Raw genomic sequence first — 140144 nt, 5'->3', positions numbered from 1 at the left:
TTGCAACACTCTTCCCCTTAAAGTTTTCTTTTTATATATCAGAAAGACGGCCGCATTGCCGCCAAACTGCCAGACTCAGTTACTGGATTACTGATGCCAGCCCTTGACTGTGTCTGAAACAGTGCAAGAGGAAGAAGTCAGGAGCCTATCACCTTTGTTCCTCATCATTGATTCCTGACTGGAAGCCCTCATCTTGTAAAAGTCCCTGGACCCCTCATGGTGGGGGGCGCAGTTCGTAAGGCATGAGTTTACGGAGCTCCCCTCTCTGCCGGCTGAGAATTAAAGCCACCTTTCTGTTTCCTCCAAACTCCATCTCTGTATTTTTTATTTGGCTTTGCGGGGCTGTGAAAGCCAAGATTCTGGCCAGCAACAACCCCAAGTTAAGAAATAGAGTGCTCTTCTGTGTATGGGACGATGTCAGAGTCAGGGCTCACTGAAATCATTCCTTTGACAGGCACCTCAGCTGTCTGGGGCTAGTGTTGGGACGGTCCCCGGAGAAGGGGATGGCTCCGCGCTCCGGTGTTCTGGCCTGGAGAATGCCAACCCCACGGCTGCAGTCTGTGCTGTGCTCAGTCATGTCAGATTCTGTGCAACCCCATGGACTACAGCCCACCAGGCGCTTCTGTCCATGGGGTTCTCCAGGCAAGAATACTGAGGTGGGTTGCCAAGCCCTCCTCCAGGGGATCTCCCAACTCAGGGATCGAACCTAGGTCTCCAGCCTTTCAGGTGGATTCTTTAAGGACTGAGCCCCCAGGGAAGCCCAGGTTATAGTCTGTGGGGTCACAAAGAGTCAGACCCAACTGACTGACTAAGCACGCACGTCCTGCTCTCCCATTCAGAGCTTCCTCTCCTCAGGGCGCACCTTTCCTTCCTGAGTTTCCTCAGGGCTCAGCGGATCACAGGGAAGGGCTGTAATTGCTGATGACTGGAACAACCTTGTTTACTGATATCAGTTCAGTTGAGTTCAGTTGCTCAGCTGTGTCTGACTCTTTGCAACCCGATGAACTGCAACACACCAGGCTCCCCTGTCCATCACCAACTCCCAGAGCTTACTCAAACTCAAGTCCATCGAGTTGGTGATGCCATCCAACCATCTCATCCTCTGTTGTCCCCTTCTCCTCCTGCCCTCAATCTTTCCCAGCATCAGGGTCTTTTCCAATGAGTCAGTCCTTTGCATCAGGTGGCCAAAGTATTGGCGTTTCAGCTTCAGCATCAGTCCTTCCAACCAATATTCAGGACTGATTTCCTTTAGGATGGACTAGTTGGATCTCCTTGCAGTCCAAGGGACTCTCAAGAGTCTTCTCCCACACCACAGTTCAAAAGCGCCAATTCTTCGGTGCTCAGCCTTCTTTATAATCCAACTCTCACATCCATACATGACTACTGGAAAAGCCGTTGATTTGACTGGGCGGACCTTTGTTGGCAAAGTAATGTCTCTGCTTTTTAATATGCTGTCTAGGTTAGTCATAACTTTTCTTCCAAGGAGCAAGCATCTTTTAATTTCATGTCTGCAGTGATCATCTGCAGTGATTCTGGAGCCCCCACAAAATAAAGTCTCTCACTGTTTCCATTGTTTCCCCATCTATTTGCCGTGAAGTGATGGGACCAGATGCCGTGATCTTAGTTTTCTGAATGTGGGGTTTTAAGCCAACTTTTTCACTCTCCTCTTTCACTTTCATCAAGAGGCTCTTTGGTTCTTCTTCACTTTCTGCCATAAGGGTGGTGTCCTCTGCATATTTGAGGCGATTGATGTTTCTCCCAGCCATCTTGATTCCAGCTTGTGCTTCATCCAGCCCAGCATTTCTCATGATGCACTCTGCATATATATAAGTTAAATAAGCAGGGTGACAATATACAGCCTTGATGTACTCCTTTCCCTTTGGAACCAGTCTGTTGTTCTATGTGCTGTTCTAACTGTTGCTTCTTGACCTGCATGCAGATTTCTCAAGAGGCAGGTCAGGTGGTCTGGTATTCCCTTCTCTTGAAGAATTTTCCAGAGTTTCTTGTGATCCACACAGTCAAAGTCTTTGGCATAGTCAATATAAAGCAGAAGAAGATGTTTTTCTGGAACTCTATTGCTTTTTTGATGATCCAACAGATGTTGGCAATTTGACCTCTGGTTCCTCTGCCTTTTCTACATCCAGTTTGAACATCTGGAAGTTCATGGTTCATGTACTGTTGAAGCCTGGCTTGGAGAAGTTTGAGCATTACTTTGCTAGTGTGTGAGATAAGTGCAATTTTGTGGTAGTTTGAGCATTCTTTGGCATTGCTTTTCTTTGTGAGTGGAATGAAAACAGACCTTTTCCAGTCCTGTGGCCACTGCTGAGTTTTCCAAATTTGCTGGCATATTGAGCTGGCATATCCTCTTTTAGGATTTGAAATAGTTCAGCTGGAATTCCATCACCTCCACTAGCTTTGTTCATAGTGATGCTTCCTAAGGCCCACCTGACTTCACATTCCAGGACGTCTGGCTCTAGGTGAGTGATCACACCATTGTGGTTATCTGGGTCATGAAGATCTTTTTTGCCTTGTTCTTCTGTGTATTCTTGTCACTTCCTCTTAATATCTTCTGCTTCTGTTAGGTCCATACCATTTCTATCCTTTCTTGTGCCCATCGTGCCTGAAATGTTCCCTTGGGATCTCTAATTTTCTTGAAGGGATCGCTAGTCTTTCCCATTCTGTTGTTTTCCTCTATTTCTTTGCATGGATCAGTGAGGATCACTTTCTTATCTCACCTTGCTTGCTATTCTTTGGAACTCTGCATTCAGATGGGTATATCTCTCCTTCTCTCCTTTGATTTTAGCTTCTCTTCTATCCACAGTTATGTGTAAGGCCTCCTCAGACAGACATTTTGCCTTTTTGCATTTCTTTTCCTTGGGGATGGTCTTGATCTCTGCCTCCTGTACAATGTCACAAACCTCCGTCCATAGTTCTTCAGGCACTCTGTCTATCAGATCTAATCCCTTGAATCTATTTGCCACTTCCACGGTATAATCGTAAGGGACTCGATTTAGGTCTTACCTGAATGGTCTAGTGGTTTTCCCTACTTTCTTCCATTTCAGTCTGAATTTGGCCATAAGGAGTTCTTGATCTGAGCCACTGTCAGCTCCTGGTCTTGTTTTTGCTGAGTGTGTAGAGCTAATGGTCTACTGTTCCCCTTTTCACAATGGTCACCAGGGCAGCTCTTTGACTGGTAGCCACTCTAAGTCCTTTTCCTGGAGGGTTGGGTACATGGGGTGGTAGGGGAGTTGGTGAAGAAAGCAATTTGCATGTGACTGGGATTTAAGGAGCCCAGGAGCTAATGTTCTCTATTGGACTCTATGAGAAATTACACCGAATTGTAAATGATCAGACTCATTCCTGACATCTATATTCTTTTTGAAGGAAATTTTTATTTGTAGAAAATCTGTTGTCTCATCTACACTGGACTGATTCTTAGACATGACCCCAAGGGAAGCACTGTTTTCTATTCACAGAAGCACTGTCGGGGCAGGGCATGGGAGGGAATGTCGACAAGGCTGGATTGTCGCTGTTCGATCGCTATTTCGTGTCTGACTCTGTGCGACCCCATGGACTGCAGTATGCCAGGCTCCCTTGTCCTTCAATATCTCCTGCAATTTACTCAAATTCACATCCTGCATTTAGTCGTTGATGCCATCCAGCCGTCTCATCCTCTGTCATCCCCTTCTCCTGCCCTCAATCTTGCCCAGCATCAGGGTCTTTTCCAGTGAGTCAGTTCTCCCCATCAGGTGGCCAAAGTATTGCAGCTTCAGCTTCAGTATCAGTCCTTCCAATGAATATTCAGAGTTGATTTCTTTTCCGATTGACTGGCTTGATCTCCAGGCAGGCAGGCAGTCCAAGGGACTCCTAACAGTCTTCTCTGGCATCACAATTTGAACCAGGCTGGAGAGATCATTAATAAACACTCTTTGCTGTGAGTAAGGTAGTGATGGTAATTATTTATAATCATTATGGCAGGCATTAATTGAGCACTTCCTGTGTATCAGATCCCACAAAAGTACACCTCTAAAGAAAAAGAAAAAGAAGGGTACCTCTCAGGTCCCCAACTGCAGAGGATCAATCTATGCTGCCCCGTTGTTAGAAAAATAGCGTTCACATACTTTGCCATTAAATCAAACAAGTAAGGCTGGTGGGGGTTCCATAAAGAATGTCTGGTCCCCAAATTGTGCTAATTTACCGTTCCTCGTTGCCTGCTTCGTTTAGGCATGACTGTCCCAGGAGAGATACGATGATCTCTGCACCACTTTTTAGAGACACCTCATTTTGGTAAGGCTCTCGAACTGTGGGAGACATGCTCAGAAACATGAACAGAGAGAGACAGAAGCCCTGAGACAGGACAGCTCCCATGGGGCTGGGAGCCCCGAAGGCAGGTAGTAAGCAGACTGCACCCCTGGTGGGGCTGGGGCAGCTGACAGGATGCTGAGCCTCCAGGCAGGCTCAGAAGCCCACGCTCATCTCTCCAGCTCCAACCTCTGTTCTTCCCGATTTCCTTTCCTCAGCAGGAAGTGGCCCAGAATGGGGACTCAGCTCTGGGCAATCAGGCATTTATGTCGCGGCTGCTTCAGATTTCATCCAAGCATGTCCATCATCCCTTACACGCTTTCTTCTCTCTTGATGAGTCTGATGGATTTGTGGTTGAACCAGCAGTTCTCAAGTGCAGCACCCTCGAGTCTTCTGTTACCTCTGTCTGCCAGCTTTGACCAAATCATCACAGCTTAGCTGAGAAACACTTGTCAAGAAAAGTTTTGGAAGAAATTCGCTTTATTGTTTCTTGCAGTCATACAGGATATAGATTTACAGCAAAATACAATAAAACCACAAAATTCAGAGAAGTATAAAGCTCACTCATTATACTATAATCCAACACATCCACAGAAAACCCTGAGGTCGTCATGAGATCAACATTACAAATGAAATTAAAGAAAGCTTGCTAAGTACACTAATATAAATATGGATATCTAGGAATAATATGAGAAAACACATGTAATAGCAATGCAGGGGAAAACTATAAAATGTGGTTACAGAGCAATTAAAGAAGAAAATTAATGGAAAGAAGTTCCAAGTTTGTGGACTGGAATTCTCAGTATTACATGGATGTCATTTTCCCTGAACTAATTTATGGAATTCCAATCAAATGCCTCCCTGTATTTTGGGTGAAAACTCACAAACTGAGTATAATATTAACATAGAAATAGAAAGAGCCAAGAGAGGACATTAGTTTGGATAGAACACAGTTTTCTACAAGACACTGAGAATTAATATCAGGCTACAGCAATTAGTACAGGTAGTATTAAACCAAGGACACAAAAATTGATCAACAGGATAACACAGGCTCACACACATGACTCTGGACATATGTCTGAGGTGGTTCTGCAGAACAGTGGGGAAGGACGGTCCCTTCAGCAAATGCTGCTGGAATATTTGGCATCCACATAGCAGAACTAGTATGCACCACCAACTCACCCCCATTTGTCTGTGTTTTGATATGATATTCATAAAATCATTGCCAAATCTATGTCATGAAGCTTTCTCCCTGTGTTTTCTTCTAGGAGTTTTACAGTTTCAGCTCTTATGTTTAGGCCTTTATCTCTTCTGAGTTGATATTTGTGCATGCTGGAAGAAAAGGTGTGATTTTATCCTTTTGCATGTGGATATCCAATGTTCCCAGCTTGATTTATTGAAGACACTGTCCTTTCCTCATTGTATATTCTTGACAACTTTGCCAAAGTGTAATTGAATGTGTAAACAAAACACTGACAATAGAACAAAAATAGACAAAAGGGAACTAATCCAACTAAAAAGCTTCTGCCCAGCAAATGAAAAAAAACACAAGGAAGTGAAAAGGTAACTGATGAAAAAGAATAGATATACGTAGAGCTGAATCACTTTGCTGTACATTCAAACTAACACACAATGTAAATGAACTATACCCCAATATAAAATAAAAATGAAAAACAGGTATAAAATGAAGGGAGAAAAGGGAATGGAAATGGAGAAAATGGTTACAAACCACTATCTGAAAAGGCGTTAGTGACAAAATAATGAGGGCCTTGGGCTTCCCAGGTGGCTCAGCTGGTAAAGAACCTGCTTGCAGTGCGGGAGACCTGGGTTCGGTCCCTGGGTTGGCAAGATCCCCTGGAAAAGGCAAAGGCTACACACTCCAGTATTCTGGCCTGGAGAATTCCATGGACTATACAGTGCCTGGGGTCACAAAGAGTCAGACATGACTGAGCGACTTTCACTTGGACAGCTCACTAGCTAAAGGACAAATAACCTAACTATATAATGGGCTAAGGATTGGATTTTTATTTTTCTAAAGAAGGTTTACAAATGGCCAACAGGTATATGAAAAGATGCTCATCGCTATGATTATTATTTTGGCCACACTGTGTAGCTTGCCTGATCTTGGTTGCCCAGCCAGGGACTGAACCCTGGCCCCAACAGTGAGAGCGCCCGGTCCTAACCACTGGACCACCAGGGAATTCCCATACTCAATATTATGAATCATCTGGGAAATGGAAATCAAAATCATAAGGCATCGCTTTTACCTGTTAGCATAGCTATCACATGTGTTAAAGGACACTGGTGATGGTGAGCATGTGGAGGGCCTGGAACTCTTGACCACTCTTGCTGAGAATGCAATTCACTGTCGCTACTATGGAAACAGTGTGATAGTTCCTCAAGAATTAACAATATGATATGATATCTACCATATGATCCGTGTGGCTCTTAAATTAAGCAACTATTTAGCAATTCAGTTAATCTACTAGTGACTGTAGCTTTATGTATAATTCTGAAACACTCTCAGAAAACAATACAAGTGGACCTCCCCCATGGTAATTACATGTGATTCCAGAGTGTCCTCTCGGCATGAAGAAACACCTGTGCTAAAGATAACACAGTGGTAACAAAACCCCATCTGGGGTAAAATCCCATTCTCAGAGAGACTCCACAAAGACACAGGAATTGAGACAGAAAGAAAAGGTCCCAAGTTTTGGAGATACTTTGGATTCTTCCTCTTTTTTAAAAAGCAAAAATATTTCTCACTCTCTTGTTAAAATCAGTGACCAAGTATGGTCCTCACAGGTCCCTGGCAATAGGAGACACAGCCTGTCGTCCTGTCTCCAGGCCACACGGGAAGCACCAGGGTCTCACATGAGGCAGACCGAGTTAGAGGAACGCAAGGCCAAGACCTTCATGGTCATTTCTCTGGGAAATGCAGGCGAGGCAGGGAATGCAGTCTTTGGACGGCAAGTGCGAATAATGTAAGAGGGCTGTGGAGAGGAGGGGCTTTCCTGAGTCATTGGGACCTGGTCCCAGCATGAGTGGGGCAGGGTGGGTTGGGGCTCAGACTGGCTCTGCATCTGGGCGGTGGGGCAGGAAATGCTCGACAGGTTTGCAGGGGAAAGGCCAACAGGGGAGCTGCTGGCTGTGTCTAGGAATCAGCCAACTCCGGGAGGGCAGTCTCTCCCGGATCAGCAGGGCCCAGATGTCAAAGCATCTGAGAACACAAATATAGAAAGGATAAACACAGAAGCCCCGGCCAAGGAGCAGGAATGAGGGTTGAGATGGGGTGGGAGAGGGTGAGATGGTGGCTTCGTCTAGGACCCACCTCATAGGCCATGACATTGTCTGAGAAGAGGTGATGGCTGAGGATGACCAGGATGGCACCTCGGGTCATCATCACAGCTAGGATTTGCTGAAGAGCCCACACCTACCTTGAGGGTGGCGACAGAGGTGCTTGTGTGGGTCTGGGTCACTCTAAGGAGCAGATGCCAATGTGAGATTAAATGCGGCAGATTGTTATTTGGGGAAACACCCAGGTGAGAGACAATGATCAGGGCTCTTAAAGAAGCTGGGAAAGCTGACAGCCCTGATCTAATCTGACTCTGGGTGAAGAAGGCAAGAAGGAAGGACAGTGGCTCTGCAGTCAAGACAAGGTCCAGCAAGGTGGTGGAGAGTCCTTTCGCCAATGTCCCATGTCGGAGCTTCCCCTGACTCTCAGGGATGGGGCGGCCTGAGTGTCTCTGGCACCCATGGTCATTGTCTGGGAGCTCCAGGTAGGCAGCGTGGCTTTGGTGTCAACGTGGAGATGGGTCACAGAGGGCGCCCATGTTGAAAGAATACAAAGACCGAGATGAAATTGCATTTGACTTAAGTAGTATTTCTAGACGTTGTTGTTTCAACATGCCAACCGGTCATAAGCGTAATGAGCAGGCTTCACCGGCACATACCAGGTGCTCACTGGAGTCCCATCCAAGTTCTTGCAGCACGAGTACCTCAGCCAGACTCTAACCTCCTGTGCCAGCAGCTGCCACCTCTGTGGCTCTTCACCAGCCACATTTCCAGTCGGGTCAGCCGGGTCCAGAATCACAGGCCTGGGAACGACAGTCAGAGAGGACAGGTGAGTACATGGGCTGTGTCTGGGGTGTTCAGAGCTCCCGGCAGGGCAAAATACCAGCCTGGGCAGACGGTGTCTGGGGGCAGCAGAAGGGCCCCATGTGACACCTCTCCCTAGGTGGTGACCTCGGTGCCCTGCCCTACACTGGGCATTGAAAATGAGGTGAAGGGGGCTTGCATTTGGCCCTTGAGAGACCTGGTTTGAATCTCACCTCTGCTCTTTAGTAGTGGTGTGTCTTTGGGAAGGTCAGCTGAATCTCTAATCCTCAGTATCCTCATCTGTGAAATGGGCAGATTTGAACATCCCTACCTCAAAGGATGTTGTATGAGGAGCTAGAGAAGCACTTGACATGCTCCCAACAGTAACTGAAACATAATAAGGCGTCCATACATGACAGGTTTAATAACCAAAATTCCACTCCTCTATCAGAGTGTTTTTGTCTTACAGCAAGCTCTTACTTCCTGGTAGCAATTATTATTATTGCGGTAGCTATTGTTATGTCAGTAAAATTTCAGTTATTTCACTCATTTTCTGTGAAGGTTTGAACAAGCTCTTCTTTCTCCAAACCTTAGTTCATCTCTGGGATGGTTAGCACAGTGCCAGCCTCACAGGGTTGTAGGTTATTATTTAAATTTATTATTTAAATTGCATGGTAAGAGTAAAGCACTCAGCATGATGGACAACAGCTGATGATCAAAAATGGGGAACCCTTCCTCTTCCTACATTTCCAGGGTGCCACGGCTGTAATCAGGGCTTCATTTATATGGGGGTCTAAGCCATGTGTGGATCGAGTACCTGCGTTTTGCAAGTTGTCCTCTCAGGTATTGCCTAATAGTAGGGTTTTCAAAGTCATAATACTTTTTCCAGTAGATGCAGAGGTCCTGATGCTTCAGGACTAACTCCAAAACAGTCCGAAATCCTTCAGCTGTGCTGAAATTTGTTTTTGAGCCTTCCTGCTCCCAGGCATAGACAGTCAGCAGCTCCAGGGCATACTGTGAGGGTAGTTTTTTCCCATGTCTCTTCTTACACTAAGAGGAAAAAAATTAGAAACATGAATTTTTCAGCTTTCGTGCGAAGAATTAGTGAACTAATGCAAAGTTTCTCAAACTATTCCAGAAAAGTGAGAATAAAGAAATGATTTCAAACTCATTTTGTACCAAAACCAGACAAATACAGCACAGAAAAGAAAACGATAGGTCTGATTATCATAGATGGGAAAATCCTCCATAAAATACTAGCAAAGTAAATTCACCAAGATATCATAAGGTCATAGAGCATTATCAAGTTAGATATATTCCAGGGATGCAAGGATGCTTCAGTGTCAGAGATCAATCAGTTGATACATTTATATTAAGAAAATAAAGGATAAAAAGCATATGACCATTTCCCCAGATACAGAAAAAACATTGGAGAAAATTCAATAGCCATCTGTGATACAGACTCTTTCCAATGTGGGTAGGGAGAGAACATAACTCAATATAAGCCATATATGACCAATGCATAGCTAAAATCACACTTGGTGGTGAAGGCTGAAAGCTTTTACTTTAAGATCGGAAACAAGACATATATGCCCTCTCTCCCCACATTCATCCAATATAGTATTAGAAGTCTGTTCATAGCAATCAGGCAGGAAAAAGAAACAAAATACATCCAGAGTAAAAAGGAGGACAGTATACTATTGCTATTTGCAGATGACATGATATTATACATAGAAAACCTAAAAGACACCACCAAAAAACTTAAGATAACCAAAAACTGAATGCAGGAATATTGTAAGATACAAAAATAATACACGGAAATCTGTTGTACCTCTATACACAAATAACAGACTATTGGAATGAGAAATTTAAAATCAATCCCATTTATAATTGCATGAAAAAGAATTTAAAAACTAGGAATACATTTAACCATAGAGGTGAAAGACCTGTACCCTGTAGTGTATAAGACTTTGATGAGAGAAACTGAAGATGACAAAAATAAATGGAAAGATATAGTGACGATGGATTTGAGGAATTAGTTGTTAAAATGTGCAAATTACCCAAACAAACCATATGCACATCATCATGGTACATGATTTAGTGTTGCTGGGCCATGTTACTCTTCACAAATGAGAAAACGGGAGGCACAAGAGGTTACTTCATTTGCCCAAATTCAGACAGTCAGGAAGTGAACAAAAGAGTGTGTGTTGGGAGGTGGGGAGTAGGGGGTTAGCACTCATTAATTCATTGAATAATTACCCACCGAGCACCTATTATATGCCAGGCACTATTCTAAGTTCTGGGGTGACAGCAGTGAATAAAATATACAATATTTTGTATATTTTGTATACAAATACAAAAAATATACAAAATGTCTATTTTGTATACAAATACAAATATACAAATATATTGTATATTTATACAATATATATAAATAAAATATACAAATCCCTTCTTTTGTGGACCTTTTTAGTGGGGAGATAGACAATAAATAAATAAGCTCATGCAAAGGCCCTGAGGCTGGAGTAGAGTTTCCTCCTTGGAGAACTAATGAAGAGGAGAGAACAGCCTGGGAGTGGTGGTGAGGGGGCAGAGACAGGGGTTCAGAGAGGTTGAGGGCAGATCCTGTGAGCCTCCCAAGATTACGGATGGTGCGGGGGAGGGTATGGGGGTCAGTGGAAGTGACCGAGACGGCAGCAGTTGATGATAATGGGTGTATTTTAGATACTGGACAAAGCCACTGTAGACTGGTTGGATGGGTGTGTGTGTGGGTGTGTGTGTGAAAAGGATAAGAAAGACCCATGGTTCTGCCCAGCATAGCTGGAAGGATGGAGCTCTCCTTTAGTGATACGGGAAGACTAGGAAGAATGAGATGTCCACTGGCACCCGTCCCAGGCCTTACCTTTTTTGCTCCCTAACCTTTCCCCCCTCCCTGCAACCTCTACTCCTCCACCTTCTTCCTGTCATCCTTTCCTTCTTGTTTCCTGCCCTCTCCCCTCCTCCACGCCCTTCCCTCCTCTCTGTCCGTCTCCCTCCTGCCTCCCGCATCCTTTCTGATTCCTCCCCTCCTCCTTCCTCTCCCCCTTCCTCTCCTCCCCACGCCTCTCCCTGCTCCTTGCCTCCCTCCACGCCACCTCTTGCCTCCTCTCCCGCCTCACTCTCTCCCCTCCCCTCCTCCTCGGCTCTGCCCAGATGGGGCCGGCCATACCATCAGGTACCAGTGCTTCACCAGGCGGATGAGGCTCTTCAGCTTGGCTGGACGCTCCTTCAGGAAGGCTCTCTGCAGCTCTGTGAAGCAGGGGGAGAACTCGCCTTCCTTCCCCAGTTTCTCGCACTCTTGGATGAGCTGGACGTAGATTTGAGGGTCAGGTTTGTAATCTTCAGTCACCTGACCTATGGAGGAGACATCCAGAAATTTAAGGCATCAGCTCTTCTCTGAGGTTCATTCTCTCTGAGACAACAAGCTCACTGGCCTTGGGAGGCAGTGAGGAGGTCAGCAGGCCCAGAGCCAGGAGGCCTGAGGTCCATCCCCGGGCCTCCCTTCTCCCGTCTCCACCGCCGTCACCCATCGTCTCTCAACTGGACTCAGCAGAGGTGGCGGCACCCTCCTCCCTGGATCCTCCACAGCCCATACAGAGGCCTTGAAACCTGATCCTTCCACTTCTTGCTTCCCAGGACCTCTGGGTAAAATCCCAAGTCCTCACAGTGGCCCACGTGGATAGAGAGATCTGTCTCCTCCTTCGTCTTACCTCTTGCCTCAATCACTTTGCCACTGACTCCCCTGGTTGCTTCAAACATGCCACGTTCATTCCTGTCTTTGCACCTGCTGTTTCCTCCTCTGGAACCTCAGATCTTTGAGTGCTTGGCCTCTTCTCATCCCTCAGGCATCAGGTCAGAGGTCACCTCCCTTGTCGCCCTGTCTGTGAAAGTCCTCTGATCCCCACCTCTCTCTTTTGGATCCCCATATTCAGTGTTTGTCAGAGAGAGTTATCTCATTGCTGGTGTTCATATTGTCAGGCTCCAGGAGAGAGGTTCCCTGTCTGTCTCATTTAGGCCACGCCTTGCGCCTCCAAGGTACACAGTGGGAACTGCGCCTCAGAGACGGATTGCTCCCTGTCCCAGTGATCCTGCAGATTGTCTACAGATGCCAACGCTCAGCCTAAGTTTGCTGAGGTTCCTTATGCTTTGAAAAATAGCTGAAATTAACATTCTGAGTTTACATTAGATCTATGCTGCTTCATTTTGGGGGATGGGATTTATCTATTCTTGGGCTTCCCTGGTGGCTCAGATGGTAAAGAATCTGCCTGCAATGCAGAAGACCCAGGTTCAATCCCTGGGTGAGGAAGATCCCCTGGAGAAGGGAACGGCAGTCCTGTCCAGTATCCTTGCCTGGAGAATTCCAAGGACAGAGGAGCCTGGCGGGCTACAGTCCATGGGATCACAAAGAGTTGGACACAGCTGAGCGACTAAAACTTTCACTTATCTATTCTTATTTTATTGAAGTTCATTTATTTACAATATTGTGTTGGTTTCAGGTGTCCAGCAATGTGATTCAGTTATAATTAGATAAGATATACTATAAGATACTGAATATAGCTCCCTATTGAAAGTGAAGTCACTCAGTCATGTTCGACTCTCTGCGACCCCATGGACTCTAGCCTACCAGGCAACTCCATCTATGGGATTTTCCAGGCAAGAGTACTGGAGCGGGTTGCCATGGCCTTCTCCAATAGTTCCCTATGCTATTCAGTAAATCCTTGTTGGTGATCTGTTTTATGTGTAGCTTCTTCATTTTTAGTAAGGTAAGATTCACACACTTTGGCATAAGTAGAACTAGTAAGCCTGGCTATAAGAAACATCTTACCCCGAAACTGTACCAATTTGCTGCTTAATATTGTCGTGGTGGCTGAGTATGACCCTAATTATCTTGCTCTGAGAGAGATATTAAGATCTCCTCCCTGTGTTGACAGGATGCTTTAAAAGGCTCTTGAACTGAGGGAGATTTCTGCTCAAAACTGTGAAAAAAATAAAGAAAGAAAGAATCTCTGACATAGGACAATGACTGAAATACCTTGTGGCTGGGAGTGCTTAGCCAGGGCATCAAAGGCGGGCAGGACATCAAACTTTACCCCTTGGCAGAAGTGGGGGGACCTGAGCACGAAGCTGAGAGCACGCAACCTCCTCCTTCGCCGCTTCTGGACCTTAAACTCCACTTCAAATGTTTCCTCCTCTTGACAGGCTTCTAACTGTCTCCTAATTTCCTGGATGAATCTTGCTCGGCGCTTAAAGTTCTCCTGAAAACTTGTGAAATTGGTGAGGAAGACGACGAGGTCAGCATCTGAGAGGTCCTTGAGGGTCGTGCCTTTGCCTGAGGAGCCGCCCTAAATGAGAACTGACATTTATCATTGAGAAGAGCCTCCCTAAATAAAATGTTGAGAACAATCACTAACATTCTGAGTGCTAGCCACTGCTCTGAAGGCATCAGCAGCTGTAACTCCTGGAATGCTCACAAGAACTCTGGGATCTAGCTACTATTATTATCTGTTGTCATCTTCTGGATGGTGAAACAGATGCTGAGAGATCATGTATCAGTCCAGTCACACAGCTAGTAGGTGACAGAGATGCAGTTCACACCCTGGTTGTCTTTCTCTAAAGTCTGTGCTCTTTATATCTTGTAATTTATGACCTTATATGATTAATACTGTAAACTGGCCCATGGCTGACTTTACTTGATCTGCAAGCCTGATGAGGTGCTGAAAATTCTGGATAAGCAAACTGAGGCACAGAGAGGTTAAGTGACTTGCCCAAGATTTCACAGCCAGCCGGTGCTATCTGCTTTCAAAACGTATACTCTTAACCAACTCGAGACTCTGCAGAAATGGTGAGATTCCAACCTGGTCAAAGATTAGTGGACTGTAGATACTGCCAGGATTCAGATTGCCTAGATTCTTGACCTAGGTGGTTTACACACTTCCCCAGGGAATTTGTTAAAAACTTACAGATGGATGCCCTCTCCCCAGAAGCTATTTTCACAGATGTGGTTATAGTTCCGGCATGGATAAATCAGAACCAGCCCCAGAGACCTCAACCTCTTGCTCTCTGACTGTCCCTGTGCAAACACTTGCAAACCAGCCCCCCTTCTCCCCAGCCAGGCAGTTCTGGACTCACCTTCACAACTTTGGACACTCGAACTCGGTGACGGGCACATTGGAAACACCTCTCCTTCAGGAAAGTGCAGATGATGTCAATGGCTTCATTGACCTGCCTTCGGAACTCCTCGTTTGGCAGGAGGTGATCTTCGATGAACTCGTCCAGTTTGTTGGCTTGGGTTTTTCTGAGTTTCTTCATGATGTTCAGGCAGGAAGGGGCAGGAGAACCAGTGGAGGGAGGCAGAACTGGTAGCCTAAACCTGTTAGCTTCTGTCTTTTCTGCTGCCTGGGACTAGGCTGCTGTGAGTTTCATTTCCTTGAAAAGGTGGAGCCTTGCCGGAGTCTGGGCTATCATTGCTTTTATTTCTTCAGAAGGGAGGAGCCATACCCTTGTTCTCTGCATTGAAGAAATTAAGCACCTCTTTGATCCTGACATTTGTCTCCCACCTTTCTCTTGCTTTCTGAGACTTTCTGTTTTTAACCAGCCCACTAGACAGCGGTCCCCAACCTTTTTGGCACCAGGGATGGATTCTTAGAAGAAGATATATGAATTCTTGCCGGGCATTCAGGCAGTAATGCGAATGCTGGGGAGCCCCAGTGAAGCTTTGCATGCTCACCAGCCAGTTGCTTCCTGCTGTGTGGCTTTGTGTGGCTTTGTTAGGGGAAGCACGCTGATTGAAACTGCCCACCCTGGCCAGGCACCATAGTAACCATTTGCATGAGTTGTTTTATGACAGGAGATCCTGATAAGGAATACGGAACTAATAAGCCACCACCCATTGAAACATGTAAATTATCATATGTGGAACGAATTGCCAATCCAGGTTCGATGCATGATACAGGATGCTCGGGGCTGGTGCACTGGGATGACCCAGAGGGATGGGATGGGGAGGGAGTTGGAACGGGGGTACAGGATGGGGAACACACGTACACCCATGGCGGATTCAAGTCAATGTATGGCAAAACCAATACAATGTTGTAAAGTAAAATAAATAAATAATTTTTTAAAAAAAAGAAAGAAAAGAAAGATTCTATCGCAAAAAAAAATAAAATAAAATAAAAACAAAAAAATAAGCCACCACCAACCAGAAGAGTTCTGGAAAGGTCGAAAGTAGACACTGCATGTCCGTCCACTTCCCAGAATCCCTAGCATCCATCTTGGCTGAGCGATGCGTGCGCCACCAGGAAATAATCTGAATTAGAATGATTGGCCAAGGTTCATCCAGAAACTAATCCCATCACCATAAAAGCCGAGACTGCGAGCCACGTGGCAGAGCAGTTCTCCTGGGTTCCCTTAGCCTACTGCTCTCTGCCCGGGTGCCTTTCCCCAATATAATCTCTTGCTTTGTCAGCACATATGTCTCCTCAGACAACTCATTTCCGAGTGTTAGACAAGAGCCCAGTTTCGGGCCCTGGAAGAGGTCCCCCTTCCTGCAACAGCCTGGTTGGGACCTCTGCCCTAGAGCATTAGGCCTTTCTTCAGACTGTTCTGAAAATGTTGCTTTTTAAACCCAGGTTAGTACCTTACCCAAGAGAAATTGTAAGTAAAAACAATTTTGGGAGCTTTCCTTTGTCTTTTTGGTTGCCTACCTAACTGTTTTATAGTCTCCTACGATCTTTGCTGGAGAAGGAAATGGCAACCCACTCCAGTACTCTTGCCTGGAAAATCCCATGGATGGAAGAGCCTGGTAGGCTACAGTCCGTGGGGTCGCAAAGAGTCGGACAAGACTGAGCGACTTCACCTTCATGATCTTTGCAGCACTACCTGCATATTTCAAAAAGAAAAATGCCAGGAAAATAAGAGAGTGTAAAGGCCATCTAGGATCCCAAACCTCAAGAACTACATCTATTGTTATAGCCACGCTTTCCGGGAAACAGACTCACTCAGAAGGACAATGCAGATAGTGGAGTGCAGTTTATTACGCTGGCGGGCCCAAGGCAGAGTCTCCTCTTAGCCAAGGACCCCGTCCAGCATTTGTGAAAATCTTTTATACCCCATGTGTACGTGTCCAAACCCACCACCTACCCCATGTGTACGTGTTATGTGTTCAAACAGTCAATAGTCAATAAGCCCGCAGTTACATTCCAACCAGTTAATAATTGATAAGCCTGTGATTACATCCTGATAGATACGGAAAAAGTTTATGACCTGTCTGGAGACAGGGGTGATTACGGTATGCTTCCTCTTAGGCAATGAGTAACCTGGGTGTGATCGTCAAGATTCCCCTGTCTGGAGGGGGTCTTATCCTTCCATTGTCGTTCCCACAGGCAGAGAGTTCAGAGTCCACTGGAGAGGCAGCCGAGCACGACCAGCACGGACAGGCCTGAGATGGAGTCCAGGCCCTATGAATTCCTTCTTCACTATAAACATTCTGGTGTAGATCTTTTCAGATATTTTTTTTTTTCCCCTAGGTTAATGGGCAATCGTGTGTCTCTTTTTTCTAAATGATGTTGTCCTGTTCGTCCCCCCTTTTTGATTAATAGACTATTTCCTAAAGAAGCTTCAGGTTTATAGAAAAATTGAGTATAAGTACAGAGTTCACTTATGTCCCCATCATTTCCCCTATTTTCGACTTTGGTGTGGTAAGATGAATTGGTACTGATATGTGAAAGGTTGTTGCTGAACCTCGAAAGACACTGGGACTCTTGGCCTCCGGAGGAGAAGAATTCAATCCAGGGCCAGGGACAAGGCTTGATTGCTCAGAGCTTTTGTGCAATACAATTTTATTAAAGTGTAAAAGAGATAGGGAAAGCTTCTGATATAGACATCAGAAGTGGGCAGGAAGAGTGCCCCCTTGCTAGTCTTTAGCCAGATATTATATAGCTACTAGCAGTCTGCTAATTGAAGAAAGGAAAGGTCTCAAAACTCAGATGATGGCACCAGGCCCCTCACCCACAACATGCACTTTGAGATAACCTTGGCACCAGGTGAGTCATCCGGGCCATAAAATGATTGACTTAAATCTTGAAGAAAGGCAGATTTCCATACAAATATATACTTTCAATTAACATAGATTAGGAGAACAATGTCTGAGTATAACATACTGGTTTGTCAAGTTGGTTTGAGCCTTGGGGTAAATGCACAGCACATTAACATAGCTTAGATAAACATTTCCATAAGAAAAATGCATTGGTTAGTTCAAGGTTTGAGAAAAGTTAAGTTCAGGTGGAAAGTGAAAGTGAAAGTGAAGTCGCTCAGTCCTGCCGACTCTCTGCGACCCCATGGACTATATATATATAGCCCACCAGGCTCCTCCGCTCCAGTATTCCTGCCTGGAGAATCCCATGGACGGAGGAGTTCAGGTGGAACCAGGTGTCATTATGGCAACACAGAATTTTAAGAGAAACCTCTTTTTAAATTTGTATGTTATAGCCACACATTCTGGGAAACAAACTCACTCAGAAGGACAATGCAGATAGTGGAGTGCAGTTTATTACACCAGCAGAGTCTCCTCTTAATACAGAGTCTCCTCTTAGCCAAGGACCCCGACCAACTTTTGTGAAAACCTTATATACCTTAAGTGTACTGCTTAAGCCCACTTCCCCAAATTCCTTAAACCTAGCCTGGAAAGTGTTAAAGGGAGATACAATCAGGTTATAGCCATGATTCATAATCAGAAGGGTCAGCTGGTTATACACTGTAGCCTACACCAACGGGGGCCATAAAGATTACAAAGATGATTGACTGCATAGGGGTTATTACATTCTTTTTGGCGACGGGAAATCTTGGTATGGAATCTGGTGGGTATCAGTCCAGGAGGCCAGTTCAGCTGTAGGTATGTTATCCCCATGGCTACCAGGCACATGGTCCAAAGTTCACTGAAAGTGCAAGATGGAGTTTCCTTCTTTTTCAAGATGGAGTCAGCTCAGCCTGTTCCTTTTGTCAGGCGAGTGTATGCTCCTCAGTTCTTTGTCTCATCACAACAAAGATTTGGAGTGACGGACATTCAAGCCCCTCAGGGTATCACAGCTCTTGGGTCTTGGACAGACCATGTTATAGCTCTCAGGTCTCGAACGGGCTGTGTTATAGCTCTTAGACAAATCAATGTTACAGCTCTATTTTATTTAGAAGATAGCAGGAAAATCCATCTTCGAGGTGTGAGGGCACGTCGATCCAAAGACGCGAAGCGAAGAGAGTCCCGGTGCGCAGGGGAGACAGTGAGAGCAAGCTTTGGCTCCTCTTTTCATGTGTTTCTCTCTCCCTGGGCCTGTCCTATGTAAATTGGGCAAGTCAGGAGTGCTGTTTGTTTTACCTGAGGTCCTCACTCCGGTCCTCGGACCTTCCTTTGTTATATTTTCATGGGCTTTTCCCTTCCAGGTCTTTTAGCCACCACCATTCTGGACTCATTTTCCCTATTCTAACTACCTAACATTTTCCTCCCTCAGTATAGAGAAGGGGAAAAAATATAACAGTAGTTTGTTTCCTCCTGACGCTTAAGAGAGAGATGAAAAATGTCTGACATTTGCAGCCTATTTCCTCCATTTGGAGACCCCTGGCCTTCCTGTCTGTTACCTTCTCACATGTTATTATTAAACAAAGCTCAAAGTTTACTCTACAGTTCACTCTGTTGTACATTTTATGACTTTGCCCAAATCATAATGTCTTATCTCCACTAATTATGAAATCACCCCAGAATGTTTTCACCTCTTGCTCCACCAACTCATCTCTCTCTCAGTTTAGATGTTTCTCTTCTTCTAATATATGTATTCAGTGCTAAAAGTTTTCCTCTAAGGGCTGCTTTCACTGCATCTCAAGATTTTAATTGGTTGTTTTTTTTCTTTTCCTTGAGTGCAAAATATTTTTTCCATGTCTTTTAGACTTTTGGACCCATGTGTTAATTAATCTTCAAAGATGTTGGAATTCTCCAAGTATCTTTCTTTTCGTCATTTCTTGTTTAATTCTGTTAAAGCATACCTTGTATGCTGTCTATTCTTTTGTATCTGTTAAGGTGTATTCTATGGGCCCAACAGTGGTCTTTCTTGGTGAATGTCCCATGTGAGCTTGAGAAACATGTGTATTTGACTGTTGTTGGGTAAAGCAGTCTGTGAGTGCCAATTAGCTGTCTTTCTGAATCACCCTTGTCTTAACCAGTTCATCAGTTGACACTCCCCACTTCTTCTGTGTAACATATTGACTTATGCCTAAGACATTTGGAACCATAAAGGGGATGGGTATCCATCTATGTGACACTCTGTACATACATTCGGAATATATGTTTATCAGAGATTCTGTTTGCTCCCAAATGACTTTTGGGCAATCATACATATTAATGAAATATATACTTTTGACAAAATATATGTAAACAAATCCTTGTTGTTGTTCAGTCACTAAGTCATGTCTGACTCTTTGTGACCCCAGGGACTGCAGCATGCCAGACTTCCCTGTCCTTCACTATCTCCCGGAATTTGCTCAAACTCACGTCCATTGAGTCAGTGATGCCCCAAGGGCAAAAGAGATCTGTCCTTAGAAAACCAGCACTGAATTCTTTGGCAAGATGTAATAAAGCCAAGTTCCCTAAAACACTGCGTAGAGTTAAGCACGAGGGAGACAACTGTGAAAGGACTGAGGGCATAATTGGAAAAATCCAGAATTAGGCCCTCCTGCTTTCGCACGTGGCTTTATGTCCTTGTTTCCTTTAAAGAAACAGGCACGGGAAATCACAGATGGCTCATTCTTGTGGGTTTGTTTTTTTCTCTCGTGTGTTTTATGTGAGACAGATTATACAGGATTTCAGTCAGGGGGTCTGCCTTCAATGAGATGGTCTAGGTCTTCTTTGAACGACTGGGAAATGAAGACACATCTGTGGGCCTGGGGAACCAAGTGAAGAGAATCAGGACACTGATGTCCTGCCTACAGAGCTGAAGACCCATAGAAGAAAGAGACTTGCTCAAGCTCATGAAGCAAATTTGGGCCAGGGCCAAGCAAAATACTATACCTGTTATGTGCATGGACAGCCATTTCTGTTTCCATGGTGCTTGGATTATTATTATTAATTAACCTTATCAGGCAAGGCCCCTGGCAAGTCTGACTGAGCTGAGGTGGGGCCAGCCCAGGGGGGTGCAGAGACCTGGGTGTTTAGTCCACTTGGCTCATGCCCAGCTTTCACCAGGAGCCACCAGTCTCTCGACCTTCACCTTTGTCAACCCGGAGGGGAGACCAGACCTTGACAACTTGGCCTCACCTATTTGAGGTCTTTATTATTGTCCCCATTTTCCATGTGAAGAAATTGAGGCTCAGCTGAAGTTCCACAGCTAGGAAGTGACAAGATCTGAATGTCACATTGAGAGGATTAAATAACTGGTGTGCTTTCCTGGTCTGGTGATTTTTAGGACACAGCATCCCCTCTTATGATATATTTGGTTTCAGTGGGGACAAAGAAAATTAGTCACGTTAGGTGTACTGATATATATGAAAACTTTCCTCATGTATATTCATCTCAGCCCGTTAAGGGTGTCCCCATGCCCGGGTAAGGAGATGAACCATTTTAGAGGTAGAAATTAGGCTTCTCTTCAGCTGCTCTGGACTTACCGGTGGTGGATGCCGGGTTCTGTGGAAAGTGAGTTAGTTCAGTCACTCAGTCATGTCCGATTCTTCGCGACCCCATGGACTGCAGCATGCCAGGCTTCCCTGTCCATCACCAACTCCTGGAGCTCGCTCAAACTCACGTCCATCGAGCTGGTGATGCCATCCAACCATCTCATCCTCTGTCGTCCCCTTCTCCCCCTGCCCTCAATCTTTCTCAGCAGTAGTGTCTAGTGGTGCATCATGAGCTCAGGAAAGAGTGGTAACCCGGGTCTCCTGCCATTCCCGAGAAAGCTCTGTGGCCCTAATGGACACCTCTCTCCACCTGGTGGCAGCTGACGGAATCGGAGGCAAGATGATGGACTTTTAGGGCAGAGGTTTGCAAAGTCATGATGGAGGTGGGAAGACCAAGCCATCAAACAGGAAATGTTTTCAAATACACCTCCGGTCCCCAGGGTGTAGCAGAATCTGAAGGGAGCAGACAAGGTGGCAGGGCAAACAACGGAGTTTGAAACAAAAAAATCTCCCCAGGTGATTCTAATATGCCAGCTTCTGTTCCCAACCTTGAAAACCACCCTTTTGGGGATGAGAAAAGGAAACTGCCTCAAACTTGGCATGGAAGAGAAGTTTCCTTTGGATGGAACTGTCAGCTCCTTCTGAGAGGTAACCAACCTTTCTGATGAGTTGCTTAAGCACTTTTGGTATAAGCTGAAAAATTTCATTTGCAGGGAGTTTCCAAATCCTTCTGAAAAGTTAGTTTACTTACTAGCTCACATTCAGGACCAATGAGAATCTCAAATGAGGGGTCCTCTCTGAAAAGGCTCACCGCAGGATGGAAAGTGCTAGAATACAAAGGAGGTGTTTGGTGAGTTGCCTCTTTGGATTGGTGCGTTAAGAGCAGTGCACACAGACAGAGTCCACTGATCTAGCTCCTTTCCTGGCATTGCGGCCATGAGACGTTGGGTGTGCCATTCCCTTCTCCGGACTTTGGGTTATTCATCTGTCAGATAAGTGAGGTGACTGAACTAGACTCTGGCTCAAATCTACAGTCTCTTTCAGCCTTGACATTATCTGATTCCACAACCACTAGGTGTTTTTCCCCCAGGCTGGGCTAGGCAGGAGAAGAGGAGGATGTTCCCTTCTTATTGAGTGGACACCAGCAAAAAGCATTCTTCTAGAAGGGTGTGAGCTCAGCCAAGTTGGCTGGAGCCCACCTTTCCAAAATGAAATCCACCAGAAAGCACACTTCATGGATTTGGGGACCACATCTGCCTTGTTCAGGGTTGTAACCCCACTGGCTGCAACACTGTAAATGTGCATTAAATACTGACTATCTGAGTAGGCATCATGCATGTCGGCGGGAAGAGAAAGCTTCCAGAAACCAGAGAGGACAAAGGCCCAGGCCACCGGTTTTCCTGGATATTGCTACTTTATTTTTGGCTACATCATCACAAAGAAAGGCGATGGGTGGTTCTGCATGCACCAGAGGGGGTGTGTGTGTGTGTGTTCTAGGCAGGAAGGTACTTACATCTGTCAGGGAGGGGGCGCGCCTGGACTGAGGCACTGTGAGCTAGCCGCATGCTGAGTCCAGCGCCAATACCAGCGTTAGGCCTGGGCAACACAGCCAGCATGCTTTCTCCTAAGGGCAAACCATGAGAAGGAGGTGGGCTGAGTATGGGCACCAAGGGGGCCCCTGGGGAGAGAGAGGGTCAGCAGGGAAGATGGCAGCCAGGAAGCTGCTGGCCATCGTGGAGAAGGCGAAGTGCCTGGCATCTAGAAAATGGTTATTCAAGGCAAGAAATCGATGCCTTCCAATGATTTGTCAAGGGAGCTAGGAGTGGAAGGCCCTGAAATGGAAGGCTAACAGGTGTGCGTTTGGAGACAATGAGACTTTTAGTGTCCATCTGGCTACTTCAGTAGATAATGGTGGGGTTTTGGAGAGAACAGGGTGATTTTCATGGAGGAAGACTTACTGGAAATTGGGGGAAAAAAATCAAACCTTTCTTGCAGGGCACTGGAGATGACCTGACCTCAAATCTTATAAAGTCTGGCCTCCTTGCCTTTTCCTCTTTTAAAACAATTTTTTTTTTAACTTTTAGAAAGACTGAACAATCCAGGATGGAACAAAAGCCTTTGGGTCAGGATCTGTCACTTTCTAACGTTTTATGTGCAGGATGATGTTTTACTCTCCCAACACAATGAACAGGGCGCAAGAGATAAAGAGACAGAGAGAGACAGAGAGACCAGAGGCGATTCTGAGTGAGAGGTAGGATACAAGAGAGTCAGAGAGTCAGAGAGAGAGAGGGGAACCGGTCACGTGTTCATTTAACTAAGAGCAAAGGAAGGAGAAAGCCGGCGGCTTCTATGGAGAGGCCCCCTGGAAACCAGGGCTCTGGTTTGAATACCTTCTGCGCCCACCTGGGGAGGCCAGGGGCCAAGAAAGACCCTCTATGTGGAGCGTCTACACAGCTTGCTGGAGGCTGCCATGCACCGGGGCACTGCTAGCAAGCGGCCCGAGGTCCAAGTCCACCCGGCTCTGCCAGGGGAGAAGGGGTTACAGAAGCAGGGACCTACCTACGTGGTGGTTCAGGATTCTGAGAGGAGGCGAGGAGGTGAGCCTGTGTTAAGAGATACATTTTTGCTTTTGCTATTCTATCCCCACAGAGAGGAGGAAAGGAGGGGCAAGAGATGGGGGCGGAGAGAAGAGATAAGGGGGTGAGGAAGAAAGAGGTGAAGGTGGCATCGGGCGAAAGGAAGGAGAAGTGGGAGAGGGGTGGTACAGAATGGGGCTAGTTTCTGCTAGGAAGCAAATAGGTAACACTCTGAAAGAGGGGGGCTACCCAGTCCCTTGGGGTATTCTGCATGGTCATTTCTTGATGCATCTAGAGATGGGAAGTGTGTTCCTAGTCACTGGAGAGTTTAAACACACGGGTCTGTTTTGTGGCAATTGAGTGTATGATGTGAAGAGGTGGGGGGTGAGGGAGCTGGGATGCTCCATTTCTGTCCCAGGGCTCATCCTCATGACCTTGTCTGGCTCTGCGGACAGCTGAGGGTATAGGTGGATGGATGTTAGGTGTGTCCAAGGCCAGGAGGGTCTAAAAACAGTCCTAAATGATGAAGAGCCTCTGTAATTCACCCGGGCTAAGAGGTTGTTAAATGAACAACCTCCTTGTGAAATTCTCCCCATCCCTACGGCTCCATCCTGGAGGGATCAGAGACGGGCTGGATTCAGAGCCCGCATTGCAGCCTCGCAGAGAGCGGAGGTTATTGGTGGCAATGTCCGCGGTGCAGGAGAGACCTCAAAGGCAGGTTCCAGGAGGGATGGGTGGGGAAGGTGTTGAGAAGAGAGATCAGAATGCAATGGGCAGCTGGGGCAGGCTGGGGGTGGGGGTGAGGGGCACAAGGTTCGGGCATGGAGTTGGGGACCTGGGCGCCATCCTAATCACTCGACACGTGGTTCTCATTCTGTAGCTGGTGCCAGCGTTCGATCTTCTTGTCCTTGTTTTTCAGACACTCGTACCAGTGTTTTAAGCGCTCTCCCTTGGCCGAGATCCCCAGCTGGCAGCCTCCTGGAGGACAAGAGGGAAAGACAGGGCAGGTGGTCGGAGTGGAGGGATGCATGGGAATCTCATTCTAGACCCAAATGTCTAGCTGGGGGAAAACCTGCCACCAAGCAGTGACTACCCCCCATCCCCCCAGCCACTTGGGATCCATCCTTTCTCCTGGAAGTTGTGGTTGTGATGTTATTATTACCACTGGTTTTCTTTGTCTACAGACTCCCTGCTTAAGAACCTGCAATGGCTCCCTACTGGGGCATCAAGTCATAACTACATTGTCTATTTTTCAAGACCTTCTTTATTTTTTTTTAAGTCTTTATTGAATATGTTATAGTATTGCTCCTGTTTTATGTTTTTGGCATGTGGGATCCTAGCTCCCTGACCAGAGATCAAACCCACATTTTCTGCATTGGGAGGTGAATCCAGAGAATTCTTAATCTCTGGACCACCAGGAAAGTCCCCAAAAACCTTTTGAAAATCACCACTCTGCTCACTGAAATTCTCTCTCACCACTTGTGGGGACTCATCATGCATTTCCAAGGAGTCAGTTTCATCACCCTGCTCAGTCCCGCCTGCACTCCTTTGCTGGAGCTGTATCCATTGTCTGGAATTCCCTCCCTGCTCCACAGGTAATGATGGTGCTTCCTCATTATTTGGAGGGGGATTGGGAACAATAGAACCTTCATCCTGAACTTGCCAGTAGACTAAAGAGACGTCCTTTGCACCCTATTTTCTGCAGAGGTCACACACTTCTCTCCTCTGCAATTGTTTATTCCACTGGAGGTGATTTGTTCAGCAAATGACCAATCATGATCCAATCTTCCCAGCTTTGTAACAACCCAAATTGGACCCAAATGAGGACCCTGGGTCCTGACTTTGCATTTGGACAAAGCAATTGCAAGAGTAAAGCAGGGTCCTCAAACCTCTGCATCCCTGGGTAAGGCTCTCTTCTCTTGGGAGGATAGAGGATAGCGTTTTGCCCGGGAGTTGGGAGCACTCACCAATGTAATCATTGGACTTGCCGATGTCATAGTCCCAGACTGAGATGTCCAGTGACTTCTTTGCCAGGTCACTGTGTTTGATGTCATAGAAAAATTCCTAGACGCAGCAGAGGAGGGCATGTGAGTGACAGGGTTCTCTGAACCTTCAGCATCAGGAGCTAAGAGGCTGAGTCCTAGGGGTGCTTGGACCAAGGGGAGGCCCTTGTATTGGCTATTTGGAATCAAGGGGGCCTTTACCCCAGGCCTGATAATCCCCTTTCAACACACACTCTGTACAACAAGGCCGCCCAGGCCCTGTAATTCTCTTTTCAATGACTCTGCTTGAAGTTGGGAAGACTGGTGAGGTTTTTCTAAGAAGGCTGATTTTGCTCACATTTCCTTGAAGGTAGACAGACATGAATCCAGTCCTTCCATTCCGATAGCTTCTGAAGTGGTTTTCCTCCCTCTTCATCACTCAGAGATTAAAGGTAGCTGAGGTTTAGGTGTTTATATTTTCAGATAACCTGATTTTTTCAATAACTCTTCTGCCCAATCATAAAGTTCACTCATGTTCACTTTTAAAACAAACATGGAAGCAACCCTGGCCTCTCTACAAAAACCCAAAACCAAACTTGTAATCTATCTACCCAAGAATGACCACGGTCAACGTTCCCCATGTGTGACCATATTGGTGTATGTCTTAAAAAACCAATGTGAATATTAATTTGAATTTTATATCATATGAAATATTCAAATATTAAATTATAGAAATACAATATGAATATACTGTACTGTGGTTTCCTTTTTCCATTTTATAACAGATGGTAAAAAACAATTTTGCGTGTTAGCAGTTTTTTCTACATCACCACTTTATTCTTTATTTATTAATAATTTTTTTTTCTAAATCACCACTTAAATGGCTTCACCTACCAGCTGCGTGGCTGGACCATAACCTAGTGCCCAAGAGTTGAGGATTTAGGTCCCTGACAAGTCGCAGTGTGAATACAGAGGAAGGAACACCTTAAATGGGTATATGGAGAGTGGCTTTAGCAGGACTGGATGCATTGGAAGGATCTGGAAATTGAGGGAGACGGAGAGGGCGGTGCCACCGGGGTGGCTGGTAAGGGGGACAACTGCTCCTATTTATTTCCTCAAATATCAGTATTATGCACAATTAGAGTTGATAAAGACATTCTCTCTCCAAACACAGCATCTTCCCTTTGACATTCCAAATCTATAGGCTTTTGTCTTAGGCTTGATTTCCCTCCAGTGAGGAACTCTTTCCTTCTTTAGATAATTCAAGGTGATCTATGAAAGAAAGCTTTTTCTAAAAAAATGTGCTTTACAACTTTCTAGCAGGGAATTTGTTCCACCTTCACATATAGGAACTACTACAGCATATGACAAAAAAATGGGACAACCATACCTCATTAAATTCAGGATTCAAGGTTTTCTTCTTAATTTGAGTCTTGTGTTTGGCTTTCTTTCCCATGTCTGGTTTCAGCCAGCTGAGAGGAGACATAAGAGGCTATTATGAATGAAGTTTAATGAATAGGAATAGCCTCCTGATGACCCTAAATGTCCAACTAGTGTCAGGAGAATAATTAATGAACAGATCAGAAAGTGAATCAACATTAATAATGACCAGTGTGCATTAGAGCATTTACCTGGTGCCAGACGTTACCTAAGCGCCTTATGCACATTTAATCCTCAACAAACCCTAGATGGTATAACTGCCCGTTTACATATAAGGAAACTGAGGGACCAGAGAAGTTGAAACATGTGCCTCCAGTCACATAGCTGGGGGTTCAAGCCAGCTGTTGCCTCTGGAGTCTGTGCTCTTAGCCAGGACTTTCTCCCACTGGATCATTGAGAACCTGGATGATGGTGTCTGGGGCTTCACTACTGATTACCTCTTAAGCTGGGCATCTGTCTCGCTGTGTGACCTTGGGCAGGTTCTTTGCCCTCTCTGGGCTTCAACATAAAATGATCTTGGGGAAGCTCTCTAGTTCTCCAATTGCAAGGACCTAGGACCCCATCTCGGGCCCATTGACAGGCCCCGGCATTGACTCACAGCTTGACAAATGGATCTGAGTAGCCATTGGCATCCATGGCCGCCAGGTGCACGCAGCGTATGATGCCCACGATGAGGCCTCCCTGCTGTGTGCTGTACATGAGGGACACCAGGATCTTGCCACGTTCCTCTATGTCACCAATACGCTCCACCTGCTGCAGTAGAAGAGGGTGTGTGGGTCTAGGACGGATGGGGTCCGGGAACATGGATGGTGATCATTAAGACAGAGTCTGTGGAAAGTAGGAGGACTTGGGCCGGCATGAGTGCAGTTCAGCACCATGAACAGCAGAGACTCCCCTCCAACCTCCAGGGAGGAGCAAACGATGAAAGCCAAGAGGCCCAGTCCTAGGCACATGGGGGCCGGTGGCTTTATTCTGACTTAGTCACAGACTTAGTCTGACTCTGGGCATACACTGAGCCTGACCCTGATGCCAGCCCGATTCTGAACTCAGAACCCCCCATCCAACCAGTCTTCTCAAAAGTGGAGTGCCTGGGACCAAGGGCATGGCTGTGAAGCCCAACTCGAGCCTCTGCCAGATGCACAGCTTAAAGAACCTGCCCTGCCTTCCCAAGGGGCGCGTGGCAATGCCCTAGTGCAGCAGAATTACTAGAAGAGCTTCTGCAAACAAGGCCAAGGAACATGAGGGTGTCTCCTGCGGGGGCTCCAGGTGCAAAGAGCATGCTCCTGGTCTCATGTTCTAATGCCCTGGGCAAGGGCACCTCTCATTATGAACCAACAGGCAGGTGGTTTGGGGAGAAAGAGTGGGAAAGGGGCCAGGGAGGGAGAGAAAAGGGAGATGCCAAACCCCGACTGTGGCTTCAACTGTTCCATTTTACTCAGTGCTCACCTCCTCCTCATAGAGGGCCATGCCTCGGGCTGACCCGGTGGTTCCAGCACGCTTCATCTTGAGGAGGGAGATAGAAAAGAAAAACAGCACTGTCAATGGGCTCACTGCCCTACTCAAGAAAGACCGGAGACCCCTTCTCCTCCCCTCCACTAGCATCCAGAGCCATGAGGAGAGGTCCTCCAAGCTTCAGTAGCCCTCCAGCACTCCCCCTTTCAGCTAATATATACATGTATAAAATGCTAACCATTTGAGAGACCATGTTAATGCACAACAGCCTATGATGTAGATTGTATTAACGTCCCCATGTTGCAGATGATGACACTATCAGTAAGTGGCAGACTACCAGATCCACAAAACAGATAAGGTTTTGTCTGCTCTGGTTGAAGTGGCACAGGGGTCTTGAGATCTGGTCCGCCAGATGCTTCTTCCCCCATGGCTCCTTCGGAGAGCAGAATGTGAAAAGCACTGGTTAAATCCATCCTCTCCCCTTCAGAGACGAGGAAACTGAGGTCCAGAGGAGAAGGCACAGTGCTTAGGAGGTCTCTGTCCTTGGTGGGACACATGAAGGGAGTCAATGGTGAGAGGGTTAACAGCAAAAATCAGCAGGGTTCTGGGGCCAGTGCAGGCCTGCGATGCTACCTCTGTGCCTCTGGGACTGGCTGTGTCCATCACAGCAAGATGGGCAGACCCAGGAGCTGAAGACCCGAATGGGGGCCTGGCCCTGTCTTGACCAACTGGACTCACTGAGTGAGGGGGAGGGAGATGAAGCCTGAAGAGCCAGCTTTTACCAGGCAAAGACCCAGAGGAAAGGCTTCCTTCGTAGGCACATCTGGTGATTTACTGGAGCCTGGCATCCAGTGTAAAGTTTTCCGTGCTGCTTTCTCTGTGCTATAGAACATGGTGTGGCATGCATGAGAGTCCCTCCTGAGGCTGGCCATCTGGTGGGAGGATGCTGCGGGCACCTCCATGGGGACACTGGCTCAGTGCCCCGTGAGGAGGCACACTGGTCACTGCAGGAAAACTGGGCTACGGCCGGGGTCTGGGAGCAGAGGTACCGACTCGTGGTGTATCTTAGCAACTCCCTCCTCTTTTTGGTCCTCTGGGGGCTCAGAGGTTAAAAAAAAAAAAAAGAACAACTAGGTAGGTTGAATTATCTCTAAAAATACAGATTGCTAGATCTCACCCTTCCTCGCTAAGTCAGAATATCCAGGGAGATCCTCCACAAAATCTATTTTGTAAAGCTCTGGTTTTACTATCTCCAGTTGATTCTGAGGTGCAGCCCAATTGAACAGCCTGTGTGGTTCTCGTTCTTTCTCAAAAGGTGAGTATCACATCTCACAATAGCAGTTGTAATGCTTTACATGTACTCTCACACCAATCCTTAAAAGACCATATGAGGTTAGTACCGTATTTTCCCATTTAACAGATAAGAAAACTGAAGCACAGAGGGGTTAAGCCAAGGGATTCAAGTTATACTGTAAGGGGCAGAAACTGGGACTCAAACCCAGTCTGGCTCCAGAGCCCATGCTCTTAAGCGCTATGCTATCCTGCCTTCTGTGAATCTCTGCAATGCTTTATGAACTTCTTGACTGACAGGTGGGTAAGGCAGTATTATTTTCTATAGTAACAAGAGTTAATTTATGAATGCCCATTATGTGCAAGGTTGTTTTAGTTATGTCTTTCACACAACCCTCCTACGAGGCAGGTGCTGTTGTGATGCCCATTTTATAGACAAGAAAAACTGAGGCCCAGAATAGTTCAGACCCTTGGTGAAGGCCAGGGAGCAGGGACATGGCAGGGCTTTGAACTCAGGCAGACCACCCTGCCACACCACACTGCCCTTCAGAAGTGATGCTAACCAGGGTTGGAAGAAAGCATAGCCAGGAGGCAACCCTGATTTCTGAGCTGAAATCTTCACCCTCCTCCCCAAAGCTGCTGCAGCCCCTCTCCTGTCTGGCACCTGACAGCTCTATCCCACTCTCTCCCTCACTGAACCCTCAGGGCATAGGCACTCACCGGGATCACCCGCTCCAGACAGATGTTGAAGTTCTTCCTCTGATTGGGCTTCAGTTTCTTGAGGGAGAATCTGGTCTCACCAATAAACTCATTATGGCCGAATTTGTCCTCATCACAGACAGAGATTCTGTGGTCAATACAAAGGATGGGGATTTTAAAAAAAAAGAGCATGTATTGAGCACCTATTACATACCAAGAGCTGTGACTGATGATGGTAGGGAACGTAAAATGTGCACAGGAATAATACAGCCTCCTATTTATTGAACAGGTATTTTTAATTTCTTCTTGATCACTGTATAACTTAACGACCAGTAACATGCACAAAACTTAAAATTTTTAGCTTGCTGGATTTTTGAATATGCATACACCCACATAAGCACCACTCAGACAGATCAAGATATAGAACATTTCAGCTGCCAGAAGACCCTCATGATTCCTCCTAGTCACTAACTTCCTCAAAGATAACCATTTTGTCCCCTTGGCAAGATTCAGTGTCTTTTTTTGACCTGCATATAAATAAAATCAGATGTATGGATTCTTTTACATTTGGCTTCTTTTGTTCAACATTGTCTGTGAGATTCATCCATGTCTATAGTAATTCATCCTTGTTTTGGTTGTATAGTATTCCATCATGTAAATATACTCGAATAATATTGCTCCATATGGGCATTTGGTTTTGAGCTAGTTCTAGTTGCTATGAATGAAGCTGCAATGGAATATTCACGTTCATGTCTTTTTGTATGCACATGTGTGTGTTTCTATTGGGTAAGGCTGGGCCAAGTTTTTCCTGAGGTTAAACACACAAATTTAACCTTAGTAGAAACATTTAGACAGTTTTCCAAAGTGATTCCTCCAATTATATTCCTACCAGCAGTTTATTCAGGTCCTGGTTGTTCTTCATTCTAATTTCAATTTTGTCAGTTTTAACTTTAGCATTAGTAGGCCATAGTATCTATCTCCTTGTAGTATTAATTTACATTTCCCTGATGAGTAATGAAGCTCAGCCCCCTTTTCATCTGCTTTATGGCCATTTCAGCAGCATATTTTGCAAAGTTAGGCCAGGACCTCTTCTCACTTAATCCTTTCTTTTCTCCAAAAGCTCTTGAGTTTTCCACTTTGGAGAGGAACACTGGGGCCCAGGAAGGCTGAATAATTTTTCCCTAGTAAGGGGCAGAGACGGCAGCCCACTGCAGTATTCTTGCCTGGAGAACCCCATGGATGGAGGAGTCAGGCAGGCTACAGGCCGTGGGGTCGCAGAGAGTCAGTAAACAGCACCCAAGGGGCAGAGCCAGAGCTAAGCTCCTGCATCCTGGGTCACTGTGTTGTCTTCTGCCGTTCACTCTGTACAGCGTTACGAACGCCAGAGACACAACAATGGCTGCTCACGAGCAAGGTACCTCAGGAGGCCCAGAGGACTAGCTGAGGCATAGTAATTCTTCCTGACATATACTAAGAGGAAGGAAGGAGCCTCCCCCTCACCAAGGCAAAGGGGGCAGATGGGAACTAACAGCACCTTGCTTCTAGGCCATCAGCATTTGTTGAACGAGTATACTCCAATAAAAAAAAAATTGCTGAACAAGGTTCATCGTTCTAGAGGGTTAGAACACCCTCCTTCTGAGCCCCATGTGTCCACACCATTCAGCCAGTAGGGGTGTGAACAACACCATCCTTTCTACAGGACAATGTGTCTCCAAAGACTTAAAAATAGTCACCATATTTGACCTAGCAATGCAACTTCTAGGAATTTATCTTGAAGACCTAAGTGCAAAAATATGTAACTAAATATCCTTACTACAGTTTTCTTTGTAATTCTGAAAAAGCAGAAATAACATAAGTATTCTATAATGGGGAGACATCTTAAGAAAATTATGAAATAGTCCTGGAAATGTTAACAGTGCACATTGAAAATAATGTTGTAAATACTCACCAGGGAAATGCAAAAACCACAATGTGACACCCCTACACACTCAGCAGAATGGCCAAAATGGAAAAGCGTTGATGAGGACGTGGCTGGAACTCCCATACATTGCTTGTTGGAGTGTAAAAACAGTTTCTGCTAAAACTATGGAAAACTGGCAGTTTCTACAACAGCTAAACATATACATATACTGCGGTTCAGTCACTACACTCCCAGGTGTATATATGACAGAAATGCATGCGAGAAACAGCTACTATAATAGCAGCACTACTTGTAATAGCCCCAAACAGAAAATCAACCAAATGCCCACTGACAGTAGAATGAATAAATGAAACCGTGTTATATCCACACAATGAAATACTAAATAGCAATGAGAAAGAACAACTTACAACTACACACAACTCGGGTGACTATCACATGAAAGAAGACAGACATAAAAGAATGATGTGGTATGATTTCATTGTATAAAGTACAGAACTAGACTAAGTGAACCTGTCCTGTTAGCAGTAAGGGTGGTGAACCCCCTGCGGGGAAAGGTCCTCACTGAAAAGGGACACCAGGGGAGGGCTTCCGTGGTCCAGGGATGTTCTGTTTTCTTTTTTTTTGTTTTTGTTTTTTTTTTAAGGGAGTTTCAATATTTTTAATATTATTTATTATTTCAGTATTTCAATTCTATAACAAGAGATGTATGATGAGGTGGTGATTCTGGGTGTGTTCTGTTTTCTTAACTCAGTGTGTTCACTTTGTGAAAATTCATCTATCTGTACACTTTTCCCATGTGCACTTTTATAAATGGATGTTACACTGCTATAAAAATGTGTGCTTAAGATAATTTTGTAGCTGATAGGAATGTAGTTGGAACAGCCCCTTTGAAGAGCAGTTTGTACGTCTTGTAAAATTAAAAAGACCCACACCCCATATCCTGTGATCCAGCAAATATTCCTCCTTGATATCTATCCTAAGGAAACACTCATTGAACACAAGAAAGCGTGAGGGATGCTCACTGAAAATTTGTTTATAATAGAGAAAAGCTGGAAGCTGTCTAAATGTCTGTGCACAGGGAACTGGATAAATAAAGCGGTAAACAGTCATGTAACACTTTAAGATATGCCAAACAATACCATATACTGTTTATAGACACATAATTATGCAGCTGAAGCATAGGATACGCTTGGGAATGATACCCATAGAATTCAGAATAGTGGTTAGCCCTGGAGAAGGAAGAAGAAAAGGGGTGGGGGATGGAGTATACAAGAGGAGCTTCACTTTGCATCTGTAGTGCTTAATTCTTTACAAAAAAGAGCAGAAGCAAATACAACAAAATATTAAGGTTTTTGAAAGACAGAGTATTGCATTCATGGGTATTTGGTTTTTAATACTCTGTAAAAGTGTTACTCGCTCATTCATGTCCAACTCTTTGCGGCCCCATGGACTGTCGCCCGCCAGACTCCTCTGTCCATGGGATTCTCCAGGTAAGAATACTGGAGTAGGTGGCATTCCCTCCTCCAGGGGATCTTCCCAACTCAGGGATCAAACCCAGGTCTCCCGCATTGCAGGCGAATTCTTTACCATCTGAGCCACCAGGGAAACCTGTATATACATTCATGATATTTAATAATAAAGCATTTAAAAATATGTGATAAATCTATGCCATGGAATACTCTGAAACAGTTAAAAATTAGGTAGATCTAATGTGTAAAATAAATAGCTAGAGGGAAGCTGCTGTCCAGCACAGGGAACTCAGCTTGGGGCTCTGTGATGACCTAGAGAGCTGGGATGGGCGAGTGGGAGGGAGACTCAAGCTGATTCCCGCTGTTGAACAGCAGAGACCAACACAACTTGCAAAGCAAATATATTCTAATTAAAAAGTAAAACAAATGTCCTGAAAAAAAATTAGGTGGATCTAAATGTCTTCTCATGGCCACAACACTAAGATACATTGTTAAGGAAAAAGGCAAGTTCCAGATATATTCAACAAGATATTTCTTGTACTGTAAATGATGGTGTTTGTATATATATATATATATGTACACTATATGTATGTATATGCGGCTTCCCAGGTGGCGCTAGATAAAGAACCTATCTGCCAATGCAGGAGACTAAGAGATGTGGGTTGGATCCCTGGGTTAGGAAGATCCCCTGGAGGAGGGCATGGCAACCCACTCCAGTGTTCTTGCCTGGAGAATCCCATGGATAGAGGAGCCTGGCAGGCTACAGTCCATGGGGTTGCAAAGAGTTGGACACAACTGAAGCGACTAAACCACCACCACCATGTACGTATATAATGAATATACACACACTCACAGAAGGAGAAAAGAGACCCAGGCTGGGGAAGGGACGAACATTTAAAGGCAGCTTTGTTTTCTCAGTAATTCTTCACAAGAAGAATATACTCATTTATTGTGTGCTAAGTCGCTTCAGTTGCATCCAACTTTTTGCATCCCCATGGACTGTAGCCTGCCAGGCTCCTCTGTCCATGGGATTCTCCATGCAAGAATATTGGAATGGGTTGCCATGCCCTTCTCATTAATGCATTTTAATACATTATAGAAGAATATGAAGTGGCATCAGTATGTTGTTAAGTGAATCTGGCTGATTACTCAATAGGATGGTCCATTCTTATAAACATTTTAAAAAATACTTAACTTTATTTAAAAAAATACTTTTACACACACACACCCACACACACACACACACACACAAACACACACGCTAAACCCAGATGTCTAGACATCAAGATGTTAACAGTTTCACTTATCTGTACTTTCAAAAATGTCTACTTGAAGTAGATAACATCTTTCAGAAGTAAAACTACCCTGAGTGTTTTAAGGCACAGCTCCTGGGGACCGCGTGTGCTTGCCTGCCCAGCTGTGCCCCGTCTCTGCCCTCCCACCCAGCAGGCACCTGAGGGTCTTCCTCTGCATGTCCTCGTCTGTGATGCCATGGTAGACCAGAGTTTCATTCCAGATGGGGTTTCTGGTGTTCCGCAGGGTTTTTGTACGAAGCTTGTTGGACTAGAACCCAGAGAGATGGACAGACAGACACCTGCCTCAGTGGGGAGCCAGCCCTGCAGCCACATCCCTTGGGCTCATTTAGGGTGGCTGGGTGACTTAGGAGTCCACTCCCCTTAGGAGTGTCCAGGGGTCTGTTCTCCCAAGTGCATGTTTTCGGGGGAGTTGGAGTCAGGCTCTAGGGTGCATCACCAACACTGGACAGTGGGCTACCCCTCCCTGCAAGCACTGGGCCCTCTCATTGACCTTTTCATAAAGATTAAAAAGCTACGATATCTTTCTTTGAGAAAAATGATTATTTCCAGGACAGGGAGGCAGAAATGAGAGTCACTCACTCCTAGGCAGTGAAGACATAATTTCTGGGGATATTGGGATGATTCTCTCAATTTCCCCAAATAGCCTCCTCCATGCTGAAAATTCCTTGGAGGGGACAAAATTTTTCATTTTACTTTAGGAGTGAAGGCTAGAAATATACCTGGTGACAAATCTAATTCATACTAACATGTATGACTGATTGGATTCTTTAGCAAAGTAGGTTTGGATTTAGGAGTGGGCAAAGGAGAGTGACAAGGAGAAGCAAATGTCACTCGGATTAGAAGGAGTAGTGGCCAACTAGTTTGGCCATGGCCAGATGGGACTGTCTTGTGTTCACTTGATCTTAGCCTAAAGGCTGAGAAGCGATGGGACAGTCTTTTCTTGATCTAAACAAAAAAAGAGTGAGATAGTGTGTGTGTGATATGTGTGTATGCCTGCACACATGTATGTGTATCCTTTTTTGTCTTATGGGGCATTTGATACTTACAGAAATTTTTGAAAAGGCAGTTTCCTAAACTCACATGTATAGTATATACCAAGTATATAGTCAGCTTTGTTTTTAGGACATTCATGTCAAATGAACACAAAGCAAAAAATAAAACTCAAGAAGGCACACTTTCATTTCCAGCCTTGTGTTCTGAGGGGGTCAATCCAAAGAAAGGAGAATTAATCCCACTGTTCCTCCCCAGAGCAAAATAATGATCAGCAGGTGAGGTGGAATGGGAGAGAAAGGTAGGAGGGATGTGGGCCCATTTTCTCTTAATGATAGAATATTTTCTCAAGTTATCTGGAGAGGGTTATTCATCTCCGTTGAGAGATGTTTGGCTGAGGCACAAAATGAGTGGGGGAGGTGACCGTGGCCAGCACTGGGGAGCCACTGAAGATATTTGAGCAGGTCAGGGCATAATGAGGGCATCTGCTTGTCTACTGGATCCCCGGTTTCTGAGTTGGAGAAATGAGCAGAGCCCCTGCCTCTTGAAGGAGGATGGTTCTGGCCCATGCCTTACCCCGTGGCAAGGACTTTGCCAATCAGGGAAGAGGGGGCTTGGGGGCAGATAGGGCTATTTTAGGCTCTGAGCTGGGAACCTTGGGTGCTTTCCAGAGCCCACGTGCCCAGCTTGCCGAGAGGCCCAGGCCATATGGTACCTTGCTGGCTCCTGGCAGGAGGTGCAGCTTAACGTAGGGATCGGCCAAGCCGTTCGAATCCATGGGCTTCAGTCCCTGTAAGACAAGAAGGCAATGGTGTGAGGGCCTGGGGAGGGCTTGGGCACTCAGCTCTCAGAGGCAATGTGCAGTTACTGGTCCGCCCTGTGGGCTCTCTCCTCTGAAGAAAGAGAAAGGAAATGCAGCATCTCAGAACGAGCACTGGAGTCAGGCAGATGAGCTTTAAAGCCTGGTCATGTCACTTACTGGCTGTGTGACCTTAGGCAAGTGTCAACCTCTCTGAGTCTCATTTTCCTCACCTGTCAAACGGGATGTGTCGTGGGCTGGTAAGATCTAAATGCATTCCCACTTGTAAAGTGTTTGGCACAGTGCCTGGCACACAGGAAGTGCTCCATCAAGGTTGGACTGTTACTGCTGAGATGGAAGGACATGTCCCAGAATGGGTGGGAGAGGAGGAAAGGCTAGGGAGAGGAGGCTTACGTTCTGGCCCTGGCCTCTTCACCTGCTTCTGAGACCTCAGTTTCTCCATCCATGTGATGGAGATCACAGTCTCTGTCTGGTCCCTCTCAGAGCTGACTTGGGGCTCAAATCAACCATAGGGAGAGGAGTCTGTCTGGGGTAGGAGTTAAGTTGGGCTTGTTATTAGATACACTTTGTCCACTCCCTAGGCCCTGGCTGGGTGGGTGTCTTATCTCTGGGCTCCCATGGTCTCCTTTTAGAGCACTAATCTCCAATCCCATGTGTTATGTCCTGTGATCTCTGGGAACCTCAGTTTCCCCATCTGTTCAATGGGGCTGAGCACAGCCAATGCTCCAGGGGATTCTTGGAGGAATAAAGGAGCTCATTTGTGAAGGCTGAGCTCTGGTCCTGGCATAAGTTAAGTATGACCAGTGTTTGTTAGTACTATATGGGGACAGGAGGCCACAAAGTAGGGTGCAAGGGGTAAATCTGGCTGGGTAGCCTAGTGGGTAAGACAACACTGGTTCAAATCCCGGCTCCACTTCGTCCTGGCTCTGTGACGTGAGCAAGTCCCTTAACTTCCCCGGGTCTCCACTTCCCCGTCTGTAGAATGGGAATGACAATGGAACCTTCCTCATAGGTCTGTTGTGAAGATTAAACGGGACAAAATAATCTGTAGAAAGCCCCAGAGGGTGAATAATACTCGTGTGTGCTGGAGTGCTCAGCCGCTCAGTTATGTCCAACTTTTGCAACATGGACTGTAGCCCACCAGGCTCCTCTGTCTATGGGATTTCCCAGCAGGAATATTTGAGTGGGTTGTCATTTCCTTCTCCAGGGGATCTTCCTGACCCAGGGATGGAACCTGGGTTTCCTGTGTCTCCTGAATTACAGGTGGATTCTTCACTGCTTGAGTCGACAGGGAAGCCCGAATAATACTCAGGAGATGCAATGGTGATGGTTTCTTATCCATTTCCAGAACAAAGTTCATGAGAGCACAGCCTATTCTCACTCATTCTAACATTCTCCAGCATTAGGGTAGTTCCTGGTACACAGTAGCTATTTAATAAACATTTCTGGAATGTCTGCTTGGATTGTGAGTTTGCAAATCAGCAGATGTCGTGGTTTTCAAATTGAAACTGGAACATGTTGGTTTGGTAAACATACCAGTTTACCAAAGTTACTACCATTCCCTAACACTTTCCACATGCTTTTCTTGTCTCTGTTACCAACCTAGCCCCTAAGTCATTAAGCCCCTGTCTCAAGGGGGCTGTGATGTTGTAGCTTTCTCCCATTTCTAAAGCTGGAGGCCATTACCTCCAGATTCAAATCCAGCTCTATCCCTTACCATTGAGTGGCCTCAGGCTTTAACTTTCTAAGCCTCAGTTTTCCCATCTGTACAATGGGGCTAATAACAATCTCTTCCTCAGAGGCTCCTGTGAGAATTAAACAAGATAATGTAGGGCCTTACATCACTGTGTTACTGGAGGTGGGGTGTAAATGCATCTAAACACCTGCTGAAGAAGTGACCTGGGTGTGTTGATCTAGAAGTTGTGTTAAGCATTTCACACATCACTGATCATCCAAACTGGGACATTTTGTGAGTGGGAAGGAGAGTTCTTAATTATTTTAGCAAGGCAACAGACATAATGGGGACCACCTGTGCAAACTGGGATACCCAGCTACCTTGTGTAACACTCACCATCGCCCTTATGGGAGAGGCTCTACTATTATCCCCAAGGCACAGACAGGTTAAGTAACTCCCCCCAAGTCCCACAGCTAGGAGCAGTAGAGCTGGTGTTAGAACTCAGGAAGTCTGGTTCCTGAGCCTTGCTTGTTCTCTCTAGACCAGACTTGGGGCAGGGGAGATCCTGGTTAGTTTTCAGTACTTCCTGGGGTTGGCACTGGCATCATCCAGCTTTCCTCGGGGGCTAGAGTGAAGTCGGCTCACTGCCCCTGGAACCTGCAGCGTAGAGATGCTCTTCCAACCTGGTCTGCCCTTCCTGCCCCCTCAGAAAACCAGATGACTGTCCTTGTATCTGCAACAACAGGGCTTCCCAGGTGGCTCAGCGGTAAAGTATCTGCCTGCCAATGCAGGAGCCACAGGAGATGTGGGTTTGATCTCTGGGTCGGGAAGATCCCCTGGAGTAGGAAATGGGAACCCACTCCAGTATTCTTGCTTGGGAAATCACATGGACAGGGGAGCCTGGCAGGCCATAGCCCATAGGGCTGCAAAGAGTCAGACACTATTGAGGTAACTTAGCGCACCCGATCTGCAACAATAGGCCCCTGACTGTCTGCTACTCCAGCTTGACAGCCACATCTGTAGAAGGAGCTGTTCAGTGACATGTCAGCTGTCAAGATCAGCTGTCAATGCCTGCCGGGTGACACCTCTGCGGTGCCCTCCAGAGGCTGTGGATGGGGCAGGTCTCAGCTCTGCCCTTGAAGCTTGGTTGCCTTCCTCCCCAGGAGGCAGATACAGTTAAGTGAAACCCCTCCCGGGCCATCCCCACAGGAAGTCCTCCCCTAAAGGAATTAGCCGTGGCCAATTCCTGCACTTTTCTCATTACTGTCAGTGTCACAGATAGACAAGGCCATGACAGGAGACAGGCCTGATAACACACGCCCTCCCCAAGCCCCCTAGAAACGCCAGAGCATACTGAGCGGTCCCCAGCTTGGCCCCCTCACCCACCTTGGCCTTTATGATGGTGCAGTGCAGGGAGCTGTTGTCCTGGTCATAGAGAAGGCTGAACTCCAGGGCACCCAGGGTGGCTGAAGAGGACAGAGGCAGGTACCAAGAAGACACTCATTCAGTCATTCAACAAACATTTCCTGAGCACTTACCATGTGTCCAGTCTGGGATAGGCATTGAGCCTCCAGGGGAGAGGAAGACTTATCTGGACTCCTCATCCTCAGAGACCCTCCTCTTCCGTCGAGCCCTCGGCACTAGTCAATGACTTCTATCTGCTAGGTTGAGAGCCATGAGGTAAGGCTGTGACCGCCTTGTTCCCTGCTATGTCCCCGCTGGGCACAGCACAGGGCACACGGCTGGCACTCACTGACTTGCCGAAGGAATAAACGAGTCTTAGCGTTTGCTGTTGCCTGTGTCTAGAATGCACTTCCTTTAGATCCTCATGTGGCTGGTGACTTCCCATTATCCACTTCTCAGTTTAAATTAAATGCCACCTCCTTAGAGAAGCCCTCTCTGATTGCTCCATCTAAAGCAGCTACCTACTTGGTCATTCACCCTATTTTATTTCCTTCACCATGCTCTATCTCTATTTGAAATCAACTCATTGGTACATTATGTGTCTTTCCACTAGAATGCTAGTTCCATTAGACCAGCCATCTTGTCTGTCATTTTTGCTGTTGTTGTTTTGGCCATGGTACCCTTAGCACTTATGACAGTTTAGGGGCACCTAGTCGGCACTCAATAAATACTTGTCAATACAGAGATGAGTGAGGGAGGGAGCCAAATACAGAGACAGGCTTGTTATAAATCATCAAGGACAGCTTCTATTAGGGATATACATAGACTGGGAGGGATATTCTAGGCTTGGCAGGTCAGTGAAGAGACACTTCAGGTGGATGGAAGGAGCAGTGGTCACCGCTCTGGTGGGATAGACATGGTGCCTTTCCAGAGCAGAAGCAGCCTGTGGCCGACAGCTCAGATTCCTTTCCCCCAAGTCTTCAGCCCCACGACCCCTGGGGGAGACAGGACAGCTGGTATTTCCTCCAGGTCTGGCCTCCGATCTGCTGCAGCGTTGAGACTGACGGTCGGCCCCTCTTACTCACTGGCCATGTGAACTAGGACAAGCCCTTGAACCTCTCTGAGACTCCATCTCCCCATCTGTGAAATCGGAATAAGAAAATCGACTATTCCTAGACTCACTGGGATGGTTAAAGTGAGTACATGCACGTAACACACTTAGAAAAGTGCCTGGCACAAAATAAGTGCTCAGCAAGTGTTGACTATTACTATCATTACTTCTGATGTGCATGTTGCGTGATAATACCTCTTCATGTGTGTTTTGTACTATATAAAATGATCTTTGGTTTTTGATGCCCTTTCTCAAGAGGTACCTCAGTTTACCCTGTACTTGTACTTTGTACCATACAAAACGTCTTGTGTGTGTTTTCTACTATATAAAATGACTTCTCGTTTTCGATGCCCTTTCTCAGGAGGTAACTCAGTTTACCCTCCCCTCAGCCCTGCATGGGAGGAGTATTCACTCCCCTTTTTACAATGAGGAGAGATAACATGAAGGGCCAAAGCCATTCCACTGATTACAGTCATTGGTCCATTTCTTCGGAGCAGGTCCAGTCTCCCGGTCTGACCAGCAGCTCTTGGAATGTCCCTCCAACCCCACAACGTGAATCAGGTCCAGACACGACCTATCTGTGCTTCCTTCCAGCTCACAAAGGCCACCCCAGGTCTCCCCTGCAGCGCCCAGCCACACCCAGAAGTGCCGCTGGGGTGTGTGTGTGTGTGTGTATGTGTGTGTGTGTGTGTGTGTGTGTGTGTGTGTGTGTCCCCTTGGGACTCAGGCTCTGAGTGAGAGAAGCATAGAGTTGACACTTTATAAATCATCGAGTGGATGGATGCAAGAGGAAATACCAGAAAATTTTAAATCATGGTTAAAAAAATGACTTTTGAAAGACACACTGAAGAGTTTGGGAAACTATTAAAACATACGCCTCTTTGTATATACCTAGGAGTGGAATTGCTGGGTCATATGATGATTCTATGAAATCACCCAGTAGAACATTGTGAATGTAGTTGAATTGTACTCATAAAAAATGATGTAAAAGGTAACATTGACGTTATGTGTGTTTTACAATGATGAAAAACCATATAGCACCTATATTTCAGAAAGCTGATGTCATATAGTGAATTTAGTAACACAAATTTGTATTTTTTTAACTTGGCTAATATGTTTATGGGGGGCTGGGGTATATAGGGCTGTCCCCAGACCCATTCCTGTTTCCCAGGGTGCGACCACTGAAGCGACTTTTTCAGCCACCCCTCTGTTACGAGTCACCTACTTGCTTCATCTGAATCATAGCTGTTGGCTTCCTCCTCGTCCTCCTCAGGGGGTGGGGGCTGACGGGCCGGGGCCACCACTGGCTGGGGAGCAGCCACAGAGGCCTGGGAATAGGGGCCCGGGGGGTGGCCCGCTCGGTCCTCCCTGGTTCCAGCTGCCGAGTAGCCTCCGACTCCCCCGGTTCTCTCCTCCCGGGGTGGGGCGGCAGCCCCTGGATAGTCAGGGTCACTGGGAGCCACCTCTGCAGGGGAGATGGGGAGAGGGCGAGAAAGAGGCTGCTGAGTCCCTGTGTTGGAACTCTAGTGATGACCACTGCTGCAGTGTTACTGCGAGTGATGAGCGCCAACGAACCAGGTACTTGTCAAGCTTTGCACCAGAATCACCCACTGCTCTGCACTGGGGGGCCTGTCACTTCCCTTGGGTGGTGGTGGGGCACACTGTGCTGTCCTCCAGATCTCAGATGTCGCCTTTATCGAAACCACCCAAGGAAGGTTTGCAAAAAGGCAGGTTCCCGGGCCCCAGCTAGAATCTAAAGGCCCTGTGACGGGGCCTTGGAATCTATGTTTTATAACAAGACCCATGGGCTGATTGAAATGGAGGCAAAACAGACCTCACTGAGAACGCTCACTGGTGTGGGCTCTGAAGCCAGGCAGCCTGAGTTTGAATCTCAGCTGTGTGTCCTGGAGCAAGTGATTTGTCTCTGAGCCTTAGTTTCCTCATCCCCAAAATGGTGAATTTTAAGACCTGAACATGCTCAAATAGTTCAGTTCAGTCGCTCAGTCGTGTCCGACTCTTTGCAACCCCATGAACCGCAGCACGCCAGGCTTCCCTGTCCATCACCAACCCCTGGAGCTTGCTCAAACTCATGTCCATTGAGTCAGTGATGCCATCCAACCATCTCATCCTCTGTTGTCCCCTTCTCCTTCTGCCTTCAATTTTTCCCAGCATCAGAGTCTTTTCCAATGTGTCAGTTCTTTGCATCAGGTGGCCAAAGTATTGGAGCTTCAGCTTCAGCATCAGTCCTTCCAATGAATTTTCAGGACTGATTTCCTTTAGGATGGACTGGTTGGATCTCCTTGCAGTCCAAGGGACTCTCAAGAGTCTTCTCCAACACCATAGTTCAAAAGCATCAATTCTCCAGCACTCAGCTGTCTTTAGTCCAACTCTCACATCCATGCAGGACTACTGGAAAAACTGTAGCCTTGACTAGACGGACCTTTGTTGACAAAGTAATAGCTATTATTTAAACTTTTTTTTCTAATATATGCACAGGAGGCTCAGTGGTAAAGAATCCACCTGCCAATGCAGGAGATGCAGGAGACATGGGTTCGATCCCTGGGTCGGGAAGGTCCCCTGGAGGAGGAAATGGCAACCTACTCCAGTATTCTTGCCTGGGAAACCCCATGGACAGAGGGGCCTGGTGGGTTACAGTCCATGGGGTCACAGAGAGTCAGATATGACTGAGGAACTGAGCACATCACACAGTAACTGGTGCATCAGCAAGCAGTGAATACGTTGTAGTGACTGGGGTTGTTACATATATATCATGTAATAATCACTGTCACTTGGAGTGATCTTGGCAAAGAAAGAAAGAAGTTTGGAACAGAGAAGGTGACATCATTTGAGTGTTTTGCCCCAAGCACCGCCCTGCCTCCATTTCACAGGTGTAGACACTGGCCCAGGGGCAGCAGGCCACGTGCTAAGGTTTCTATGTATCAGTTTACTTAATCCTCCCAACAACTCTATAAGATAGGTCTTTGTGTTATTCTCATTTTAGAGATGAGGAAACTGAGGCTCAGGGACGTTAAGTGACTTACCTAGGGTCACACAGTTGGGAAGTGAAGAAGCAGTGATTTGAATCCAGGCAGCCTGGGCTCTTAACCACTGTATGTATTGTCATTTTCTGTCCATCTAATGTTAGTACGGACTCTCTAGAGTTTTAGAATTAGGGGGATCCCTTAGAGATCATCAGCTAGGTCTCAGGAAGCAGAATGGGCCAACATCTGGTAGCCCCTGCTCTCTCTCTCCGTCCACCTCTGTCTCTCTATCTCTTGTCTCTGTCACTCTCTCTCTCCCAGTTAGTGAAAGAGAGGTGGTCACCCACAAAGGCACAGAAAGAAGTGAACACTTGCCTGGTCTCTGATCTGGAAAGCGTCCCATCGGCCCCGGACTGGGTCTGCTGCCTCCTGGGGGCCCTGAGTGGGGCAAAGAGAGAAAGAAGTTTGGAACAGAGAAGGCGGCATCGAGTGTTTGCCCCAAGCCCCCCTCATTTCACGGTGCAGACACAGGCCCAGGGGCAGTGGAAGATGTGCAGAGGTATCCAGGGGTGCAGGAACAGTCCCACTGGGGGGGTCCTGGGGTTGGAGAGGCCTGGCTTCAAGCCCCAGTCCTTCCTTCCTGAATCTCAGCTTCCTCCCGCTCTGTGAAGTGGGGCTGGTGATACCTGCTCTTCACATTTTGCTGGCTGTTATGAGGTCAACGAGCTAATGGAATAAGAACCACTTGGCAAGGTAACAGGCGAGTCCATGCTCTGTGTCCACCATTATTATAGGGTTATTACCAGTCCAGAGGATTCTCTACAACTACATTTCCAAAGCTTAGGATGTGGGAGAGAGCCACAGGTTTGGGGCATGAAATAAAAATAACATTCAATGACACAGTGAGAAAGTCATTCTGGGATCCATTGGTTTGATACTGATCCCATCATGGGAAAAGTCTTACTGAGGTGCTACTTCTCTTTCACACATCTCTAACCTTCATAAGTGTCCCTTCTGAAAAAGCAAAAGAGGACAGGCCTCAGGCTCCAAACCTTCAGCAGGCCAGGGTACTGAGAATAACACTGCACTGTTTTATCTTCAATACATTAATCTTTTAAAGATTTATGGGCCAAAGATCTAAACAGACATTTCTCCAAAGAAGACATACAGATGGCTAACAGACACATGAAAAGATGCTCAACATCACTCATTATCAGAGAAATGCAAATCAAAACCTCAATGAGGTACCATTACATGCCAGTCAGAATGGCTGCTATCCAAAAGTCTACAAGCAATAAATGCTGGAGAGGGTGTGGAGAAAAGGGAACCCTCTTACACTGTTGGTGGGAATGCAAAGTAGTACAGCCGCTATGGAAAACAGTGTGGAGATTCCTTAAAAAGCTGGAAACAGAACTGACATATGACCCAGCAATCCCACTCCTGGGCATACACACTGAGGAAACCAGATCTGAAAGAGACACGTGCACCCCAATGTTCATCGCAGCACTGTTTATAATAGCCAGGAAATGGAAGCAACCTAGATGCCCATCAGCAGACGAATGGATAAGAAAGCTGTGGTACATATACACTATGGAATATTACTCAGCTATTAAAAAGAATTCATTTGAATCAGTTCTAATGAGATGGATGAAACTGGAGCCCATTATACAGAGTGAAGTAAGCCAGAAAGATAAAGACCAATACAGTATACTAATGCATATATATGGAATTTAAAAAGATGGTAACGATAACCCTATATGCAAAACAGAAAAAGAGACATAGATGTACAGAACAGACTTTTAGACTCTGTGGGAGAAGGCGAGGGTGGGATGTTCAGAGAGAACAACATTGAAACAAATATACTATCAAGGGTGAAACAGATCACCAGCCCAGGTTGGATGCATGAGATGGATGCTCAGGGCTGGTGCACTGGGAAGACCCAGAGGGATGGGATGGAGAGGGAGGCGGGAGGGGGGATCGGGATGGGGAACACATGTAAATCCATGGCTGATTCATGTCAATGTATGGCAAAAACCACTACTATATTGTAAAGTAATTAGCCTCCAACGAATAAAAATAAATGGAAAAGAAAAAAAATAAAGATTTATTTATTCATTTATTTTTGGCTGCGCTAGGTCTTTGTTGCTGTGTGAGAGCTTTCTCTAGTTGTGGTGAGTGGGGGCTACTCTTCACTGCAGTACACAGGCTTCTTATTGTCCAGGTGTCTCTTGTTGCAGAGCACAGGTTCTAGGCACACAGGCTCCGTAGTTGTTGTACATCGATTTATTTGCCCCATGACATGTGGGATCTTCCTAGAATAAGGATCAAACCCATGTCCCCCTGCATTGGCAGGCAGACTCCTAACCACTAGACCACCACAGAAGACCCAGTAAACTAATTTTTATAATAGCTTCTACAATAGGTTGAATTGCGTTACCCCAAAGATGTTCAAGTCCAAATTCTCAGTCACTGTGAATGTGAATACTTAGGAAGAGGGTCTTTCCAGATGACCAAGTTAAGACGCAGTCATTAGGCTAGGCCCTAATCCGATATGACTATGCCCTTATAACGAGGGCAAATTTGGACACACAGGACCCAAGCATGGAAGGAGGATGATGTGAAGATACCTCTACAAGCCAAGGAATGCCTGAGGCTCCCAGAAGCAAGGGGAGAGGCCGGGACACATCCTCCCTCACAGCTCATGGAAGGAACCAACCCTGGCAACACCTTGATTTTGGACTTTTGGCCTCTAGAACTGTGACACAATACGTCCCTTTTATTCTAAGCTACCCAGCTTATGATATTTGTTATGATTGCCCTTTGTGCTGTTTAGTCGCTAAGTTGTGTCTGATTCTTTGAGACTCCATGGACTGCAGCACGTCAGGCCTCCCTGTCCTTCACTATCTCCTGGAGTTTGTTCAAATTCATGTCCATTTAGTGGGTGATACCATCCAACCATCTCATCCTCTTTCCCAGCATCAGGGTCTTTTCCAATGAGTTGGCTCTTCACATCAGGTGGCCAAAGTATTGGAGCTTCAGCTTCAGCACCAGTCCTTTCAATGAATATTCATGACTGCCCCAGCAAACTATTAATCATACACTCTCTTTTTTTTCTGGTATGGAATACTGGTTTCCCTTTATTATAGGTTTCTTTTAAAATAACAAAATTTTTAAAATATTTTATTTATTATTTGGCTGCACCAGGTCTTAGTTGCAGCATGTGAGATCTTCAGTCTTTGTTGCAGGGTGCTTAACTGTGTCATGTGGGATCTAGTTCCCTGACCAGGGATTGAACCCAGGTCCCCTGCATTGGGAGCATGGAGTCTTAGCCATTGGACCATCAGGGAAGTACCTAAAATAACAGCTTTTTAAATGCACCTATTAGGAATTATTTCCATTCTTTTATACAAGCCACATGTGCTCAAATTTTCTTATATTACTAATCTCTTGCCTACTACTTCTTCCTGAATCTCACATACCTGTCTGAGAACATTTGCCTTTTCATTAAAGTCCAAGGTCCTTAAATTTTCCTTGAGAGAGTTTATGATAACAACTTGGCTCAGTTATGTTTTTAAAGGAGGTCAATTTGAAGAAAATATTAAGGAAATAAGAGGGCAGATGGTAGACGTATGTAGTGAGAATTGTGAGAGTGGAGTGACAATACTGGAAGGTGGGACACACTGGGGGATGAAATATTGTCACTTTTTGCATTTAGGTGGATATGACACTACCCATCCCCCTCCCACCCCTGCTCGGCTCCCAGCCTGGAGTGTTACTCATTCTAAGGGTCTTGGAAGAGTTTAGGGTTTGGCAGTGGCTGCAGCTTTGCAAAAAGCCCAGCAGATTCTGCAAGCAAGGGTGGGAGGTATTGGGGTCACAGCTGAGTGACGACCTGGGCAGGCAAGTGGGTGTCAGGTACCTGGTTGCCCAGGCTGGGGAGGTGTCGGGCTCTGCATTGAGGCTGGGGCAGGTCTAGAAGCCTGCACTGAGTTGGCCCGTCTCACACCTGCAGGGGAAAGGAAAGAGTCTGTCACACACACACAGACACGCACACACACACGCAGTCAAAGCAGGAAGCAGCTTGGGACTGGTGAGCCGGCAGAAGGTACCGCCCTCTGGGTGTGAACTGGACGCAGCTCCCGGATGTTCTCGGCTCTTTCAGACTCTCTCCTCCTCCCCTCAGTGTTCTCTCGTCAATACTTAGATCCCCCGAGCGAGTCACAGCAGCAACGTGGGTACTGAAAAGCCCAGGTTCTATAATGTTGCTCCCAACATCTGTGACTTTGCACAAATGACCTGTCCTCTCTGGGCCTCAGTCTCCTCGTCTGTCAAATGGGGGTAACAGTGCCTAGCTCACAGGCTGCGGTGGAGACATAATGATACAATAAATGTAAAGTGCTCAGAACAGTGCCTGGCATATAGTAAACACGCAACATCTGGTAGATGTTGATAATTTATTATTGAAAAGCTGTTTTATTTTTAAAAATCAATTTGGAATTTATTTTGGTACTTGTATCAAGCAGATTTCTCTTTTGGTCACACCTTGTGGCATATGAGATCTTAGTTCCCAAACCAGTGATCGAACCCATGCCCCTCCTACAGTGGAAGCACTGAGTCTTAACCCCTGGATGTCTGAGGAACTCCTGAAAGACTGTTCTTATCCTCATGAGGACTTAGTTTTGCATCCCAGATTTTTCTTTTATAAGCTGTGTGTCTTTGGGCTGGTCACTCACCCTCTCTGAACCTCAGATGCTTCATGCAGGCAATAACTCTACCCACTTGATAACAAAGGGCTGATGTTTATTTATAAGAACTTATTTAATTTCATATCCTGTGAGGTGGGTGCTTTATGAGCTTCATTTTACAAACGGGTAAACTGAGGCACAGAGGAGTTAAGGAGCTTACCTAGTGTCTCCTGGCTGGTTAGTAGCAAAGACAGGGTTTGAACTCAGGTGTTTGATCTCTGGATTCTACCTGAGACTGTTAGGTTCTATTGCCTCTTGCAGAGCTGCTGGGGGATCAAATGCAGATGATACACATAGCAGCTCCTGGTACCCAGAAGGTAAGACATTCCTGAAAGAATGCCTTTTCCTCTCTCACCTCACTGGGCTGGATCCCTACCTTTCCTGAATTTAGATCCTTTTAAAAAATGTATAACTTTTATTTCCAGAAATAAAAATGTGTAGGCTTTATAATAAATCCTTTTTTTTTGGCTGCACCCTGTGGCATGTGGGATCCTTGTTCTCCAACCAGGGATTAAACCCATGTCCCCTGAGTTGGAAGCATGGAGTCTTAAACACTGGACCACCAGGAAAATCCTGATTTTTTTTTTTTGCCATGCTGAGTGGCTTGTGGGATCTTAGTTCCCTGACCATGGATCAAACTCATGCTCCCTGCAGTGGAAAGTGTTGAGTCCTAACCTCTGGACCACCAGGTAAGTTGTGAATTGAAACCTCTTTCACAGGAGAGATGCTTGAATGCTCAGAACAGAAAGTATTTGGCCACCTCTGGCTGGGACTAACTAATCCCCAGGTCTTGTCCCAGGGTCCTGCATTAACACAGCTTGTTTGCTTGTTCATTTTGGTTCTTGTTCATCCATCTATTGACTCACTCACTCATTCAACAAGTGTTCACTGAATGTCTATCAATGGCCAATGAATAAATGGATAAAACACTATCCTCCCCATTCCTTTTGATTCTCCTCCTCCAGGAAGCCTGTCTGGATTTGCCCATCTCTCTCACCTGCTGGGCTCTGGCTGGGGTCCCCAGCAGCTGTGCCATGGCTCTGGTCCCAGCTGTCTGAGTCCCGGCCAGAAGAGCTCATTCGTGCCTCAGAGGCCCTGCGCACAGGAGGCCCGTAGCTTCCTCGCCCAGGAGCAGAGGTCACGTCAGGGCCTGGAAGGAAAACATGAATTGAATGCAGAAAAGGCACCAGAGGAATGGGGGAAAGGACTCCTGTCCCCAGAGTAGAAGACAGAGTCGGCGGAACCCACCTGTCTTCTGACCTGGGCCCCTCCTGTCTTCAGCGTCACCTGCAGAGAAAGAAAAAATTGATGAGGGGTATGTATTTGATGTTTTTGAAGAGGCATCACTTAAGGAGCTCACAAAAGGGTCTGTCCACCATTCCTAAGAGCTAAATACAAAAAAATTAAAAATTTCCTCTCCCAACTTCCCCTGTAATGTAGAGACTGCTTACAACATCACATTATTTCCTTTGCAAATGAGCTGGGATCGTCAGCTCCGTATTGTTTCTAGAATGTACTTTGTTCACTTACTTTGATTTTCCCCAGGATTCATCAGGCATGCTCCAACCTCAAGCCCTTTGCAAGCGATATTCCCAAAGATTCTATGTGCACTTTGAAGCACCTTGGTCAGTTTCTCCCAAATATCATCTCTTCAGACAGCCCTTCTCTGACCATTCTGCCCAACATGAAGCTTCTACCCCCTCTATGTGTTTCACTTCTCTTCCAGGCACCTATCACTACCTGATGTTTATTGTATTTGCATTTGCTGTTTGTTGAGCATCTGTTTGTCCCACTAAACTTTAATTGCATGAGAGCACGGATTTTATCTGCTTTATTCACTGACTCCCTAGGGCATAGAACAGAGCCTGGAACTCACTAGGTGTTCAGTAATTGCTGGTTAAAAGAATATTGAAAGCTCATATCATGGGCATAATTCTAAGTCTATTATGTGTGAAATATCATTATGTCTTAAAAAATGTACATGCCTTAATTTAAAAGTATTTCATTGCTTAAAAAATGCCAAAACAATTGCCACGGTAACATCAAAGACCACTGATCACAGATCATATTTTTGTGTGAAAAACTGCAATTACTGTGAAGTGCAATAAAGCAAGGTGCAATAAAACGAGGTATGCCTGTAGCATCTCATTTAATCTTCAAAATAACGCCATGAGTTATTAACCTCATTTTATAGATGAGGAAAGAGTTTCAGAGAAATTAGAATACTCATCCAAGCTCACACAACTTGTAGGTGGCAAACCTGGAATTCAAATTCCAGTATTCCTGGCCTCAGATGTTCAAGATGTTGACAGTTTTGCTAGGCAGTCTTCTCAAATGAGATGGAGTAATGCTTAACCAGGAAGAAAAATGCTCTAGTGATGGAAACCCAGGGCTCCTCAGGGATATAGAGTATGTTGACAGTTTGGTGAGTCTCTGCAAGGAGCAGAAACTGCTCGCACCTTTCTAGGATGAAAGTATTTGTTGAGGGTCTTTTGAGTGTCAGACATGGTACTGGGTGCCTTGAGAAGCTGTAAGTGGGCACTTCAATTTTTGCAACCTTCAACTATAACTTTCCTTTCAGAAGTACTGACTGCGCTCAACTCCAGAATTGTCATTCAGACCAGTTTTTATCACTTTGTTAATCAAAAGTACTGCAAGAGTTTTATGTGGTCAGTCTTAGTGGCCTTATTAAATTAAAATGTGTTCTATTGAGGTTACATTTTTTCTTTTTACTGTTTTTCACTTTTTATTATCATTTTAATAATTAATAATAATAGATAATAGTGATAATATCCACAGTAGCAGTAATTTTCTTTTTGCTAATTTCCTTTTTATTCATCTTTCACTTTTAATTAGTCCAGTTTCAGATTTGCTGGTGATTGATATAAGAAATGTCAGGAGAAAATAAGGGCTTTTCAGCAAGCCTCCAATCCCCTGCCCTCCAGACTCCAGTGTGCATTTTGGTGCTGGGAGTCTTTCTCAGTTCCTAATTTTGACTTTCACCTCTGTTGTACCTCTAAATACTCCATCAGGGATGACAACAAAGCCTTTTGGCAGCCTGGCATTGCTGGAGAGTTCGCTGTGCTACCCTCTTGATAAGGGCTCATGGTTGAGTTGTGAAGGGGACATAGGAGTTCTAGACTGAAGCCCAGAGGCTGGCTGGCTGTCCACCAGCTGGCTAGAAACACAGACATGATGTCAGGACATCCTCCAGGTAGACCAGTTAGTCAAGATCTGTCCTTGGTCCTGAAAGAGGAGGCTGTATTTTCCTACCTCGAGTAGGAGCCCGGGCAGGGTGCTTGGGCTCAGGAGTGGGCTGCTCAGGGGCAGTGGGCACAAGCTCACTGACTGGCTGCTGGGGCTTGGTCTTCTTTATGGGCATAGGCTGTGGGAGGACCTGTTTGGGGAAGCCCTTGAAGAACCATGCTCCCGAGCGCTTCCACACCTGGAGGAGGAGAGGCAGAAGATGAAGACATGGCAGCTGAGCACTACTGCTCCTGTCTTGATGAATGCTAATTTTCCACTTTGCTCCCTGCCCTCAGAGCACTGACACAACAGGCTCCAGGAGCTGAAAGGGACCCGTCCACTCACCTCTCTCTGCTCGATGCAGATTTTGCAGAGCCACACAGGGTGCGGGCGGTTGTTGGAGGTCTCCACCCCACACTTGGTGCAGACATTCTGGGGACAAAACAGAGCCCAGCACACACTCAAGATATGTCAGGTTCAGAGCTGCTGGTAATCAGAAGTGGCTGGGATGGGTGGCAATGAAGCCCCATTCTCCCTTGTTCCTCACCTGCCTCCCATGACCAAGGCCAGTTAGAATAAAATTCTAATTTGAGTCTTGATTTCTGATAACAAGAACTGGAGTCATTCCCAAGCCTTCAATGCAGAGATTCTCCAAGAGTCTCTGTGGGGCCTGAGTTTTCAGCATCCATACCAGGGAGATCATTGACATAAATTTTTAAAAGAGGCTATTTATCCATTTCTTCTTTATTTCTTCTTTCTTTCCTAAATGAATCGGAGACAACCTAGACTAGGACTACAGGTTCAACTCTTTATGAAGAAGGAAGTTATCTGAGTAGATGCTGTGACTATGTGATGGAACATTATACTTTTGGCTGAGTTTCCTGCCAGTCAAAACAAATAGGTCACAAAATTCTCACTATCTAGTTGAATACAGAAGGCAGGTTTTTTGGAGTAGATACTCTTTCCCCAATATTCCATTCTAAATGCTAATTGGGACCCCAAGTAGGAGAAGTCAGGTGATATTACAGATCTCTCAAGCTGGACTGTTCCCTTGAAGTCCTTTCCTGGCAATCAGACAGACCCAAGGACAGTTGTGTTTCTGTCCTGGAATGGTCGAGTGCAGACAACTTGAGCAGAGGGTACAAGGTGGAGAGGGTACAAGCCCCAGGAGTGAAAGCTTGAGGCTTTCCTGCCAGTCCAGTGGCTAGGACCTCATCTTCTAACGCAGGAGGTGTGGGTTCGATCCCTGGTCGGGAAGCTAAGATCCTACGTGTCTCATGGCCAAAAAACCAAAACATAAAACAGAAACAATATTGTAACAAATTCAATAAAGACTTTAAAAATAGTACATGTCAAAATAACTTAAAAAAAGAAAAAAAGTGTGAATGCTTAAGAAGACCAAAGTCTAACTTGGCCTAACTTGGCTGGAGAGGGGCTTTCTAAAATGGCTTGTCCTATAACCCAGGGTAGAGCATGCTGTGTATGCTTTCCATGTACACATGTATGTAGACATACACCCAGCATACTTTTTTTTTTTTTTTTGCCATATGGGATCTTAGTTCCCCAACCAGGGATTGAAGCTGCACCCTCCTGTGATGCAATCATAGAGTCTTAACCACTAGATTACCAGGAAGTCCCCCAGTATGCTCTTTAGGATGATCAATATCTTGCTAAGTCACAACCAGAATACCTGTAAGTTCAACCATAGTTCATGTTCTGCCTCATTCTCCCAAGGTCATCCTGTATGGAGTAGAGGTTCAAAGGGATAGAAGGGTCAGCATGACATCCAGGGGAGGAACCATGAACAGGCACAAGAGCGTGCTAGAAGGAATCATATTCTGGCAATTACCCTTCAGGATCCAAGCTCTATCCCTAAGACCCAAGGCCCCCAAAAGCCTGGAACCTAGGCTCAGGCCCTTTGCATAGGATGCACAGGGAAGCAGAGAAGGGGAGGGAGATGGTACCTTCTTACAGTCCTCACACACCACACAGGCGGAGCCCAGCATCCCCAGCTGTTCTCCACACAGGATGCAGCGGTTCACCCCATCCCCGGCCACATTCTTCCTCATGTTCTCTAGGCGGTCCACCAGGCGCCTGGAAGCAGAGTCAGGGTTATACAGACCTTACAGGACCAGGACCAGTAGCATCTCCCTCAATATCTGGCTGATGGCCTTAAACCTTCTTTGGGTCACATATTCTTGAGTATCTGATGATCACTGGTAGGTACCAAGGTGCACACATGATTCTATCTTTTTGCCTCTGACTTCTCAGAAGTTGGGGTAAGACACCCAACAACTGAGCTGCCATCTTGTTCCCCTAAAGAATCCTCAATGTAGGGTGGAGAAATCTGGATGTTAGCCTTGAATTTTGCCTCTCTGGGCTGCAATTTCCTCATCTGTAAAAGGGAAGGTGTTGGGCTAAGTTGGTCGTTGTCAAATTGTGCTTTATGGCACCCCAGAGGTTCCTCAGAGACCATCTTGGGGCCACTCACTGGAGTGGTATAGCGGGAGTGATACTGAGAGCTATAAAACACCATTTCATCCAGAGTACATCTGTGTTTATCTCTTTCATTTGTTTGAGCTGTTGAATTAGATTTCCTTCAGAAAGTTGGTTCCACTAAAGAAACAGTTTGAAGTTGTCTGGAGCAGACAAATTTGAAGATGCCTTTCAATGCCATAGAATTACAAAATGTTATGAGACAATGAGGCAAGCTAATGGAGGCAGGGATGGTAATTGCACAGTGTCATATATATATATATATATATATTTTTTTTTTGGACACACATTTGTTCTCACATATTTTTTTCCCCTTCATCTACAGCCAGATGAAGTGATTCATCTAGCCAGAAAGTAGTTACATTTTGTTCTCACTCTATGAGTGGTGGTGATGGTGGTGAAGGGCGCGGTCCCAAAGCACAGAGCGCACTAAGCCTGGGCTAGAATCTAGTTCTCTGCATCAGGAAACCATCTTTGCTTTCCATCAAGTCCACTCGTGGCCTCCTGCCTCAAGTCAAGCTTTGCCAACCCAGCTCAGGAAGAGAGCATGGGACAGATGACCCAATTCTAAACTGCAGCATACTTTACTCAGGAAACCTAGAAGGCTCACCTGCCACCACTTGCAAACCCACACTCTCGCATCCCTCCCAAGATGCTTGCTCCTTCCATCATTCAGTTGTCAACTCCAAAAGGCCCCATTAACATGCATTGTACTGGGAGTGTCTCATTAGCTTCTATCAGTGGCAGCAAACAGCATGGAAAACCAGATTGAAGATCTTTATCCAGACCTCTCAGCATAGTGACCCTTGTTACTTGTGAATTCAGTACAGACCAATAAAGAGAAAGGGTAGTGGAGTAGGGTTGGGCAGAGCTTCCTTCTCTGCTCAAAGACAGGGATGAGCGGGGTGGCAGGTGTGGGGGTGTTTCCTATAGCCTGACCATTCAAACAACCTCTCTGCAGTCCCAGATGCCAGGGCCTGAACAGGGAGGGCCTGAATAGCCAAGGAGAGTAAATTTGGAAATAAAACTTTGCAGGAAACTAAGTCCAAATTATGTCATGGAAGATCTGAGTCATAGATGGGTCTTTATCCTGGTGATAAAACATTTCAGTTTCTTCACCCCATAAGGAATGTTTCTTGTTACCAGTCTTGGCAGGGAAGTCCTATGTGCACTATGAAAGACACGTGTAACCTTCAATGCATGTTAATGACCCAGAAAGAATTTAAAAAAAGGAAAAAAAAAAAACCAACGCCTGGGGTCCCAGCTCTAAAACTTCTCAGTTATGGATTTGATTACACCCCGAAACCAGTATTCAGCCTGTGGTCCTGTTGAGAGCCACCGCATGGGGGTATGTTCTGCAAATGGATGGTCCATCTAGATTACCCTAGAAGAGTGTTCAACATTCAGATTCTATGGGACTGGGAGGAGTTCCAAGTGTCTGTAGTTTGGAGTAGCTCCCTATGGGATCCTGGTGCTGGTGAATTTTTGGCCACATTTTGAGAAATGCTTCAGTTGGGAAGGAAGCAGTGGGACAAATCACACGAGAAAATGCTTTCCTCATTATGTTAAGTGGAGGAAAACCTCCAAATCCATGCAGAACCGTGATCGTGGAACATGCTCATCTGAATACATTTGCCTGGTGTGCACTAGGCCAAAAAAAAAAAAAAAAAGAAAGAAAAGAAACACACTGAAGTATTCACAATGATTATTTCCACGTGGTGGGATTATGAGTAACTTTTATAGCCTTCTTTAATACCTGTGCTACCCTCTTCCCTTAAGCACCCAGTTAGCTGAATTCCTCTATACTTTCTTAACTTTCTATAATAAATATGAGCTACTTTATGTGAGACAATAAAATTAGCATGTAATTTTACTGGAGATAGAGAACATGTAAGTCAAGGGTTAAAAGCCATGGCCTTAAATCCTACCCCTTATCCAGTCAATGAGTGCCTTCACCCCAGACAATGATGTGAGCAGTTGGATGAGATGCGCCTCCAGCTTCCTCCCCTGGGCAGCATTCAGGGATTCTCAGATGCTGAGGCTGAAGAGTCACGGTATCTCCTTGTGTTTGACACTGAAGGGCCTGCCCTGACTGAGAGAAGCCCCGCCCGCACAGGCAGGCTAGCTGTGTCTGCCTGTCTGATGTCCCCACATCAAGCACCCAGTGAGCGGGACACTGCAAGCGGCTGTCACTCTCTAGTTATGTCTTTACATGCCTGATTAACTGTATGATTCCTACTTGTGCCTCAGAGCCAGGAAGCCTGTCCACCACAAGGCTGGGTGCTTAAGGGGAGCTGATGGTTATCCAGTGAAGTTGGGTGGGCATCCCCCGTTCCCCAGGGTGCTTCCGGAGGCACCAGAAAGGTTATGTTAATGGTCTCCTCCTCTGGGCACCAACAGACAACCCCTGGAGGTGGTGGGAAGTGGATTCCCAAGGTGCTCTGACCTTGCTGTCCAAATAGACGCAGACGGGCTATTCATTCATGTGACTAATATTTATGGAGAAACGACTATGTGACAGTAGACAGCGAGGACACAACTGGAAACAAAAGAGATGAGGTGGCTGCCATCACGGACTAGCATTCTTGTGAGAGACTCAGACATGTTTTAAATGACCACATCGATCATCGTAATTAAGCTCAGAGTAAGTACTCTGAAGGACAAGCCCAGCTGTGAGAACTCAGAGGGAGGGACATTAAGTAGGATGGGGCCTCAGAGAAAGCGACCACTGAAGTGAGACCTGAGGATAAAGAGGAGCTGGACCAATAAAGAGGGTGAGGAAAAGCACTGGAAGAAGAAGGAACAGCAAGTGCAAGGGAGTTGAGAGTTGCTTAACAGGGCTTGGGAGGGATGGCAGAAGATGAGGCTGGAGAGGTGGACAGGGGCCATTCCCTGCAAAGGCTTGGGTCTAACAGTGATGAGAAAGCATGAAAGGGCTTTTGATAGAGGAAACCCAACTTCCCCCATTTTGAGACAATGTATGGACATATGAATGGAGCCCCTGGAGTCTTGGAACAATGAGAGTTTCAAATGCCAAAGTGGTTCTAGGTGGAATGAGGCAGGCAGGTCCCCAGACTTTGTCTACACATGGGGCTGGATCAGGCCTCTTGAAACTATAAGATTGTCCCCAATGGGTCTAACTCAGTGGTGAAAGTGTACACTACCAGGAAGCCCATGAGACGCCATTGTATGCTAGCTGGCTTCAAGGAGTCCCTCTGTGTTAGCTTCTTAGTGCTGTTGTCACAAAGTACAACTTGGCTTACAGCAACATAACAGTTCTAGAGATTACACACCCGACACGGTTTCACTTGGTCAAGGCACTGGCAGGCAGGGCTGTGTTCTTTCTGGAAGCTCTACGAGAACATCTGTTCCCTTGCCTTTTCTAATTTCTAGAAGCCATCCACATTCCTTGGTTTGTGGCCCCTCCCTTCATCTTCAAAGCCAGCAGGGTAGCATTTTCCAATCTTGCTGTGACCCTCCCACCTCTCTCTTATAAGGACCCATATTGGCTATTCCAGGGTAATCTCTGTATCTCAAGATTCTTAATCATATCTGCAAAGTCCCTTTGGCCATGGAAGGTAATACAGTCACAGGCTCCAGGGGTTAGGATGTGAACATCTTTGCAGGGTAGCGTTATTCTATCCAGTACACCCATATTCCTGCCCCATCTGGCATGCAAGTTCTGTCTCCACCTGGTTCATGTCTGAATCAGATTCAAGTCCTCTTCTCTGTAGCAAGGTTTGGGCAGTTCCTCCCTGCCTGGCTGTGGATGTCATACAAATTAAGTTTTTGGACTCTGTGAGTTTCTGATCACCTTCTCTGGGTACTCAATTCCAAGAAAACATAGACTCTCTCCACACATGCACACGCGCATGAACACTTGCACACACATACACACTTTCAGAATATAGAAATGCGAGGCACTTATGATGCAGGGGGTGGGGTGTCCATTCTGCAGTGACCTTGCTTGGGTACACATTTGGACTTTGCGATTTTATGGCTCTGAGACTTCAAGAAAGTTACATAACCTTTCTGAGCCTCTGTTTCCCATCTGTAAATTTAACAAAAACAAAGTCCTTGCTTCCTGGAATTGTTTCAAAGATAAAACGAGAGTGTTTTGTAAAGTGCCCGGAACACGGTAACTACTCAGTCGTGGCTGCTGCTAATTATTTCTTCTGGAAATTTGTGGCTTTAATAGCTCCCTATGCTCACATTTTTTCCCCTGTGTAACCAGGGTGCTAAAATCTGCGCATGAAATCCATCTTTCTGAAGCTTTTAAAGGGGCTGCCGTGACTAGAAACTGACAGGACTCATGTGCCCATCTCTAAACACACACACAGATGGTACATACAACCACACAGGAACACGGGTGTGATTGTCACCCGCATACAGAACATGCTTTCACACACACACACACACAGCTGTACACACTCTGCTTTTGCAAGGAGCCTAGCCCTAGTTGGCTGCCTTCTGCAGACAAGGATACCAGCCAACTGCAGATCTGACAGTGCTTGTTTGTTGAGCTCAGGCTCCCTCCAAAAAATCCAAATTGGCCCCAGAAACGTTCAGGCAACTGCTTTAGAGCTTTCAAACCAGCATTGCTGCAACATCTTGATGAATGTTGAAAAGAAGCCTAATGGATGTACAATTGCTCCAGAAAGTAGGTTTAACAGGATGAGCTGCAGATCTGAGAACACCCTGCCTGGGAAGGTGTGTTGGCTTTACGTGCTGGTCCCTGAATTGGTGAGGAAAATGACGAAAAGCTGGGCTTCCATCACTGATGGTGTGGAGACAGAGAGCTGGCTTTAGAGCCATGGTGGAGCATGATTGCACAATGGTTTGTAAGACACAGCGAAGTGAGAAAGTATGTCATGTTGTCTCTTTCTCTCTCTCATGTACACACACCATTAATTCCAGAGTCATGCTGCTTTCCCCATCACCCCAATTGCCAAGTGGGGAGATGCTACCTTTAGGTTTATTAGACTTGGCATTTCCTGAAGTCTAGATTGGGTCATCTAGACTGTGAACATGGCTGCTCTGAAGGGGGCTGGTCTGAGACTCCAATGCCAAGGTCTCTCGGGAACCTGTCCTTAAATGACTAAGTCCCTTCGTCAAGAAGCCATGCTGCTGGCATGCAGTGTGACTCAGTAATTTCTACTGCTGTTTATTACCATCACTACCTGGGGAGCTGTTGATCCTACTCTCTCTCCCTGATGGATTGGTCAATGGGATTCTTGTCTGGACCCCAGCACTTTGGGGAACGGGGTCACCCCGGGTCAGGGCTGAAGCCAAGAGAGAAAGCCCGAGGGCTCTGCTGGGCTAATGTGGTCAGCCAGGCAAGGAACTGGGTCATTTAAACCCAATAATAGCAACAGTTATCTGGTGCTGTGCTAAGCATTCCTTGCGCATTGTTTTCCTTAAGCCACACAACCTGTGAGGTCAGTTTTATTATTCACTCCATCTTACAGGGGACGGGATCGAGGCACACAGACAGGAAGTCACTTACCAAGGGCACACAGCCAGCAGGTGGCAGAGATGGGACTGGAGGCTGGGTCTAGCTACTCAGACGCTGTTACCGGCTTTGGAAGAATGAAGCCTTTGTTTCTTTTCAGTGCTTACAGTTGGGGCTCTTTCTAACTCCTGCACCTGCCCTTTCTTGTCATGGAAAGTAGGGTTGAGAGAATATGATGCTGAGGCCCACAGGGGACAGGGAAGGGTGAACTGCCCCACTATAGGAAGAAGTGTGTGACAGTGAAGCTTTTAACCTGAGTGAATATATGAGACACCCTGTAAATTATTGACTTCCCTGAAGCTATGAAGTCATTTGTCAATTGCCTACCTGCACCTTTGAAAGGCAATAAGATAATGTGGAAAGACAGATTCAAGTTCAGAGTTTGGTTTGGCCATGAAAAGACTGTGTGCCCCTGGGCAAGTGACTTAACCTCTCTGAACTTCAGTAATCTCATCTGTGAAGTAAAGACAGTAGTCTGTCACTCTGAGAGGATACAGTAGGGATTAAAGGTAATGCAACATATTTGAAAGTTCCTAATACAATGCTTGGCTATAAATGATTATCTCTCTATCAGTCAGTTCAGTTCAGTCGCTTAGTTGTGTCCAACTCTTTGCAATGCTATGGGCTGCAGCATGCCAGGCTTCCCTGTCCCTCACCAACTCCCAGAGCTTGCTCAAACTCTTGGCCATCGAGTCGGTGATGCCATCCAACCATCTTATCCTCTGTTGTCCCCTTCGCCTCCTGTCTTCAATCTTTCCCAGCATCAGGGTCTTTTCCAATGAGTAAGTTCTTCACATCATGTGGCCAAAGTATTGGAGCTTCAGCTTCAGCATTAGTCCTTCCAATGAATATTCAGGACTGATTTTCTTTAGGATTGACTGATTTGATCTCCTTGCAGTCCAAGGGACTCTCAAGAGTCTTCTCCAGCACCACAGTTCAAAAGTATCAATTCTTGGGCACTCCGTTTTCTTTATGGTCCAACTATCACATCCATACATGACTACTGGAAAAACCATAGCTTAAATCTCTCTATAGAATAGCAGAATACGCATCTAACTCTGAAGCCAGCCAGTCTGGGTTTGCAATGCCAGTTGTATTGCTTGTTAGCTGTGCGACCCTGGGAAGTTGCTTAACCTCTCTGTGCCTCAGTTGCCTCATCTGTAAAATGGGAATGATAATAATATGGCTTAATGCATAAGGCTGTTGTGAGGGTTACATAGATGAATCTGCATAAAGCTTTGAGTACACTGCCAACACTCGGTGCTTTGTAAGGGTGAACTATTATTATTTCCCTAGAAGTTGAGTTATGGTTGCAGGAAAATTCTGATTTGTTTCTTCTTCCTATTTTGAGCACTCAGCAAGAAGGCTAGAGCAGTGATTCTCAACAGGGGGTGATTTTGCCCCTCAAGGGGGCATTTGGCGAAGTCAGGAGACATTTTGGATTGTCACAGCTTGGTAACAGTCCCAGTTACTACAGGCATCCAGTTGGAGGGAGCCAGAGATGCTGCTAAAAAATTCAGGGCACAGAACCACACCCATCACAAAGAATTATCTGTCTCCAGATGTAAATAGTGTCAAGGTTCAAGAACCTTGGGCTAGATGGACTTGGAGATGGACATAGTCCAACTCCAACTCCCCATTTTATAGATGAGGTCTGGTAAACCTCAGTTAAAATCATTCAATGAGAGACTTAGTCAGTTGGGTTTAGAATTATCCAACATGCATTCATTTGCTTTCTTCCTTTTATGCCAGGCACTGGACTACTTAACGAATTAGGAAGACATCTGTTTTCATTGGGGGCTTCCCATATAGCTCAGCTGGTAAAGAATCTGCCTGCAATTCAGGAGACCCCAGTTCAACCCACTCTAGTATTCTTGGGCTTCCCTGGTGACTCAGCTGGTAAAGAATCACCTGCAACACGGGAGACCTGGGTTTGATCCCTGGGTTGGGAAGATCCCCTGAAGAAGGGAACAGTTATCCACTTCAGTATTCTGGCCTGGAGATCCATGGACTGTATAGTCCATGGGGTCGCAAATAGTCAGACACGACTGAGCGACTTTCACTCATTCACTCACTCTGTTTTCATCTTGTGTAAACAGATTCCATATGTTATTAAGGATGCATGGACATAAGAAAGTGTTGATCTGATCCCTTGAAAAACTGAGGTACTAAGTGTTTCTCAACATTTGGGGGTTCAGAATCCCCCCAAACCTGATGACATCTATGAATATTTCCTCTTAAAAATGAACACATATACACAGATAATTATGTTTATAATACCAGGATGCCCCAGAACCCCTGAGTTCTATCCACAGAATGTCTAGGACTCCAAGTTAAAAAAAAAAAAGTAGCAGGGAGAAGAAGATGACCTGGCTTGTTGTCAGCTTGTCAAGCCATAGGAAAGATGCCTAGCTAATCAGATGTAGCAAATTCCAAGCATTATTACTCATTTTCCCTCTGTCCACACTTTGAGAAAAATTCTGTGCTAAGACTATAGGGGATGGTGGAACTGAGATGGGGAGGTGACAGAAATCCAACAGATTTTGTCAACAACAGGTCTCCCAGTGTCTCTTTGACTTCCTCCTCCATCACAGTGTTTGGACACCAAGGTTAATGACAAACCCTAATTACTTCTTCGGATCCATCTGTTGAGGGACATCAAACTTGAATGGAAACCACCAGGCTGCCTGTCCCCTTACAGACAGAATATATGAGCAAATGCCTTTGAGAGGCTCTGAATAGAAAGAAATATGATAAAGGCATGGAGGAACCTACCAGGGAAACAAAACAAAAACAAAACCTGCACACACAAGTTTCCCCAGGCAAATGTTTAATTCCAGATTTAATATGCTTTAAAGGTCCTGTGGGCACCCTCCGGGTGTCTGTTCAATTCACAAAGGACCTTGGCACTCTCTTGAGAAGCACTCAGCATCCTTGTTTGTGTAGCCTGGAACCTCTGGTCACGGCTGATTGGATGAGAGGCGGGCACTCAGGGTGACCTGGACCAATCAGAGTTCCTTTCTTGGGAATTTGGAATTACGGCTAAGAAGAATTATAACAACTGAAGAAGTTATAGTATGCGACTATATTTTCTAAGATGTGGATGAGAAGCAGAACTTTCCTGAGTCTAGGCTGTGTACCTGCCCTTGGATCCCTTGAGATACCTCTGAAACTTTATATTCAATTCCCCTTTTTGCCTAATGGAGTAGAATCTCCAAAGAAAACTCCCATTTACAGCCTCCTCCCCTGGATGCGTAAGTCATTCTTCCAGGAAGAGGTGGATCTCTTTCTACTCTCTAGTAGAACCCAGTGGAGTGATGCTCTACCAGTCCCAGACCTAGCTGTTAAGAATCCCGATGACTTCCATCTTTGCTCTCTCTGCCAGGTAAAGGAACTCAGGTCAGATGACTGAATAAGGAAAGATTTCTTGGAAAGAGGGGCCATGCAGAGCACACTGTGTGAAAGGATTGGAGCTTTCCTGGCCCTTCCAGTCCAACCCAGTCACTCACTGAATGCAGCTGAGTGAGTGACCCCTTGCCCATGTTACACAGAGCAGAAAATCAGTCCGTCAGAGTCCTGCCTAAATTCTTAACTCACAGAATCATTAAAAATTGTAAATTGTGGTTGTTGGCAGTCAGTAAGTGTCGGATGGTGTGTGATGCAGTCACAGATAACTGAAACAGTCTAGCTGGAATTAATTTCCTTTTTTGCAAGCCAAATGTCCTAACTAGTATAGAAAGTTTACAGCAGTCAGGGCATGAAAAATAAATTCTGAGATCCCACTTAGCCTTGAATAAGGAATGTGGGGCAAAATGAGGCTCTTTAATGAGTTTCCCTTCTGGCTGTCATCCTTCCCTCCAGGGATGCTGAAGAGAGCAGAGCTTGATTGCGGGCTGAGTAGTGAGTGAAGGTTTAGACACCCTCTTGGTCAAAAGCAAAGAGGCTCCAAGGCGAGAACCAGCTTTAGTCAGCTGCATCACCTAGGACTCCCTGGGGCATCTAACTCTAGCTAAACTGCCCCAGGGAGGCAGCACCTCCTGGGACACCTGAGGCTGATTCTTACTTGGAATTCCCCACAGCCTTAGGACCATGGAGATAAGTTCTGACAGTTCTGGAGGTAGGAACAGGTTAGTAAGATCACTGGGAAGGAATCACTGGGCCAGTATAGAAGGGATTCTAGCTTCTAGCTCCCCCAAAAGTGAGTGAAGTCAGTCAGTCATGTCCAACTCTTTTTGACCCCATGGACTGTAGCCTACCAGGCTCCTCCGTCCATGGAATTTTCCAGGCACGAGTACTGGAGTGGGTTGCCATTTACTTCTCCAATGTCCCCTCCAAACCTAAGCTTTAAATGTTCCCATATTCTGCAGAGTCTAACAATTCAAGGTCAGGCCTTCAGGAAATACACCTAATAGTTAGGAGCGTAATTCTGAAGAGTCAGCCAGAGAGGGACATGTCTCTTAGCTCTGTGTGACCTTGGACAAGTGACCTAGACTTTCTAAGCCTCAGTTTCCTCAGCTGCAAAATGGGGATAATAATAGAACCTACTTGATCAGGCTGAGAGGAGCAGTTAATGAGTTAAATCTATATGAAGTTTTTAGATTCAGTGTTTGGCACACAGGAAATATTCAGTCTATAAATGGTACCCACTATAATGATTGCTTATTATATAAACAATGACTTTGCATGTCTCCCAGATGACTGTTAGGTAACAGAAAAGGAAGTTCAGCATCACAGAGCTGGTGTCTGGGCCAGAAGGGGACACAGTTATATCCACAGGTTTAATAGAAACAGCTCACTTGCTGAGAGGGGCAGCCAATAGCACGGTACAGGGTCCTCCACCAGTCACCCCCAAACACTGTACAATTGGATCAGGAAGGATCCTGAGACTCAGGCTGGTCTGCCTTACTGGATGGGTGGGGAACTGAAGACCCCAAGGCTCATTAACTGAGCCTCAGGTTCTGGAGGGGGAGCCCCAATGGCACCCCATTTTCAGCTTCACTCTGTGTCTGATGTGTCGCTCTCCTTTCACCTGACTCCACTCTGATCCTCTCCCAGGGAAGTGTAGGTTGAACAGGAATGAGGGCAGGTTCGAGTTCATAAGACACAAATAGCATGGGTTTGCCTCTGGCCATGCTACCAGCAAGGGCTGGCAGCTGGAAGGGCGTGGGGAAACAGCGGCAGCCAGAATCCTCCAGGACTGTCCTCCCTCCTGGCAGGATGAGAAAATGTAGTGTCTCAGAAAGGGGAAACTCTGTCACCATGGGCTTGGCCCTGGCTTCACTGAAAGGCTCTCAGATCTCCTTCAGGGGAAGCCAGGGGCTTGCCAAACCACAGTCTCAGGCATAATTCTAGAACAGAGGCTTTGGTCGGTGTAAAGAAACGCATTTCCTCAGCAAATGCGTTGTTAAACGATCATCACCATTAACTGAGCATGTGCTCTGTGCCAGGCACCATGGTAATATTTTGCATGTGAATTAAACATTCCCAGAGAAGTGTGTGCTAAGTTATCCCGGTTCTTGTTGTCCTTCAGTTGCTAAGTCGTGTCTGACTCTTTGTGACCCCCTGGAATGCAGCACACCAAACTTCCCTGTCCTTCACTATGTCCTGGAGTTTGCCCAAACTCATGTCCATCGATGATGCCATCCAACCATCTCATCCTCTGTCACCTGCTTCTCCTCCTGCCTTCAATCTTTCCCAGCATGAGGGTCTGCAGAGGCTCAAATCAAAGGCACCTGCTTCCTGTGTGTTCATAACATCATTTTCCATCCAGGAATAAAATGATCTGCAGAGCTCCCCCATTCTGCAGATGAGGAAACTGAGGAAGGAGGAGCTCAGGTGGCTTGCCTAAGGCCACACAGGGGCTAAGAAACAGCGCTGGAATTTGAACCCAGGCCTCTCTGACTCTGGGGCCTCAGGGGTTAACTGCTGTGCTCTCCCACCACGTCACCAGATCATGCAATGTAGCAGGACACGGGGGGGCGAGGCAGGGAGCCCACCTACCCTGTTCTTGAATGTTCAAACTAGACTCCACTTAGTTCACAGAGATCCCCTTAATTTACACCCGAAGGCAGCCCAGTTAACAGGGATAGATTCTGATATAAATCTAAATTAGCCAGTTGTAGTGTCTTTGGAAATTTGGACCCCGGACTACAAAATTCCAAGCTCTCCAGCCTCATGGCCACAGGAGATGCAGGCAGAAACTGGCTTGGGTGGGTGGGAGGAGCACTGTCTACCGTGTTCACAAACTCACTCAACAAATACTTTACTGCACACCTACTATGTACTAGGTCCGGGGATTCCATGGTGAACAAAACAGGCAACAATGTCTACACTCAGGAATCTCATCATCTGATAGGGAGAGACACGCAACAGTCAAACTCAATGTAAAATACAAAGTGTGTTAGCTGGTGGGAAAGTGCTATGTAGGAAAAAGGTTGGAAGTTCTTGCCTCCAAGCAAGAATTTAACATCCATATCCTTCTGCAAGGATATCCTTTCTGCAAGGCTGAGGCCCCTTGTTGCTTGAAGTGAACACACACTCAAGCTCACACCCACACACTCACAAGACCTCCAGCCTGAACAACTCCTCACTCCTGATATATCTTTTTAAAAGCAAAATAAAAACTCAACCCTGTAAGCAAACCCCTCAAGACCTTTCCCCTTTAGCAACCTACTCAGGAAGCTGATGGAGGGCTGAACACAAGCTGACTCCACCTTTGCCAGGTTATCTGTCACTTGTCAACATCACCTCTGATCGCCCCAGCCTACCCGGAATAAAATGATCTGCAGAGGCTCAAATCAAAGGTGCCCACTTCCTATGTGTTCAGAACATCATTATCCACCCAGGAATCTTGTTAACTCCCTGCTGAGTGGATGGACAGGGAGATGAAAGGACACCCCAGTGCCCAACCAGTTGTAAGCAGTCAGCAAAGGCTGCTCCCCACTCTGCCCCAGGGAAGAAAGGTCTGGGAAGGAGGTGACATCTCAGTGACCCCTCCCATTTCCCATCTGAGGTTTAGTCTTGGAGGACCGCTTGGTGGCCTCCCTGAGTCCTGGCAGTGAAAACTTCTACCCATGCCATGAACCTCACCCCCCACCCCGCAACACACACACTCACTCTTCTCTTCTCCCAGGCATGCCTCCCCTCTCACTTCCCCATCCACCCCTCCCAAGCCCACCCGCTACCCCTCCCTCTCTCTCTAATACTGCCCTGGCTCACTGACGATGTCACTCCCTGACACACACACGCCACACATCCTTCTTGCATCCCTTATGTGTTTTTGTTACCTCTGCCCTCCAAACCCCACTTTCCCCCTCCCTCCTACCATTCATTAAATGCAAAGTATGCCCAGGCCACCTGATGCGAAGAACCAACTCATTGGAAAAGATCCCGATGCTGGGAAAGACTGAAGGTGGGAAGAGAAGGGGATGGCAGAGCATGAGATGGAATGGCATCACCGACGCGATGGACATGAGTTTGAGTAAGCTCTGGGAGTTGGTGATGGACAGGGAGGCCTGGTGTGCTGCAGTCCATGGGGTTACAAAGAGTCAGACATGATTGAGCGACTGAACTGAATTGAATGCCCAGGCCTCAGCCAGGAACGATACAAGCATCACTTCACTCCTTATGACTGTCCTGTGGGACGATGACTTTTATTCCCCCGTTCTAAAGACAGTAAACTGAGCCTCAGGGGTGAAGCAACGTGCATGGGAGCTGCAGCTGGTAAGCAGGGAATGGGGATGGAACCCTGAGTTCTTGGCATCCAGACCCACCAGCTTAACCTCTGCAGCCTCACTCATGCTGGCTCCCCTTTAGGAAGGATTTCTCCTGTTCTCTCATATAGTTCATTTCAGGCGTGCGCTCTCTTTCCCGTACTGTGTCTTTGAAGTAGACTTGCTCCCCCTTACCTCGCCCTCAGCTGTACTTTCTGGAACCTGCATGGCCTACGTCACTAGAACACATTTCTGTGCAGCCGAAATGGTGAGACACCTGTGCTCATACACACACCTCCAGCCTCCAGAGACAACCTCCCGTCTGCCTCTGAGAAGGCACCCCCTCTCCGTCTTTAGTGCACCCCCAGCCCAGACGCCCCCCCCACCCCGGCCAGCCCCCAGACCACTCTCTCTGTCCTCTTTTCTCCTCTCCCAGCCCTCTCACCTCCTGCACCGAGGACCCCGGTTCTGCCCGAGTAGGTGGCTCAAACCCCAAAAGCAGCCCTGCCCCGTCCCCTCCCCCAGCACCCCGCCCTTGACGGCTCTCAGAATGGAGGGAAGCGCCGGGCTCACCCTATTCGCTCCTGCTCCATCTCTTCCATCTTCTCAGCACGAGCGATCACCCTGTTGATGATTTCCTTCTCCTCATCTGTCAGCTCTTCCTGTTTCCTCTGTCTGTCCGGCTGACCACTAGGGTGGACAGACCATCCTGTCTGGAGCCTGAAAGGTAATTTGGGAAGGCGTGAGGCTGGAGAGAAAGTAGGCCACTGTGATTAGGCTCTAGCCTGTGGAGTCTGGTAAACCTCAGTTCAAATCCCTTCAAGCAAAAGAATCCCAACCTCTCAGAGCCTCAGTTTGCTTATCTCTACAATGGGGCACATGGGGGCTTTGCAGGTGGCACAGTGGTAAAGAATCCACCTGCCAATGCAGGAGACGCAGGAGATAGGGGTTCAATTCCTGGGTCAGGAATGTTCCTCCGGAGGAGGACATAGCAACCCACTCCAGTATTCTTGCCAGGAAAATCCTATGGACAGAGGAGACCAGTGGGCTGCAGTCCATGGGGTTGCAAAGAGTAAGACGTGACTGAGTGACTGAGCAAGCACGCACGCGTGCGCACGCGCGCACACACACACACACAGTGGGGAACATATACATCCTTCATAGGGTTCTGCTGAGTGTATTTTTCTCAAGTGCTCAGCATGTGGCAGATACTCTTGACTTGACTTGCAGGAAGTTCATGGAAACCTGGGCTTCCCCTGTGGCTCAGACAGTAAAGAATCTGCCTGTAATGTGGGAGACCTGGCTTCTGTCCCTGGGTTGGGAAGATCCCCTGGAGAAGGGAACAGCTACCCACTTCAGTATTCTGGCCTGAAGAATTCCACGGACAGAGAAGCCTGGCGGGCTACAGTCCATGGGGTTGCAAAGAGTCAGACACAACTGAGCGACTTTCACTTTTCATGGAAACCTGGAGGATAATGGTGTTCTCAGGAAAAGAGTCCAAACAGTAGACTTCTACAGTTGGAGTGGGAAAGATTCTGGGAGAGTGGTCTGAAGCCGTGGATCCCAGGTTGACCCCAACCTGGCACAAATATGTTTAGTGTGGGCCACAGAATTTTTTTTTTCAAATTTAAACTAGTTGCCAACTAGTTGTATAAAAATCTCTCCATTTCACACAAACATCTAGATTTCCTGCCTCCAAAGCTCCTGTAGCATTTTAATTTCCATCCTGTGCTCTTCTTGACTTTTTTGTTTCAATAAAAAAGCAAACACTGACATGGACTCCCCAGGTGGCGCTAGTGGTAAAGAACCTGCCTGCCCATGCAGGAAATGTAGGAGATGTGGGTTTGTTTCCTGGGTCAGGAAGATCCCCTGGAGGAGGGCATGGCAACCCACTCAATTATTCTTGCCTGGAGAATCCCATGGACAGAGGAGCCTGGCAGGCTACAGTCCATGGGGTGGCAAAGAGTCGGACACAACTGAAGCGACTTAGCAGCAGCGAATACTGACATAGCGCCTCCTGGAGGCCCACATTACTTCATTTAATCCTCACAACATTTCTACAAGGCAGGGGTGGTTATTGTCTATTTTCTGGTGAGGAGACCCGGGTATGGAGAAATTAGACAACTTGCCCGAGGTCTCACGGCTGGGAAGTGGCAGAGGTGGAATTCAGACCCGGGCAGCCTGCAGACTTAACCTCCCCAATATGAGGTGAATTGAACGCCTGTCCGTGTAGCCCCAGGGACGGTGCAGAGGATCAGAGCTGGGTAGAGAGCTAATGCTACGGTCTATGGCAAATAAGCATTCTCTCCACTAATAATATCCTCCACCCCCCAGGCGCTGAGGGGCATCGCTCAAGTGGAATGCAGGGCTCAACACCACTAGAAATTCTTGTCCCTGTTGGGGGAAAAAAAAAATCAGTAATTACAAATCCCATGGAGCCAGCACCCCATTAGCTGCCAGCCTCTATTACTTCCACTGCTCTAATCACGTCAGCAGGCATGAAATTGCCTTTTCACACTTAAAGTTGAAAATGAAAAGCCCTGTCTCCCCCCCTCCTCCCTCCCCACCTCCTCTCACATCCTCCCACCTTAGCTGGTTTGTTCAGAAGAGCAGAGAAGGATGAATTTGAAAGCAACTGGAAGCGGGTGTCTTGTGAGAAAGAAGAGGGAGTGGCCGGGGGAAACATGGATGGAAACATGCCTTGCTTTGGATCAGGGGCCTCTGGGGATGAACAAATGCTAAACATACTCAGAGGAAGAAAGATCAATATGGCAGCCAGTCTACCAGAAGGTTCCCTGGGATATCTGCCTCCTGGTATTCACTCTCCCTGTGTTGTCTTCTTTCACATTGAATCCCAGCTGGTGCTGTGTGACCAGCTAAATACAATGGGTGTGACCGTGGGTGACTTCCAAGGCTAGGTCACGAAAGACATTGCAACTTCTGCCTTGGTCTCTTGGGTCATTCAGTCTAGGGGAAGTCAAATGCCATGTCATGAGGACACTCAAACACCCCTGTGGAGAGGAATTGAGCCCTCGCCCCCCTCCCCACCACCCACCAGCCAACGCCAACTTGCCAGCGACCCTCTAGCCCTTGTCAAACCTTCAGATGGCCTCAGCCCCAGCTGACGTATGACTGCAGTTCTGCCAGGACCACCTAGCCAAGCCACTCTCAAGTATCTACCAACAACATCTGCAAGACGTAATAAGCAGCTACTGCTGTTGAAGCCACTGTGCTTGATGTGACTTGTTCTGTAGCATTGTTGTTGTTCAGTTGCTAAGTTGTGTCTCTTTGTGACCCCATGAACTTCAGTATGCCAGGCTTCCCTGTCCTTCTCATCTCCTTGAGTTTGCTCAAACCCATGTCCATTGAGTCAGTGATGCCATCCAACCATCTCATGCTCTGTCGTCCCCTTCTCCTCCTGCCTTCAATCTTTCCCAGCATCAGGGTCTTTTCCAATGAGTCGACTCTTCACATCAGGTGGCCAAAGTACCGGAGCTTCAGCTTCAGCACCATTAGATAATTGGAAAAATCAACCTAGCAGTGGATATAGACGGGGTGGAACAAAGCCCCATCTACAACGCCTATGTTCATTTTCGATTGCTGCATAACAAGTTATTACAAACTTAGGGGCTTTACACAACACACATTTATTATGTCACAGTTTCCATGTTGGGAGTCCAGGCATGGCTTTGGGTCCTCTGCGCAGCATCTTACAAGGCTGCAATCAGATGTCAGATGGGTCAGATTCCAGATGGCTCCAGATGGCTCAGATTGTATCTGGAGGTTTTCTAGGCGGAAGAACAAGCTTCCAGGTAAATCTAACTCATTTCCCAGCAGCTGTGTGACCTAAGCCTCCGACTTCTTGTTGGCTGTTGGCAAGAGGTCACCTCCACGTCCTGGAGGCAGGCTGCAATTCCTAACCAAGCGGACTTCAGCTTCACCCCATGGGCCACTTCCTTCATCAGGTATGCAAGGTGACTCTGCCGCTCCAGTCAAGTGAGACAGAGTCTTACATAATATGATGTAATCACAGGGCTGAGGTCCCATCCCATTTGCAGTATTCCATAGGTTAGAAACACAACCCTGATCCTGCCCACCCTCAAGGCAAGGAGGTTACATAGAGACATGAACACCAGGAGGGGAGGGCCATGGGGGATCACCTGAAAGCCTGTCTTACACAGCCTCCCTATGGGGTCCTTCCAGCCTTGCTTGAATGCTCCCTGCGATGAAGACCTCACTCTCTCATAAGAAGTCTATGCCGTTCTGTTGAAAAGATCTTCCTCAAGGTATGCTAATATGCCTCAGCCTGATGTTTCCCCCCATTAATTGCAAAGCATACACTGGACTCCTGTATGAGGAAGACCACCCATCCTTCCCAAAGAGCCCTAGTTACAACCTCATCCAGCCACCTCCCCAGGTCCCTCTGGTTTTCCACGGAAATGGATGCCTCAACTACCCCTCTTCTTCCTCCTTCATCCCCACTTCTCCTTCTCATCCTCTTCTAATCCCCCTCCACATATTAAAAGTGAAGTGAAACTGTTAGTTGCTCAGTCGTGTCTGACTCTTTGTGACCCCATGGACTGTAGCCCTCAAGTCTCCTCTGTTCACGGAATTCTCCAGGCAAGAATACTGGAGTGGGTTCCCATTCCCTTCTCCAGGGCATCTTCCTGAACCAGGGATCCAACCTGGGTCTTCTGCATTGCAGGCAGATTCTTTACTGTCTGAGCCAACAGGAAGTCTCCATGTATCTCCTGCCTTTAAAAAGCAGCTCAGAGACCCAGACAGAGCACACATGAGATGCTGGGTTATATACCCAGTAGAGACCCTTTCATGGACACATTCCTACAGCTCACAGTCTGGTCAGGGGTATGGTCAGACCTGAAGTCAAAGCCTCTAACCCCACCACGCAACTCTCTGGGATTAGCATGCACAGGAAACGCACAAGTCCAGAAATACAAGCAGGAATAGGGGTCCCCAAGAGGCCCACCTAGGATAATTGCCTCCATCTGCAGATGAGCAGAAGGCCTGCTGGAGCTCCCAGCATCTCTCCAGACCTTACCCACTCCCCGTCCTCTGCTCCAAAACACGAAGTTGACAAACAACTCATCTAGTGTTTGAAAATGTCACCAATTGGTCCCAGTGGGGATTCGCAAGCCTCCTGTGGATTTTCATGTTTTAATTTCAAAAGCAAACAGAGGGAAACAAACTGGTTTTTCAAACCAAAGCCTTTGCTCTGAAGGGAGAGAATGGCCACATCTGGGCCTCCTGTGGGCTGGGGAGCATTGTGAACATGGGGGCCTTGAGAATACTCTAGTGACAAGAGGGTGGCACCCTTGCCAAGGATTCAGGCTCCACGTCCTTAAGACCAAAGTCCAGTGTTGGGATCTCATTACAGACCAAAAGTGAGTCACTCAGTCGTGTCTGACCCTTTGCAACCCCATGGACTATAGCCTGCCAGGCTCCTCTGTCTATGGAATTCTCCAGGCCAGAATACTGGAGTGGGCAGCCATTCCCTTTTCCAGGGGATTGTCCTGACCCAGGGATCGAACCCAGGTCTCCCACACTGCAGGCAGATTCTTTACCATCTGAGCCACAAGGGAAGCCAAAAGTGGAGACCAAAGTGTTGCCTCCTTGGACAAGCATTGTATCCAATCCAGTAAATGCCTAGAGGGCCTGCTGCACACCAGCTTGAGTTCTCCTTGACCTAGTGGGGTTTAAGATCCAAATCCTGGGTCTGTTGCTTATTAGCAGTGTGCATTAGGGCCCGGTACCAGTCTGAATGTCCGTTTCAGATCTGTTAAGTGAGAAGGATTTCATGTCTGTTTCCTGCCAGGACTCTCAGAGGGTACTCCTCTTAAAAAAAAAAAAAAAAAAAAAATCATTTATTTCTTTAGCTGTGCCAGGTCTTAGCTGCATCACCCAGGACCCTTGATCCTCTATCTTCACCGCAGCATGTGGAATCTTTAGTTGCGAACTCTGTCGTGGCACGTGAGATCTAGTTCCCTGACCAGGGATCAGACCTGGGCCCCCTGCATTGGGAGTGAGAAGTCTTACCCACTTAGTCCCTCAGAGGCTACCCCTGACCCTCAGTGGGTTCATGAGGAAACACCCCTGGCTTAGTGGCTGAGGCAGGTCAGGGCAAAGAGGGCAGACCCATCTCCACTCTTATTCACATACTTAGGACAAGGCTTCCTGGAGAATTATGAAGGGTACCTGCCTCTTATTCCTCCAAATTGTCTAAGCTGTTTGTATAGTTCCCTGAAGGGATCTCAAAGGGTTGCAGGTGAGTGGGCCATGGAGGAACAGAGTGGACAGGGAACCAAGCCCTTCATCCTCACTTCAGCCCAGATGGCAATGCTGGATTCCCACTAACAAAGCAAGGCTACTAATTAAAAAGAGAGTGAGCAAAAATAATTTTTAAGAATTTAATATTTAATAAAACCATGAGATCTATTTTATTGCACTGGTGACCTCAATACTTCACCCTTCTAAGGATCCATGCCCTTTGCCATGTGGATTTAAAATTGCTTTCACCCAAAGGGCAGAGTCTATTTCTCAACCGTTGAATCCCGCATGGAATTGTGGCTTACTTTGTTTGGCCAATAAAACACAGGCGAGAGATGGGCCATCCTGGGGCTAAGCCTGAAAAAGCCTTGTATGTTTCTATTTACTTTCGTCACTGAAACAAAAAGCTCAGGACAGGAGGAGAGGTACGCAGAGCTGAGTCATTCCAGCCACAGCGTCTTAGATCAGCTGACAGTTTGATGCACAAGAGAGCCCAGCCAAGATCAGCAGAACCACCAGCCAGGCCCAGATTCCAGAAAATAAATCATCATTGTTCTATGCCACTGAGTTTTTTTTTTTTTTTTAATAATTATTTATTTTTAATTGGAGGATAATTGCTTTACAACATTGTGTTGGTTTCTGCCGTATATCAACATGAATTAGCCATAGGTCTATGTATGTTTCTTCTCTCTGGAATCTTCTTCCCACCTCCAACTCCATCCCACCCCTCTAGGTTGTTACAGAGCATCAGATTTGTTACACAGCAAAAGATAACTGATACACTATCCACTATGGCAACAACAACAAAGTGAAGCTTGCTAAACTCGCTACATTTACTTTATAGTTTGGTATCATTTTAATTTACAGTTGCACCGGGATACGTTTAATGCTTTCAGCCACTAAAGATCTTTATCCAGCTCCACTCTTTATCTGTCTTATATATTTAGCTTCTGAATAAAACTGTATTCACAGAAAGAATTTTGCTGCTAATAAAAGTCTAAAGATCACTGCAGTTGACCTGCTCATTTTCCAGATGCCCAACCCTCAAAAGAGGGAAGGGAATTGCCAAAAGAGCTGTGTGGGAAGGATATGGTCAGAGGCTCGAGAAACCAGCATTCTGGGTGTGCTTCATCTGTGACCTGAATGTACCTGCTCAGGTGCATCTAGAGACTGTTGAAAGGAACCCTCCCCAACAAACCAGAACCAGTGGCCTCTAATACAAAAGGTAACTAGTCCTGACTCCAGGTGGAAGCCCCTCACAGATGTTCCCCAATCCCCCAAACACTGCAAAGCGCAGACTCCCAGCTTCTTCCTGCCTCCTACCTTGATTCTTCGTTTCATGCACACAATAGTCACATAATAAATACCCACCAGATGTCTCTATTAATATATTATAACTCCCCAAAGGAGTGGGATGATGGAAATGCTGTCAGGGCATGAAGGCTCTGAAGCATTAAACAGTGGTGGTGTGCAGAAAATTAATCCTTTTTCTTTTCTTTCTTCTTATCCCCTCCCTTCCCCCAGGATGCCGACAGAAGCAGGTGTCAGCAGGAAGTCTCTTTACAGCTCAGAGAATGAGATTTTAATGAATCCTGAAGGGGAGGGTGTGGAAGGAGGGACATCCACAGCACAGAACATTTTATACAAGTCCTGCTGGTATAAAGGCTCTTTTGGATGAAATTTACCCCTACCAGACTCAAGGGGGTGCCAAAAGGATGCTGTGGTTTCCTAACTCCCTTCAGAAAGCTAAGGGGATCTCGAGATCCTGGCAGTCTTTTAAACCAGACTAAGTTCCATTCAGCTTTCCTAAAATCCCATGCTCTCTCTCCTATCTAGACTTTGTGTACGCTGTTCCCTTACCTGAAATTCCACTGTCTCTTCTCTATCTTTTAATTCCTTTACACAATCTCAGCTTACACAATACTTCTTCCAAGAAACTTCCCCATCATTGTACTCCCACAGGACGCCGTGATTCTGCTACTATAGCTCCTTGCACAATAAAGTGTATTTGTTGGTGACTGACTACTTATTTGTTTGTAAACCCTTCTTGGGTTTGGACCTAACAGAAGCAGAAGATATTAAGAAGAGGAGGCAAGGATACACAGAAGAACTATACAAAAAAGACCGTAATAACCTAGATAACCACGATGGTGTGATCACTCACCTAGAGCCAGACATCCTGGAGGTGAAGTCAAGCGGGCCTTAGGATGCATCACTACGAACAAAGCTAGAGGAGGTGATGGAATTCCAGTTGAGCTATTTCAAATCCTAAAAGATGATGCTGTGAAAGTGCTGCACTCAACATGCCAGCAAATCTGGAAAACTCAGCAGTGGCCACAGGACTGGAGAAGGTCAGTTTTCATTCCAATCCCTAAGAAAGGCAATGCCAAAGTCTGTTCAAACTACCGCACAATTGAACTCATCTCACACACTAGCAAAGGAATGCTCAAACTTCTCCAAGTCAGTCTTCAACAGTATGTAAACTGGGAACTTCCAGATGTTCAAACTGGATTTAGAAAAGGCAGAGGAACCAGAGATCAATTTGCCAACTTCTGCTGGATCATAGAAAAAGCAAGAGAATTCCAGAAAAATATCTACTTCTGTTTCACTGACTGCACTAAAGCCTTTGACTGTGTGGATCACAACAAACTGTGGAAAATTCTTCAAGAGATGGGAATACCAGACCACCTGACCTGCCTCCTGAGAAATCTGTATGCAGATCAAGAAGCAGTTAGAACCAGACATGGAACAATGGACTGGTTCAAAATGGGGAAAGGAGTATGTCAAGCCTGTATATTGTCACCCTGCTTATTTTAACTTATATGCAGAGTACCTCATGCAAAATGCTGGGCTGGATGAAGCACAGGCTGGAATCAAAACTGCAGGGAGAAATATCAATAACCTCAGATATGCAGATGACACCACCCTTATGGCAGAAAGCGAAGAGGAACTAAAGAGCCTCTTCATGAAGGCGAAAGAGGAGAGTGAAAAAGCTGACTTAAGACTCAACATTCAAAAACTAAGATTATGGCCTCTGGTCCCATCATTTCATGGCAAATAGATGGGGAAACAATGGAAACGATGACAGACCTTATTTTCTTGGGCTCCAAAATCACTGCAAATGATGACTATAGCCATGAAATTGAAAGATGCTTGCTCCTTGGAAGAAAAGCCATGATAACCCTAAACAGCATGTTAAAAATCAGAGACATTGCCGACAAAGGTCCATATAGTCAAAGCTATGGTTTTTCCAGTAGTCATGTATGGATGTGAGAGTTGGACCATAAAGGAAGCTGAGCGCTGAAGAACTGATGCTTTTGAACTGTGGTGTTGGAGAAGACTCTTGAGAGTCCCTTGGACTGCAAGGAGATCAAACCAGTCAATCCTAAAGGAAATCAGTCCTGAATATTCATTGGAAGGACTGATGCTGAAGCTGAAGCTCCAGTACTTTGGCCACGTGATGCAAAGAACTGACTCACTGGAAAAGACCCTGATGCTGGGAAAGATTGAAGGCGGGAGAAGAAGGGGACGACAGAGGATGAGATGGTTGGATGGCATCACCAACTCGATGGACATGAGTTTGAGCAAGCTCTGGGAGTTGGTGATGGACAGGGAAGCCTGGCATGCTGCAGTCCATGGGGGTCACAGAGAGTTGGACACTACTGATGACTGAACTGAACTGAACTGAAACCCTTCTAGACATCCACTCAGACTTTGACTAACCTTGTATTCCTGATGCTTAGCACAGTGCATGATACATACTAAGCACTGGGTATTTGTTAACGAAGGGGAAAAAGGAAGGGAGGGAGAGGGAGGAGGAGAGGATGGAAAGCATCAAGCAGGGAGGGAAGGAGCATGAACATATATCCTACCTTTCAACTTTCAGCATTCAGGAAGCCTAAAGTTCTTAGGACCCTCTAAAGTCACGAACTTCTCTCTTGCAATGTTTGTATTTATAATCAGACATCTCAGCATCTCTGCTAGCATGTCTGAATGATATACTCACAATATTCATAAAAAGATACTGACCAGTATCAACCAACAACAGAAAATGTAGAACACACACCATATATATATATATATAATATATATATGTACACACACAATGTATACATACAAGGTATATATATATTTGTATGTAAATAGTGTACATATATACACACACACACAAGGGTAAGGTAAGGCTGTAATCCACACCTTCCTCTGACTTTGGTGCTTTACAGAAGTTATGACCAACCTAGACAGCATATTAAAAAGCAGAGACATTACTTTGTCAACAAAGGTCCATCCAGTCAAGGCTATGGTTTTTCCAGTGGTCATGTATGGATGTGAGAGTTGGACTATAAAGGAAGCTGAGCACCAAAGAATTGATGCTTCTGAACTGTGGGTGTGGACATGGGTTTGGGTGGACTCCAGGAGCTGGTGATGGACAGGGAGGCCTGGCATGCTGCGGTTCATGGGGTTGCAAAGAGTCGGACATGACTGAGCGACTGAACTGAACTGAAGCTTTCCCATGCATCTCATTTGACGGCACCGCCTCCCAGTGAAGGTGGAAGGGCAGGGTTAACATAGCTAGGAGCTTTGTGCATGCTCAGTTGCTAAGTCATGTCTGACTCTTTGCAACCCCATGGTCTGTAGCCCTCCAGGCTCCTCTGTCCATGGGATTTTCCAGGCAAGAATACTGGAGTGGTAGCCATTTCTTCCTCCAGAGGGTCTTCCCAGCCCAGGGATTGCATTGGCAGGTGGATTCTTTACCACTGAGCCACCTGGATTAACATAACCATGTTATAAAGGAGAAGGCCGGGGTTCAAGGAAGTGACACTGAGTCCCAGAGCAGAACTTAGACCTGGGTGTTCTGAGGCCAGGCTCAGTGCTCTGCTTGTGGATCTGTGATAACTTCCCTACCGTGCGGAGAGTAAAAATGACCTTCCATAGTCTCCCAATGTGTACACACAACCAAAACTCCATCTGCTTTGCAGCCTAACTGTTCATTTATTGGACCCAGCATCCAATCTGTCATGCATATTTAGGAAATGAATCTAATTTAAAACAAAAGTTATGAGCAAAGATGGGACCTCTGAGTCAAAGGCATTTCATTGGGAAATCAGGCTGACCTCCCATGAGGTGACAGAGACCATGTATTTAGCATATAACTTCCCACAAGCTCTGTTCTGTTCTTCATCATCTTTGATTAATGACAACAGTCATTTGAGTTATTATTTTCTTTATCTAAGAACAGTGTTCCCAGGCAAAATGCAAAAGAAACAGAAGGTGGTTAATAAACTTGCTGAATCCCACAAGCTGCTAACAAAAATTAAATTGAGGGCTCCCCTAAGGAATGTTTTCCATCCTTTTATCAAGAATTTTTTTCTTGAAATTTCTTATTTTTTTCTCAAGAAGGGTGTGCTTTTTTTTTTTTTTTTTAACAACTTGGATTTTTTTTTTTATTAGCTATGTAAAACATGCTAGTTCCTTTTTGAACCATCTCTTTTTAGGGGCAAGCCACTTTCATCAGAAAAGAGATAACATTTAGTCTGTAGAAAAATAAAAGTACCACAAAATACTCACTGTTCTTTATCACTGAAGGTAGGCAAAGAAGGGAGAGAAAGAAAAAAAATGAATAAAGTTAGGGAGAAAAAACACCTCGTAACAATATCAGCACTGGATGCAACCACCACAGAGTTCAGTTTAAATTACAATGACCTACTTTCATTTTTTATCAGTCATTATTATCTTATTTTAGCACATCTAAAACATGGCTGCTGTAGGGTTCCACAGCTTTGAGGAACAGGACCCATCAGTTCAGTTTATTAATTAACCCATCTGATCATTTATGTATTTGAATAATATTTTTTTTTTGGCACTAAAGAGGAATCATTTAATGATAACAAGGCCACCACCATTCTTGTTTTCTGTTGTTTCAAACACTGAGAGTTAAGGAGCACATTGTTATTGTTTAGTAGGTAAGTCGTGTCCAACTCTTTGTGACCCCATGGACTGTAGCCCCCCAGGCTTCTCTGTCCGTGGGATTTCCCAACAAGAATACTGGACTGGGTTGCCATTTCCTTCTCCAGGGGATCTTCCCAACTCAGGGATCAAACCTGCATCTCCTGCATTGGCAGGCGGATTCTTTACCACTGATCTACCAGGAAAGTTCTCAGGAGCACGTTAAGAAAGGGCAAAGAGCCCTGAACAAGCAGAACTCACAGTGCCCCATTCTGGGGAAGCAAGTTCTTCCATTCTAAAAAGAAGACCAGCCTCTCCATTTACTACTAGTCATGCTACCACAGACAGGTCACATCTTCCCTTTGTGCCTCGGTTTCCACCTCTGATCTCTGCCACTCTCAGGCTTGCAGACTTGAAAGCCACAGCGAATAATCAACTATCAGAGACAGCATTTCTCCCCATGTATCCCCAACATACAGAACTGAATCCCTGGTCCACCCGTGCAAGAAAGAAATATATTCTCTCCTTTTAAACACAATCATAATCGTCTTCCAAACACCATCGTTGGATTCAAGGAGACTGAGAGAGGAAGGCATTTGAAAATCACAAAGGCAGTAAGTGTATCTGGCTAGCCAGCAGTTAATTAAGACTAGATTTCTTAATTTACTGGAGAAAGACATTAGAGAATCATCTGCATTAGCACATCATCACTGCCGCAGACTAGATAGCATGTGTGATGACTATAATTTCACCCATTAACATTTATTGGAAAATAATTTTAATATCTGAAGAAAATGCAGTAGCAATCAAGCCAGCCAGATGCATTAGGAAAGCCAAGATGTTTCACAGGAGCCCGGGAGCACTTTAAGGAAATAGCATCCAGACTGCTTGAATAATTCTAATTTAATTGTAAGGCAAATTGTTTGGCTTCATATTGACTAAAGTAAACTGTGATGGATGGGGTTTTAATTAACCAACATTTCTTACAAAATAAATATTTCACCCCATCCACCTTCAGGCAACTGTTTATCTCATAGAGAGACAGTTTTTGGCTGATAAGACATTCTTTGCCAAATGAGTTTGGTATCAAGAGAACGTTCATGGGAAGGGCTTGGAAACTAGAAGTTTCCTTTCAAAATGGAAACCAACAGAGTTCAATAATGTCTTCAAAACTGTTAAACTCGTGGAACTAGAGGAGGTTTTAGGTGGAAATAGTAAACAGACAGGGATTTTGCTTCAGAGAATATGAGTGGACTAAATATTCTGAAAGACCCTCATCAATATATAATTAGGACCTTGATAATTAAGGGCAAATCTTATTAACACAGTTCTAGGATTGCTAGAAAGTAAAGGAATTCTCCAAAACCCCTCTACCTTTGAAACAAAAAGACAAAATAGACTTCATCGAAATAAAAAATGTTTCCTCTTCAAAAGATGGTTATGAAAAAGAAAATGCAAGTCATAGACTGAGAAAAACATGTGCAAAATGTGTCTCCAACAAACAACTTTTATCTACAGCACATTAAAAAAAAATGTAAAACTTAATAACAAGAAAATAAAAGACCTGATTTTTAAATGGACAAAGTGTTTAAACAGACACTTTAACAAAGAGGTTATATGAATGTCAAACTTACATAAAAAGATGTTCAATATCATTACTCATTAAGGGGAGTGCAAATTAAAATCACAAAACAAATACCACTATGCACACATAGAATGTTAAAATGGAAAAGACAAATTGTAGCAAGTGCTGGTGAGAAAGGAGAAGACGGAATTCTCATACACTTCTGGTGGAAATTTAAAGTGGTACAAACAATCTGGAAAACAGTTTGCAAGTCTTTTTAGAAGTTAAACATTTACCTACTAAGCCACTGAGACATTTTCCTCCTAGGTATTTCCTTAAGAGAAATACAAGTACATGTCTATATAAATTTTACTTGTACTAGCCAAAAAAACTAGAAACAACCCAAATGTCCATCAACAGAAGAATGGATAAACAAACACAATGAAATTTTACTTTTTTTAGCAATAAAAGGAATAAACTATTGATATGAATAACAATATTAATAGATCATGATTTAATTATGCCAAGTGAAAGAAGACACCTTCCCTCAAAGAGATGATTCCATTTACATAATTACTTAGGGATGGGTGGTGACAGGGAGGGGCAAAGGGGAATGAGTATGCATATAAGTGTAAAAATGATCAAATTGTACTTTAGATGTGTACTGTTGGAGGTACATTAGTTATACCTTTATAAGGCAATTTTTTTTTTTTTAAATAGAAAAAGAAAACCTAGCAAACTGAATCCAGAACTGGGAGCTCTGAGCAGGAAACCAATGTAAACACCAACATTGTGTCCCAGACACTGACTCTGAGCTCCTAACTAGATAAAGATGCTGAATCTGGGACCCCCAAGGAAGCTCAGATCACATCCTTGGTGAGTAGCATACACTTCCTGGCAGAAGCAAATGCAAATCTCTCTGAAGAAAATATTCTCATGGTAGATCCCCAGGATTCTCACGGGTTGAGCTCACAATAAAACATTACCAAGCATTCAGGATAAAGAAGCTGTGGTACATACACACAATGGAATACTACTTGGCCATAAAAAAGAACATAGTTGAGTCAGTTCTAATGAGGTGGATGAACCTAGAGCCTATTATACAGAGTGAAGTAAGTCAGAAAGAGAAAAACAAATATCATATATTAACATATACATATGGAATCTAGAAAGATGGTACTGATGAACCTATTTGCAGGGCAGCAGTGGAGACACAGACGTAGAGAAGAGACTAATGGACAAGGGTGGTAGGGAGGGTAAGAAGAATGGACAGAGTAGCATGGAGGCACATACACTACCATATGTAAAAGAGACAGCCAATGGGAATGTGCTGAATGACTCAGAGAACTCAAACTTGGGCTCTGTAACAATCTAGAGAGGTGGGAAAGGGCTGGAGGTGGGAGGGAAGGTCAAGATGGAGGGGACATGTGTACACCTATGGCAAATCCATACTGATGTATGGCAGAAATCAAACCAGTATTGTAAAGCAATTATCCTTCAATTAAAAATAAATAAATTTTTAAAATTACCAAGCATTCAAAAAATAAGGCCTTTGAGTGAAAATCTTCAGTGATGATAAACAACAGACGTAGATTGTCAAGGTCTTTAGGCGGTGGTACACTGGTGAATGTTTAACAGTTGCACTTCTAGAGAAAAACCCCAGCGAGGCTGATTTCGGGTACCTATATGATATCACTAAATGCAAAGTTGGGAGGAAACATGCAGTAGCATACTAATATACAGTATTTCACTATACAAGTATCACAGACAACAAGTAACACAGAGAATAGCAAAATGTAGTAAAATAAGTAAGAAATTATTAATGTTGAGTATTCACCACCCTTGCCTAATATAATTATAAAACTATACAACTTAATTTTTAATAACAGTCATATTTAACAATCAACTTGCAAAATTCCTGCAAATTTAACAACAGCTCTAAGGACCCAGCACAGTACAGAGCCAATACACCACCGATTCAGGTATAGTAACTATTTAATACAGAATGTGAAGTTATTTTTATGTGAATTTCTCAATTTTTAAATGATCAGGCCAAAACTAAAGAATACATTTCTGCAAGTCAGAGTCAGCTGGTGGCCTGTCAGTTTGCAACCTCTGATTGAGTCCAACTTCCTTATTTAATTGATAATAAACTGAGGCCCAAAGAAGGGAAATAGACTCACCCGGTAAATTAGTTCAGATTTAGGACCAGAATCAAGTCTGATTCTAATCAACAGGTTAGTGCTCTTTCCATTTCACCAGACCACCTTTCATTTAGGGCATGGAGCTCAGAGTTTCATCTTGTTACTCCAGCCTTTCAAAGTAGTAACATCAGTGGAGGAGCTTCCATGACAGAACTCCCACTGGCTTCTTTTTCCCCGCCCCAGGGATGGAAGTTCTCTTTTTCTCCCTGCTACTCCCCTCCTCCTTCAAGCGTAGATCAGGGCCTCATTGCCCCTAAGCAGACGACTTCCAGGACCCAGTGACTTACTTTGATTGCAGGGGTCGGTCACTGGGATACATCCAACGGTTTGAGCTGCTGCTGAACACGGTGTCAGTCATGGCCGAAGCCCAGAACTCCTGGAAAACATCAGACGAGAAAGGTCATCATGCAAATGGTCATTCAGTCACTCCTTACTTCTCAGGGCCCTTATCTATGTCTGAGGGGCATGGGAGGAAACAGAGCCTCACCCAGCTTCCCCGCTCTCTAGACGGGGCCTTCAGGACCAAGAGGGACACTGTCACAGCCCTCTTCTGGCAGAAATGATCAGAATGAAGAACTCTTTCCCTTTAATCTGTGTTCCTCCCATTCATTTTTGATGCAAGAGGAAGGGTGCGTCTGTGCATGCTAAGTCGCTTTAGTTGTGTCCAACTCTCTGCCCCCGCCCTCCATGGACTGTAGCCCACCAGATTCCTCTATCCGTGGGGATTCTCCAGGCAAGGATACCGGACTATTGCCAAGAATACTGGAGGGTTGCCATGCTCTCCTCCAGGGGATCGTCCCCACCCAGGGATCAAATCTGCATCTCTTTTGCCTCCTGCAGGTGGGCTCTTTAACACTAGAGCTACCTGGGAAGCCCAAGAGAAAGAGCTCTCAACTCCAATCCGGGATATTTCTACTAGAGGATGGCATCTGGCTCATGTACTAGTCAACTTGGCCTTGGGTAGGTAAAAAAAAAAAAAAAAGCAAAACCGTCTCTCAGAGTTTTGAGGTCTCAAATGCTACAGTCATCCCTGGCTTGCTTTCTTTTTAATACTCTACACCCACGTCATCAGAAAGTCATGGCTTGATTGCCACAGAGCCAGAATCTTCCCAATATTCTCTGCCCAATTTGCTTATGTGCTGATCCAAATCTCTGCTGCCCCAGCCTGCCTTACTACAGGAGCCTCTTCAACTGTCTCCCTGCTTCTGCTCTTGGCCCACCTCAGTCTATGCTCTACACAGTGACCAGGGAGATGGTCACAGACATAAACCACAGTTTGTGAAAACAGTTGGAATCTCCCACTAAAATGTAAGCCTCTTGCAGAACTCTTCCTGTTTTGTTCTCTGTTTAATCTCCAATACCCAGCATAGCTCCTGGCATGGAGAAGGCATTTAGTAAATAATTATTGAATGCGTGAATGAGTCTTCAATGCTAAGCAAGTCCAGCTGAACTTAGGCGAACTTGTGTTCTTTCTGGACCTCCACTCCTCCCTGCTCCCCCAAGTATAGCCAAAGAGGAAGGGGAAAGAGACTATGGAGATCACATTTAATTTATTGTTTTAAAAAGTTTTGGAAGGTAGGTCATGGGGTCCAGTGGGTCCTGATTTCGCTCAAGTTCTTGTTACATCACAGTCCTTTTCCCTAGGAAGAAGAATAGATGAACAGTTGGGAGGGGAACAGGGAGAGAACTGTCTTTCCTATTCTGCAACCATTAAATATTCACGTGGGTGGGGTGGGGGTGGAGGGCTCTGATGATTGGACACAGGAGAGGAAAGACCCCTTACAGAAAAGCCATTTCATCTGCTCCCAGGTGGTTAACATAATCTTCCTAGAATAATATGACCGTTCCATTGTTTCCACTCTGAAAACAGAAAAAGGAGCAATGACTCCTGTTGTGAAGGAAATATGCTGAAAAAAAACCTTAACTTCTCATTACTGCCTGTGCCAAGAGCTGAATGAGGCTGCCCGGGCCCCCTGGGGTCCACTGGTCCCTGCTGGGTACCGAGAGCGTCAGTCCTCAGTAATGAGCTTCCTCGGCTGCCCTTGACCGGAACAGCTAAGCGTTCGTTTGAATGCATTGCATCCTGAAGCAAGATGCAACAGTGCCCTTGGAGGATCCCAGGAGGCGGAGATGAGGGGATGGGACGGGTGATACACAGTCTCCGCTCAGGAACTCTGATCTCCAAATTCTGATGCTCGGAACAGACATCTGCCCACCCAGCCTGGAGATCACATGCTCTGTTAGAGCCAAAGCCCTGGCTTAAATCTAGTGAGGCAGCGGCAAGTTCAGAAAGCATAAAATAATTACCTTCCCTGGAAGCCAGAGGCTTAGCTCTCTGCTGGGCACCACAGCAAAGGGGCCACACCACAGCCCTGCTGTGAGCGCCAAGGAATGAAAGAAACAACAGCAACAATCACTAGTTCAAATATCAAGGGTTTGGTACCTGCTAACTGCCTTTCAGATTTTATCTCATTTAATCCTCAAAAAGTCCACATAGTCAAAGCTATGGTTTTTCCAGTAGTCATGTATGGATGTGAGAGATGGACCACAAAGAGGGCTGAGTGCCGAAAAATTGATGCTTTCGAATTGTGGGGCTGGAGAAGACTCTTGAGAGTCCCTTGGACTGCAAGGAGATCAAACCAGTCAATCTTAAAGGAAATCAACCCTAAATATTCACTGGAAGGACTGATGCTGAAGCTGAAGCTCCAAACTTTGACCACCTGATGCAAAGAGCCAACTCATTGGAAAAGACCCTGATGCTGGGAAAGACTGAAGGTAGGAGGAAAAGGAGGCAGAAGAGGATGAGATGGATGGATGGTATCACTGACTCAATGGACATGAGTTTGGGCAAACTCCAGGAAATAGTGAAGGAAAGGGAAGCCTGCTGTGCTGTAGTTCATGGGGTAGCAAAGAGTTGGACACGACATAGCGACTGAACAACAACAATCCTCAAAATAGATTTAGGAGGTAAACGTCCTTATCCCATTTCACAGATGAGTAACTGAGTCACAGAGAGTTTAAGTGGACTTCCCAAGGACCTTCTTGAAGCCCTTCAAGGAAGCAATCTAAATGCCTAGTAACAAGCACTGGCTAGCAGGATACTGGTGCATCTGTATGGTGGAGGGCTTCACAGCTGCGAAGAATAATGAGAATTTAAGATGGATATGGATTGATCACCAAGATTACTTGTCTAGTGGCCAGGCCAAGACATAGAACACTGTTCGAGAACACTCTTGCGTAAACAGGGAAAGTAGGATAATGTGCATGTTTAGGTTGTATATGCATAAAGCATCTCTGAAAAGAACACACAAGAAACGGACAATACCATTGGCCTCTATGGAAGGAGCCTGGGAGGTTGGGCCTGAGATGGGAAAAACTGTCACATGATACCCCTTTGTATTTGCAACCATGAAGATACTTTAGCTATTCAAAAATAAATGTCTTTTTCAAAAGATAATTTTTAAATAATAAATTACTTCAATTTATTGGCTGTCCAATGCATATAAGATTTAAGACTCTCTCCGTGACCTCAAAGAACTGTCATGACCTTCTACCTGATACTGTTCCTAGATCTTGGACCATGCTCCAGTCAAGCTGGCTTTTCCAGCTGCCAAGTGTTTGCCTTTGCTGAGTCTCTGCCTTGATAGCATCTTCCTCTTACTCTTGCATAGCGGGTTTCTGCTCATGCTCTGCTGGTCTCTGCTCAAATGTCACCTCCTCCAAGAAGCCTTCACAGACTACACCCTCTAAGTCACCTCCTCTCACTCCTTACTTAATTCTCACTGTTTGTTTCCTCTATAATATTTATCAAGATATGTAATTATTATTTTTTCTTTACTTATTCACTGTTTGTTTCCCCACCTATTCCATAATATCCATGAGAGATATTATGGGTCTGGGTCTGTATTTGTTCAGCAGTGACTCCAGTGCATGTGGAACCAACTTCATGAAGCTTTGGCCGGTACAGTCGCACAGGGACCCATGTCTAGAAGGACCCTGAACTCAGAATGACCCCGTCCTTAGAAGAGCCCACACTTGGCTTAATGCTTTGCTGTCATCATCTCAAGATGTTTTATGGCATTTGAACAAGGGGCCTTATGTTTTCACTTTGCAGGAGTGTGGTATACAGTAGGTGTTCAATGAATCTCCACACAAGTCCTAGAGCTCAGTGAATGCGGAAGGTACTCAGTAAATCTGCATGTAAGTGACAGAGCCAGGCGTTGTTCCAGATCTGCTTACCTCCACAGATTGGCACTAATCTTTAAATCACCTGCATTTTAAAATGACTCAAAGACCCAGTGCCAAGCCCAGAAAAGATTCCAGAACCCTGCCTTTCTCCCTCTGCATTTTGTTCTACCTACTTCTCCCCTGGCTCCCATCAGCACTGTTTGTTAAGGAACTGCCTCCATTCCCCAGAATCTGGGTTTAGTTGAACTGAAAAAGAAAAAAAAAAAAAAAACCAAACAACCCTGACTGTCCATTAAGCTTCAGAGTCACAGCAGGTGTCTAAGCATGACGCGGCAGGGCTGGGCTGGGCTGGTGGCGGCCCTGCACGTGGCACTTCAGGGCACTGCAGGGACCCAGCATGGGCTGCAGCTGTCTGCGTGGAGTTCAATGCCACAGTCAGTCTCCCAGCCCCACAGAGCTGGAATTAAACCAGATGCTTCACAGTAGAACCTGCAGCCACCAGCTTGGATGGTGCCAAATCGGTTCCATCTCTGTGTCTCTTTTCCTGCCCTGCTCCTCTCCCCCTGAGTCCATCCTATCTCTACTCAATTAGGAATCCGGGGTGGAGGGAGGGGGGCGGAATCACTCAGACTGCCTGATGGGATGGGATATGCAACTTACACCAAGGGCTCCAAACATGAGTGAAGTGGGGCTGGGGGGACTTCACTGACAGCATCCAGGCTGAAAGTATGTTTTGTTTGGCCCATGCAATAGTTTTTAAAAGTAAGAGTAAGCCAGTATTTTAAAGGCACAGGATTTAATTAAAAATACAGATTGCCAGCTTCTCTTGAGAAACGGGAAGAATAAAAGAAATTTATAGAACATCTATTACTCTGTGGCAGACACTGGTCTAGGCACTAGGGATACGGCATTAAAACAAATAAAAAAGGAAAATCTTTGTCCTCATGGAGCTTCCCTTCTAGTGGGGAAACAGTAAGTCAAATGAAAGCGTGTCAGCTGGTGATTGAGCACTTTAAAGAAAAACAAAGGAGGGTTGGTGAATGAGAGGGAAGTTTGATTTTAAATAAGTGGTCTAGGGAATTCCCTGGTGGTCCAGTGGTTAGCGCTATCACTACCAGGGGCCTGGGTTCGATCCCTAGTTGGGGAACTAAGATTCCACAAGCTGTGAGATGTGGTTAAAAAAAAAGGGTGGAGGCTCACTGAGAAATTATATTTGAGCAAAGACCTGAAGTGGGTAATGGACTGAGCCATGTGGCTATCTTGTGGCGGAGCATTCTAAGTGGAGGGGGAAAGCAAGTACCAAGGCCCCGGGGTGGGTGTGTACCTGGTTAGCTGGAGAAATGATAAGGAGGGCAGAGTGGCCGGAGTGGAGTGAGCAAGGGGGAGATGAGTGGGAGCTGAAGCAGCAGTGGAGGTCGTCGGCGGGGGGGGGGGGGGGTGCGCGGGGTGGACCTCAGATCATCAGGACCACTTAAGCTTCTACTCTGAGTGATGTAGGAGTCACACAAGGACTTTGAGAAGTGAACTGAATATATCCTATTCTGTCTCAACCATGCATCCAGCTTTGATTATTTGACAGGCACTCATGGTTCCTACCAGAGAAGGCAACGGCAATCCACTCCAGTACTCTTTCCTGGAAAATCCCATGGACGGAGGAGCCTGGTAGGCTGCAGTCCATGGGTCGCAAAGAGTCAGACACGACTGAGCAACTTCACTTTCACTTTTCACTTTCATGCATTGGAGAAGGAAATGGCAATCCACTCCAGTGTACTTGCCTGGAGAATCCCAGGGACGGAGGAGCCTGGTGGGCTGCCGTCTGTGGGGTCGCATAGAGTCGGACACGACTGAAGCGACTTAGCAGCAGAAGCAGCAGCATGGTGCCTACATACCTTTGCCATGGCAAGGACACTTGGCATGCAAGTGAGAGAAAGATGGTGGTCTCTTGCCCTGCCTACTGTACTTGACAGAGCTGAGCATGCCTCCACCTGCCTACAAGCCTTGCCATTCCACTCTCTCAGAGCCCCAGCATCCTTCACCCCAGCTTCATCCAGGGGATGCAGGCTGCTGCTGGCTTCTCTCTGCTTCCAGAACCAGTTGGGTCATCCCCAGCCTCCCCTGAACCTGGCCAAATCTGGAATGACAATACTTTGACTCCTTCCATGCTGAGCTGGTTGGTGTCCAAGATGAGGACAGAAACAAGTCTGAGAGATGCTCCAGATGAAGGCATCTCTGTGCTGCCAGCCTTGAAACAGAGCAAATTCACTGTCATCTCCCCAGGGTTCTCCCATCACCATATCGCAATAACAGATGGTTCCTGCCATAAGCCCTCAAAAAATCCCACAGGATTTTATGGGTTTTTAAGGCAGGCACACAACTCATCTCCCACTGCTCTACAACTCTGGCAATTTGCAGAGACCACGTTGTAAGGGGCCACAATTGTCCTAGCCTATGCAGCTGCTCCATCATAAACTAGCCAGTCCCAGCTAATGTACCAGCTAACCACAGAAGTGAACAAGCCCAGCCAAGATCACCCACGTCTGGCCTTGACCAGAAGAACCAACCAGGTGAACTCAACCCAGTGGCTGACTCTAAACAATCTTGAGATAAATAAATAGCTGTTGTCCTAATTCACTCATTTGTGGGTTGCTTTGTTATGCAGTAAGATCTGGCTGATGGAGCAGCCCATGTTGTGGAACAATTCCTGGCCTTGGACCCAAAGTCTGGGATCTGACCTTAGCTCCCCTATTCATTTCCTGGCATCTCATTTAGTCATTCTGGGCCTCAGTTTCTGCATCTGATTAAAATGAGGGTGTAAAAATTCCCATCTTTGTTATGCCAACTTCACAGGGTTTTTGGGAAGAGCCAAAGGGTTAATACACATGCAGAGGCCTGGTAAGATAAAATACTTTTTAAGGATTAAGCAAAGAGGTCATTGTTAGTGCTATTTGAGGGTGGGGCTGGGGAGAAGAACACATGTCTAATTTCTAGGTGTTTTTAGGCCCAAGTGAGACACTGCAGTGGATACCTGGGGTAGAGATTTCTTGCTTTTTCCTGTCCATCACTTATCCCTTTCTTTTTTTTTTTTTAAAGTAACAGCACCCCCAATTTTCCTTTGGGAAACCATCCCTCTCTCATATCAATCTGTGTGGCTCAGATGGAGATTACCCAAACCTGGTCCCTAAAGGTGGACCAAAGATCCATCTCTAACCAATCAGTGTATTATATGCCCCATGGGCTCAGGGATAGGCACATGTCCCAGTCTGGACCAGTAAAGGTATGCCCTAAGACTTGTTGGAACTACGTGGAAAGAAGCATTCTTTTTCCATTGTGATTGCTAAACTGGTAGAAAAGAAAACCGGAGCTGCTATTGGTCACTTTTTGGCACCAGATAGGAAAGGTCTGTCAAGGGATGAAAGTGGAGTTAAGAGATGGAGAGTGACTGGTTCCTGATGATGCTGTTGGAATGCTGGATCCAGCCACACCTGAATCCCTCATGGTCTGTTTTGGCTACCATATGCTGAACATATGAACAAATATGCTCCTATTTTTTTTTTTCTCCTGAAGTCAAATTTGAATTGAATTTCTGTCATTAGAACCCTCCTAACCTCTCTTTATGTGTCTTTATAAACCAGCTACCTTGGAGCAAATGGGGATCTCAAAGAAAACCAGAATTGGCTGAAGTCTGGGAAAAAAACACCCATCTTCATCCACCCCCCCAGAAATGCCCCCCCTTCTTTACTTCAGAGGCACTGCCACCCAAGCTGAGGTTATGCAAGAGGACAAGAAACATTTGTTATGCATCCTCACCAAGGCCTGCTGAGACCCTGCACTGACAATTAAAATTCAGTGACAATAAACAGCACTAATTAAAAGCAAAACTAAGTACTTAATAGACAAATGAGGTGCCAATATTAAAAGCTAGGATGAGAGAACTGGCATTAATTAAAAACAAAGACTAATTTCCTCCCTCCTCCAAATGGACTGCATTGTGTGTGTCTAGAAAATGTTTAGATTCATTAATGTACAAAATGCCATGGAAGCAGACAGGTTATGGGATTGGCTCTGTCTGGGGGTGGGGGTGGGGTGGGTCCTTCCCAAAACGGGTAAGACTGGGACTGCTCCCTGAAGGATGAGCTGGAGTATGCAAGACAAGAAGACTGGAGGAAAAGATGAGGGAATAGAGTGAGCAAATGCTCAGAGGCTTCAATGGACATGGAATATTTAAGGAATGGAGACATTCAGGGGGATGGAGCCTGGGGTGATTGTAAGGCTGGGAAAAGGGGAAAACAGAAAAGAGTGAATAGGTCCCAGTGATGAACCCCTGTTTCTGTGGGTCAACAAGGACAGTGCATAGCGTCTCCAGCACTCTCCACGCAGACAACCCCTGCTTCCAGTTAAAGATCCAGAGGCTAAGACCACATATTCTTAGCAGACAGTTCAGCAAGGTGACTTCGAGTATGAGGTGGGGGGGCCAAGTCCATTCTGCCATTTATGAGCCTGACAAGTGGATTCACCTTCCTGACCCTGTTTCCTCATCTGTAAAGTGGGGACAATAACAGGACCCATCTCAAAATAGAATTGTGAAGATTAAATGAGATGAGGCCTGACACAAGCCATCTTCTTGTAAGTGGGAACTATCATTTATTTATGTTGTTATTAATAAAAATATCAGCTATGTTTTCTTAAAGAAATGGGAACCCAACTTTGGCATGAGTAGGAAAAGTTTCAGGATTCTTGAAGCCAGATTAAGTATGTGAAGCATGATAATGAATGATGGAAATAAAAACAACAACAAAATGCATTCTGTTATTATGATAAGAGCAATATAATTGTACTAACACAAGGGTTACTTGAGAGTGCTATGGAAAAGGAAATGGCAACCCACTCCAGTATTCTTGCCTGGAGAACCCCATGGACAGAGGAGCCTGGCAGACTACAGTCCATGGGGTTGCAAGAGTCGGATACAACTTAGTGACTAGATCATAATGGTTGTCATTAATGCTGATAACTAAATATTTCTGACTTCCCACAATGCGATAGGATTGCTCTTCCCTCTTCCTGGAAGGCTGGAACACAAACTGTTTTGGCCAAAAAAAAAAAAAAAAAAATCCAGGTGGAAACTAAAGCAAGGGCTCACGTCACCGCTTTCCCCTTTTCCTGTCTTGACAATCGTAGACATATGAGGATGGAGCTCCCCCCTCAGTCTGGGTCCCTATGTGAGGACAAATGCAGAGCAGACACCCACTGCTAACCCACCATATCCAGGTAGCATGAGTGAGAAATAGAGTTCTGTTGTCTTGGTCCTTGCAACTTTGAGGATTGCTATTATCACAGCACAACCTAACCCATCCTTTCTGGACTCACTGTGAGCCGGTAACTGCACTGTTTCATGTGCAATATCTAGTTGTATCTTCATAAAGATCCTAGAAAACAAGAACTTTTGTTACCCACTTTTACAGATCAGAAAACTGAAGCCCAGAGAGGTAAGGTCATTTGTTCAAGGACACACAGCCAATAAGCCATAACAGTGCATGCATTCAAAATGAGTCCACAGCAGAAAACACATGACACACACTGAAAGCAGGGCAGAGCAGCCAGAATTGATCTTCCTGGGGGAAAAATGTCCTCCTGTCCCCATCATTTCCCTCTTTCCCTAGGTTATGAATCCCTCTGAACCCCAAGTCTACACACCCAAATACTGAACAATAAAATGCAAAGGCAGACACTATTAACAGAACACTCTTCAGGGCTCCCTGCATAGCCCAGACAATTACCTGATTCCTTGATAAAGTGGAAGCTCGCCTTTGTTGTGTTGTTAATTGAGTTTATCTCTGCTCCAACTCCATTGTGGTGAGTAAGGAGAAGAGGGAAAGCTCAAGATTGATTTCTGCACTTGCGCACACTTGCACAGACACACACAGCCCCAAACAGGAAAATGTGATTAGACAGGTCTGCGTATTAAAACAAGTAATTTAGCTTAATGGCCTCTGGCTGCCACTCAGGCTCAAGTTGCAATATCATTCATTCTGATTAAAACTCAGTTGGAACTGACTTATTTGCAGCCCTAAGCTAACTTTCTTCATGTCACAGAGACCACAAGTGTCACCCTAATTCCTCCTCTGCCTCAGGGATGAAATACTCAGAGCAGAGAGGGGCATTTATCCCTTTGAAAAAAACAGCATCCTCTCATTTGAGGGGCACTTTCACAAATCACAGATAGGAGACATAGCACTCCCATTTTACAGATAAGGAAACTGAGGTCCTGATTTGCCAAGGTCACATGGTAGCAGGTAGAAAATCCAAAGATATTCCTGGATCTGGGTCTTGTATAAATGAGCCTTCTGACCACTCTGTTATCTTGACTATTGTTGCAAATAATACAATATTTGTTCTTTTAAGTGAAAGTTGCTCAGTCGTGTCTGACATTTTGTGACCCCCATGGACTATACAGTCCATGGAATTCTCCAAGCCAGAATACTGGAGTGGGTAGCCATTCCCTTCTCCAGGGGATCTTCCCAACCCAGGGATCAAACCCAGGTCTCCCACATTGCAGGCGATTCTTTACCCACTGAGCCACAAGGGAAGGCCAAGCATACCGGAGTGGGTAGCCTGTCCCTTCTCCAGCGATGGGGGAGCCAACCAGGTATAAATCCAGGTGTATCTTCCCGTGACACCAATACTCCTGACGATCACTCTGGACAACCACTCATATGCACAGCTGCCCAGCTAGATCTGGCACCACCAAGTGAAAGGTACAGTGAGGGAAAGTCTGGCATAAGGTAAAGAACAGCTCTTGGGAATTCCCTGGCAGTCCAGTGGTTAGGACTCAGCGCTTCTACTGCAGGAGATATGGGTTCAAACCCTGGCTGGGGAACTAAGATCCCACAAGCCACACAGTGTGGCCCCAAATCCCGCAAACCAAAACAAACAAACAATATCCAGCTCTTGTTAGAGCTGATACGATCAGAGGTATCAAAAGGGGGATGTGCTACTTTGAGAAGTAATGAGTTCCCGTTCACTGGAGTTGGTCAAGCACACACAGCAAAACTACTTGTTGGGACTGCTGTAAAGAGGGCTATGAGCTTTTCCGAAATGGCCTCTTTCTGCATTTGAAAAGGAATGGTTCAAGTTCACAGACTTTCCTCTTATGTGTGAGCAAAACTCCTCACATTTCACTTGTCTGACTCTCTCATCAAGCAAGCAAGGCCAGTTTCCATTTATAAGAGAGAAAGATTCAGTACTCTGGTCTCAGATGTGCCCTGCCCTGGAAAAATGCACGTGTCATTCCATCCTTGGAAGAAGCAATCAGGGCTTAGGAAGAGCTTTGCTTGCCTCCTCACCTCAACACACACAAACACACACTCACATTCACTGTCACCCACACCCTCTACTTCGGTTCACCAACACCTATCTACACTCACGCTACAGCCCCCTTCCTTCCCACGCCACATACTTAGATTTGTCCATCCCTATTGACAACATTCTGGTGCACTTATGCCCATTCATACTCAAACTACACATCCACACACCCTCTACCACACACACTCCACACACTCCTAACCACCCCTCCTCCCACACCCCCAGCACTTTCTCCACCCACAACACACTCACATCTATGCCAGTCATCCCCATATTCAACTGCATCTACACACCAACCATCTTCAGTTCCAACATCCCCGCTCCACACACACAACACAGTCGTTTTCACATATGATACAAATTCCATGACAGAATCTTCCACCAAGAGCTCAGGCTTTGGCATTACATGGACCTGAATTCAACCCCCAGCTAAACTTGAGCTGAGTGAGCCTGGAAAAAATTACTTTACATTTCAGAGCCTCAATTATCTTGAGGCTGTAAAACGGGGGCTGTAACAGCCCTTCCTTCATAGGGTTGTTGAGAGGTTGGACTGGAAAACACAGCAGTAGAGAGCAGAGGCTAGTGCTGGGCAGGGCAAACCCTCACTTGGTGTCACCCAGAGGCTTTTGCAGAATTCTCACCCTCCAAAGGAACGTAGGTTACAGGGTCTCTGGCCAGGAAGGACAGTTTTTGCCTCAGATGATCCAGCCGTGCTACCTTCCTGGGAGGTGGATTCTAAGAAATCTGAGACCAGGTCAGAAAGAACAAAAAGCTTCTCTTGGTTCCCATGAATAATAAATCTTGAAGACTTGGCTCTATCCACTCCTCTTTCCTGCTGTCCTGACACCAAGTGGGGGAAAGCAACAGAAAAATGAATCTCAGTCAGGGTTGGCTGGAGAACCCAAGTGAACCCCAAAGTTCCTGTTCCTCTCCCTATGTCCCCATGAAAACAGCCACCAGAGCAAGAATGGATGGAGCACTCTGCAATTTACAAAGTCCGTGGTCTTTACAATGACCTGGGCATGTGGGTGCTATGACCTTCATCACTGGAGGCAGAGGAGTGCAGAGGTTGAAAGGTGCTAAGTTGCCACAGTTCAAATTACAACTCTGTCTCTTTCTAGCTGTATGATGTTAGGATAGTTACTAAACCTCTCAGCGCCTTAGTTTCCTCATATGAAAAACTTCATAATAATAGTGATAGTAGTATTTACCTTGTAGGGATGTTGAAGGATTAAATGAGTTAATACTTGTAAAGTGTTTAGAATAGTGTCTGGTACATGGTTAGAATTAAATAAGTTAAAGTCTCCATTATATCCTGTCACATCTCCAGGATATAATAGCTGAGAATAACAGCTCTAATGGTATTTACCATTTACTGGGTGCCAGTGACCACACTATATGATTTACATACATTGGCTCATACAATGCTTGCAAAGAGACATCATTGAGTCCATTTTACAGATGGAAAGTTGAGGTTTAATAACATTAATTGGCTTTCCCCCAAACTGAATCAGAACCAATAAGAAGCAGGACTTCTTAGAAAAGTTGGGGAGACATCAAGAGAGCTTTGGCCTGAGCTATGGTTTAGGACCACAGACAGGGCACACATTTAATACTTTACTTCTCTCATTTTGGAGCTTCCCTGGCGGCTCAGATAGTAAAAAGCGACTGCTTGCAATGCAGGAGACCCAGGTTCGATCCCTGGGTGGGAACTGGAGAAGGAAATGGCAACCCACTCCAGTACTCTTGCCTGGAAAATTCCATGGATGGAGGAACCTCGTAGGCTACAGTCCATGGATGGGGTCGCAGAGTCAGACACAACTGAACGACTTCACTTTCACTTTTTCTCTCATTTTAGTGAATATACGAAAGTGTGTGTGTGTGTATGTACATGGGGTGAAACTAGTAATTGATGAACTTTCTAAAAGTTGTGATCCACCATCATTTTATGATGTGAATCACACTTTTCTCCCCAAGGTTCATGCAACAGAAGCTACCAGGAAGGTAAGGTGTTGAGAAGCCTTTTTCATTCTCTGAAATGTTCCTGCTCCTCCATTTAACACCTCAAGGCCCAGTTCAACTCTTACAGTCCCATGATGCCTCCTATAGCCCCTTGAACCCTTTCATCTCTGAAATTTTAAAGTACTTGGGATACAGAAACTCAGGGCTTAGCCTCCTATAGTTCACGAAATCATCCTCCACAAGATGGAATGTTCCATGGGGGGATGGGAAGTGGACAACTGTCCCTCCTTCTCCTGGTATCAGCACTCCAATTTTATTTTAGTGAACCATCCTTTTCCTATCTTACCCATGGGGTTCTGATGGGAATGACCTCAACTACCAGCCATGAGGCAGTCACATGACCCTGGTCTGGGTAATCAACATATTCTCCTCTTCTGATTCAAAGTTGTATTGGTTCCCCAATACAAGCCAATTAGACTCAGTCCTGCAACTTTTGTTGGAATATCTTAGGAAGGAGTTTCTCTTTTTTCTTTACTGGACTGAAGATGGGATAAGACAAACTTAACTTGGTGAGGTTTGACCAGGTAGAGAAAATCTGCCTGGGAGTGAGGGTAACCCAAAGGGAAGCAGAATGAAGAGACAGTCAGATCTCACTCCTACAGCTGTTAAGCTATGGAATCCAGTCACGCCTCAGCTGTGTCATGGACTCTTTGATTATGCTGGCCAATAGATGTCCTTTAGCATCACTTGAATTAGTTTGAGTTAGGCTTTCCATCAATGTAGCTCAAACAGACTAAGATGTGTATTAAATAAGGTGTCTTTAAACAGAAGCACAGAAAGCAAGGATATATATGGATTGGTTGATGCAGTGTAACCAGAAGCTTGCAAGAACTTAACCCTGATTTTCCTCTGGGAGCAATGGTTTAGTCATTTGTTCATCAGTGACCATGATGATGAACTTTACAAAACATAACATGATGACTTTACAGAACATAACTACCGCAAAGAATGATAATCTGCTCCCTCCCTCTCTCTACACACACACACACACACACACACACACAGCTTCCTAGGTGGCTTAGCAGTAAAGAATCTGCTGCAATGCAGGAAACTCAGAAGATGAAAGTTCGATCCTTGTGTGTGTGTGTTGGGGGGGTGGGGGTGATGATCCCCTGGAGAAGAGCATGGCAACCTACTCCAGTATTCTTGCCTGAATTTTCCAGGCAGAGGAACCTGGTGGGCTACAGTCAGTCCATGGGGTCGCAAAGAGTCAGACACAACTGAGCAAAGGAGCACAGACACACACATAAATACATATATGTATAAATAAAATAAATAACATATACATATATAAAGATGTTATATATCATATATACATATGTATCATATGTAAATATATATAGAATACTAATCAGCAAGCACTCCTACCTTTCTACTTTTCCTCTTACAAAGAGGACTATTAAGTGGGACAAATACTTAGTAGTTTGGTCTGTTTTCTATTTTATTTTTCAGAATGCAGTAGAGGCAGAGGGCCGATAATAAGATAATTGATGCAAAGAGGCAATTTGGGAGGCAAAGAGCCAAGGACCTAAAAGGACTGTCATTGTGGTTTGTCTCCTGGCCAATTTCTCCCATGCAAAACCAAAGGTGCACTTCAAGTCCCATTCCTACACCATCACCTTTCTAGGGGCAGAATGAGGTGAAGAAGAAGAATGGAAACCAGCCAAGAAGGAACATATTGACTTGGGGTTCAACTGGGGATGGAAAGCTTGCAGGAATCATCTAGTACACAGCCTTTCTGGAGTCTAATCAGATAACAAACCACTGCTGGGAGCAAATGGGTTTTTAAGTATATTTTTAATCTCTAACATCCACGGGGCATGCTCAGAGGCAGAAGGTTTGCAGTGAGCCAGGGGTAGTTGCAAGTGGTTCCTCTCCAGCCAGGCTGCCAGCTCAGTTTCTACAATAAAATGGGTCACTTATGAGGGCTGATTTGAGGGAGTAGGATAGTCTTCATTTTTCAAAGCCAAGAACAAGTGTGGATTGAGTCCCCTTGTCCCTGATTCCCAGCTTCTTATTCAGGAAAGAAAGGAAAATTTGAAGGTCATTTCTCTTTAAAAGAGGCGTTGAAGTTTTATAATTATTCTGAGTTTTTAATCTGGTTTTTGCATGACCAAGTTGCAAGGAAAATCAAGAAAGGAAACTAAAATGTCCCCAGCAATGGGACCTGGTGACAGAGAAGGCTTGAGGGAAAAACCAAGCTCTTCTGATGTAGGACTGAAGCCAGCAGGAGGCACTGGGTTAAAGGTCTGGATTTAGAGGCAAAAGGAAGAGGGAAGAGAAAAGTGAAGTCGCTTAGCTTAGTCGTGTCTGACTCTTCATAACCCTATGAACTGTAGCCCACCAGGCTCCTCTGTCCATGGGATTTTTCAGGCAAGAATACTGGAGTGGGTTGCAGTTTCCTTCTCCAAAATGAAGAGGAGGTGATGCTCAACTCCTCCCACACTCATTTCACCTGGTGCTTCTTGGGACATCTTCAGACTCTCTTGTCAAGAATTACCTTTCCCTGGAAGCCAACCTGTCTTTAGTTTAGGGACTCACTGCATTTGAAGTACCTAAATCCAGACATGTCACTGAGGCTGGTCTTGGCTCTATCCCCTGCTAGCGTGGAACTTTAAACAAGTTCCTTGGCTCCTCACCTTCCTTGTCCAGAAAATGGGGCTTATCACTGTGCCTTCTACTCAGGACTGATGGAAGAATTGGATGAAATCAGACATGAAGCACCCCTAGCACAGTGCTGGCCCACATTAAATGCTCAAAAACTGGCAGTTCTCATTTCAAAATAACAATAACTCTCATACAAAGTCCTCACTGCCAACCACAGCCTGTAAGATTTGAACTTATACCCAGGTCCTCTTGTTTTTCCTGCCTTCTGCACCTTGTGTTGACCTTTCTTCTCCCAAGTGCAGTAATCTCCAAACTGAGAAGCCTCGGTGATCTTTTAAATTTTGGGGGGTTGCGGTGAGCATTCTGTGGCCCTAGATCCCCAAGAGGATGAGAGGGGTCGATTAGGCAACCAGAAGGAAATGGTCAAGAACCATCAAAAAAGGCATTCACACATCCCAGGAGACCCTCATCAACTCTCCTACATGCACAGCATTTTAACACCTACGAAGATATCACAATAGCATCCCTCTTAATCTTCATTTCCTTGCAAGTCACATAAGATTAGAGTTTTAGGGCCCACTTCAAAGATGCCCCAAATGAGGACACATGAGGTAAGATGACTCACCAAAGGCACATCACTGGTAAACAGAAGGAGCGCCTTAGAACGAAGTGTCACATCCCTGGCCGCAACCTAGAATTGTTGAGGGGGGATGGGAGGAGTCAACAATGCGAATTCCAGGGTCCCAACCAAACCAGCTAAAGAAGATGCTCATGGTGGGTACCCACATCATACTTTTTGAAAGTCCTCCTGATGATGTTACTGTGCAGCTGGGGCTGAGAACCACCAGCTTAGAACCATGTGCCCTGAACCACACTCTTTCCAGGCTCCCTCTCCTCCAGCCAGTGTACCTTAAACTTGAATGCACATCAGAGTCAGCTGGAGGGCTCAGGAAAGTAGACAGATGCCCACTTCCCAGCCCTGCAGATTCTGATTCAGGAAGTCTGGGATGAAGAAGTGAAGTGAAGTGAAGTCACTCAGTCGTGTCCAACTCTTTGCGACCCCATGGACTGTAGCCTACCGGGCTCCTCCATCCATGGGATTTTCCAGGCAAGAGTACTGGAGTGGGTTGCCATTTCCTTCTCCAGAGGATCTTCCCGACCCAGGGATCAAACGCGGGTCTCCCGCATTGTAGGCAGATGCTTTACCATCTGAGCCACCAGGGAAGCCCAAGTCTGGGATAGAGCCCCCAAATTTGCATTTCTAAGTTCCAGGGTGATGCTATGATGCTGGTCTAGAGACCACACACACTCCGGGGACCACCTCTGCATGTAATGCTAGAAAAAAGAAGCACAGGAGACCAAATTTCCTGGTCCATAGTTTCCCTTCTGCTGACAGCACTCTCTTTGCTCTGAGTCAGAGCAAATGTTACCAGAAACCAAGGAAGCCCAGGGGGAGGCTGAGGGCTTTAGGGCTTTTTCTTCTCTTGTTTCTCTCCTTTTAAAAATAATCCACCACTTAAGAGACTGTCACTGAGCATTTGCTGCTTGTTCTTCCACACGCAGCCCAAACCCTTCTCCTGCAATGCAGGTCTTCTTAAATACTGAATAAGTCTGCTGTTCCACCAATTGCCACAGCCAGAGCTGAGGTAATGTTGGTATCGACAAAGGATTAATATCATTAATCAGGTTACAAAGATCAGGCTGCTGAGCTGGTTTTATAATAAAGACCTTCACTTTCTTTCCCATCACCAAAATCTCTGGAGCCTCAGCACCTTCCCTGACTGTCCCTCACCCCTTCTAGGGCACGGCGTTGCTTTCTCTTTTACTGCTTTTGCCATTTAATGACCCTCAGAGCAGCCTGGGGAGTGGGTCAGTTTCGAACAAGAGCAAAGAGCATTAGATTGACACGGTCAGTGCCCATTTGTCTAACAAATACTACTTACTGAGCACTTACTCTGCTGCCAGATGCTGTGGGGTACAATGTATTGAGCTTATAGTCATAAAATAGTCAGATATTCCTGCACCGGTGGAGCTGACATTCTAGTGGAGGGAGATAGACAACAAATGAAATAAACAAGTAAAATTGTGTGTCATATGGTGCTAAGTGCTAGGGGGAAAAATAAAGAAGGAAGAAGCAGAAATCTGGAGGGGGGTGATATTTTAAATAAGATGATTAGAGAAGGCCTCACTGAGAAGCTGATGTTTAAGTAAAGTCCAAAAAGAAGTGAGGCAGTCGGCAGAGAGCGGAAAGGATTAAGAATACCCCCTCTAGAATGTCGAGCTCTGTGATTTCATCAGCATCATCAAAATAACAGTAACTAGTGTTTATCAAGCATCTCTCATGCCTGTTCCAGTGAAAGTCGCTCAGTTGTGTCCAACTCTTTGCGACCCCATGGACTATACAGTCCACGGAATTCTCCACGTCAGAATACTGGAGTGGGTAACCTTTCCCCTCTCCAGGGGATCTACCCAACCCAGGGATCGAACCCAGGTCTCCCACACTGCAGGGGGATTCTTTACCAGCTGAGCCACAACAGCCCATGCCTGTTCCAAGCAAAGACAATATATATACTGACCTCTTAAACTCCCAAGACAATCCCAGGAAGTAGATATTATTGTCATCCCCATTTTCCAGATGAGGAAACTGAGATACATGGAGGTTTAGTAACTTGCTCAAAGTCACACAGCAGCAGAAAAGTGGAAGTGTTAATCGCTCAGTTGTGTCCTACTCTTTGCGACCCCAGGGACTGTAGCCTGCCAGGCTCCTCTGTCCATGGAATTCTCCAGACAAGAATACTGGAATGGGTTGCCATGCCCTTCTCCAGGAGATCTTCCCAACCCAGGGATCGAATCCAGGTCTCCCGCATTGCAGGCAGATCGTTTACTGTTTGAGCTACCCAGAAAGCTTGCATAAGAGCAGAGCTGGGATTCAAACCCAGGCAGACTGGCAACTATCCCTACCTCCTCCCTCCACTCTCAGCCCCCACATTTTCAGGAATCGGACCCTATACCATGATTAACTGCAGAACACTCCCTGGTTGGGGTCCCACTGTCTTCCTGATTTCTAGGAAGTCAGTGCTATAAAGAGAAGGGATGTAGGGGGATTGGCCAATACAAGAAACTTTCTCAGTCAGTTTAGAGTATTTCCTCCCCTTATTGTGAATCCTGTGCTGCAAACAGGAAGTCATTTTCAAAACAGATTAGGCTAGGTCATCCTTTTGCTTATAAAATTGCACTGCTCTCAGAATAAAGACAAATTCCTCACGATGGCTCTGCAGGTACCACCGACCTCATCTCACACTGAGCTCCCCACAACCCTGTGTTTGCCCGATGCTGGCCTTGTTTGATCCTTGAATATCACCACCTCAGGGCCCTGACACACGCTTTTTCCTTTGTCATGAATGTTCTTTTCTCGTTTTACTTGGGTAACTTCTATTCGTCCCTCAGCTCCCAGGTCAAACGTCACTTCCTCCAGGAAGGTGAGGTCAGATTTCTTTGTGACATGTGCTCATAAACTTGTGCTCCTCTCTTTAGAACCCTTGCCTCAGGTTCTAATTATACATTCATTTGTATCATCACTGATTTATGTCTACCTCCTCAAGGGATGGTACCAACTCTAAATTGTTTTCTACTGTATCTGCACAGTGAGCACAGTGCCCAATAAATACTAAAAATGAGCAAATAGAACATAAGGACACCCCCAACCAAATATCCCTCAGAAAATGGAAATCTACCTTCTCTCTCTCTCTCTCTCTCTATTTACTTGTTTTGAATAACAAAATAGTTAAAAAATTCTTTCTAAACTTTTTAACCATTATGCTCCAAGTGGTATGTCTTCCTTTTCCCATTCTTTAACAAAAGATATTTGTAGCAGATGACCTGTTTTTTTAAATTATAAAATTGCCCTTACTTTTCTGGTTTGTTGATTGTTTTTAAAATATATGTCAGTGGCAGAAAGCATAGTTTTTATGGATTACTTGATTATTTTATATAATAAGTATTTTTGTATAATATAGTTGATGAATCAAACACTATAAATGGACATTTGACCATTTCATCTATCTCCCTTAATAGGTTTTGTTTTCTTTCTTTCAGCTCCTAATAGGTTATTTTTTAAAGTCCGGCTACCCATTTTGTGCAAGTCAGGAGGGATTGATTTTACAGGGAAAATGTGGAAATTGAAGGTCCACTTTATTATTTGGGGATATCTGACCTACATGGTAGTAAGTAGTCAATAAGTATCTATCAACTGAATAGTGGTAACTGTATGTTGAATGAATAAATGATTGTATGTTGGTTGAGAGGACCTCTAAATTCAATGCAGAGCAGACCAGACATTCATTTTTGAATTATCCCCCTGACAAAAATGAACTTAGATTTATAGCCTCATACAATTTCCTCCTAATGTGCACTTAAAGATCCTGTTCTGTCTTAGGATTTTCATTTCTTCAGTTTGGTTCTGGAAGGTAAAATGATCAGGAGTGACAGCAAGCAGATCTAAGTTAACATCAAGAAGGACAACCACGCTGATCGAACCTGTTCAGCAATGCACAGAATGACTTTGTAGGTGCTGAGCCAACTATCCTAGAGGCATTCAAGCCCACTGCCCTGGGAGTGATGAAGAGAATTCACCCATGGGAAAGAGCATTGTTCCTCCCAGAATGACCCATGGATCAGCTGCAACCGTATCAGTCAGGAAACCCTTTACCTTGCAGATTCCAGGGTACAACCCGAACCTTCTGAGCCAGAATTCCTAGGGATGGGCCTTGAGAGTTAAAAAATACCCCAGGAGATTCTTGCATACACTAAAATTAAATAACCCCTGAAGTTAATGATGGGGCAAAATAAGCTCCCAGACATTTGGATTTCTCAAATGAGTACAATTCTCTTCCAGATTTTAGCGGGGCACTCCCTAGAGTTGCCCACTTTTGTTGTTGTTGTTATTTTCCAAGGAAGGGCACAAAAAAATTTTTTTAAAGAAACTACCATCAACTATTGCCAATGTGTCATTTTTAAAGAACATATTTTAACATTAAATGAACAGAAAAGACAACATTAGACTAAATGAAAAGTCGTTCTATGAAAATTTAGTTGGTAATGTTTTGCCTGTCTGTAAAGGCCTAATTTCTTCCTTTCACCAAGGCTAGTGGGAACTTCATTACAGGCCAGATCCATGTTTGGAAACCACTAGTACAAGTGATCTCCTAGAGCCTTCCTGAACTATGAATAGATCCAAAGATCTGAGAACAAGTTTGTATCAGCTACTAACAAATAACAACAATGGTGATGATAGGGTCCTGGCCTCTCTGCCCATATAAACCCATTTGACCTCGTGAGAACCTGGTAAAATCCATGTTGCGGTTAACAGCATTCCCATTTTATAGTTGGAAAAAATCTTGAGGTACAGGGAGCTTTGGTAAATAGCCAGGTCTGCACAGTTAAAAGGGATGAAATGGAGATTTGAATACCCAAGGAGTCTTAGCTCTCATTGCTAAGCCCCGGCAGCCCAGCAGGGCTGTCCCACAGGCAAGTCAGGTTATTTACAAATGCCTGGTCCTTGCATACCCCCCCTGCCTTGAGCCAACCAACTGGTGGAGTGAATAACAAAGAGCCCAGAGGTTTGCTGATGGCCCGTGTAGGGGAGTCAGAAGCTGGGAGGGGGGACATACCCAACTTACCCCAAAGCATGAGAAGTAGCCTACAGAACCCTGTGTGTTTAGCCTGGGGCTCCCAGCGCCCTATGGGAGTCAGCCACCTGCTGTGTTTTATGACTTGGAGCCACCCACCTGGATGTGCTCACAGCCACAGCTGCTGGGGCCCACCAGGAAGGATGCTGAGGACACAGTTTCAACTGCTTGCTTTTTCCAGCATATTGTCACATTTTGTTGGCTTGATGCCTTGTCACTGGCCTGGTGGACCTGCTGTGCTTTAGGAGTTCTGTGGCTTAGCCACTGTCATCCCTAAAGACTGAACCTTTTTCTGGTTCCCAACTTATCTTGTGATCTTAGGGAAAAGGTTTATCTCTATGAGGTTTAGTTCTTTCATCTGTAAATGGAAGGAGCAAATCCCAACTCTCCCCTTCAGAAGGTTATTGTGAAACACCATTGACTCTAAAAGTAATTTTTTAAATGTCCTATGCAATAATAAACAGCTAGCATTTCTATAGTTGACCAGGTCCTGGGCACTGTTCTGAGTGCTTCATACGTATATTAACTCATGTAATCTTCATAGCAACTCTACAAGGGAGATAATATTATTATTCCCATCTTATAGGTGAGTAAACTGAGGCCAGAGAGGCCAAACAACTTGCCCAAGGTCACAGTCCAGCAAGAAGCACAGCTGAATTCCAAAGAAGTCTAGAGGGAATGGCTGTGCTTTAACCACTGAGAATACAGCACCCTACTCGTCAGTGAGATCCAGTCCTTTACAAGAGTGATATTGTTGCTTTGGCTACAAACCAGAAGGAGCTGAAGACTAGACAATCCATTTCTGTGGAGCTTTACATTGTTAAAAAGTATTTCTAAATTGCTCGATCTTTGCAACAATTCTGAATATTAAGGGAAGTGGTAACTGACTATTATCCCATTTTACAGAGCAGAAGAATGAGGCCCTGGGAAGTTTATTTCTTTGCTATGGAAACTTGACTGCAATATCCCAAAGATCTGGATTTGAGTTGTTGAATCCACCCTTTACTAAATGAACCGGGGGCGGGGGGGGGGGGGGGCGGCGGGTGGCGGGGAGGGGACTGAGAACTCTCCAGCTTTCTGTTGCCTCAGAATTCTGTATGCAAAATGGGCATAATACTACTGCCTCTTTCCCAAGGATTTCTGAGGGTTAAAGGCAATCACTCATATGAATGAAAAGCACAGGGCTAGTCCTTGGGACTGCTCTGTCTATCCCCCAACTCATTTGCTTCCTGTACAAAACTACAGCTCCAGGATATAATTACCATGTTGCATAGCTGGGACTTGAACCCAACTGGATAGACTTTATCTCAGAGACCTTTCTAGCAAGAGGATGAAGAGCAGGTGGGGAGCCCCCCAGGGCATCAGAGACCACCCTGTAGTAGAGCCCTGAGGCCACCGTTATAGTCTGTGTCAATCAGAAATGCCCCCATGCAGCCCCATCGGCATAAAGGCTCCCATTCCAGATCTGCTGCCATGACAACCAGAGGGAGGATTTTCCAGAGCTGAAAGCTGCTCAATCCCAGGGCCTTGGGGTGGCTCTGGGGAGCCTCTACGGCCACTTGAGGAGGCCCACTACTAGCCTCTAAAGCATTTTACCCTCCGAGCATATTCAGGGCCAATGCGATCCTTTCTGCTGCCCCCAGTGTTTTTCCAGAGGCCGTGTTAGTGTTAGAGAAGGAAACCAAGGCTCTGGGGGGTACACAGAGAAGCTTGTGTGGCTGAGTCTGGGACAGGATCTGGGTCTCTCTGTGTAGCTGGGGAAATGCCTACTCAACAGGTTGTTGAGGGAAATGACTGCCTCAACCTTAGCCAGGAAACTGCTCCCCAACACACACACATACACCCCTCCACACGGTAAATCCAGCAGAACATGGAGGGGCCATTAACACCTATTTATCCACATCCCGCCCCTAAGTATCATTTAAGACAAAGTTTCCTTACACAAACCACATCATGCATAATCTCATTTCACTCTCAAGCAATCTTATAAAATAAGAATATTAAGATTATCCCCATTTTAAAGAAGAAACTGATAGACAAACTCACTTTGCCAAAGGTCACACAGTCAATGAGTATCTGAGACGGAATTTAAACCCAGATGTTCCTGGCTCCAGACCCCATCAACTTGACCTCTGCTTTCCTCGACATACCTATGGGGTCTGATATTAGAAGCTGCTCCTCAGTGTTTGCTGAGCAAACCATCCAAAGCAAAACAGCAAAGCATCAATCTGCACCTCTCAAATGACACTGCTACATGCTAAGTCGCTTCAGCCATGTCCAACTCTTTGCGACCCTATGGACTATAGCCCACCAGGCGATTCTCCAGACAAGAATACTGGAGTGGGTAGTCATTCCCTTCTCCAGGGGATCTTCCTGACCTAGGGATTGAACCCGGGTCTCCTGTATTGCAGGTGGATTCTTTACCATCTGAGCCACCAAGGAAGCCCCAGACGACATTAAAGTTCTATTAAAAATGAGTCTCTATGTCTTGAAAGAATCCCAGCTGCCCAGTACAGGAAAATTTCCAGAAATGATCTGGGTAACTGGAGAGAAACTAATATAATATAAGAAAATGCATAAAATATAAGGGATTTACACTTTGGAGTACAGCAACAATTAGAAGCAAAGGATTGCATGCACATCTCACAATCTCTTCAAAAACAGTGCTGGGTGGGGGGGCGGAAAGGTGAGAAACAATGAGATCTATAGCACCATACCATTTATGTAAATTAAAAATACATGTTTTGTGAACTTATGGTTGCTGGTGGAAAGGACAGTTAGGGAGTTTGGGAAGGTCATGTACACACTGCTATGTTTAAAATGGATAGCCAACAAGGACCTACTGTATAGCACAGGGAACTCTGCTCAATGTTATGTGGCAGCTTGGATGGGAGGGGAGTTTGGGGGAGAAAGGATACATGTATATGTATGGCTGACTCCCTTCGCTGTCCACCTGAAACTATCACAGCATTGTTAATCGGCTATATTCCAATACAAAATAAAAATTTAAGGAAAAAACACACGTTTTGCAGGTGCATAAACAACACAAGAGATGATCACTGAACAGAATAGAAGGGTTGCCTATTAGGGGAGGGGTGTGGGGTAGAGGAATAAAAGAGAATAAATAATAATTAATTAATTTAAAAAATTAATTAAATAAATTTAAAAAATAAATAATAAAGAACAAATAAAAAACTGAGAAAGAAGCCTGCAAGGATAGATGATGGTCATGGTCGTGTACTAGGATATGAGAAAGAATAAATTCACTCTCCGCACCTTGTATCAGAAAGAAAATTCCATGCTAGTCTGTAAAGCAGATGAGTTCTCCGTGGAAAACTGAGAGGCTGTGAATGAGGACAGCTCTCCTCCCACTATAATCAGAAGTAAAGCCCCCACTTGGTAACCAACATATAAGCACTATTTATTTTGCCCGGGCATTTCTCCCCATAGTGGCTTATGCGCTGTTCACGCGCCCAGGCCCGTCTTTAAAAAACACACAGATAACACGGAGGGCGGCCCTGGCTAGATCAACCCTTCCAAAGTTTAAAAGAAGAGAGAGAGAGAGAGAGAGAGAGAAAGCAAACCAAAAGAAACAGCAGCAGATGCCTTTCTGAAAGGCAAACGAGGCAGGTCATTGGTCTGCACGTGGCTTTTCACCCCGCCCGGGGGGAAGGGGGTATGAAGGTCCTCCAGCGCTCTTCCTTCAGCGCATGCTCAGTGCCGACGAGGCCCTCTGGCCTAGGTTCCCGGCTCAGGTGAGCCACAGGTAGCTCTCTAACGATCAGAGGGGAAGCTGCAGATGCCAGAAGTGGTCCGCCATCCTGTCCGACAACCTTTCCCGCAAGCCCCCACCCCGATCTCCAGACCTTTGGGAGAGAGACTCGGCCCCATGCCCCAGCCTGACACGGCAGCAGCGGCCGCTTCCAGTGGCTTCTTCAACTTCGCCAAGTTCCATCGATGTCCTCCTTAACACTGACAGGTTAATCCAGCCACGGCTCATGGGAGAAAGAAAAACTCCAGCTGCTGCCTTTTCCTCTGGGGGTGGGGGGCGGGGGTGGGGGTGGGGACGGTACACGTTAGCCAGCCTGGGAAAGGCATTTGCAGACCCCCCTGAAAGGCCCCTTCCTCTGCACACCCTGTTGGTCTTGGCATCTTAACCCATGGGCCCCACTTTCGGTGCCCGCAATCACAACCGCTGAACCACTGCCAAGAATGGGCCCCCACACCTAATCCATCAGTAAGAGGTGGCCAAGCTACTGCAGAAGCCACCCCGAATCTGACCACCATCTTCTTTGCACACCCTGGTCCTCCAGGCTGCATCACTGCTCCCCATCACTCGTCTCCTGACTTCCACCCCTGCCTCCTGCAGTCTGCTCTCCACTCAGAAAACAAAGTGATCATTACCAAATTTTAAACTAGGTCATGTCACTCTTCTGATTCAAACCCTCCCCCCACCCCCCAGTGAAATGAAATCCAGACTCCATGCCTACCCTGGCAGGTCCTGCAGCCCCCAGGCCCCTCCCACCTCGGCCCCCTTGCTTTCCCCCCATCCCACTGCACTGGCCTTCTTGCTGTCTCATCAAGACAACATAGTTGTCTCTGCCTTTGCAACTGTCATTCCCCCAGCCTGGATCCTTTTGGCTCCTTCTAGAGACTTAGCTCTCAATCCAACCATTACCATCTCCCCTGGCCATCCTTTTTGTAACTCATTTTTAAAACTTTTTATTTTGTATGGGAGTATAGCTGATTAACTATGTGATAATTTCAGGTGGACAGCATATAACTAAATTTTAATTACTAAGTTATCTCTCTCCCTGCACACCATTTATCACTATTTGTCATGTCATGCTGTTTCCTTCATAGCACTTGACAGTCTAAAACCATCTTGTTTCTGTGTTTCTTTTGTTCCTCACTAGACTGTAAGCTCTAGAAAGGCAGGGAACTCTGTCTCATTCACTGCTGAGTCCCCAGTGCCTGGCACATGGTAGGATACAATAAATATCTGAGAATGAATGAATGAAGGAATAAATGAGGGAATAAATAAATGAAAGGAAATGAGTTTGCAGAAAGCAGTGGATCTCAAAGTGGAATTCATGGAGGAGCAGCATCCATGTCCCCTGGGAATGATGTGTTAGACATGCAAATTCTTGGGCTCCATCCTAGTCCCACTGAATCAGTAACTCTGTGTTAACAGCCCTCCAAGGAATTTTGACCCAGGCTCAAGTTTGGGAATCTCTGTCATAGGGACCACCTGCAGTCTCTCGCCAGATCCCTCTTGTGACTAAGGAGTGCAGAGCTAACTGGCTGGGTGGTGAGTCTTGTTGGAGGAAGGAAGTCAGAAAGGAGGAAGGAGTCAGCCCCATGCCCTTGACTGACCACTGGCCTTTCAACACCTGGGTAGTCTTCAGAGCCACGCAGAGCCGTGCTGAACCCACTGAGGCTGGGGAGGGCTTCAGAAACCACGCTGCTCCTCTCCAGAGCAGGAGGACAGGCAACTTGCCCAGGAAGTTACATCTCTGGCCTTTTGAAAGCTCCACAAAGTCCCAAGCACTTGACCTTGACAGTAAGATGACCAACTGGTCCTGATTTGCTTGAGTTTCTCCCAGGTTTAACACAGGAGGTCCTGCCTGCCAAGAATCCCCTCCGTCCCAGGCTAACTGGGAGTTGGTTCACCCTACTCAGAGACCCAACTTGAGGTCTCGGGACTTGTAAATGCATTCCCTTCCCAAGTCACTTTGATATATCTACCTGGGTGAGACTAAAGATGGGATGGGGAAGGGCAGAATTTAGGAGAGGAAGATGGAAAGAGATTGGGAGAAAATGCCAGCCAGAGGGAGAGAGCAGAGATCAGATGAGGGAGAAAGAAGGGGAGGAAAGATGAACTATGAGAAGAAAGAAAGGGAATTTTTAAAGGGTGGGAAGGATGGAGAAGGGGATGCGGTAGGGGTGTGAGAAGGGGAGAGAGAAGAGACAGAGACTTGGAGACACAGTGCTACAGTGACAGAAAAAACTGACAGGTAGAGGGGATGGGACAGGGGCCGGCTGGGCTGGGGGGAAGAGTGGACCACACAGATGCCTTCTGGCAGCATCTCGCATAGAGGGCCTCCCGACAAACTTTGAGAAATCATCTCTCTTCTCAGGAGCCCCAGACACCACCTCCCCATCAATGGCTGGCACCAAACTTGCTTGCCTAATCTGTTCTCTACTGAAAGCTGCTTCCATTCACAAGCTGCTGCTTATCATGGTGTAGATGCATTCAAGAGGAAAGGAAGAAAGAAAGAAAGAGAGGAAGAAAGAAGAAAAAGGCAGCTGAATGAACTTAGAAGATTATATTAAGAGATGCGGAGAGATTTTTTTTTTTCTCCCGCTCTCCAAATAAACCTTTCACAAAGCAAACATCATTATGACACTGTCAGATGAATTTCCTCTTGTTGATTGATTGCAGAGGGGTGGGCAAAGCCCCCAGCTTCCTGAGGCCGGTTATCTTGCTCACTAGCTGCATTCCTAAGCTTACAGAGTCTGACACAGCTCCATTACAATGAGATTTAAGTGTGCATTATGTCTTTTTTTTTTTCCCAATCACACTAGTACACATTATGTCTTTAAAAGTAATGACAGCAGGACAATTACTTCGAAGAAACCACAGTGACACTGCATGCGCAGTCTGGTTCCTCAGCACTGCACCCTGGCCCCCCGCTTTTCCCTGGCCCACATGGGAAGTTGTGCTGGACTAAGAGAAACCAAGTCTGTTCCCTGGCCAGGCTGGAGGGGTGATCCTTACCACCTTGACAACAAACCGTCCTATAACCCGAGTCCTTGCATCCTGCCTGAGAAAGAAGCAGCCTTCTAGAGCACTCAGGTTAGCAGGGAATGCTAGGTCCAGCTTGTGCTCCCATGGGAAATAGAGGGAGCCGGTAGCAGAAAGTTAATTATGTGTCCTGGGGAGGCAACAGACCCAGTTCTCAGACCCTTGGGGGATGTGGAGGGTGGGGGACCATGGCAAAAAGTCTGAAGCTCACAACACACCTAGAACTGTTATAACTAACAGCTGTGAAAGTGTTTTGCATTTCAAATAACTCTTTAATCTGTAGCATTGGCGGTTTAGGAAAACACAGAGCACAAGGCCCTGCACTCAGGGTTTCTAACGGGACCAGAACCTGACCCGAGAATCTGCCTTTCCGAACAAGTTATCAGATGATACTGATACCGCTGCGGGTGGGGATGGGAGGTGGCGAGGACCGTACTCTGAGAACCACCAAGTCAGATGAACCACCCAGTTCAGGTGAATCAGTCTCTTGAGCACTGAGAGCTTTTTATAGCAGAATGTGAACCCAGCAACGTTGGTCTTTCTCTGCCATTTGCCCTCCCAGGTAAAGCCGCAAGCTTACTTTGTGCAAATGCTGCTTCTCACTCGCAAAAAGCTTTTCAAAAAGCTCCCCTCACTTTTCAGAAAGGATTTTACAACTCCTCCTCACTAAAGTGTAAGTGACTAATAAGGCAGGATGCATTATTCCACCCCAAAAGCATCTGCTCTTCATCCAAGAGCAAAGCCTAAAGACAAAGAATGAAACTTTAATGATGGATTTTCACATATCAGTGAGCTGAGTGTTTTAGGGTGATGAAGGAAGCCCTCTTTGTACTAAAACCCGTCCCCTCCCTGAAAAGATCACATTTTGTAGGCAGTCACTTACTTTATCTAAGTCCCAAAGGGATTGTCTTTGTCACTATTATTTTTTTTGCCAATGCCCACCATGGTGCCAGGCATACTATAAGTACTCAATAAATGTATGACATATGGATAAATGTCAGCTAACTCTTTGACAAGAGAGAAAGGCCAGTTCTTTGCCTGTAGCAGATCTGAGATGAAAACTAACCCCTTTTAAACGCTTCACCAATGACTCACCATAATGAACCAATGCTAACTAGGGACCTACTGTATGCAGGTCACTGGCTGGACCATAGGCTAAAGGCATCTCTCCAAACTGACCAGTTCACTAGTCAATCAAGGTTTCATTCATTCATTCACTCATGCAAGTCATTGCTGAGCACCTGCCGTGCTAACTGTGACTCTAAAAAGGAAGGGGGCACAGCTTTGGCCCTAAGGACCTTGCCCTGTAGCATCTTGGGAGCTGTATGTAGGGACACCCACCGTGGCAGGGGAAGCACCAACGCAGGAAGGAAGGGAAAGCTCAAGTCTCCTAGGAAAAACCCCTGGGCTCCAAGCTGGTGAGTAGAGATGATTCAGCAAAAGCCTCCTAAGGCTTCCGAGGAACAAAGGACAGAGTAGTCAGGAAGGCTTCTCCCCCAAATGCCCTCCTCCAGGGCCTGCCCACCACACTCACGACTGCCCTGTTTCCTTGGGGCCGCAAAGACTTCAAGAAAGGTGGTCATTATGCCCATTTCATAGGTGGATAAACTGAGGTCTGCCACCCCCACCCCCCCGGCAACTGCACAAAGACCACGTACTAATAAGTGGAACTGGAAGTCCCCTATCTCCACACCATGTCCTCTCTCTCCTGGGTCCCAGAGTTGCTTGCCTGGCACAGAGGAGTCCCCTTTCTCTATCCTAACTCAGTCTTATTCAGGTCAGGGGTGACTTCACTGCTACCATCACCAACAGCATCCCCATCACTCGCCTTTATTGGACACTTACTCCTTGCCAGGCTCAGTGAGAAGCGGTTTGCAAACATTAACTCAAAATGCTCACAGTTCCTTTATTATCCTCACTTTAAAGATGGAGAAACTGAAGCCCAGAGAGGTGACATGACATAACTAGGAAGTGCTAGAACCAGGATTTAAGCTCAGGAAATCTATTTCCAGAGCCTATGCTCTTTACCCACACTGTGCTCCCTTACTGCACCTGAGGAAAATGAGGCTCAGAGAGGTTTAGGGTCTCGCCTGAAGTCACACAGCAACCAACCACTGGAGCCAGGATTCAAACTCAGGTCTGGTTGCTCCCAGCATCTCACACTGCAGCCCCTAGAAGCTAAAAAGGCTGGCTAAAGAAACAGGGGTGGGGAACAGGAAGGAGAGGTGGCTATTTTTGTGGTACCTCCTTCACTCTCCTAGCACATCAAGGATCTCCATCCTGGGTGGCAGCTGAATAATTTAAGCTCATCACTCCAGCCCACCACTACTGGGTCCCGGATTTATTTTTATCCCAGGTTACAGCCACAGTGCTTAACAGAAATAAACCATGCTGTTTGCTTCTCATTGCCTTTACATCAACTCCTGATTTGTCTGCATTCATGACCAGCTCCCAACTTGAAGGGGATAAAGAGCAGAAGATAAGCCCATATGTCATGGTGGTTTTTATTAGAAAGTGTCAGATTCTCTATGACCCACAGAGAGACAGATAGAGAGGGTTAAATAAAGAGTAAATAACTCAGCCTACAAATAGACCCCCAGAGCAGCCACTCTGACCAGACCCACAGCCTTAGATAGGCAGCCAGGATGTGTACAGGTAGCAGGAAAACAAAAGGCACAGCAAGCCAGGGAGACTGACCTCCCAGGCCACCGTTTCAAACTGCAGAATCTCTGGCCACTGCCTCCCTCCCACCACTGAGGAAGGAAACGTCCACATTTGTCCCCACAGCTATGCTTCCTGATCACCTCACAGGACAGAAAATTGGGAAGAAGCTGCTGAAGGTCCTCCCCCTGCACCCCGGTTGGGGCAGGGGAGTGGCGGCTGCTGGAGCCAGGAATGAAGGCAGGATGCCTCGTCCTTGTGTACTGCTGTGCATGACGCACTGTGTGGTCTTGGGCAAGCTGCCTGCCTTCCAGACCCCCTGAAGACTAGATCAGAGGTTCTGAACTCGAGGTCCTCAGGTGGGCTATAGGGTATAGGCCTCTTTCCAGAGTGGAGGTTCTCAAAGGGACCCTTGGTGTCTTTCTGGGATAAGTCTCTAGAGGGCTTTCAAGCGCTGCCAGATCTGGATGTCTATGCAACTGAAGCCACAAACCAATAAGACCCCTCTCCAGCTGAGCACAGGATTCTAGGAACCTAGGGAAGTTCTCACAAGAGCCAGTCTCCATCTGACTCACCCAGGCAAAACCTGCTCAACACATCTGATAAATTCCCAAACACAGGGCTAACCCTTCCTAGAAGCATGAGTGTGCACACGCACAAATATACATAGTCAATACTCATCACACAGTTATAGAGCCTCAGAGATGGAAGCGGCCTTGGGGTCACCTAGACCAGCTACTTCATAGCACAGATGGGGAAACTGAGGCCCAGAAAGGGGAGGCAGAGCTGGGGCTGAGACCCAGATCTCCTGATCCAACTCCAAAGCTCTTTCCAGAAGCTTCTGTTTCCCTTATGCTGGTGAACCACAATGCACCAATTCAAATGTGATGAGGGGGGAGGGAGGGCAGCCTCTTGGATCTTAACCACCCCTAAGGAAGTAAGGATGGGAGGCGGCAAGTAGATGTTCAAAAAGCACCAATGGGTGGACAACCCAGTCCCAGCTACCTCAGGGGGGCTGGCCTGCCCTGCATGGCTGAACCAGTGGTTATCATATGTATGTGTAACTGAATCACTTTGCTGTACCCTTGAAACTAATGCAACACTGCAAATTAACTCTGGTTTCATATATATATATATATATATATATATATATATATATATATATTCACTCCTACACTGGCTGGTTATATTGCCCCAGCCCCCTAAACTTCCCTGTAATTCAGCAATTAAAGAGCTAACACTCAGCACAGCAGGAACCCCTGAGATCCCCCACCCCAGGACCCCAGCCATGGTCCAGTCTGATCAGTTAGTGCCAAAGTTCAAAATTTTAAATATCACCCATGGGCCGATCTGCAGCTCCTTATTTGAACCAGATTTCCCCACATTCATCATTCACACTTAGGTTTCCCAAGCAGGAGACAAAGGCAACTTTCTCCCCAAGGTCACCCAGCAAGGAAAACCTGGGAATTCTGAGGACCAACTCTTTGGTACTAATCACCAAGCATCCTTTTCCACTGCCTCACATGTCATGTCCTGCCTGAGCAGTTATATGCCTTGGGATTTTGGTGTCCCCACTTGGCTCTGGGGCTGGAGAAAGTGACTGAGTGGGCCCTGCTTACGCTTGCCAGTTTTGGGGACTGATGTTTTATTCCTCCCACCTCCAAGAATAAGAACTGGAAGAGGAAATCCTCGGGGAGGGGGTGGCCCCTGAGATAATAGTGAAGATGCTAAAAATAAAGACATTCATTTCCAGAAAGGTAGATATAATCAAACCAGGAAGCAAAGCAAATCCCCTTTTGATGGGTCACAGATTAGCAGCAAAGGCTTTTAAAATTAAATGTGAGTTTTGGATTCAGTTATAAGGGACCTCCCCCTCCCACTCACTAACAGGTTGGTGAGGCTGATCCCATCAGAAAAAAGAAACTAGAGCAGGGTATGGTCTGTCCTGGAACAGATCTGAAGCTGAAGCCTGAAACCCTTCCCCAAAAGCTGAACAAACCTTATTCACTCCTTTGCCTACTCTGAGACAGGCTCAAGGATGAAACCCTCTGTGTAATCACTTACAGGTTATACCACCTGTGAAAATAAAACCCTGTCTGCTCAGCAGACAGCTGGCTGCTCCCCTCTGACCTGCCTGACCACTCATTCCAAGAAAAATCTGATCCTTTCATGTTTCCCAGATCTCTCATCTCAGGAAACTGTGAACAGGCAAGCTTGCACAAAACCACCACAATTAAATTACTCAGCTGTCCTTGGAAGATGGTACAATCTGCACCCGGTCCTATGCAAGCTTCACTTGGCATGCCTAGGTTACCCTAGGCAAGGGTTAACCATCCAGCCGTAAGTGATCCTCTCTCATCCAGAGTCAAGGTGCCCATCCACTAGATCAGAATACCCAGAGACTGTCCATTCCAAGCTGGCCAGCACCACAAAGGGTTAATTCACTCAGAGAACTGCTGGCTACTTTCAAAAAGCTTCTGTTGCAAGGGAGAGGACAAATTGGGCAGAAGCCACAATTTTGATTGCATTGCCTAAAACATGAGCATATTTTACCCCTACCCTGGGCAGTGAGCCGAAATCTCATTTGGCTTTGGGGTGCCTCTTAGGCAATCAAACACTGCAGAATGTGGGCAAATAAACGTGGTCATTCCTTAACACCCTTTCCCTCCCACCTAACCTCTATCCCACCAGGTCATGTACACTTCTCGTTGCAACTGGGACTCCAATACCCCTAGTCCATTTTCATAATTGAGAAGAATATCACTTACCAAGACACCAGAGGATTGCAGGGGGAATGGGCGAGCCAAATTCTTGCCAACTCCTCTCTTCTCTGATGGGTGGGAAGATGCTAACTCTGGATGACTTGGTTTGAAAGCTCAGTGGAGGTGCCTGAAAGAAAATTGTTCATTTGACTTTCCTACTCTTCCCAAAATAAAATCAAAGCAACTGCACACACACACACACACGCACACACACGCGCGCACACACACACACACACACACAGCAACTATCCCTAAATCACGCAGGTCCAAGATGAAAAGAAATACCACTGCCAGAAGAGGAGAAAACTCCGACCAGTCAGTCGAGGTAAAGACAGTGGCTCCCTCAGCCTGCCCTCCACATGGATGAAGGTTTTCACTCTCTGAATCTCTCTTTCTCTCTCTGTCCTCTCCCTTTCTGTCTCTCTTTCTCTTTCTTTCTGTCGTCCGCGTAGGCAACTCCGGGGCTGCTGGCAGTAGACGAATCAATCGCTTCCCCGGTGCGGGAATCAGTGGCGGCTGCCACCACTGCTGCAAAACCCGGTGTGAGGCAAGGGAGGGGGCAGCAGTTTCCCGGAGCAGGGGGAGCCAAGCCTGCCTTCCCCCCGCCGTGATTTATGTGTGAGGTGCCTGGGGAAAGAGGGGTGGGAGCCCGGGAGGTGAGATTGTGCGCACCAGAGATCCTAGCTGGTGGAAATGGCAATCGGGAGATTGGCGATCAGCACCGCGGACAGCGCTAAAATGCGGCGGCGGAGGGGATGGGCGGGAAGCGAACCCTCAGGCTGCGAAGTTAAGTAATTGGATGGTTAGAGCAGAAAAGGGGGAGAGTCCAGGGAAGGTGGGGGTGGGGGAGTGGCGGGGAACGGGATTTCTCGAAATCACACAGTGAAGTCAGTGACAGCCTACCTACCACACACTTGTTCTAATCTTGTCGTTCACTCTCAGAGCAAAGAAGCTGTAACTTTACAGCCCTTTTTCCACATACGCCCCCAGACCTTCACTGCTTGCTCAGGAAAGAGTTTGACCCCAGTGTGGGAGCCTCCAAGTGGCTCCTCCCCACCAAATCAGCCTAGCTGACCTGTCCTCACCCACATTGCTGCAGATTTCTGACCTATACCTCAAGTGCCTTGAAAATCAGGGCAGGAAGATGAGGCTTAGGAAATGGAAATTTCTATGGGGCAGGATGGCTTAGTTGAATAAGCACTTGACAGGTTTCTGGAGCCAAGTCGAGCCCCCATACAACCTTGGAAAAGTCACTTAACATCTCCAAGTCTTATCTGCATAAAATGAGCATATGACTACGCAAAAAGTTAAAAAGCAACAATAAGAACATCCAAGTTGTGGGCTGCTATAACCCCATGATCCATAATCTGTCCTGTGATTCAAATGTCTTGACAGAAGGAGAAAGGAACTGACAGCCAATCCAGAATGGTATATGCTAGCCTCACCTTTCAGTTCATGGTTTGAGTGGGATGAAGTTGGGAAATTATAGAAGGTCTAAATCAGACAATTGAGCCATGGCCAAAGACCTAAACCCCAAAGACCCAGATTCATCTTCTGAAGTGAAATCACTATACAGACAAGAAAATAAAATCATTAAAAGGAGAAATACATAAAGAGAAATTGACTGAACTTTCCTGGTAGTACAGTGGATAAGAATCTGCCAGTCAATGTAGGGGACACGGGTTCAATCCCTGGTGCAGGAAGATTCCACATTCTGTGGGGCAACTAAGCCCATGCATCACAATTACTGAAGCCCATGTGCAGAGCCTGTGTGATGCAACAAGAGAAGCTACTGCAATGAGAAGCCCGCACGCCACAACTAAAGAGTAGCCCCCACTCTCTACAACTAGAGAAAGCCCGTGTGCAGCAAAGAAGACCCAGTACAGCCAAAAAAAATTAAAATATATAATTTTTTTAAAAAGAGAGAAGCTGATTCCCATGGCTTCCAACATTCCAGATCTCAATAGGTCTTATTCCTGCTTGTTGGGAGGAAAGGACAGGAAATCTCAAATACACCAGGATCTGTTTAGAACTTCTCAGCAAAGTGAATTAGAACCCTGTTCACTGTGGACCTTCCTCTAGACAGTCCCACTGAGGGGGCCCAGAGTGAACTACCACATTCGTCACCTAATCCCCTCCTTGAAAAGTAGGGCTTAAAATGTCAGGATCTTAAAGACCATTTAGAGCTTCACTTTATCAATGATCATGATGATGGTGATGATGGTGATGGTGATGATGATGGCAGCTGTCATTTTATTGAGAACCAACTACACACAAGCCCTTTGGCTAAGGACTTTACATGTGTCATTTCCTTGAATCTTTACCATGACCTTTTGAGGGAACTATTATTACTCCCATTTTACAGTTGAGGAAACTGAGACTCAAGAAGTTAAGTCTCTTGCATAATGTTACACCAGAAATGTCAGACATAGGATTGAAATCCAAGGTTGTATAATTCCAAAGCCCATGCTTCAGGATGCCTCTCTCAGAGTCAAGTTCAAATGAATTCTACAATTCTTTGGCAGGACTTCACTGAATCTTTTCTAGAAAGATCCTATGACACAAGTTCAATGCCCTCATTTTGCATATGGAGAAACTGAGTAACAGAGAGAGACAGTGGCTTGCCCATAGCTAAAAAGATAGAAAGTAGCAGAGTTGAGTCTGGACCTTAGGCCCTTCAGATGCCAAGGCCTGTGTTCCAGCGTCTAGAACAGTATCAGGTACATGTTTCAGTAGACATCTGAAGACTGATTCAAGAAACCCACATAGGATGACGATGGTGGAATCAGAATCCAATTAATTCCCAGGTCTTTTGGCTCCCAGTTCCGAGGAATGTCTACCCACCTCCCCCCACCTCGCAGCTTCCCTGGCCTTAGGCACATGTTCTGGGAAGGTCTGTCATGAATTCAGATCACCCTTAGGAAATGAAAATAGCTACCACCTGCTAAATGTCTAGACATCTGCCACCTGTATTAAGCACTTTATGGTTGCTAACTCCAATCTTTATAACTATGAGGTGGGTGCTATTATTGTCCCATTTTCAGTTGATGAGACTGAGACTCAGGTGAAGTAAAGCCCCGAAGCTCACACAGCCAAGAAGTGGCACAGGCAGAAATGCAAATCTTGTGTCTGTCTGATTCCAGGGCCTCTGTTTTTGCTACCCTGATAGTTTTTTCTCAAACTGGCCCCCTCTCAAGAGGCCCCTGTTGGAGTGTAAGTGAGGCCTGAGTTCCACCACGCCCCCCACCCCCCACCCCTGCTTTCAACCTGAGCAGTTGCACTTTTAAATGTTTTGCATACTGGGCATCTGCCCAAGTCTTCATTGGAACAAAGCTTTGCAGCAAAATTAAAAAATAATATTATGGTTGAAACCAGAGCTCTGCACCTTTCCCGGTGACCATGCCATCTAGGAACCAACTCTGCCTTCTCAGATTTTGCCTCCAGCCTCCCTACCTCCCTGGTCACCATCTTCAAACCCCTCTTCCATTCTGAGAGCTTCTGGAGAGAACTCTTCATTCAGAGAACCAGCTGCGGCTGTGAGCTCTGGCAGCTCTGCAGCAGGGAGATGCCTGGACACCAGACACCCCAAGTCTAACTAAGCCCAGCCAGGCTCTGATCCTCTCAAGGATGGAGCACTGCAAAGGAATTTCTCAGGACCTTGGATTCAGCAAGCTGTCCTGGCCTGTCCTTGTGCTGCTGAGACCAGAGGCAGCCCACTAAGATTCTCCATCACCTCCAGCATAGACAAACAGTGCTGACGGTGGTGGTGACTGTAACAAGAGCTCCCCACTGTGTGCTGGGTGACTCATATGACCATGCTGTTATGTCGTCCTCACAACAATCCTGTGTGTTAAGATGGCAATTGTTTTATTTCCATTTTAAAAAATGAGAAAACTAAGACTCGGTTGCCTGAAACAACTAGCCCTTTAGTTCATAAATGGTACCACTGGGATTTGGACCGAGGTTTATAAGTATTATGTTACATGACTTCCTAGTTAAAATTGCTGCTTCCATTTTTTTTACATGCATATGATTCACCAGCTGACATGTTTTATCACCCCAGCAATATTCATGACTTGTAACAGTGAAATGAGGTTGTACTGCATTATGTGCCCACCTCAGAGATGAAGAAACTGGACACAGGGAGCCCAGGTGATGTGTCTAAGGTAAGACAGCTAGAAAGAGATGGGGAGGGCAGGATGTGAATCTGAACAGTCAATCTCAGGGGCCGTGTGCTCTTCTGTCTCCCGGAGAAATGGTGCTGAGTTTGTCCAGAAAGAGCAAATATTCCCATTTCACTTGGTGAGTGGGGCAGAATAACAGCCCTCAAAGATGTCCACGGGCTAATCCTCAGAAGTGGTGAACTTGTTACCGTATGTGGCAAACGGCACTTAGCAAGTATGTTAAGGATCTTGAGATAAAGAGATTACCCTGAGTTATCTGGGTGGACCCAGTGTAATCACTACTGTGTTATAAGGGGAAAGGGAGGCAGGAGGATCAGAGAGGAGAGGTGATAATGGAGTAGAGGGTTGAGAGAGGTGGGGAGAGAGAGGGAGATGGAGAGAGAGCGAAGAAGGAGAGGGAGAGAGAAATAAAGAGAAACAGAGGGAGGGAGGGATGGAGAAAGAAAGAGAGAGAGAGAGAGAGAGAGAGCTGTGTTATTGGTCTTGAAGATGGAGGCTGCTGCTGCTGCTGCTAAGTCACTTCAGTCGTGTCTGACTCTGTGTGACCCCATGGACGGCAGCCCACCTGACTCCTCTGTCCACAGGATTCTCCAGGCGAGAGTACTGTAGTGGGTTGCCATTTCCTTCTCCAGAAGATGGAGGAAGGGGCCACAAAGCAAGGAATGAGGGAAGCCTCTAGAAGCTAGAAAAGGCAAGGGAACAGATTCTCCTTGAGAGCTTCCAGATGGAGCACAGCCCTGCCAACACCTTGATTTTAGCACTCTGACCTCCAAAACTGTAAGACAATAAATCCGCGTTGTTTTAACCCACCAAATTTGTTGATACTTGTTACGGCAGCCATAGGACACCCACACAGCAAGTCTGCTGGAGGACCCTACAATAAGAAACCCAAGGCAAACCAGCCTCGGAATCACACCTGAGCCCCCTTTTGGCCAGAGGACCCAGGCTTCAGTCATATCACTGCCTGTTCTAAACAGTACAGTGTACACGTGTGTGCAGGTATGCATGTGCACACACAACTGTACATGAGTGCACACAGAAGGAGGTCCTACAAGAGAGAAGATTCATGCTCAAAGCCTCAGCCCAACCACCAAGCTCTGTCGCTGGATGGCACTGGCAGGGCACGACATGCGTTATTCACTCCCTCCTCCTCTTTTTTTAAGAGCCTCCAGGGAAAAGCTATCATCCGGACCACAAAAGAGAAGAAATGTCACAGGGCAGCTTTCCAGGAGCACAACTCATCACAGGGGATCAGTCAAAGACAAAACAAGTAGATGGAGCAGAGAGACAAGCGAGCAAGAGAAAGAGAAAGAGCTAAAGAGGGAGAGAGAATTGCTGGGTTCCTTTCACAATTGCTTTGTGCCCTGGGAGATCCTGTCCCACCAGGAAAGGGACAAATCTTAGGAAAGCCCATTAGTCCCCTTAGGAGAAAATACGGCTAAGTACAGGAGAGATGCTGCAGGACTTGACAAGATAAGCTTTTAAAACAAATCAACAAGTATTACTTATTAACCAGTCGATTTGGTGTTATCAGGCAAGGTACTTCTAGGAGAAAGAAACTTGGACTCGCCTTCTGGTGCTATGAGCTTGATCCTGGGCTCCCCTCACTCACCAGCTGTGTGACCCTGGGTAGGCCACTTGAACATTCTGAACCTCAGTTTCACCAACTATAAAATGGGACTGCAAGACCCTTCGCACCTACCTGCAAATGTGGCTAGGACATTTCATTGAGCTAATGAATGTGGATGAGTGTTATATACTCAAAAAAAATAGCAGTTACTATTTATTAAGCACCTACTATGTGCTGGGTGCTTACCTAGGCTCATTTTTTCCTCAAGGAGTGCAGTTAAACATCCAGCCTCAAACTACTACTGGTGCTGGAGGAAGGAGCATCGGCAGAGACAGTATAATGAAATGGTTAAAAGGCCAGGTTTTTAGGGTAAAGCTAGCTCGGTTCCAGTCTGGCTTTACCACATACAAACTGTGTGGCCTGGAGGAAGTTACTCAACCTCTCTGTGCCTCAGTGTTCCCATGAGTAAGGTGGAGACTGTAACAGTATCTCTTCATATGGCTGTCATTAACTAATGTATGTAAATCCCTTAGCATGCCTGGCATATAGAAAATCCCGTGTGTAGCATTGTTGCTTCTTATTGTTACTATAGTGATGATGATTATTGTTGAAGAGAGGCGTTTTCCAAAGGGTGATACATGCTGTGCTGAGGTGAAAAGGGTCATGTTAGGTGGCCTAGAGACACATTTTTTAAAGGTTTAAATGTTATATATTTATTTAAAAGTGCATCAGAAAAAATACTGTATTTCCATTTCCAGTAGTGACATAATGTTTTCTTCTATGCAAGTATACTTAAGTTGAAGCAATGTTAGGCAAAAATAGGTTTGATTTTCTCTTCTATTTCCAGCACTTCAATAGCATTACCTGCCCTGAATCCATCCTCTAAGCATGCTAGATTTACCTAACTGCCCTGCCCCCAATACCTTTAGCAACTGCATCTCTCGTGGATGGGGGTCAGGAGCTCCAGTTACTCCAGGAAACCCAGAAGCATGGTCTAATGACAATAAAATAAAGAAAGAATGCAGAATCTTTGCACTCACAGGCCCCCTCCAGAATATGCTCCTGGTCTATAACAGATCAGTTCAGTTGCTCGGTGGTGTCCGACTCTTTGTGACCCCATGGACCCCAGCACTCCAGGCTTCCCTGTCCATCACCAACTCCTGCAGCCTGCTCAAACTCATGTCTGTCAAGTTGGTGAAGCCATCCAACCACCTCATCTTCTGTCGTTCCCTTCTCCTGCTGCCTATAACAAAGAAATAACACTTATTGAAGACTAACCATATGTTAGTCCCTCATATGAGCTCCTGAAATATAGCCTACTCCCTGGGTCCAGCATACATTATAACCCATTCTCCATCAGACTGGATGCCTCAAGAACACGGTTCAGTCTTGAGTGTCTCTAAGTTCTCAGGGCCCAGACCACTTTGATATTTTGTCTGTTCTGCATGTGGACTTCCCAGGTGACACTAGTGGTAAAGAACCCACCTGCCAGTGCAGAAGACATAAGAGATGCAGGTTTGATCCCTGGGTTGGGAAGATCCCCTGGAGAAAGGAATGGCAACCCATTACAGTATTCTTGCCTGGAGAATCCTTATGGACAGAGGAGCCTGGCTTAGAACACATGCAGTGCTGAATAAGTGAGTTATTCTTAGAATGTTTAATATTTGTATCTTTTATTTTACTGAAATCTCAGAAAGAGAGTATCTGACCACCTGAAATTGCACGTATAGTTGTAAATGGGATATGACAGTAGGTCATGGTATTCTGCAAGGGGCCCTACCTATGTCTTCAAGATACAGCTAGCTTTGAACAATTTTAGAAGGACTAGGGCTAGATCATCATCCAAGATGATCAATATAGAGTTGCTGGCTACAGGGGAGAGCAGAGCTAGGAGAGGCCAGGAAACTCGCCCGAGGAATGAGATTTTATGCTGCTTAAATTTGGACAAGTGGAAAGAAGAGCTGAGTGAGGAAGAGCAGCTTGAGAAAGAAGCTCAGCTGTCCTGACGCCCACTAAGGCATGAGGGATGGAGGGGACTGACATTTGCTGGGAGAATCCACATTTTCACAAGAAGCTTTAAGCTCCGGGGTTTCTTTTTTTGTTGTTGTTGTTGTTGTTTTTTTAAAGAATGAATCCATAATGGAAGGATCCCAGGCACTCTGATTGAAAGTGGGGAGGTCAGGAGCGGCAGAACTGTATCCTGTTAGGTCTTTCAAAGCACACCTCCAAGAAGACCCTCTCAAACCCTGGTCTGGCTTTCCTCTTAAAATAAATAAACCAGTTTCCTCACTTCTGCTGAGAACAGATATCTGTTGGTATCTCCCATTCATCAGCCAGTATCAGGGAGGAAGCAAAGAAAAGTTTGGAGTAGGAAACGGCAACCCACTCCAGTATTCTTGTCTGGAAAATCCCAAGGACAGAGGAGCCTGGCAGACTACAGTCCATGGGGTTGCAAAGAGTCAGACACAACTGAGCACACACATACTCAAAGGGAAAGTTGGCTCCTCATGAAGTGACTTAGAGACTCACCAAGCACCTAGAAGAATGACTGAAAGGGAATTGGTCTTGGGTCCCACCTCTTCCACTCACTGGCTGTGTGACCTTGAGCAAGTCACTTCATCTCTCTGAGCCTTAGCATCCTCATCTGTAAAATGGGACAATACTAATACCTACAGCATATGTCTAAAGGAATAATTCAATGAGATAAAATATGTGGCTTGATACAGTCTGTGAAGTGCCTGAAAGTGTTAGTCACTCAGTTGTGTCCAACTCTGTGACCCCATGGACTGTAGCCCATCAGGCCCCTCTGTCCATGGAATTCTCCAGGCAAGAATACTAGAGTAGGTTGCCATGCCCTCCTCCAGGGGATCTTCCTGACCCAGGGATTGAACCCGGCTCTCCTGTATTGCAGGTGGATTCTTTACCAGCTGAGTCACCTGGGAAACTCCTGATATGATATGATAGTTGTTCAGTCTTGTCCAACTCTTTGTGACCCCATGGACTGTAGCCTGTCAGGCTCTTCTGTCCAAGGGAATTCTCCCAGGCAAGAATACTGGAGTGGGTTGCCATTTCCTTCTCCAGGGGATCTTCCCAACCCAGGGATCGAACCCAGGTCTCCTGTGTCTCCTGCGTTGCAGACAGATTCTTTACCACTGAGCCACCAGGGAAGCCCCTGGCACATAGCAAATGCTCAGCACATTAGTTGTTGCTATTGTTATTATTATCCTCATCTTATTTTTTGTTTTATCATTACCTTCTGCCAGATACTGGGGATACTGAAAGGAGTAAGATTCTACCCTTCCATGCTACAGGCCAGCCGGAGAGACAGAAAAGTGTCCCCCAAATTACAAAACAGTATATGACAAGCCTATAAAAGAGCCGCGGGATGCATACTACAGAGAGGACGCTTGTTTCTGTTCTGTGTGTGCGGTGGAAAGAGGTTAAACAAGGTTACCTCCACGGGAGTCGAGGGAAGCAGACGGGTGGGAAGGGGGGCATGCCACGTGACTAACCTCCCAGGGCCCCAACTGTCCCTCCCTCCCCTCCCCAGTACTTGCTCCAACATCTGGGAGCATCTCTCCTCCAAGGAAATTTCTCAAGATCACACTTACGTAATCCTAACATGACACGACAGATATCCGGAAGGCTTGCAAAAGGAAGAGGCTGGTTCTCTCCAGCAATCCCATTTGGCCAAGCAGGCAAGGCAGTGAAAAGTGCTGTGGAAATGGTGAGAGGCAGTTTTTCAGGAAGCAGGCTTGCGATCAGATTAGCTGACTGGTACCCAGCAATGTACACTGACACAGCCTTCCTGGAGGGTGATCTAGCACTAAAGTGTCCAAAACCTTAAAAATTATATGCACCTACCATTTTGACCCCTGAGAGTCTCTTAAGGAACTTAACCTAAATAAACAAATAAATGAATGTACAGAGATTACAGAGATGCTGAAGCCCCGATACTTTGGCCACCTGATATGAAGAGCTGACTCACTGGAAAAGACCCTGATGCTGGGAAAGATTGAGGGCAGGAGGAGAAGGGGATGACAGAGGATAAGATGGTTGGATGGCATCATCAACTCAATGGACATGAGTTTGAGTGAACTCTGGGAGATGAAGGACAGAGAAACAGGGTGTGCTGCAGTCCATGGGGTCGCAAAGAGTTTGACACAACTTAGTGACTGAACAATAACAGAGACTACCATCATGACAATGTTTATCATGATGACAAATTGGAAACAACCTAAATATCCAATAGTAGGGGGGTCGTTTAAATAAACTGTGGTATGTATGAGAAGAGCTGACTCATTGGAAAAGACCCTGATGCTGGGAAAGAGTGAAGACAAAAGGAGAAGGGGGTGGTAGAAGATGAGATGGTTAGATAGCATCACTGACACAATGGACATGAATCTGAGCAAACTCTGGGAAGCAGTGGAGGACAGAAGGGCCTGGAGTGCTTGCTGTCCATAGGGTCACAAAGAGTTGGACACAACTTAGCAACTGAACAACAGCAACAAAAATATTTCATACCAGGGGAGGTGAAGCAGTCCCACACTGACAGTTTTGGTATAACCCCCAAAAGATATAGTCTTCATATTAAAAAAAAAAAAAAACACACAAGGCACTTCCCTGGTAGTACAGTGGTTAAGACTCCATGCTCCCAATGCAAGGGGCACAGGTTCAATCCCTGGTCAGCGAAGTAGATCCCACATGCCACATAGCATGACCAAAAAAAGTTTTTTTAATTTTTAAAATGTACAAAATGGTATATATGGCTTGAAAGTGAAAGTCACTCAGTCATGTCCGACTCTTTGCAACCCCCTGGACTATACAGTCCGTGGACTTCTCCAGGCCAGAATACTGGAGTGGGTAGCCGTTCCCTTCTCTAGGGGATCTTCCCAACCCAGGGGTCGAACCCAGGTCTCCCACATGGCAGCAGATTCTTTACCAGCTGAGCCACCAGGGAGCTGAAGAATACTGGGGTAGTTAGCCTATCCCTTCTCCAGTGGATATTCCCGACGGGAATCAAACCGGGGTCTCCTGCATTGCAGGCAGATTCTTTACCAACTGAGCTACCCCATTAATTACTACGGTTCCTGGGAAGACAGAAATGCTGGAAAAATCCTTCTTTGTGCACCTTATTTCCCTCGTTCAAAGTTCTGGCCAGTCATTCATTTACTCACTCAACAAACATGCTGAGAGCCAACTTGATTGCCAGACGCTAGGGATATAGAAGGATGCAAAAGTGTTACCATCCTTGCTCTTGCCAAGCTTACAGACTCAAAGATCACTTCCTCTAGGGAGACCTCTCTGATAGTTCCTCTTTTCTGATCCCCAGTAGTCCCCCCGCCGCCCCCCGCCCAGAGAATTTATGAAGGAGGATAATAGAATTTCCTAAGATTTTAGCTAAGTTCTTCATTTGCAGAATATTGTTTAATGATTATAGCAACCCTGGAAAATAAGTCCTAGGATTGATCTCCCTTTTTCAGATGAGAAGACTGAGGCTCAGAGAAGCTAATATATTTGTTCAAACTCACACATTAGCAAGCAATCAAGCAGGGATTCAGCTCACTTCTGTCTGACATCAGAGCCCATGCTCTTAACTACCATATTTGTGTTGAGCCAACACGGAAGACCCTGGAACTGCCCTCTCCAAGAGCCTTCCCCAACTCCTCCCAACAGGGTTGGACTCTCCTTTTCTCTGTGCCCATTGCAAATATCTGGCCACTATAACAGCCTATCTCCATTTGGATCTCCATTGTGATCCAAAACATGGGGGAGATAGACATCTAACCAGCCTAAGTTTCAGGCTTAGTTATCATAACTAGAATTTGTCAGTGGTGAAAGGGATTCTGCAAGAAGCCCCATGTCTTCCAGATGCTGTTCTCTGTGGACAAGTTTAGAAGGACATAGGCTAGATCATCATCACCTGGCAAGACCAAGGCCAGAGTTGCTGGCTGCATCCAGATATCTGTTCCTTGAGGACAGGGGACTACATCTGTCTTATGTACCTAACAAGATAAATACTAAATAAATAGCTGAATGAAAAAATGATTGGGGGCATCATTTTTGCCAGCCATTTATTTCCTAGATAAAAGTTGCTTGATAAAAAGTTTCCTAGATAAAACTTCTTCTCTGGGCTGGATGCCAAAAGCTCACTGAGTCTTCTACCATCATCACCACGCTCAGGAAACTGCAAAGACACTGAGCAGAAAGAAATACAGGCCACCCATCCACCCAGGGTCCCACATGGAGGAGGAGGCTTGGAGGAAAGAAGGGGAGTGATGGTTGTGGGGGAGGCCAGCTAAAAGTCTCCTGCCTCAGGGCTGATGCTTCTAAAGCTGCAATCACGTGGGACATTCCTGCTCACTCAGGCAGCAAACCCAGGAACCTCATGCCAGCCCTTTCTAGCACAGGAAAGAAAGAGAGAGAGAGAGAGAGAGAGCACGCGCAAGCGAGAGAGAGTGAGCGCCACAGGGAACACGAATCTGGCTGCATTTTGAAAATGCCTGCTGGTTTTTAGGGGGAATCACGTAATTTCCAGAGGATACTTTTCATAAAAATTTATGTGTCATTCTCAAGTCAACCTCGAGGGGCATCAAAGCACAAAATCATTTCTCCTCATCAGCCCACCCTGATACTGCTGCAATTCATTGCAGGGAAAGGGAGAGGTAATTCTGAGCCTCTCCATTCTCACCTGTAAAATGGGGGCAAGTTTATCTACCTTCCTAGATGTTTATAAGGACCACAAGGGAACTGAAACATATGAAAGAACCCATTGAAAAGCTCAGCAAACAGCAAGTGTTCAAAGAATGCCTGTTCAGTCTGAAGGCTGTAAAAATCACCACTAAACGTCAGTATTGTGTGCTGTGTGCTTAGTCACTCAATCATGTCCAACTCTCTGTGGCCCTGTGGATTATAGCCTGCCAGGCTCCTCTGTCCATGGGATTTTCCAGGCAAGAATACTGGAATGGGTTGCCATTTCCTACTCCAAGGGATCTTCCTGACCCAGGGATAGAACCCACGTCTCTTGCATCTCTTGCATTGGCAGGCGAATTCTTTACCACTTAGCACCACCTGGGAAGCGAAACATCAGTGTTATTCCCTTTCAAATGTATGGAGATTCATTTTCATAAATAAGTCTTTTTATTTTGCAATGATTTCAGATTTACAGAAGAACTATGAGTCCCCACAAACCCTTCATGCATCTTTTCCTAAAGTTAACATCTTACATTACATGGTACATTTGTCAAAACTACGAAATTAACATTGGTACAATACTAACTGACTTTTTATGGATTTTACCAATGTCTTTTTTTGGTTGTTTTAGGATCCAACATTGCATTTAGTCATCTCATCTCTTAGTCTCCTTGTCCAAACTGTGAATTTCTCAGTCTTTCCTTCTTCCATGACATAAACACCTGATGAGTACTGGTCAGATGTTTTGCATAACATCTCCCCAGTCTGGGTTTGTTTGATGATTCTCATGATGAGACTGGAGTTATGAACTTCCAGCAGGAATCCCTTCTCATCACGTCCCATCAGGGGACATATGATGTCAACATGACTATGTCTCTTTTTCAGACGCCATCCTTAGACTTGCATACAACCCAAATCTTCTTGATCCAGTATTTCTAACTAACTAATCACAGACTCTGTAGCTTTGGGGCTTCCCCAGTAGCTCAACTGGTAAAGAATCTGCCAGTATTCTGGCCTGGAGAATTCCGTGTATAGTCCATAGGGTCTCAAAGAGTTGGACACGACTGAGTGACTTTCACTAACTAACCACAGACTCTGTGACTTCGTGTTTGTTTCTTTGTTTGTAGGGGGGAGGTGGAATTTAATGTGCAATTTATTTATTATTAAGATTCTTTATTTATTTATTTTTGGCTGCACCACACGGCATGTGGGATCTTTGTTCTCTGACCAGGGATCAAACCTATGCTCCCTGCAGTGGAACTGTGGAGTCTTAATCACTGGATTTTTAGTTGGAGTATATTTGCTTTACCAGACTCTGTGGCTTTGGATTTATCTAATCAGCACTGCCCATGGGGCTGGGTGGGGGCAGAGTAACACAGCACAAACAGAGAGGAAAATCAGAGAGGTGACAGGTTCTTTTAAGAGGATATGTCAGTGTCCTAGGGTCACCGTAACAAATTACCACCAACTGGATCGCTAAAACAACAGATTTATTCTCTCACAGTTCTGGAGGCTAGAAGTCCTAACCCTGGTGCCAATAAGGCCATGCTGTCTCTTGAAGTGGAGAAGGCAATGGCACCCCACTCCAGTACTCTTGCCTGGAAAATCCCAAGGACGGAGGAGCCTGGTGAGCTGCAGTCTATGGGGTCGAGAAGAGTTGGACACGACTGAGAGACTTCACTTTCACTTTTCACTCTCATGCACTGGAGAAGGAAATGGCAACCCACTCCAGTGTTCTTGCCTGGAGAATCCCAGGGACAGAGGAGCCTGGTAGGCTGCCGTCTCTGGGGTCACACAGAGGCGGAGACGACTGAAGTGACTTAGCAGCAGCAGCAGCAGCCTCCTGAAGGCTGTAGAGAAGGACCTGTCCACGCCTCTCCCCTCCCTTCCGGTGGCTGCTGACTATCTTTGGCAATCCTTGACTTGCGGCCGCATCGCTCCGATTCCTACCTGTCACCACGTGGGCTTCTCCTGTCTCTTCTTACCAGGATACCAATCACATCAGATTTAGAGTCCACCCCAATCCAGCATGGCCAGTCTTAACCTAGCTAATTCTATCTGCAAAGACTCTATTTCAAAATAAGGTTCCAGGTGGACATGAGTTTGGGGTATGCTGTTCAACAGGAGTGCAGACGGGGGATGATAGGTAGGGAGGCAGGTCAGCATCTGAGTTCAGCTCTTCACTGACTAGGGGCTTGGACAAATCATGACCTCTTCTGTCTTACCGTCCCCATCTCTAAAACAGGAAAAGGTGATGATGGTCATTATCTGTATCATGGGCATTAATTAAGCTAAGACCTATTATAGCACCTTTTAATCTATGATATATTTTACAAATATGAGTTATTATCTGTGACAGCCATGAGAACGTGCCTTACAAAGCTCCGGCTACAGGAAGCTTAATTGACTGAGGGCCCCAGCTGCTGTGCTCTCAAAACCATTGGTGCAAACGAGGCCACGCTTCCCATGGGCTGTTCCCAGCCAGTAACTGAATGCAGCAGGAATGCTAAAACAGGCCTAATCGGGGAGAGATGGGACTTCTCTGCCAGAGACTGTCAGGAGAGGACTCCTGACACCTTGCTGCAACTTTCTTGCAATGCCTGGAAGTCCAGGACACTCCTACTGGATCTTCCTTCTCTCTCCCCTTCACTCAGAGTCTGATGTCTCGCCAAGCCTTCCCAGCTCCCTTGCTATTCCCCCCCGCCCCAGGTGTTTCCCCTAATTAAATCCTGCAGTATTTAATCCCACCTCGGTGTCTGCTTCCTAAAGGACGCAGACTAGCACATTATTCCGGAAATCACCTGTTACCTTTGCCCGAGCAGCACACATTTCCCTGCTCCTGACTGCCTTTCAGGTAAATCACTTCTCCCCTGTAGTCTGTCCATGAGGTCTGGGTGAAACTGATGCCTCCCTCTACTCCAGATGTTGGCCCCTGCATAATAAGCCCGACCAATCTTTCTACTGGATTGGCCACAATAGCCAGTGTTTGGTTCAGTGAAGGGCATGGGACTCGATGCAAACCAATGAGATCCCCATCTGAAACCTTGCTAGTGCTCTTAGGAAGAAGGCATACTTTTACACTGGATTGCTAAGCTGGTAGAATATAAATCTAGAGCTGCTGAGGGGCATTTTTGCTTCGCTCCAGCCTGAGACTGAAGTCTACGCAAAACATAGAGTGATGTAAGAAACTGGTGCCATTATTTGAGCGCCTGGAACCAGCAATGTCTGAAGCGTCTACATTTGTCCATAATGTAAGCCAATATACTCCTTTCTTGCGTTCTGCTTTTGGGTTTTGTTTTGTTTTTGCTTTAGCCTATTTGAGTTGAGTATTCCAACTAAAAAATTAAATTTATAATTTTTCCTGACACCACTCTTCCAAGTGAGGGCCAGAGGATGAGATTGGGGCTTCTAGAGAGGGACTACAAAGTCAAGTAAATATCAAGGATGGACAAAATGGATTCTTTTAATTCTATGTGTGAACTACTTTCAGAGTGTCAGAAGGATTAAAGAGAAAAAAGAAACAACCAAAGAAGCATCAGTGGGAGCCAGTTTGGCATTAGGCTGCTTTTTAAAGAAAGCTCCTCCACAATTAGGATTTCCAAATATAATCCCTCTCTCATTCGACAGAGCCCAGTACCTAGACAGCTACTTCTAAAAATAAGAGAAATAAAATCTGTCTGTTTTCTGATGAATCACAAACACATTTCATCTCTGGCTCTTCTGTCTTGGGGTGGAACTCAAAAGGTGTTTCCCTTCTTATAAAAAAATTAAAATTTGTGGAGATTCCTATCGATAAATTTGTTCTGCTCTGCTCTCTAAATGTAGATGTTTTTTGTTTTTTGGTTTTTTTTTTTTGCAGATGCTGGTGCCTACCATTTGGAAAGGAGGCTGATGTTAGGCCCATAACATCACGTTGAGGTTTATCCCACATGGTATCCCACATGGTAAAAAGCATCTTGGCCATTCTTTGCTTGGCAATATACAAGAGCCCCAACAAAACCAAGACTCAGTAATCCCTATTCTCATAGCTCAACTAGGAGCACCCAGCCTGCTGAGGCATTGTGAGCAGGACTATAGAATTTAGCAAAAATGCAACCTGTGAGGCATTTCTAACTCAGGGCTCAATATCCCTCCTTTGCAAATAAAAACAAATAACAAACCATTAATATTTGGCTGCATCATCATTAATTAACATGAGGAGACCAAACCTCACTAAACAATTAATTCCACTTTCTTAAGTAAATGCAGATGGCAAATTAAGGTCTGTCTCATATCAGGACCCTCCTGCCCCTGTTTCAGATGTGTCTCTTTCCCTGGCACAGCTTTGATGGCAAAAAGCAAATGCACCTACTTGTTCTTTAAATAGATCTCTGCCCTGGCTGCCTTGACAGCTAATGGCCAAAGGATGCTAACGCACAGTGGCACCTGTGTTCGAAAAATCAAGGAAGTTTTCCATCAACTGACTTGCTCCTTTATTAAGAGGAAAAGCAATCAGGCATGCAGGAGCAAAGCTCGGCTAGGGGATCTGAACCTCTGAACTGCACTGAGCAGATGCCCAGGGATGAGGAGGACTCAGATCAATAATAATAATAACCTTAATTATTCCCACAACAACAGCAGCAGAAATGGCTATTATTTGCTGAGCACTTCCTGCAAGCCTGGCTCAGAATCACTGCTTTGTATGCATGATCTCACCAAATTCTCACAGTAACTCTAAGAAGTAGGTGCTAATATTATCTTAGCATAACAAGATGGCTGCAAAAAAAAAAAAAAAAAAATGACCCTAATTCTTCCTTCCTTATACCCACAGTCCTTGCAATATGACTTCACAATGCAGTGAGATTTTGCAGCTCTGTCCTTTAAGAGATGGAATCAATTTCTCTACTCCTGGAATCAGGTTGGCTTGTGTCTTGCTTTGTCCAATAGGATGTCAAGAGCCTAGGGTTCAGAGGGCCTTGCAATTTCTGCTTCCTCTCTTGAACACCTGCCCAATAAGAAGCCCAGAGTGTCCTGCTGGAAGATGAGACACTTAGGCTCGTCTTGACCAGTCAGCTCCCTGAGACCCTCAGCCCCTAAGATAGCACAGAAAAACTAGCCAGGCCCTGCCCTGATTGGATTTCCACCCAGGTTCCCCACAGACTAGTGAGCAGTAATAAATGCTTACTGTTAGGTGCCCCTGGGGTTTTGTGATTGTTTCTTAAATAACATTATTGTAGGAACAGATAACTGATACAATGAGGAACCTAAGTCATGGAGAGATTAAAGCAATCTCCCAGCAAATTACTTAGCACATAGAAGATATTCAATAAATATTAGTTAAATGAGTGAATGAATGACTAACTAAATGAATTGGAATTCAAGTCCAGGTCTGTCTGACACCATAGTCTGAGCATTTGACAAATAGGCTATATGAGAATGTACATTTCTATCCTAAACTGAGTTTGTTCCTTTTCAAAACCATGCAGCACAGACCTGACTCAATAGATACCCCCTCATTTCTATTCTCTGCCACTCCTGATTTCTCCCTAGCCCATTTAATTCAAACCCTTGCTTATGAAATCTCTAGAGAAAGTGGGAAATGCAAGTAGTGATAAAAGATGTTAGACACGATTATAATCCACTCCTGGGGGGAAACACATATTTCAACTCTTCTCTGTTTTTATGTGTTAGATATACTGGATTACCACTACCCTGCCCCCATACTCTCCATCTTGATCTCTCTCTATTTTTTTCATCTTTTTTTTTGGCTGTGCTGAGTGGCTTGCAGGACCTTAGTTTCCTGACCAAGGACTGAACCTGAGCAACAGCTGCGAAAGCACCAAGCGCTAACTACTGGACCACCATGGAATTCTCTGATCTTAATCTTTTAACTAGTAAGTTTAGACCATCTATATTTATTATGATTACTGAGATTTTTTAATTTAAACTTGTTATGTTATATTGGAATATAGCCTATTAACAATATTATGATAGTTTCAAGTGCACAGCAAAGGGACCCCGCCATACATACAGATGTATCCAATCCCCCTCAAATTCCCCGCCCATCCAGGCTGCCACATGACACTGAGCCGAGTTCCCTGTGCTATACAGTAGGTCCTTGCTGGTTATCCATTTTAAATGTAGTAGTGCGTACAGGTAGATCCCAAACTCCCTCACTGTCCCTTCCCCTCACCCTTCACCCTGTAACCATAAATTCATTCTTGAAGTCTGTGAGTCTGTTTCTGTTTCAATTACTGAGATATTTGAATCTTGCTCTACCATCTTATTTTGTGCTTTCTGTTGACGCTGCATTTTGCATGGTCCTCCCTCTGCCTCTCCTGCCTACTATTTTCCCCACTGCTAATAGGAAAGTTATAGTTTCTTTCTATTCTTTCAGTGGTTACCTTCCACTTTTAATATGCCTGTGGCACTTAACCTAAAATGATAACAACAGCAATCTAAAGATAGCAATCTAAAGATTTATTCTCACAACATGGCTGGTTCCTTTGTTAAGATGTGCTTTGCACACCTTCCTTGTATCCCCCTCATGCCTTTATTTATTTTTTCTTAATTTTTAAGCTTTTGGCTGTGCTAGATCTTCATTGCGGGACAGGCTTCCTCTAGTTGGGCTGAGTGGGGGCTGCTCTTCTTTGTGGTGCACAGGCTGCTCGCGGTGGACTCTCTTGTTGCAGAGCACAGGCTCTAGAGCACTTGAGCTTCACCAGTGACGCACAGGCTCAGTTGCCCCTGGCCATGTGGAATCTTCCCGGACTAGGGATAGAATCTGTGTCCCCTGCACTGGCAGGCAGACTTGCAACCACTGGACCACCAAGGAAGTCCCCCCTTGGGCCTTTCTTTACAAAGCAGACTTGTTACCTGACTTTCCTTTCCAACATCCTCAGCCCTCCCGCAACCCCTGCTTCTCCTTTCACCATGGCCAGTGGTGATGTGGGCAACAAACTAACTCTATCCACTGACACCAAGAGATGAAGGAAGATTCTGGAGTGCTGAATATCAACATTAATTTTAAAAAGGTGATACACCCTCTCCCCTCTGTAAAGAGTTTTAATCTTTCTCTTCAGGGGATTAAAACATTTGAAAGTAGCAAATGAAAACTAATTTAATCTCTTCATTCAAATATGTTCCATCAGCCTATAGATTATTTTTCTTAAAAAAGAAAAAGATGACAGTGCTGAAAGTGAGAAAAATAAACTCAATTTGTACTAGCAATCAACATTTCAAAGCTGGGGTCAAGCCTCATAATGGAAAAGAAGCAAAAAATCTTTTCCACACCAGGGAACCAATTTCACTATCATTATATTTTACCTCTTTTTGCTTCTGCAAAGCCCCATCCTTCAAACTGAGGTCTTATTTATTTTCTCCTCCCCATTAAATTTCTGTACACGCCTTGAAGAACAATGTCCCAATGACAATACTAATAAGAGCTAGCAATTATTGACCATTTATCATGTGTCAATCACTACTTTGGCCACCTGATGTGAAGGGCTGACTCATTGGAAAAATCCTGATGCTGGAAAGATTGAGGTAAGAGGAGATGAGGGTGACAGAGGATGAGATGGTTGAATGGCATCACCAACTTGATGGATATGAGTTTGAGCAAACTCCGGGTGATAGGAAGGACAGGGAAGCCTGGAGTGCTGCAGTCCATGGGGTCACAAAGAGTCAGACACAACTTAGCTACTGAACAACAACAAATCACTAGTCTAGGTACTTGACATGCTGTATAATACATTCAATGGCCCACACTACGCTATGTACCGAGCACCATTATTATTCCTACTTCATAGATCAAGAAACTTGAGGCACAGAGAGGCAACTATCTAGGAAGTAGAAGAGGAAAGACCTAAGCCAAGGGGGACGTTGCCTCTGGCACCCATGTTCTTAACCACTCTACTCCACGGCCTCTCAAGTCCACACCATTGCTGTCCCCTAAGATAGATCACTGTCCAGTCACCTGTTTCTCCTTCTGAGTACTCTCCACCCTTGTCCACCCTGCTCTGTAAGGACCAAGCATACAGGAGGCTGAACGATATAGACTGCATCATTGGACTCCCTTGCCCATTAGGGTTGGCTAATGGGAGGTCTTGGTAGGAGGGCAGAGGATGGGAGGAGAGATAGCTGGTGTATTTATTTCCATGCACCCTTCCAGTGGGGTCGCCATAGGTTGGCCAAGTACTTTAGCCAAATGCCATCTGGCCCTGCCCCTGTCAGTTGGCGCTTCCACAACTTTCTCTCTCAAGGTCCAGGTAACAATTCCCTCCTCTCATCCCTTAACACCGAGAGCTATAACCTTCTCCAGCTGGTTCAAGCCCCCTGGTTGTTGCACAACCTTTTGAAGGTTCTTTAAATCTTGCCTTTCATACCCTGCAGACCTCCTGCCTCTGTTCCTGACTGGTTCCTGACACGGCCTTGGCTGATACACATGCCCAGAACAATTCATCAGAATTTCCTCAGACTATCACTTCACAGACAGCAAAGAGCTTCTGCCCAAAGGAAGCCTCTCCCTGCGGTGGCTTCTCTTGTTGTGGAGCTTGGTCTCTAGGCACCTGGGCTCCACTAGCTGTGGCTCCAGGGCTCTACAGTACACAGGCTCAATAGTTGTGGCACACGGGAGCTTAGCTGCTCCGCACAGCATGTGGGATCTTTCCAGATCAGGGATTGAACCCATGTCTCCAGCATTGGCAGGCAGACTCTTTACCACTGAGCAACCAGGAAAGCCCAGGAAGGACTTTAAAGCAAAGGTGATTGAGAATTTATTCAAGTAGAACTCTAGCCATTGTTTCCATCACCCCAGAACCAGCAGCAGGACTTTCCACTGGGGATGGTATGCTCTCCTAGGGGGAACTAAGAAAAGTGGAGAAGAGGCATTATTTTAAGTTGCAGTGACCAAGAGGGTTCTCCTGATATTTAGTGTCTGGGGGCAATGATTCTAAATGCCCTGTACTGTGCAGGAGGGCTCCTCGCCAGGAAGGCTGATGTGTTCTGAATGTAAATAGTTGCCCTTTGGTGAAACCAACCAGCTCACTTCTGACATGAGGTTAGGTGGGGTCAGATGACAGAAGGGAGAGTGAATTTGCATCAGTACATTTTTCTCAAAGGACAGGACAAGAGATGAAAGGGAAAGGGGAGCTGCAAGAAAGAAACGATCTGGGGGATTTTTGTGTGTTTTTTTTTTATTTTAGAGTGAGAGTTGAGAATAAAAGATTGGTCCAGAAAGTAATTGCCATCACTGTAGTAATCTTTTTCAAACTCTTTAGACCAAGACCCATGGTAAAAAAAAACTATGTTTTACATCACAGCCCAGTTCATATACACACACAAATACCCAGATGCATGGCTAAAGAAGTTTGACAAAACAACACTTCACGTTACCATTAACAATATTCTCTGTTATGTTCTATTCTATCATATGCTGATTTCTGTCTACTAAATTAACTTTCCAAGACATTACTTTGATGACAAAGGTCCATCTAGTCAAAGCCATGGTTTTTCCAGTAGTCACGTATGGATGTGAGAGTTGGACTATAAAGAAAGCTGAGCTTTGAGGAATTGATGCTTTTGAACTATGGTGTTGGAGAAGACTCTTGAGAGTCCCTTGAACTGAAAGGAGATCAAACCAGTCCATCCTAAAGGAAATCAGTCCTGAATACTCATTGGAAGGACTGATGCTAAAGTTGAAG

General features: G+C 45.8%; 2 protein-coding genes across 2 annotated transcripts; both read right to left on the bottom strand.

Annotated features, from left to right (window-relative positions):
* Positions 1–4764: 4764 nt before the first annotated feature.
* Positions 4765–15208, bottom strand: LOC133056476 (2'-5'-oligoadenylate synthase 1-like). The gene is made up of 6 exons (XM_061141813.1): positions 14569–15208; positions 13472–13781; positions 11609–11793; positions 9218–9450; positions 8256–8399; positions 4765–8094 (listed from the first exon to the last, which is right to left on the bottom strand). The coding sequence occupies exons 1-6, from the start codon at positions 14746–14748 to the stop codon at positions 7635–7637; spliced, it is 1512 nt and encodes a 503-aa protein (XP_060997796.1). The 5' UTR covers positions 14749–15208; the 3' UTR covers positions 4765–7634.
* Positions 15209–23721: 8513 nt separating this feature from the next.
* RPH3A (rabphilin 3A) lies at positions 23722–118789 on the bottom strand. The gene is made up of 22 exons (XM_061140838.1): positions 118690–118789; positions 118024–118144; positions 84211–84299; positions 79778–79789; positions 68498–68644; positions 54169–54298; positions 52550–52636; positions 52232–52403; positions 50207–50245; positions 49956–50108; positions 48133–48219; positions 44589–44651; positions 42458–42697; positions 40104–40183; positions 36938–37012; positions 35370–35479; positions 30548–30674; positions 28532–28588; positions 27684–27838; positions 27036–27117; positions 25631–25727; positions 23722–24641 (listed from the first exon to the last, which is right to left on the bottom strand). Exons 3-22 carry the CDS (start codon positions 84279–84281, stop codon positions 24511–24513), a joined length of 2115 nt encoding a protein of 704 aa, XP_060996821.1. The 5' UTR covers positions 84282–84299; positions 118024–118144; positions 118690–118789; the 3' UTR covers positions 23722–24510.
* Between the last annotated feature and the right edge of the window lie 21355 nt (positions 118790–140144).

The sequence above is a fragment of the Dama dama genome, chromosome 5 (assembly GCF_033118175.1).
Source record: "Dama dama isolate Ldn47 chromosome 5, ASM3311817v1, whole genome shotgun sequence".
NCBI classification, from domain to species: domain Eukaryota; kingdom Metazoa; phylum Chordata; class Mammalia; order Artiodactyla; family Cervidae; genus Dama; species Dama dama.
This window is presented reverse-complemented; position numbering and strand designations above follow the sequence as displayed.

What these genes read in the sequence shown, in the direction of transcription:
- RPH3A (XM_061140838.1), bottom strand. Translation starts at nt 84,281, where the DNA reads ATGACTGACACCGTGTTCAGCAGCAGCTCAAACCGTTGGATGTATCCC. An exon ending in CCCCAGCCAGAGCCCAGCAG is followed by an intron (nt 48,220 to 49,955) that starts GTGAGAGAGATG and finishes TTTCCCCTGCAG; the next exon opens with GTGTGAGACGGGCCAACTCA. An exon ending in CTATGATTCAGATGAAGCAA is followed by an intron (nt 40,184 to 42,457) that starts GTAGGTGACTCG and finishes TGTCCTCTTCAG; the next exon opens with CCACCCTGGGTGCCCTGGAG.
- LOC133056476 (XM_061141813.1), bottom strand. Translation starts at nt 14,748, where the DNA reads ATGAAGAAACTCAGAAAAACCCAAGCCAACAAACTGGACGAGTTCATC. An exon ending in TAAGCACTCCCAGCCACAAG is followed by an intron (nt 11,794 to 13,471) that starts GTATTTCAGTCA and finishes TCTCCTCCATAG; the next exon opens with GTCAGGTGACTGAAGATTAC. An exon ending in GGACAACTTGCAAAACGCAG is followed by an intron (nt 8,400 to 9,217) that starts GTACTCGATCCA and finishes TGTCGTTCCCAG; the next exon opens with GCCTGTGATTCTGGACCCGG.